This window comes from Manis javanica, chromosome X (assembly GCF_040802235.1).
Source record: "Manis javanica isolate MJ-LG chromosome X, MJ_LKY, whole genome shotgun sequence".
Lineage (NCBI taxonomy): Eukaryota > Metazoa > Chordata > Mammalia > Pholidota > Manidae > Manis > Manis javanica.
The window spans coordinates 106529431-106673609 of NC_133174.1; the positions used below are offsets into that span (position 1 = coordinate 106529431).

At 44.4% G+C, this 144179-nt stretch overlaps 3 protein-coding genes and 2 long non-coding RNA genes across 10 annotated transcripts in view; 3 read left to right on the top strand and 2 right to left on the bottom strand.

Annotated features, from left to right (window-relative positions):
- The window catches only part of UBE2A (ubiquitin conjugating enzyme E2 A), a 4285-nt gene extending 3272 nt beyond the window's left edge, over positions 1 to 1013 (top strand). The window contains exons 5-6 of the mRNA XM_017676149.3: positions 399 to 487; positions 774 to 1013. Coding sequence (XP_017531638.1) covers positions 399 to 487; positions 774 to 902 — 218 coding nt within the window. The 3' untranslated portion in view covers positions 903 to 1013. The remainder of the gene's footprint in view (positions 1 to 398; positions 488 to 773) is intronic.
- Positions 1014 to 7524: 6511 nt separating this feature from the next.
- NKRF (NFKB repressing factor) lies at positions 7525 to 24521 on the bottom strand. The gene is made up of 3 exons (XM_017676148.3): positions 21955 to 24521; positions 13097 to 13227; positions 7525 to 12140 (listed from the first exon to the last, which is right to left on the bottom strand). The coding sequence occupies exons 1-3, from the start codon at positions 22218 to 22220 to the stop codon at positions 10183 to 10185; spliced, it is 2355 nt and encodes a 784-aa protein (XP_017531637.2). The 5' UTR covers positions 22221 to 24521; the 3' UTR covers positions 7525 to 10182.
- A 4485-nt stretch (positions 24522 to 29006) lies between these two features.
- SEPTIN6 (septin 6) lies at positions 29007 to 99117 on the bottom strand. 6 transcript variants are annotated; one of them, XR_012127271.1, is made up of 11 exons: positions 98685 to 99117; positions 85077 to 85191; positions 73912 to 74107; positions 62854 to 63040; positions 60217 to 60378; positions 53865 to 53961; positions 50738 to 50906; positions 41131 to 41263; positions 38765 to 38955; positions 32981 to 33329; positions 30184 to 32104 (listed from the first exon to the last, which is right to left on the bottom strand). XR_012127271.1 is itself a non-coding variant. In XM_073227397.1 (11 exons), exons 1-10 carry the CDS (start codon positions 98712 to 98714, stop codon positions 36636 to 36638), a joined length of 1284 nt encoding a protein of 427 aa, XP_073083498.1. In that variant the 5' UTR covers positions 98715 to 99116; the 3' UTR covers positions 32644 to 33329; positions 36595 to 36635. The 6 variants fall into 6 exon arrangements, 5 of the variants coding, with proteins under 5 accessions (XP_073083497.1, XP_036872810.1, XP_073083498.1 ...); XM_073227397.1 differs by lacking the exon at positions 30184 to 32104 and adding an exon at positions 36595 to 36639 and having other exon boundaries at positions 32644 to 33329; positions 98685 to 99116; XM_073227396.1 differs by lacking the exons at positions 30184 to 32104; positions 32981 to 33329 and adding an exon at positions 29007 to 29992 and having other exon boundaries at positions 98685 to 99116.
- Positions 86132 to 89725, top strand: LOC118972149 (uncharacterized). Its single transcript, XR_012127430.1, has 3 exons — positions 86132 to 86710; positions 88249 to 89291; positions 89399 to 89725. It is a non-coding gene; the product is annotated as an uncharacterized lncRNA (long non-coding RNA).
- Positions 99118 to 111776: 12659 nt separating the features above from the next.
- LOC140847407 (uncharacterized) lies at positions 111777 to 119729 on the top strand. The gene is made up of 2 exons (XR_012127393.1): positions 111777 to 112204; positions 117264 to 119729. It is a non-coding gene; the product is annotated as an uncharacterized lncRNA (long non-coding RNA).
- The last annotated feature ends 24450 nt before the right edge of the window (positions 119730 to 144179 follow it).

Consider the following 144179-nt stretch of genomic DNA (forward strand, 5'->3'; position numbering starts at 1 on the left):
TTACAGGGTATCAGGCAGCCAAAATGAAACCCTGTGAACTCTGAGCTATCTTTTGTTATTTCAGATAGGAGATAAGGTTTACGAATTTGGTGGAATGAGTTTCCCACAAGTCTGTGGATGGCTAGGGACCCTATTAGAAAGTATGTATGATTTCCTGGATAATAGGGCCGTCTTTTCAGAAGAACAAGCACTAAGTATCTTCTAATTTTATACCGATTCTGTTTGACATGCTCTTATCATGATTATGTCACTAGTAATGATTATGACTTCTTTTTAGGAAGGACACTGAGAAACAGCCATCTTTTTAAGCCTCAAAATATAGTTGAAGTATTCTTGACTATGGTATTAAAACCTTAATAGTTTTGTTATGTTTAACATACCTACTTCTATACCCTTAGTCTATGCAGATGGTAGTATATGTCTGGACATACTTCAGAACCGTTGGAGTCCAACCTATGATGTGTCTTCCATTTTAACATCCATACAGGTGAATTTTCCTTAATGTGACTGTGTGTGGTCTTTGATATGTTAATATTAGCAGTTGAATTGTTTTTAGAAGTTACAACTTAGGTAAAAGGTAGGTTATTAAGAACCAAGCCACCAGAGAACATATCTATTTGCCTAGCTACTAGCAGACTAATGTAACTGTAGGTTGGTATGCTAAGAGAACAAATTTAGCTGTTATTAGGACAATTCAGTTGAATGTTTTGAATGTATGTTTTTTTTGCATTGAGGAACTGACTGATCTTTTAAAAATTGTCTCTGTACTGTAGTCTCTGTTGGATGAACCCAATCCCAACAGTCCAGCAAACAGCCAGGCTGCTCAGCTGTACCAGGAAAACAAGCGGGAATATGAAAAACGTGTTTCTGCAATAGTAGAACAGAGCTGGCGCGATTGTTGACCCGGGTGCAGCAAAAGATGCTGGTCATAAGAAAAATATATATTGATGTATTTGTCACCTTCCTATTCCTTAATGTCATTACTTTACTTTATTAAAAGTGAAATAGCTGTTGTACTGTTTCCATTTTCCCTTGTCAAGCTTTTCCTGCCCCTTCTACCCTCTCCTTGAACATCAGAAAAACACCCTCTATGAGATCAAATGTACTGTACCTGGGTTACGTGCAAAAATTACTAACGTTTAATTCCTTTTCTGTTGTATCTTATCTCCAATTTTAGGGCACTATTGTTTCTGTACTTCACACTAAACTTTTTAAATGAATTGTTCTACAAGTGGTGCTTCTGATAGCTTGATGACCACGATGTTATATTTAACAAAATAATTGAACTGTTTCATCCTGGCAGGACCTTCACTTGGGTTGGATTTAGTAAATGTTTGGAATATGGCCTATAGAAAACAGGGCAACGAATCACAAACATCCATTTTGAAAGAGCAGTGGAAGCTAAAAGTGCTATGGTACTAAGATCTAACTGGTATTGAGTTACAAGATGGTTTTTACTGGTAGGGAGAATGTTAAATGACTTGGTCAAAGGGGTGCAGCAATGTGGTAACTGACAGATTCTCTCCTTGCAAGATACTGGGCAAACCCATGCTAAGTTTCAGAACACTGAAGTCTTCTGGTTCTTTGCTTTTTAAAGAGGTGTGGGAACAGGAATGGAGAATTTAATTTGCAAGCTAGGGAAGGTTGGAGATCCTTTAATCTTTTTAAAGGAGCAGTGCTACCCTAGATAAACATAACCCCCCATCATTAAGAGTTTTAACCCAAGGAAAGGAGCATACCTGTGGCAAACTATTTCCCCACTTAAATCCTGAGTTAATGCTGCATGCTTTAATTTCTTCCCTTTCAGTATTATAAGAACCTTTAAGTTTGTAATCTTTCTTTGGATATTTATATTTTTAGATAGACAATCTTTAAGTAGCAGTGGGGACAAGGCTTGTAAATGTTTAGTGTTACACTGTTATCTTTTGTGCATCCATCACTCTTCTAAATCTAACTTTGCACAAGTAACCCATGTAAAAAAATGTACATTTTTCAAAACTTGTAAATAAAAATAATCTTAAAATTTTGCAGTCAAGGTATACTTATATTTTAGCTCAGTGTAAACTTTTATATTAACTTACTGGAATTTCTTTTACTCATTTCTCCCCTTGAAATGAACATGATAAAGGCCAAAATACAGATTCTGGGAGGGAAAAGTGTGAGTACTGTTAGAGAGGACCTTTATTTTTTCAATAGTAACTGTTCATGCTTTGAGGTTTTTTAAGCATTTTAATGTAAGGCTGTTAAATAAAACAAACTTTCTTTGCCATATAATATGGTCAGTAAAGGAAACGTTATGAGCGTAGTGAATAAACGAATATTTATCAGCACTGTCAGACCAAGGTCTAACTTGTTGATCCTGACATTCCACCTCTTAAAAAAGCCTTAGCTTAAAAACAAACTACCAAACTATGATGAAGTATGGTAAAGCCTGTGTAAAGTCTGGGAGTATAGGTGTAGTCAATCTTGTTAAACAAAACTGCTTTTTTCTGAGGAGCCATCTATCTCATTTTAGAGACAAGGAGAGTGTGGAAATGCTCACCTCTACTTGTTAAGGGGAAAGGGGGGCTAAATGAGATTAAACTTAAGTCCTTATGGTGCATGTAACAACTCATCCTTTAAGACATGGCACTTAAAGGAGCCTCAGTGTGGGGGAGTTTATTCTATACTGAACACATTAATTGCTTTGTTTCACCTAGGAGCAACATCCTTAAATGGGCTTAATAATTAATATTTTCCCTCAAGTACATTTCTGCTTTCAAGTAGAACCACATTAAATTGGTCTTTGGTAGATTAGTTTTACATTAACTTTTTCATCCTACTGTGGCTGGGTACCTTAAATACACTGTTAATTACACTTGAAAAAATTAAGGTGAGATTGGGAATGTGCAGATTCAATACGTTTTGTACACCTGAGAAATGTTACTCCCAATCTCATGGGATAATCCTTTTAAAACCTTACAACAGAGTCAACAAACTGGCTTCCCAAAGCATACCCAAAGGTACCACAAACCAAACATTTAAAGCTAATTTGCTTTTTTCTAATTTTTAAACAAATGCCACAGACTGCCTGCATATAATAATTAGAACAGTAATTAGAAAGCTAAAACATTTGCAAGTCCTCTTTTCAAATTGCAATCGGATTTGAACTTGAGTCTTCAATTCTGCACCTGCTGATGCGGGAAGGGGATCTGAAGAACCTAAGTTGTAATTAGAGTCCTTTATTTAGGACCCATCTGCAGCTTCAGGGGTTACTCATTGCAAAGTGAGTGCATTGTATACTACTAAAAAATACCAACAGAATGCATGAAACTTTCATTCATTTTGCAATCAAAGGAGAGGAAAAATCTAAAAAGCACATCTGTAAGACTCAATGCTATATATATATATAACTGAAAGCAGAGTTAGTTCCTCAGTATAAGGTTATTTAAATTATGCAAATAAAACTTGAAACTGTTCATGTACCTGTGCAGGTCTTACATCAAGGGCACTGGGTTAAAAATGATTGCCATTTCCAAAGACCCCACCAAAAAAGAAAATTACAGACCAATATCCCTGATGAACGTAGATGCAAAAATACTCAATAAAATATTAGCAAACAGAATTCAACAGTATATCAAAAGGATCATACACCATGACCAAGTGGGGTTCATCCCAGGGATGCAAGGATGGTACAACATTCGAAAATCCATCAACATCATCCACCACATCAACAAAAAGAAAGACAAAAACCACATGATCATCTCCATAGATGCTGAAAAAGCATTTGACAAAATTCAACATCCATTCATGATAAAAACTCTCAGCAAAATGGGTATAGAGGGCAAGTACCTCAACATAATAAAGGCCATATATGATAAACCCACAGCCAGCATTATACTGAACAGCGAGAAGCTGAAAGCATTTCCACTGAGATCGGGAACCAGACAGGGATGCCCACTCTCCCCACTGTTATTTAACATAGTACTGGAGGTCCTAGCCACGGCAATCAGACAAAACAAAGAAATACAAGGAATCCAGATTGGTAAAGAAGAAGTTAAACTGTCACTATTTGCAGATGATATGATACTGTACATAAAAAACCCTAAAGACTCCACTCCAAAACTACTAGAACTGATATCGGAATACAGCAAAGTTGCAGGATACAAAATCAACACACAGAAATCTGTAGCTTTCCTATACACTAACAACGAATCAATAGAAAGAGAAATCAGGAAAACAATTCCATTCACCATTGCATCAAAAAGAATAAAATACCTAGGAATAAACCTAACCAAGGAAGTGAAAGACTTATACTCTGAAAACTACAAGTCACTCTTAAGAGAAATTAAAGGGGACACTAATAAATGGAAACTCATCCCATGCTCATGGCTAGGAAGAATTAATATCGTCAAAATGGCCATCCTGCCAAAAGCAATATACAAATTTGATGCAATCCCTCTCAAATTACCAGCAACATTCTTCAATGAATTGGAACAAATAATTCAAAAATTCATATGGAAACACCAAAGACCCCGAATAGCCAAAGCAATCCTGAAAAAGAAGAATAAAGTAGGGGGGATCTCACTCCCCAACTTCAAGCTCTACTACAAAGCCATAGTAATCAAGACAATTTGGTACTGGCACAAGAACAGAGCCACAGACCAGTGGAACAGATTAGAGACCCCAGAAATTAACCCAAACATATATGGTCAATTAATATTTGATAAAGGAGCCATGGACATACAATGGCAAAATGACAGTCTCTTCAACAGATGGTGCTGGCAAAACTGGACAGCTACATGTAGGAGAATGAAACTGGACCATTGTCTAACCCCATATACAAAGGTAAACTCAAAATGGATCAAAGACCTGAATGTAAGTCACGAAACCATTAAACTCTTGGAAAAAAACATAGGCAAAAACCTCTTAGACATAAACATGAGTGATCTCTTCTTGAACATATCTCCCCGGGCAAGGAAAACAACAGCAAAAATGAGCAAGTGGGACTACATTAAGCTGAAAAGCTTCTGTACAGCGAAAGACACCATCAATAGAACAAAAAGGAACCCTACAGTATGGGAGAATATATTTGAAAATGACAGATCTGATAAAGGCTTGACGTCCAGAATATATAAAGAGCTCACACGCCTCAACAAACAAAAAACAAATAACCCAATTAAAAAATGGGCAGAGGAACTGAACAGACAGTTCTCCAAAAAAGAAATACAGATGGCCAAGAGACACATGAAAAGATGCTCCACATCGCTAATTATCAGAGAAATGCAAATTAAAACTACAATGAGGTATCACCTCACACCAGTAAGGATAGCTGCCATCCAAAAGACAAACAACAACAAATGTTGGCGAGGCTGTGGAGAAAGGGGAACCCTCCTACACTGCTGGTGGGAATGTAAATTAGTTCAACCATTGTGGAAAGCAGTATGGAGGTGCATCAAAATGCTCAAAACAGACCTACCATTTGACCCAGGAATTCCACTCCTAGGAATTTACCCTAAGAACGCAGCAATCAAGTTTGAGAAAGACAGATGCACTCCTATGTTTATCGCAGCACTATTTACAATAGCCAAGAATTGGAAGCAACCTAAATGTCCATCTGTAGATGAATGGATAAAGAAGATGTGGTACATATACACAATGGAATACTACTCAGCCATAAGAAGTGGAAAAATCCAACCATTTGCAGCAACATGGATGGAGCTGGAGAGTATTATGCTCAGTGAAATAAGCCAAGCGGAGAAAGAGAAATACCAAATGATTTCACTCATCTGAGGAGTATAGGAACAAAGGAAAAACTGAAGGAACAAAACAGCAGCAGAATTACAGAACCCAAAAATGGACTAACAGGTACCAAAGGGAAAGGAACTGGGGAGGATGGGTGGGCAGGGAGGGATAAGGGGGGGGAAGAAGAAGGGGGGTATTAAGATTAGCATGCATGGGGCGGAGGGAGAAAGGGGAGGGTGGGCTGCACAACACAGAGAGGACAAGTAGTGACTCTACAACATTTTGCTAAGCTGATGGACAGTAACCGTAATGTGGTTGTTAGGGGGGACCTGATATAGGGGAGAGCATAGTAAACATAGTATTCTTCAGGTAAGTGTAGATTAAAAATTTAAAAAAAAAAAAAAAAAGAAAGAAAGAAAGAAAAGGGGGATTACTCCTTAACAGGATAAAACTATTGGTAAATCAAAGATCAACGCATGCTTTAAATATCCTTAATGTTGATCACTTAAAGGGTGTCAGATGATCAGCTATGGAGGTACTCTTTTCTGATAATATTCCTTTCTCTTAATTAAAAAAAAAAAAAAAAAAAGCAGTTACTGTGTGCTGACCTCCAATGAGTTCTGCACAGTGGTATAGAGGGCATGTCAAAGTGTGGGCAAAGGGTCTGCTTGTTTCTACGCAGAAGATCAAGGCCTAGCTTGGATACCCAGAAAATGAACTAAGATACGATATGAGGAGGAGCTTCCGGCATCAGCACTCTCTGGAGGACTCGTGCCGGGGGATGATCATCAAAAAGCCTCCACAGGGATCCGGACGATGCTGCGGTTGTGGCTGCATCCAGCCCACCATCTCCTGGACTTGCCATGAGAAGGAGGAGGGAGATGTCTAGGCTGGCATGTGCATACAGTGAGACAACGAATTTGACCGGATCTGTCTGTTGGAACTCAACCAGGAGTTGGGAGGGGTGCAAGTTGTAGCACTCCAAAATCTCATGACTATAGACTATCTATGGTTAAAAGAACATATGGGATGTGAACAGATCCCAGAAATGGGCTGCTTTAATTTGTCTAATGGTTCAAGTACAGTTGGAAAATATCCATCATATCATAGATAAATTTTCACAAATGCCTAGGGTGCCTAAATGGTTTTCTTGGCTTCACTGGAGATGGCTGGTAATTATAGATTTGCTTTGTTTATGTCACCGTATTCCTATTATGTCAATATGTGTGTGCAAATTAGTTAGTAGTTTAAAACCTATACATACTTAAGGTACTATACAAGAAGATATGTCAAAGAAATAATCAATCCTCCCAAGTTTCCTTCATATGCTACATCTATAGCTTTTCTTCTTCCTTCCTAATTACAAACTTTAAATAGAATTCGTGCCTCATATCGAATTTACCGAGTATCATAATTCCTCCAGGTGGTAAAGATACCTCGAGACAAGTGCTGGGCATAGAAGCCACAGGGCATAAATCTGCAAAGAAGTAAAAAGCTAACCTTTGCAAACAATATGGCTTCTCTCTCACTTACCAACTTTACATTTCCCTGTATGGCCCCGGAAGATGACTGGTTAGCCAGAGACGGGTAAGATTCCTCAAGGGAGGAACAACCTAAGACAGGCACAGTCGCAGGGGGGCCATCAGGTGAGAATTTGGGGATCAACAGAGGTGAGGCTCAGAACCTCACCCCCCCTGTTTTGAGAGAAATCTTCTGCATCCGTGGATGTTTTGCTGCCCTTGTCTAGCCTGGATTAATACTTAGTCCATAGGCACACACCTGATCATCTGATCATCTACATTTGCCTTCTTACAGCACTAAACTATGTTTTCTACCTTTATCTTGCATCTACCTACCACTTCAGCATTTTATTAAAAATAAAAATAATAATAATAATAGGAGAAATGTGGGATCAACATATAAATCAAGTACAAAAATCAAATGAATATTCATATTTGACCTGATGGTTTATAGGTCATATTGCATGATCAAAACCGAAAGTTTCTGTGATGACTGCCCTTGTACTGTTCACCATGTAAGAATTTATTCACTCTGTAAGAATTCGTTCACCATGTAAGAACTTGTTCGTTATGCTTCAGAAGATTGGAGACTGACGAGAATTAGGCTTGAGATGGATTAATGATTGTACATTGAGCATTGACCCCCCTATACTGAATTTTATTGTTGTTAACAACCATTTGATCAATAAATATGAGAGATGCCCTCTCAAAAAAAAAAAAAAAAAAAAAAAAAAAAAATGATTGCCATTTCAAAGAAAGGGAAAATACAGGAACCAACAAAAGGGACAAAATAGAACAGCAAGGCTGTCTCAGCAGCTCATTCTTGCCAAAACCACTTCTCAATATATTTTATTCTCGAACAGAGTTAAGTGACTTCACCTTAATTCCACATCAATACCAAAGCTGATCTAAGAAGTTAGGAAATCTGGACCCTCCAATGCAGAACCAAATATATACCTGGCTCAATTATTTAGGAGCCTTAACTGTAATTACACTAGTATTTTGTTTTATTGAACTTATCTAAAGAAACCAGATTAATATGCAACATTTCCCTACTCCCGCCCCCCACCCAATCATTTTGGGACAAGGAAAAAATATAGAGATAAAAATGAGTTTTCACACCCCTTAATCCACAGTCACTTCAGAGAATTAAAAGCTGGCTCTTCTCATTCACTAATTGAACCATAGCTTCTCAAGGTTGCCATGAGCCTTGTAGGAAAAAAAATTAATCCTGTGAAATCTATAAAAGTTTTAGCTTAGTTACCTTTGTCATTGTTAAAACATTAAGTGCCAAAATAAAACGCACACCTCATTTACCTCACTACCAACATTAGGAAAGGCCATACACTGTAGGAAGAAAGAGTTACTAGAAAGCAAATACCACACACTGTGTTAATCATTATAGGCGAATAAAAGTTAACAGAGATCCAAGTGTAAAAGTTAATCCCTTTATATTTTTAAGATACAAATTTAATAATGGACAGTTTCTTCACATAAAATACTTATAGAAAGAAAAAAGTAAAATATAAATGGGGACATTACTGTTTATTGTGGGCCAATTACATGTCCAGTGTGCTGCTAAATAAACCACCTAATTGTCCTAAGTGTCATTTCATTGAAGATATTTATCAATATTAATATTCATCTTTGTATAGTAATACTGTGAATATTAACACTAGATTTATCTGAGATACAAAACAAAAACCATGCAAAAGTCAACAGACTGAGATTTGGTTGAAGCCAGCATGTTGGTCCAGAGGAGAACATGATGGGTGACTGATCAACTGTTCCGATTTGCTAAGTCATTATGTTCATCCACATGTGCTCTGGTGTTGAAATATTTTGTGCAAACACCACTTTCCCTCTCCAAAGACCCAAAGTGTCCCTGCTAGGCTGCTGCCCAGAAATAAGCATACTATCATTTTGATCAACTCGGCTCCTTTTTATTCAGGAAGCATACACTAAATTTTTTTATACATTTTTTTACATTCCAGAAATAAGTGAAAATAGCAGTTTTAAATATGTTACAAAGTTGGCTTTGGGGGCTTAATAGCTTTCTGAGAGAGGGACCAGCCAACTGACCATCTCATCAAAGCACCAATGGGTCTTCAGTCTTTTACCAAGTTTTACCACAGCTGTGGCCACCTTGGATGTTCTGTACATCCAGACCGTGTGAAAGCTATAACGGAGAGTTGCTGTGAGTCTCTCTGCAAGGCACCAAGAACAAATAGTTCCACCTTCCTTTCTTTAGATTGCATCAAAGCTTTTGAAACTTTTCAACTGCTCTCTCAAGTAGTGCTCTCTTGGCATGAAGACTAGAATTTGTTAAAATTCATATGTCACAAGATACAGTAAACCACTTCCAATATTCTGGAAACCACATGGCAGAAGTTATAAATAAATGAACACTAAAATTACTTTAAGAAAGTTTTACATCATTTAGTTGGTAAGACATTTACACATACAGCACAATTTACTGTTAAACATTCTATAACTGGCTTCACACAAAGATGAAGATAGATAATACAAAATGATCTGACATGTTCAGTAGGTCTAGAATTAAGCCTGTAGTTTCATTGTAGTCAATATCAACTTTACATATTGTTGCAGACCGCTGTGCTATGCCCTTTACAGTGGGAATTTCTTTCCTGGGGTGAAATTCCACTTAGATATTTGTTCTTTCTTTGTACAAACTACTCAAACCTGAGGGACACAGCAATATCAAAGACACAAACAGTAACTGCACAGTATCATCTGCTGGATTAAGCTAATACAAGTGGACAGAAATCTTCAGATTCCAGTATCTCATAAAGCACTATATGAAATGAACAAGGTGAAACATCTTAAGAATGAATATACTCTGCAACCAGAACATGGAGCATTTCTGTAATTCACAAATCTGCCTCAACAGGCATTTACAAAATACGTTGGGAAGATCTCAATTTGCTTGAGGCATCACAAGTTCATAATGCCCCACTTGGCCTTCTTGTTTGAGTTGATCTAGTAGGTCTTCCTTCCGTCTTTTTCTGCCTACCACCAGGTACCTGTCATGACCTACCCCATGCGACTTACTCTTAAGACCATACTTCTGAGCAATCTGATGTATTTGTTTCCGTTCATCATTAGTCAGCTCTGTAGAGAAAGTTAAGTCTGTGTGGCTTTCAGAGCGGGCGTAGTTTCTGATGATCTGTTCAATATCTCTCTTGGCAATTTTATTTACCCTCTCTACATCAAGACCGAGGCCTTCCCGCTTATGCTGCTCTTTGACAGAGATTGGCTCCCGAATGCCCTCACCAGATTTCCCTAAACCACCACCTGTCCAGCCCATCTTTCTTAGCAGCTGATTTCCGATGTTATCTTCTTTGATTTGTTGTTTGTAAGCCTCCTCTGCTGAGCGGCCCTGAATTTCATTTCTTGAAATCACATCTTCAATAGCTCCTTTCTTCAAGTTGTTAATGACAGTTGGCTGGGTCTTTTTGAGGGTTTTCACAGCTTCCCCAGCAGCTTCATACTTGACAGTTTTCTTCACCCCGACTGCTTCTGCAATTACTTCACTCTCGAGAATCACCTTGCATTTCCATCGGAGACCTGTCATTCTTTCATAGACATATTCAACTGTCATTCGGTTAAACTGAGCCGTGTCATTCAGTGTGCACACAGGATTCGAAGAATTCTCATAAACTACCAGATCCTTTATATCTTTCTTCTTTCCCGATCCCCTGGGTGAAGAGCCTGTTTGGCACTGTGAACTTTTGACAGATGGGTAAGTGGGCTGTGTTTTCTGAAGAATTTTCAAAGCCTCATCAGCAGCTGCATGCTTACTTGTTTTTTTGGTTCCGTAACCTTCAGCTAAGCAGTGATCTTGCAAAAACACTCGACAACGCCATGTGCGGTTTGGCATCATCTCATATTTGTACTCAACTGACATTTTGTTGTATGAGGCAGAATTGTTAAGGATCCCAATCGCATCATTTGCATTTTCTGTAAGGACAAAATTGGTCCAATGTTTGGCGGAAGCATTAAAAATCGGCTGTCCAGAAGCATCTTTAGCCAGCACCACCAGCTCTTCTGGTGGTTTCAGAGCTGGAGGAAATTCGTATGAAGGCAGGCCAATTTGACACACCACAAGGTCCTCTCCAATTGTATGCTTGAATTTCCGTCGGACAACCCTAACTTCAATACGTTTCTGCAAGAGCTTCACAGCTAGCTCAGTAGCTCGATCCCTGGACCCGTTCTTGCTGCCAGCATAACCTGTAGTTAAGTAGATATTTTGGCATCTAACTTCACAAGCATAACCATCTGTTAGAAGTTTTTTATTTTTGGGGATGTCAGCAGGAGGGATTTCTTTCAAAGGAGCATATATATACTCAGGATTTGTCTTACATGCCTGAATACAGCGAGTTAACATATATGTATAATTAATTTTATCAGATCCAGAAGTCATCTCTGGATTAGAAACGTTCTTCCAGATAGTTGCGGTTAATTTTTCAATAAAATACTGCTTCTCGGCTACCACTGACTCAGGAAATGTCTGTGATGGTGAAGGCTCAGGAGCTGACTGAGAGTTTGCCTGCTGTGATGTGCTGCTTGGGGCAGGATTCCCATTGTCAAAATACATGTTGGCTGTTACAGGCTCGTCTTTTGTGAAAATGAATCCTGATGAATCACAATACTGAGAATTCCCATCTTGTACACTGAAAGAGTCTTGAGTATAATCCTGGTAGATGTCTCTTTGCATGCTGGTAAAATGTGTTTGTTCAGTTACCTCTTTTGTTTGAGGGCCATAAGGATCTTCCTGTCTTTCATCTTTTGAACTACTAGCTACAAAATGTACAGGCTCAAAATGAGGTCTCGCATGGAATTTGGAACCAGCTTGCTTTTTAGGAGGATTTTGACCTATAGAATGAGTGAAATTTACAATTCATTAAAAAGGGAATATTTCAAAAGAACCAAGCAGGAAATTAGTACCAACCATATTATTTGCAAGCTGTATGGTTGGTACAAGTTAACTTCCTATCACAAAAACTTCAGGTCATTTAGGTGAAAGGACTCAAATATCTGTGGAAGACTACAGCATAAGGAGGGATGCTTCCTGTCCTTCCACGTATAAGGGAAGAGACTTGATAGAAAATATGCCATTGACTGAAGTATGCAGGTCACCACCACGCAGACTGGCAGATGCTTTTGTATCTAACAAATTAAAGCAAAGGTGAAGTGTACCAAGTAAGAGGTCGTTCCAGTACAATCTTATACCACCTGTGCTGAAAAGCTCCCCTCTGAAGGATTGCAAATAGAACAGATGGCTCTAATGCAACAGAGATGATGACCAGAGGCATTTACAAAGCCTCTCTTTTGTATCAGAGGCGACTTACTCTGTGATGGTACTTTACAGAGTTGTGACTAACAATCAAATAAAAGTAGTTATCAAAAAATCCCAGAGGTTTTCAACTTCCAATTTAAAGCTATGGAAGTACTCTCTGTTGAGGCTACACCAGACACTAGAGCTTTCTACCCTACAACACTGTTCAGTACAAAGCTGGTTCCATCTTGAACCCAACCGAGAGGATTTAGTTACATAGATGCTCAAATGATTAGATTATAATTTTATTTAGAGGAAGGTCCCATGGCATGGATTTCAAGGATAGCATTATAGTATGACTTCAGTATTCTTAGTTTTCAGTTCTTTTTAGCATCCGCAAATGGAAAAGAAAACTGACATGACTAAAAGTCGAAACTTTTTTTACATTTGTGTTAAGATCCAATGTTATGTAAAATTCTATACCACATGCATATCATTAAAAGAAAGCATGTTCTTTCTTCAAATCCCACCTTCCAGACACAAGTATACTCACCATCACATGTTGAGAGGTGACGTTTTTGACCTTTGGAAGGTTTGGACAGCATCAGATCATATGAAGGCATCTCCCCAATATCAATACCTTCGGCCATTTGGAGAATTTTTTCCATCAAGCGTGGACTGTACCTATTTAAATTAATATAATCTACAGTTAAAACAGGTAAGAATGCAGTTTTTTTAAAGAAGCAACTAAATGAGTCAATCTTATAATTGCTCCCATAGACTATCAACAGAATATCTTGGCTATAAAACTGAAGACTATGCCCTAAAATATTTATTTATCAAATGAGCGATGTATGTTACTGTCATTAGAAAGTATATAAACATAAAATCAAGAAATTTAAGTGCAGACCTTATCTTTAATTTGAATCAAAAGTATTTGTATAAATGCATGATTTTTTTTCTCTATCATGTATGTATATTATATGTAAATAGTTACATTTATATATTTAGAGAAGAGTGTTCAGAGCTGCTGCATTGTTAACATCCTGATTGTGGTATCTATCATGTCCCATGAAAAAGGAATCAAGGTCCTTAGAGAAAGGGCTGATTCCAAGGCTATGCAGGAAATGTGTAAGATGAACCTGGGAGATATTCTTGTGCCTGGAAACAAGGAAGCTGCCAAAGACCTCAGCAGTTGTGCCAAACAGACTCAAAAGCCAATCTGAACAGACTCCTACTGGCAAAGTGAGCCAACCTGAGCATCAGTAAGAATAGTAACCACAGTGGATTGAGACACATCAGATACGTTAAAAATCCATTCATAATGACACTTACAAACTCATTATTGGTCACTTTTGGAGAATGGCAGGGAATCAAGTCATTTTTCCAAAAACACGTAATAAAAGCAAGCATTGATCCAGAATTTCCTTGTACAAACTGCACCTCAGAGCAACTGGACGGGTAAGGAAACATCTCTTTTACAGAAGCATTCCAGCTAATGAATGAAGAAATGATAGTCAACTACCATTTTGCAACCCCAAACGAAATAATAAGTGATAATCAATGGCTGCTAAGCATATGAGCTGAAAAGCTGATGGGGAAGAACCCAAAAATAGATGTGCACACACATGCACAACTGGGCTTTGACAAAGCTGCAAAAGGAATCCAATGAAGCACAGCCTTTTCAACAAGTGATGCTGCAGCAAGTGGACATCCACGGGCAAAAACCATCCAAGCAAACAAAACCTCAACCTAAACCTCAGTCCACACACACAAATCAAATGTATCACAGACCTAAATATAAAATGTAAAGCTATAGAACTTTTGTAAGAAACACAGGAGAAAATCTTCAGAATCTGGACCTAGGCAACCATTCTTATGCTTGACACTGACAGCACGATCCATAAAAGGAAAAACTGATAAAATTAAAAACTTTTGCCCTTCATAAGACCCCATGAGGTGAAAGCTGAACCACTGTATTGTGTATTTGAAACCATCATAAGATTGTGTATCAATGATACTTTAATATAGAAAAAAAGACCCCAGGAAGAGGATGAAAAAATGAACTACAAACTAGAAATGTTTGCAAACCACACACTTGACCAGAAACTAGTATCTAGTATAAAGACCTCTCAAAACACAACAGTAAAAAGAAAAAATCATATTAAAAAATGAACAGAAGACATGAACAGAACATTTGACCAAAGAGGATATACAGACTGCAAAGAAGCATATGAAAAGATCTTCAGCATCACTAGCCACCAGAGAAATACAATTTAAAACTAACAAGCTATCACAACCCACCTCAGAATGGCTTAAGTGAAAAGGGGTCAGACCACCCAATACTGGCAAGGATGCAGAGAAACTGGATCACTCGGGCATGGTTGGTGGGAATGTAAGAGAGTGTGGCTGCTCTGGAAAACAACTTGCAAGTTTCTTACAAAATTAAACACATAATTACCACACAACCTAACAATCACATTTTGGGCCATTTATTTCAGATAAATGAAAACTTATGCCCACACAAAAGCCTGTCCATGAATGCCTGTGGGAGCTTTACTGGTAACAGCCAAGAACTGCAATCAGCCCAGATGTCCTTTGACAGGTGAATGATTAAACTTTGGTCCGTACACACCATGGAACACTACTCAGTCAAAAAAGGAATAAATTATTGATGCCTTCAATACTGTGTAGTATGTTGGGGGGGAAATGGGATCCTTGGAGTATTGGAACTGTTCAACATCTGGACCGGGGTAGTGGACACACAGACCTATGTGAGTGATATATTGTATAGAACTGAATACACACACACAAATACTAGTAAAACTGGGGGACACTGAATAAAATTAGTGGGTTGTAGCAAAGTCACTATCTTGGCTGTGATATTACTCCATAATTTTGCAAAATGCTATCACTGGGGGAACTGGGTAAATAATACAGGGCATATCTTTTTGTATTATTTCCCACAACTGCACATGAATCTACAATTATCTCAATAAAAAATTCAAGTTGAAAAAGCTGATGAGGAACTTTATAATCTTAATATCATTAAAGACACACAACCAGATAGATGTGTGTACCCTTATGTGATACAAGACATACAAAGCACTATCTACAAAGCGTTCCTGCCCTCCAAATAACTGAACCTACACCTAATCAAGCCTTTAACTCCCCAAAATATGTTAAACACCACCATAAGAATATAGCCAGCAAAATCCAGAATGAAGGAAACACTATGTGACAACCCAATTTCTTCATCAAATAAATACCGGCATACCCTGGAGACACTGCAGGTTCAAGTCTAGACCACTGAAATAAAGCCCATATAGCAGTGCATGTAAAAGTTATGGTTACACTATATTGTAGTTATTAAGTGTGCAACAGCATTACATCTTAAAAAACAATCTACAAACCTTAACTTCAAAATACTTTATTGCTAAAAATATCCTAACCATCATCTGAGCTTTCAGTGAGTTGTAATCACTGATCACAGGTCACCATAGCGATGATAATAACAGTGAAAAAGTTTGAAATATTACAAGAATTACCAAAATGTGACACAGCAATACAAAGTTAGCAAATGATGGAAAAATGGTGCTGATAGACTTGCTTGAGGCAGGGTTGCCACAAACCTTCAATTTGTAGAAAACACAGCATCTCAAAAGGCAATAAAGTGATGTGCAATAAAATGAGGTATGCCTATAGCATGAAAATTAAAGGAAAGGGGAATGGTTATAGGTTAAAGGAGATCAACCAGAAACAATGCATGGATCTTTTCTGGATCATGAATCAAACAAACCAAATGTAAAAAGCCACTTTTAGACAAATGGAGAAAAGTGACATGGACTAGGCTTTGGATGATTTTAAGAAATTATTGTTAATTTTGATTATGAATAATGGTATTATGACTCTAGTTTTAAAAATTCTTATCTGATACAGATATATACTGAAGTATTCACAGATGAAATGAGCCAAGATCTTCTTTAATGTACTCCAGACTATCCCCCACAAAAAGCTGGGGGAAGAATAGACAAAACAAGAAGGGTAGCAAGACAGACTTGGTAATTGTTCAAGTCGAGTAATAAGGTACATGGGGATCCATTAAACTCCTCTATGTGTGTGTTTATGTTTTAAAGCTTTTTAACTATGGAAAAATCAGTTTTTAAAAGGGCTCCTTATGAAGTAGATTGGCTGCTGGACAGAATATCACTTTACTGCACAGAAACAAAAATATGGGCACAAGAGATGTTTCTGTTATCATGGTGGCTCACCCTTTCTACCTTCAGAGCCTTTCCCAGCTTATGACCAAAAAAAGAGAATTCTGGTGGTGTTTGGAAAGAAAGTTCTGAAAATTAGTAACTATCACACTTTTACATGATTAGGTTCTGAATTTGAAGGAGGGGAACATTCTCCATTTTTGGCACAATAGGTTCCACACCCATCAGATATCTTTTCTTGTGAAATACACAAGTCAAGACATGGTAGCTTTCACTGACATTACTGGAAGCTAGCTCAGTTTCATCCTGCACTTCCCACTGATAATTGCTACTGCTGCTGCTAACACCAGTATTTAAATGCCAGGAGTAATTTTATGTTCACTTACTTTTATCTAAACATCAGAAAGCATAGCCTAAAACCTCCTATATTCTATATATCGCTTCCATTCGGATCAGGGAGTCCAAGTTCTAAGGTGTAAGATAAAAACAAAAGATTACGCAAGTGAGATGAAGCCTTCAAATCTTAAAACTGGAAATGCCACTTTTGCTACCAAAACTGCTACTAAACCAAGTCACTCACCTTGAATTCCAGTCAAAATTCTCCAGACCTGCAATTATAGCCTGATTCCAAACATGGTGTACAACTGTAAATGGCATTTATGTCATGCATATAGTGTGCAGGAATGATGCATTTGGGCCTTGTTCCATTCACTCTCACTTTTCTCTGAAGTTTTTTCCAGCATTAGTAATAATTATACCTACTTACTGTTCCCTATTCATTACATCTACCACAAAATTCAACAACACCCATAGGCTATAAAAATAAACCTTTGTGCAGGTTGCAAACACAGTCAGCTTCTCAGTCCTTTATTAGGAAGCTGTTAATGCTGAACCAGTCCAACCAGCTCAAATAATGGAAGAGACCATATACACTACCTAACACTTGACTATTCAAAGAACAATGCAGATATTAATCTAGAGTCTTTAATAAGAAGACCACTAGGATTTCATTCCCATTTCTAAAATTCTCCAGAGTAGCCACTCAGAAATAAAAATATGGTTCCACGAATTTTAAATAAAGGAGTAAAGCTTTCATTACTCAGTCCTTCATTTTGTATTTTTTTGTAGTGAATTTGAAAGAAACACCTTTACTCCAGAAATTTTACAGAATCCACCAAGAAGGGCACCTACAAACCCAACCACCAGTAAGTTCATTGACATTTTGGAGTTTTTTTATTCTTTTTTTCTATGCTTTCCATATACTGCCACCCCACTCCCCACCAAAATCACTATCAGATCATCTATGTTGATTTGCAATCAGGTGGGGGGGTTTTTTTTGTTCTTAATTTACTATAAGCTTTTTCTCCACGTCATTACCACAAGTTTTAATGGTTATACAGTACTCTATCTAATGGAGAGACCATGATGTAAAGTATCATTAATTGCATATATATTATCTACAGTTTTTAAGTAAAAATCACACAGTTCCCTAGGTACTCATATGAACAATTATATAAGTGCTGTATAGTTGTTTTAGAAGACTGTACTAACGTTTCACTAGCCACATGACATTTCTTAGAAATTGCTTGCAGAAAAAATTCTTCACAGGTTGTTTACTTTTATGAAGCAGACAAATAAAAAAGGGAAGAGAAATAATTTAAGCTACTTGAGCTCCTGGTTGCCTGGATTATGAGGGAAAAAATGATAAAAAAGCAGATTGGAAAACATTATTTTATCCTATAAAGTGGTGGCTCTCATAGTGTAATCCCTGGATCCTCAGCAATCCCAGGATCATTTGCTCATCAGTATCACCTGGGAACTTGTTAGCAATGCAAATTCTGGGGCCCCACTTCAGACCTACTGGATCAGAAATGGGGGTGGGGTGGTGGCAGCTGACAACAATCTTGTGTTTTTTTGTTTTAAATTATAGTATCATTGATATACAATCTTAAGAAGTTTTTACATGAACAACATTCTGGTTTCAGCATTCACCCATATTATGAAGTCCTCACTCCACCCATTGCAGTCACTGTCCATCAGTGTAGTAAGATGCTATAGAGTCACTACTTGTCTTTTCCATGCTGTACTGCCTTTCCTGTGACCTACCTATACTGTGAAGCAATCTTGTGTTTTAACAAGCCTGACAGGTGACTCTGATGCTTGAAGGTTGCAAAACACTGTTAGAGCATCCAGACTTGTTGCAGGAAGATCACCTCTATCACCCAGAAGAATGAAACATGGTTTGCCTCCCTGCACATGTGAGCTCCTCCTGGCTTGGTCTTATGATCAAGGAGTTTTCAAAGATATCATTAACCTGGGAGTTATTTCAACCTCAACTAAAAGAAAATACAGAAAGCCCTCTAGTGGAAAAAAAAGTACAAAGACCTTCTTTCTTGCTAATGTTCTAAAAGTCAAGGGATGAACTGTAGAGAAAATGAAACTTCCTACGGCCAGGATTCTCGTCTGACCCTGGTCAGCTTGCTTACTGCATACGTGTAGGCAATATGGTATTACTGACTCGAAATAAAGAGCTCCACTCAGTGCTCTGGGTTGCACAGCTGCAGGAGAGCAGAAGCTGGAGTGGTGGCAGCACCGAGGACAGAGACTGAGACAGCTGCGGGGGCAGAGAGGCCCAGAAGCGGAGACCGGCTTGCTGCATGCAGACTCGCTCTGAGTGGACGGAATTCTAGTGATTGACCTACCACCAAGGGAATAAAGTTGAGTATAAGCCCTTTCACCCCAAAAATGTTCCACTGTCATTTTTTGGTCTCACAGAATCAAGAATGAACTTGCCCAGGGCTGAAACCCACTGGCAAGACATGAACTTTGAACAACAAATTAACAATTTAAGAATGAGCTGTTTCACCATGGATCTGCAGTTCCCTTGAGAGGAAAAAAAACCTCTTCTATCACAGAAGAATAGACCAGAAAACAAGAGCTCTGCCAACATCAACGTTAACAAGTACCCGAATATAGATTCTACCTACCTGAAGACGCCAGCTAAAAAGCCTGCCTAAAGTGGAAGACTCAACCTCGTCCCTAGCTTCTGAGACTCTTTATTGCCCCATCTCTTTCTCTTACATCTAAGTTATCAGATATAATGCAAACATTTTTCAGTTACACTACTTGATGTTATGGCACTTCTTGTATTGACTGAACTGACTTAATTACCATGTGACATGATGACTATATACATACATACACATATATATGTATATGTGTATTTATATATATCTATACACACATACACACACACTATACACAGATGAGCTTGGGTGAGCACACACATACACAAAATGCCCTGGATGCTCGAGCTACTAACACCGACTACCACTGGCCTGCTTTGTTTTTAAATGCCCTAGTTATATACAAGGTAGCTGTTCTTGGAATAAAATCCTGACATGTAATAATGATGTGGCTTGTGTCAGTTACTTGCTTTCACTCCTGGTCCATTCTTCCCCAAAACAGCAGCTGTGTCTCAGCGTTAAGAGCATCAGAAGACTTGGGCCCTAGTCCCAACTGTGGGACCTGGGAAAAGCCTCTTAACTTCTTGGCCTCCATTGATTTAGCTGTAAAAATGAGACACTGCCTAATTCCCAAGGTGGTATTAACTGAGGTACATAAATATTTTAAGTATTTTGGACATTATAAAGCTGTATTCATTTGTTCACTCCACACATATTTACTGAGCAGCTATTATGCAGAAGGTGCTCTTCTAGGCACTGAGGATAAAGGTGTGAGTAAGAAAGCAAAACCCTTTCGCTAAGGGAGCTTACGTTCTAGTGGGAAGGTCAGATTTATTATTACTAACACAAAGGATGGTTATTCTCCTCCCCCATGTAAGATTTGTTTTTTAAGATTCAGAATCCCCATGGCCTTCTGTGATATTAAGAAGATCTATGACTACAGGATAAAAGTACCTTTTCAAATGCAAGAACATGTTAAGTGAAGGTCAACTACATTTATCTGACTTGATTAATAACTGAGACTTCCCCAGTTGTAACCAGTTCCTCCAATGAAATCATTATTTCTGGAGGCAGATCTTACACTAATATAGAGAAGATAGGAAAAAATTAATTTTTGTGATGAGAGCAAAGTGAAGTATCAAGAACTGGATACTATTCAACAATTAAGGGTAGGAGCAGACAATACTATTTCTCTGTAACTGTTACAGTCATTCCTGAAACTGAACAGGCTGAATGTGATCTGAACATTTTCCACAATTTCTCATCTTCCCTAATAAAAAAATCCACCATGAGGAAGGAGTGTCAAAAAAAAGAAGCCCCTCAGTCTTTCAAAGGAATCAATAGTCTTGTATAGGACCTGTTTGGGGGTTCTGAAGGACAGAGGTCCCAGCAGTCTGTTCTAAAAAAATGCGTTGGAACTATACTGCAGTCTTCACTGTATGTAAAGAGCTTTCAAGGAGGCCTGCTCAGAACGCGCGCACCAGGGTCTGGGAAAGGGGGGTACACACACACGCACACTTAAAACCTCACCCAGACGCCAAATGTTAATCCACTGATCACATTTAAGGCGAAAGGAGGGCGATCCATTTTTGCTGTAGCTGTATCCACTTCTTTGTTTGCGTCCACATTATGCGCAAATCTACCAGCAAGGAGGACCCAGCAGCTGAGAGACCTCATACAAACCGCTTCCCCAGGACACGGCAACACTCAGCTTAGGGGCTGATGTTGTTTTATTTAATGGGGATGCAAAGGCAGAGTGGTCAGGAGGAGTCTAGGTTTAGAACCGCAGGGTTCCCTCCCCTCCCACCGCGGACCCCCAAAATCCCGACAGTCGAAAATCTCTGCGGATACCGCATCCTTGAAAGGTCCTATGCAGGTCCACTACGAGGTTCTGCTATTCATCATTTCCCAGACCCTCCAAAACCACCACCACAAAGACCACCTCTCAACAATTCTCTTTTATGCGCTCTTTTATCTTCATCCCTGGTCCCAGAGGGTCCGCTCCCGCGATCCCCGCACCCTGCTAGCTGTTATGTCATCTCGGGCCACCTCACTCCGCCAACCACCCTCCTCGCCCCGGACCAATAGTGAGCCCTCTGGTGTCCTCCAGCACCTCCAGATCTCCAGTCTCTAAGACCTCATCCCTATCCTGCCTCCGTCCCTATCCTGAGCCCCCCCATCACCGACCCCTATCCTGATCCCAAACCCGTCCCTCACACCTTCCTCACCTGCAGCCCAGGAAAACGTGGTTGGTCCAGGCAGCGGAGAGCGCGAGAAGCTGGTCGAGAGCAGCCCCGGGATAGCTGTGCAGGTGCCGACAGATGAAGCTGCGCCGCAGAGCCCACTGCCAGTCACTTTCGTGGCTATAGCGCCACTGCTCCAGCACTGGCTCGGGCGGGGGCGGCGGCAGGGGGGGCAGCGGCGGCGGCGGCAGGGGGGGCAGCGGCGGCGGCGACAGGAAGTCGCCCCCCAACAGCAGACGTCCGCCAGCCATCTTCTCCGCCCCCAAGTTGGGACCCCGGGGATGAAGCCGGCCACCGACCAGGAGCTAGCGGAACGGGGGTCGGTGGGAGGGGCCGGGCGAGGAGGGGCGCGCCAAGGCGCGAAGAGCAACTCTCAGGGGACTGGAGTGTGTGCGTTTGGGGCGACCTTTCAAAAAGGAAAAGGCGAGCACCAGTTCTCGTCCCAACGCCGAGGCACACGCCCGCTGCACTTCTCCAACTCGTGGAGGGGCTAGAAGGAGCCCGCCACAGTCACAGCGCACTGGGTGGCCGAGCCAGAGCCCGCGCTCTGCACCTCCAGCGACCCGCAGACCCACGCACTGCGCGGGAGGGGAAAAAAGGCTCCAGCACGCTCTGCACCCACTCCTCTGGGCGCTAGCCTACCTACCCGCGTGCCGCCCCGAGGTTGTGAGGCCAGTGCGCCTGCGCCGCGGCTGTTCCCTAACTTCAAAATCCCGTCGCGGAATCTCGCGCGACGTACATTTTTCCCTCCGATGACGAATAGGGCCTTTGACGCGCTACGGTGACCAGTGGAGGGCGGGAACTCCAGGAAGGGAATCTTTGGAAGGTTCTCTGAGGTTGGGGAACATCGTACTGTTAAATCCCTGGAAGGCGCCCTCAGATCGTCGCTGGCAGCAATGGCTCTCCTGACGTTTCCCCCCCGGGTTTCTGAGTGGAGCAACGTGGGACCGTGCCCTTTGGGAGGGGCTTAGGTTTGGAATGGATTTTACATTTTTAAAAATGTCAGTTCTCCGAGGCGCCTTTTCTTCAAAGGATAGCGTGAACAGCTGTGTGCGTCGTGCATATTAGCTTTGTCTTTTGTTGTGAAAGCATAGTAAAAATGAAATACCTGCAAACAAAATCATCCACAGCGCCACTTGTCAAGTAAACCACTTTTATCGTCCATGCTCCCTTCCAATTGCTGACAAATACACCATGTTTACACAGTTCTGGTCATGACTGCAAATAAGTCTGTATTTCATGTGCCAATCTAGAACGTGCAAAATACTACGAAATACAAACGGTGCAAAGAAGAGGTTAAAAGCTGCATAGCAGCAAATGGCTAAATCACTCCGTAGCCAAACATCATACTCCAGCCGTGGATCTTCTCCATTCAGTTCCCTCAATCCCAGTCTGCCAATCTGTGCTATTAAAGTAGTGAATGAGTGTCTGTCAGAGGGAATTTACATAGCACCTATTATATGCTCGTTATAGTAGAAATACAAAGGAAAAGGAAACTGGGTTTTCTCTGTTGTCCTATAACTGGTAACAGTCCTGGTGGGAAGTAGTAGTCTTGCAGAAAACTAAATGTCCCACTGGCAGCAGGATCATTGGATGATGTGGCTTTGACCCATTGCCCTCTTTAACTCTTTACTGACTTATTTCTCATTGTATGACACATCTGATGTGTAGGGCGTATTGGACTGAGAAGAGCAAAAGATAACTGCTTTTCACACTATTTCATCCTGATGTGTTTCCATGCCTGTCTCTCCCATTACACAGGGAGTGCTTTGTCTTTGACTCTGTGGTAGGTATTCATGTTTATGGAAGTCATGGCAGTCTCGAACCATCAAATCAAAGGACATGATACTAGGAAGGAAGATTAGAGATTATCATAAATTCTCATCATCGTTGTATGAGTGTGAAAAATAAGGCCAGAGAGAGGTGAAGTGACTTGCTGAAAGCTGTAGAGACTGTTGTGGCCAGGCTGAGATCAGACTCTAGGTCACCTGACTCCTTATCCAGTGCTTCCCCACTCATTGGCCATTGCATTGCCTTGTTTATGTTCTTCACAGCATGTATCACTTATTAGCTTTTTAAAAGTTTGTCCTTCCTCCCCCTCCCCACCAAATGTCAGTTCCATGAGAACAAGGAACTCATCTATGTTGCTCTTAGCACCTAGACCTGGCTTTTGTGGGCACTCCACAGATATTTGTGGAATTAAATGAATGAATGAATGAATGAAGGCCCTTTCCATTGTCCCAAGTTTGTGAAATTCATTTTCTTGGAGCCTACATTTTAACTTGTTTGGTCATTGTATGGTTGGATTAATTTTAGCCTAAGCTTCCAAACTTCATCAAAATCAACATTGTATTCAATACACATGTTTTCTAAAAGTTTTGCGAAAATAAAAACTTCCTCACAGGTTAAAAATTTTCTATCGTGTAGAAACAAAATAACTTCATTCTGACTTGGATTATAAAACGAAAGGCACTGAAACTGATGTTAGAGGCTATTTGCTCTGAAACAGCCATAACTGGATTCCGTTTGTAAGTCTCACTATGGAATAAACAGTTGCAGCTCTAAAAAACGAAACAAAATTTGTATGACCTTCTTTCCCTGGCAGTCCTTCTGATCAAAAAATCCTTCAGCCAACCTATCTCAGCTCATTCTGGGTTGAAACCCCTAAACACAAGTAGAATATCTGGATTATTGTTGAAGAGAGGTGTTGGAGGGAGCAATGATAAAAGCAGCCATTGCAATCCTAAAACAGTCCAGAAACCAGTAATCATCCACCCTCCTCCCCTCCACCATCTTTATCTGTTCTAACACAGGCTCCTGCCACTGTCTGTACATTATATACATATATACACACACACACACACTAATAGTTCCCTGACCTTTCCTAAGAGGGAGTCAGTGAGTGACTGAAGGAGGGAAACCTGGAGCCTGGCTAAGGAATGTTCCCATAAACTATCCCAGAAATTGGATCACCAAAAGTCTTGACCGGAGTAGTCTGCCCTACAATATCTTCTTGAGGAATGTTTACTAATGGATTAAAAGCAATAGCTAGGAGTTCTCACTGGCCAAATCTTAGCAATTTGAGTACAAAAGTTGTTAAGGACAGTAACGAACCATCAAAAGGATAGAAAGCAGTAAGTCCACGGTGATGCTAAGTGGATAAAGAAACAATAAGGGCGAAGGGAGGGCCTTTGCTGACGGGTATATTTGAAGGGAGTGTTGGAGTTGGAAAAATCATTTTGTAGGTTGGTTTGGGCAAGAATTATCAGTAGATGCTAAATCTAGGGGGAAATTTCTTATGAGGAATAGGATGTTTGCATGGACTTATGGACTTCTCCCCAGATTGTTTATTAGTAGCAAAGAAGATAAAAACCCCAGTAATTACACAGTGGAGAAATTGGACAATACTTTGACACAAAATGAGAACAATCTATTTTTTAATGAGATTTCAAAAATATCATAAAAGACAAAGGCTGTTGCAGATTAAAGGAGTCTAAAGAGGGCACAATGGGTGATCCTGGACTGAACCCTATATGGAAAGAAAAAAATGCTATAAAGCATATCATTCAACAGATTAGTGTAATGATGTTAAACTTACTAAATCGATAACTGTCTATTGTCCTGTAAGACAAAATCCTTACTATTAGAAAATCTGCACTGGAATATATAAGGGTAAAGGACCATGATACATGTAAAGTACCTTCAGATGATTTAGAAAAAATATGTATATCTATCTATCTATCTATCTATCTATCTACATATATGGAGAGCATGAATGATAAAGCAAATGGGGCAAAACATTACCAATTGGTGAATCCAGGTCATGAGTGTGTGGGTATCCTTTGTACTATTCTTACAACTTAATTTCGAAATTAAATGTTTGAAAAGTGCAGTAACTCCCTGCATTGGTGAAGAATCTCAAACTAGTTACCTTTTTGTTGTGTGTCCAGCATTTTACTGCGCCCTCTGGAGGGTGTTAGATGATGTTCCTATCTTTGGGAAGCTTAACATCACTTGAGGAGGGAGGTCCCTCAAAGGGGAAGCAGAAAAAATTACAAAAAGTTCAACTAGGAAGTTAAAAAATGGAGAAGAGATAGGCTACGTGGGTGGGGGTCAAGAAAGGCTTGAAGGAGAAGGTAGAGCCTGAGCCTCAAAGGCAGGATCTTAATCAATAGAGGATATTTCAGACAAAGTCAACAAATAGATTGTGTAACTCAGGGAGAGGCCTGTGCAGAGACCAGTGGACTGGAATAGATTATTAGGAAGTATCAGAAAATATGGTTGAATAAGTAAATTGGGGCCAGTCTAAGTTCCTCAAGAGCAGTGTCTAACTAGATCTCATGCAAAAGTATCCCCCATAGTATAAGGCATGGGGCCAAGCCCATCGGAGGTGTTCAATATATCCTTATCATTTGATGAAGAAAAAGAAATTTAACCCCAAAACCAAGATAAGGAGTTTGTCCCCAATCCTATACATAGCAGATATAGATAGAATTTTTTACAGGTGTTGAGCCCAGGACAGGGACTTTGTAAAACCCAAGCCAAAGAAGCTAAGAGGTAGTGCAGGACCTGAACATACACCAGTGGAAGGTAGGACCAGGTGGCAAAACCACTGGGAGATACTATTGTTCAAATGCATAACCCCTTGAATGGGTGCCCCTATTTTAAAAGAATGGCTTTGCAAGAAAGCTGTTTATAGCCAAGGTATAAATCTCCCTAAATAGGGGCACTGCAGACAGAAAAGGGCATGGCTTAACCTCAGGCCTTACAACTGGAGCCTGGGTTGCTTGGCCTTTTGGAGAGTATTAGGGGTCTGGTTCTCTCCTTAGAAGCAGCTGAAGTTCCCACTTGCTCAGCAATGCCCCAGAACAGACTCTCATGGCCACAGCAGGCCCCTGCCTCTGGTCTAGCAAAACTGTACACCAATTTTTCATTATCCAAACCGATTTTCCCCACTAACTTGCACTAGAACCTCAGCCATTTGTCTTCATTTCTTATTTCCTTGGACTGACCAATCACTTCTAACACCTTTAGGCTAAATTATGCATCAACAAGCACTAAAATGTGGTAGATGTCAGACTGGCAAACTAGGGCCCACGGGCCAAGTCTGGTACCACCACCTGCACTTACATGACCCTTGTGCTAAGAATGGTTTTTACACTTTTTGGTTGAAAAAGACCAAAATTCAGGACATTTGTGAAAATGAAACTCATGTGTGAATTTTAAATTTCAGTATCCATAAGTAAGGTTTTATTGGCAGCCAGCCACACTCATCCTTTTACACAGTATCTATTGCTGCTTTTGTGTTATAGTAACAGCTAAATAGTTGCAGTCCACAGGGCCTGCAAAGCCTAAAATATTATCAGCTGGTCTTTTTTTAAAATTTTTATTTTATTTTGGTATCATTAATCTACAATTACATGAAGGACATTGTTTTACTAGACTCCTCCCTCCCCCAAGTCCCCCCCACATCCCGGTTCACAGTCACTGTCCATCAACATAGTAAGATTATCAGCTGGTCTTTAAAAAAAGTTTGCTGACCCCTGGCCTGGAGCAATGGTTCTCAACAAGGGACAATTTTACCCTCCAGGAGACCTTTTTCATCATTACCACTGGGGTGGGGGTGCTTCACAAGGGGGTGCTATGACATGTACTGGGTAGGGACACTGCTAAACTGCTAAACTTGCTACAGTGCACAGGACAGCCCTCCACAACAATTACTTGGCCTCAGATGTTAAGTGTTGAGGTTGAGAAACCCTGTGTTAAAAGAACCTAAGGTACTTTGTGTAGAAGGAAAACTCCATCCTTAATAACGAATACTGTTTATTGACTGACCAGGTCTTTAATATACATTAGCTCATACAGCCTTCACAATCACCCTGCAAAGGAGTCCCTGATATTCTCCTCTTACAGATAAGTTTTTCACACAATTTGTCCCAGAGCACACATGGCCAGCAAGTCTGTCTCCAGAGCCTGCGCTTTTCCACACTCAGTGCCTGCCGCTGCTCGGGGATGTTAGGAGGTCACAGGTGAGTGTCTCACCCCACTGCCCCCCTAATGTGAGAGCTATACAAGCCAGGGTAGTTCCTCTGGTCCTCCAGAGGCCTCCAGGCTTGGGTATGGAGAGGATACAGATCACTCTCTAGTCTCCAGCATCGGGCCATTCGGGAATGAAGCCAATGAAAGAAAACGTCATGTTAACTGCAACCAAAATTATGAAAACTGACCACGCCCCCTCTTGCTCACTTTAATGCTCATAGACCCAGACACAAAGTTCTGTAGTTGATCCTTGAACACCTCGGGTTAGGCGGGCTGACCCTCCACATAAAGGGTCATATAAATATATATAAACTCATGCATAGCTTTTGACTTCTCCAAAACTATTAATAACCTACCGTTGACTGGAAGCCTTACTGATAACATAAGCATTTGATTAACATATTCTGTAGGTTGTATTATATATTGTATTCTTACAATAAAGTAAGCTAGAGAAACTGTTTTTTCTAATTGCTGCGAATCACCAAATTTTTTTCCGATATATTTATTGAAAAAAATTCATGTATTAGTGTATCTACACAGTTCAACCCCATGTTGTTCTAGTGTCACCTGTACCTGCTATCTATAGAATGCTTTTTGAGTCATAGAGAACAGTCATATTCATGAATTTTCGGGAGGGCACATCACAGGATTAAATGAAAGACAAGTGGTACAGTTTTTTTCCTTCCAGAATTATAACTCACCCAAACCTTGTTCTGTAGGATCTGACACTCCACTTTCTTCATCTTTTATCCTAGGTGATAATGAGCTCAAGGAATCAGTTAAATCCATGCTAATAAAGGAAAAGTAGAGATTTCCTGCCCACCCCCAGCCAATGGGAATGTTAGGCCCAGATGGAGGAGGGTAGTGGGGACACAGCAGGCCACCTAGGAAGGCTGCATATGCCAGTCACCCACTTGGAAGGCAGCCACCCACTCCTCCTGAGGCAAACTGTGGTGGACCCGCATCATGTACTGATTTCAGATCAGATCACACAGCCATTGAGCATTTCTTTTGAGTTTTATTGAAAATTGACATGGACATTAGAAAGGTATCAAGCTAAACAGTGCTGGTTTCGGGATGATTTTCCTGGAGAATGAAAGCCCCTGAGGGGCAGTGACTGGTCACACCTTTGAGCAAAAAGAACAAAGGAAAAGAAAGGAAAAACAAACAGATTCTGGAAAACATGCAAAGAGGCTCTCTCAAGAAATACGGGACAGTGGAAGGTAATGGTCATAGAGATGTCACATAGCATTCTGATCCAAGTTAAACCAATGAATTCAAGGCCGACTTATCAACATCAAAGCTCTCCCATCAGATCCCAGGTTGGGCAGAAACCTCTCTCAAGACCCCAGCTGGCCTTGGAAGGTTGAACAGAGTAATTTTGATCTCACTAAGTTTAAACCCCATCCTGTCTCTCCCTTCTCCACCTGAGGCTAGTGGCTCCATTTCCCCCTTGCCAGGGGAAAGTCTGCAGTGTCTATGAATGCTGAAGAAGATACCGAGTGTTACTTGCCTTTCTCTCCCATATTCAGAAATGTTTAATAGTGGCTGTAGACAGTCAACCCACTCAACTGGAGAATCGGTGTTAAAAAAGAAAAAAAACAGAAAACAGAGAACTTGTGAACAGCACTTCCACACCCACACCTGAGGTCTCTTGCCCTGGTCACTTACACTTGGGTGAGTCATCCTGCAGTTGTCTCTCTGAGGTTGCATTTGGTTCATTCTCCAGCTCTGATGGTTCTTTTCCTGCCTCGTTAGGTTAAAACAAGACACTTCCATTTAAAATACCATGTAAATCAGGAGAGAGCTTCTTGCCGGACACAGGGACACATGAACACTGTTGAGTGTGTGGTGTGTGCACAGTTTGAGGGAAGAGGGAATTGGTTGGTTTCTAGTTTGAGACAGTGTGGAACCCTAACTCTTCTAGAATGGCAGTCTTGTCCTTTAGACTTAATGCAGCTTCTGAAGACAAGATTAAAAAAAGCTGGAGAGGGAGAGAGAGAGAAAGAAAACACGAAATTAGCCAAAGAGAAAGCACAAAGTAAGACAGGGCAAGGGGAGTGGGCAATGTGAGATAGCACAGATTATAGATAAAGAATACAGGATAGTAATGGGGCCACTGATGGACCATCACCACCAGCAAATCTACTGAGAAGGTTTTAAGAACACCACACACCTGTTTAAAGCTTCTTGTTTTAATTCAAAAGCACATATTAACAGCCACACGTGAATACCAAATGATTAAGACAAAAAACAAAATAAAGAACCAAAGTGCTCTGCACTGCAGGCAGGAAAAGCAAACTTCTTGGCTTGAGAAATGAGGGCTGTGTGTGTGTGTGTGTGTGTGTGTGTGTGTGAACTTCTTGGCTTGAGAAATTAGGTGTGTGTGTATGTGTGTGTTTGGGGGTGGGGGTTGCGTGTACACACATGGGGATTTTTCAGGAAATCCATTCCATTCCAGTCGGGAAAAATAAAAGTGTAGATCATTTCCAATGACTGGTTTTGTTTCCCCAGAAGTAAACAGAGTACTTAGGGTATCTTTTAAAAAAATTAGTAACAATTGTACAGTACTAATTAAAAAGCCTTTTCACTGAAGAAGGAAAAACGCCTTTCTGTCTACAGTGAGAAAAGCTACCCAATAAAATAACTATTTTAATTATTTTAATAGCCCTGATAGACTTTCTAAAGGCCTCATGTTCACTCACAGGGTAGATTTCTGTTTACCAAACTTCCTTGATTACAAGGATCATCTAGGACACCTGTTAAACATTCGGATGCCTGGGCCCCATTCCAGACTTCCAGGAAAACTGGCTGGCTAACAGATGCCTGGGGATCCTACTGTCAGCAGAAGCACTAAGTTCAGAGCTGGTCTGAAGTCTTCTGCTTTGCCAGCCCCCTACCCAACTCCCCTTGGCTATTCTTCTATGGGGAAAAAGACTCAAGGGCCTTGTAATACTAACTATTTGTTTTCTCTGAACATCAACAGACCTTGTCTCCAAGAACATACAGGAACAGATTGAATCCATTTGTGAAATGGATCGGTAGTCAGGAGCCACTGAATTTAGCCTGGCTTCTGCCATGAAATAGCACTGGGACCTCCGGTAAGTCCCTTCCCTTCTCTGGGCCTCAATTTCCTCTTATGAAAAAAGTGGGTCACATCTGTCTTAAAGACCCAAAGTTCTCCCTTGGTAAAAAAAATTCTGTCTAGTCTCTGAGATCTCTCAAAGGTTGAGTGGCTCTAAAATTTTGAGGTTTTCAGGGCTTCTCCGGCCTCAAGTAGTTAATCTGTAAACAAATGCAAATGAGGGGGGCCTATTTGTAATGCAAATAATTACCCAGGGGATGGAGACGGGTTGGTTGTTTAAATTTGGGGTTCTTGGGAAGTAGCTGTGAAACTAGACTTGGTAACATCAAAGCTGCAAGCAGGATGCCTTTCCCAAGGAGACCTGACAGCCCAACTTAGCATCTGAGCTACTTGGCCGAATATTCACGTTCCTGTCTGTTCTGTTTTGTTTTGAACCTCAAAGCATAGAGGCTCCCAACATGCTCTACAATGACACTTGGATTTTCTCAAGAAAACTAGCTTATGCTTTGACAGCATCATCTTCATAGTTGCCTCTGGTCACTAACCAGTCAGTGACTCACCAAACACACCTCAGAACTGCACCCCTTGCTCTGCCAACAAGAAAAGATAGTGTGTAAATGTTTGCTTTTCCTTTTTTCTACTTTTCCCTTATGATTATCTACTGTTGAAGAGAGAAACCCTCCCCATTCTCAACATTGCAAAAAGGCCTGAAAATTTGGCAGAGCCTTGTTTGACTGTGTGTTTTGGGGAAAAAAAGTGGTTAAAAAAAAAAACCAACCTCAAAATAATTTAAAGAAAGAAGGTCAGGATCAGTGCCACTGGGGCTGGGAGGCGGAACTCAAAAGAAGAGGTGGGGTGTGAAGTGCAAGTACACAGCAAGGGTAAGGGTCCTGGCTGCCTGGCACCCCAAAGGAAAGCTGTCAGTTAAAATAGGAACCTTGGCTGAAAAGGCTAAGTGGAGTCCAGTCCAGCTGTAGCAGGGAATACTATTCAGTACACAGCCATGAATTACTGCAAAGGAAGGGTAGAGAAACGGCGTGTTAGCCACAGATCATTGCCAGCTCACCTCCAGCTCTCCCTGTCTCACTGTGCCTGGTGGCCCTGACGGACAATGCAGGACTCTCTCCTTCAAAGGGGTTCCCAAAGCCACTATTGGATAGGCCTTGGTATAAAAATTAGTCCTGGAATGTTTTTAAAAAATCTAATTCTTAGACTGGAGAGAAAGGGGCTTTCCAAGATCCAACACCTCTTTCTCCTCTCCAGCTGATTGTCTCACTTCTTCTTACTGGGGGACACGTGAAAAATATAGATTAAAACTCATCATCACATTCACCAAATAAACAAACTGGAAGACTCATTAGAGCAAAACTGAAAACACTGCTGCTGTGACTGCCCAGTGTGGCTGTTCATGGCCCTGGATGATCATGTGTGCTACCGGATGGTCACACATGCCCCCTTACTGGGATGGTATGGAGTCCTGAAGGGAATTACAGAGGTACTGAGACTTCTCAGAAGAATTCCTTAAGTCTATCACTCAAGACACTAGGCTGATAATAACATTCAGGTTTATTCTCCCTTCCGCATCCATGGGGTACCTATATTATAGAGAGGGGAAATTTATGCTCTTCTCTTCAGCAGTCGTGTTTTCTGGGAAGGGTTTGTTGTAAATAAATTCATTCTGCATTTTTAACACAGCTCGAGTGCAGTTACTTGGAGCAAATCAAAACTGTTAAGGGCTGGACTGAGAGGCAAGAGGGAAAAGGCTCCAAACGGCTTCCTTTGGAGCCTGCTGAGAAGGGGCTTAGGCTCCTGTTGGTGGGTGAGGGCTAGTCAGGGAAGCCCAGTGACTGGGGACTAATGGGGAAAGCCATGCTGACTGGTGCTTACCCAGCCATTGTAGACGTGAATACGTCAGGGAACCAAGCAGCAATCAGGGTTCAAACAGGGAAGCTGCTGGTGGAGTGTAGAAGATTGACCTCCTGAGCATGTTACAGTCTGGCAAAGATAGGTGGCAGGCTGGGGGCCCTGGGATGCATGGTGCATCTCCAAGCCACACGACTGCTGGCTTCTTGACCAGAGGCCAGGCACCGTCCTCGGACTCTCAGGCTTCTATAAACCTTGTCAGGGAGAGAGGGGAGGGCACAGGTTGTGTGCCCCCAGACGTGTTAAGGGTGAATTAGAGAAAGGGAGGCCCAGCTCCGTTGCGCAGGAAAAGGGTGTCTACAGGAAGCCTAAACTGAAAATGAAAAGAGAAGTTGGATTAATGAATGGATGGATTAATGCACAAAACAAAAGGTTAGAAGAAAATTGTTTGTCATGATGACTAACGGATAAATTAGAATATAGCCTTGTTAGGTGGTCTTGAGGTCCTGGGAACATGCTTTCTCTCTCATGCAACCACACACACCTCTGAGTGGCAGCAGTAGTGCAGTGGCATTTAGCTAGTAAGATAATTATCAACACAGTACTTTTTCTCTCTTTAATTACTAGATACTGACTAACACCCCCACCCAGACACACTGTATAGGAATAACTCCAGTAAATCTCCCGGTGGTCTCAGGCTGGTGGATAGAGAGCCAAGCTCTCAGCCACTGATCACCTCGGTCCCATAGGGAAAGCAGAGGAGATTGGGGTTTCTCCTCAGGCAGCCTTTGGAACAGTCCCACTCAGCTAACTGGTATCCCGGGATCTGTTAGAGAAGTGTCTGCAATTGGTGCTAGGCTCTGAGCTAGGGTCAAGACCAGTTACCTAAAAACCTGAACTATGGAAATCTGTCACTAGGCTTGTGTTCACACAGCACTTTGACCCTTCTCCCACTTAAACTTCATCCCTGTGACATTAACAGGGCAAGCAGTATCAGTCCTCGTGGTCACAAATATCAGGGCCAGCATCAGAGCCTGAGTCCCTTGACTATTGGATCAGAACTTTTTCCATCATAGCACAGTGTCCCTGAAAGCTCCCTGCCTGTGGATCAAAGTCCCCATTTATTACCGAAGAACACACTTATCTCATTAAATAAGCCCACTAGATATTTGGGAAAGATAGTTAAAAGCATATGCATATGGGAGTATGTTTGTACAGTCACCTTCTCAGAGTGAATAACATCCCTGCACCAACACACACAATCAATCATACAAACAGCCATTTATACCAGGAATTAGGACTTCTGTGCCCTTGTTTCTGTTCTGCCACTCACTGTGATTCTTGGTCTCTTAAATTCCCTGTTCCCCCATTTACTCATCCTGTAAACAGAAGATTATTCCTTCCTCCTCTACCTCAAAGGACTGGTTTAAGGTGAAATGAAATATCCTATGGGAAAACACTTTGAAAAGTATTAAAATGTTATACGAATGCTCACCTATTTTATTCTTCGTCTACTTCCTAGGGGAAGAAAGGACCAAACGGCGCTGCAATGGTCTATGCTCTGGGCTTCATGGGAAGACTGATATGTTTTGCTATGTGTCTACTGTCCACATGCTGCACATCCCCTGCAAAGGCCAAGGGGCCAGTAACCACTGAGATACAGTATGGGCAACTGTGGATGGACCACAGAGGAATTTCTCTTCTGAGCGCAGACAGCTGTCAGTAGTGCCTCAAGCAATTTCAAACCCAGTGAGGAACAGTAGGTCTCATTCTGTCTGCACTCCAGTTAATGAGGGGTGGCCTTTGTGATCTACCATTGGAATGAGGGCTTTGGGGAGGGGACAGGCTGCCTCTGTTGCTCTCAGATCCCTGAGAGCCAAGTGTTTGGATGGGAACTGCTTTTGTGGTCTGCTGGGGAGAAGCCTGCCAGCAAAAGCCAACCTACTTGGGGTTGATGTTGGCTGTTCCTGCTGTTTGCCAATTACATCTCACTTGTAAAGTATGCCTTAATTATAGTTTTGCCTGAATTCATTTTAGTAATGGCCACTAACAATGATTTACTCAAGGAAACCTGAACCAAATTGTGTCAAACCACGTGCACCAAAACCCCGAATCAACAGAAATCTAACGTACCAGATATACCTTTCCTGCTCTCCTCATTGAAAATGGGGGGATAGAGAAAATACACATGAACTGAGGTCCTACAGGTGTCAGACATTTTGCTAAGTAAGCACTGGGACAATGACAGTATGGACATGCTAGGAATTTATAGTTTTCCTAAATGGAAAGCAGCTGTTTAATTCCAGTCAATTACCAGGGGCTCCAAGACTTGCCTTGAAGCCAGACAATAAATCATTTCATTGTTCTTTTACTGTTGTTTCCTTTGGCCCAGTTTCATGGTTTTTATGTTTCAGAAGGCTCTATGGACTTCCTCTTCAGATTTGCTTGAAAGTAGGATGTTTTGCCAGCTGCCCAAAGTCCCCAGTGCAATAGCTGCAGCAATCGGTTTGGTGACTAACAGCAGGCTCTCCGTTTAAATCATAAACTACACTGGTAAGCGGGGAGAAGTCCTCTCAATATTTAATATTTTATGATCCAAATACACCAAATGTAGAATGCATTTATGAGACAACTGGGGTAGTCTGAACACAGACTAGAAATTTTGTGTTAACAAATCGTTAATTTTGTAGGTGTGATAATGGTGGCACTGTAGTTATGGCTTTTTTAAAAAAATTTATCTCTTAGAGATACATGCTAAAGTATTTACAGATGAAATGATATGGGTTTTGCTTTACAATAATCCAGCAGGTTTGGGGTAACATAACAGATGAAACAGCATTGGCCATAATGTTCACAGTTGTTTGGGGGCCGGGTTGTGGGTACATGGGGCTGCAGTGTACTACCTCTTGCTTCTTTGTTTCTTGTTGGAAGTTTCTATGGTAAAGTTAAAAAAAACAGTAATAGGCCTAATTATGTTAAACATATTATGTTCCTCCCCACCTACTACCTGCTTACCTACTTATCAAAGGTATTCATAAAGATGGTACTTGTAGAATTAAAGGTAAAGTGTTCTCTGGAAGATCTGAAATCTCTTCATTTTCTTCCACTTTCATTTTGGGTTTGTGGGGGGAACACAGACAAAGGAAATTTGAGAACTTGAGCCCCTCAGCTAAGAAACAGCCACCAGAGGGAAACAGAGAAGCAAGTTTCTACTGACTTGGAACATTTCCAAACTTGGGGGTCAGGGCTGACTGTGACATTGCAAAACAGACTTGTGAACCCAATGATTTCCCTCATCACTACACTTCAGTAATTTTACATACTGATTAAGGGGTTTTAAGAAAAAAATGGCCAAAATTGAAACCTCACATATCTATCACAGGATCCACCTATGCTACCTAGCTGTTCTAGCAGCAAGTCAGAAAACACTTACTTTTAATCACACAGGCACACATTCCACATGTATACTTGAAACCAGAGCGGACTACTTCTTAATATTGTAAGTCACAAAAGGAAGCCAGCTAGAACAATGAAGCAGCTTCTTTTATGTTTAGATATGTGTGTTCAGGTGGGGTGGGATTTGGGGAAAGATGTTCTAGAAGCCACTGTCAGTTTTATTTAGAGTTAATAAAGCTTACCAGGACCCTGGGTCTCATGCAGCATGCAGCAAACAGCAGAGTTAACTGTAAAATATTAAGAGCTGATGAAGATGGAGGGCACTTGAGGAGAAATAAAATATTATGACTTGACACAAACAATGAAGAGTTAGAGGTCAAAAGAGATTAGGTGGAGTGGGGAGGGTAAGAGGTGGGTAGGCTGGTAGTGACCCCTGAAACAATCTCTTTAAGGGAAGCCAGTGGAAATTCTGAATCAGTGACTCTATTAGATCCAACCACTACTTCTCAAGAAGAAAGGCTGATGCCTCCACTTGTACCACCATCATCACACTATGGGAACAAAGTGGCACAGATCTTATGACAGGTTTTCCAGAAGTTAGCCAACTGTTGGTGGAATTACATAAGAAGCCCAGGCCTAGAGCCACTTATATATATGTGGGAGTATGGAAAAGGACAGTCTATTTTGTCAGGCCCTTACTGCTAATAGGGGTGCCACACACCAGCAAGGTTTTCACCCATCTCAGAATTCGAAAATGATGCTGTCACCAACCCCAAATATGCCTGGAGACTGGAGAGACATGTCTCCTTGTATAGGGTCTTCTGCCTGGGTTAGGGATGGGGGACAGTTAACTGAAAGCAACTAGGAGAAAGCCTGGTCTGGGAGAAACTCTCACTGAACACCTGAATAAGGAATATTTATAGGTTTGTGTCACTGAGGTTCAAACAAAAACGCATCTCCTAATTCTGTCAAGCAGACTGTGAAACTACCCCAGGGATTAAGTTAACAAACACCACAGGACTATGAAGGCAGCAGTTAGAGCTTGAAGACAAATTTAGACTTTTCTGATCTTAAAGATCCATTCCTGCTGGTGCAACTAAACATGCCATGACAGATCAGTTAATATATAGTGTGTTCAAAGACGCTTTTTTCTAGCTACTTGAATTTTATCTACTGGGTAATACCCCCAAAAGTTAATTAGTCAGTGAATTTGATCTACAGTGGACTAATTGATGAAAATGTTCAAATTATACTTTTGAACAAAGAATAATCGGATAGCAAGACTGAGTGCCTTCACATATAAAATAGTCACATATAAGATAGTGCCTGTGATAAGGCAGGCACAGGGGAAACGTTTCCTTCTTCTGGAAAATATCCAATAGTTAAGTCAGGAACAACTGGCTAAGATCACAAGGCAAGGACCATGGACATCTTTCAGATCCTCAGGCCCCTTTTGTAAGGACATCACCTAACATTCCATCTGAGGACTCCTTCAGGCACACCGCACAATAACTAGACCTCAAGCACCCACTGGATGTTTCCTTGGTGTTGTTTGGGTCCCACTGGAAAAGCTTTTCTCTTCTCTGGCTCTGAGATGAGGCACGGGTAACTTCAGCAAGCAAAGCCTGCCTGTGGTTACTGACCTATATGGTCACCAGTAGCCCAGCTATCCTGCCTTACCAAATTTCAGGGAAAACAGATGAATTATAAAATCATTCCCTGGGTTGAGGATGGGGCACACGGAGAATACTAGCACCTGAGGGCTCGCCACCAAGTTCTCTGTACCTCAGGCCAGTAACAACCAGGCAGCCCAGACAGAGGGATGGCAAAGGGTGGGACACCCGGACTATGCTGCTTAACCACTGTTGGCTACGGCTACTGAGAACTGAGGCAGGGTGAGGGATGGCCTACAGGCATGGAGAGGCGAAAGCCTCAGATACCAGATGAGCACCTACACCTGCCAGCCAGCTAGGCACCAACCTCTGGCGGGGCAGGACAGAGGGTGCCCAGAGGCTTTTGCTAAGGCTCTTTCTCCCCAACTCTCCACCTGCCCTTTTGTCCATTCTTCTCTCCCTCAGTCCTCTGCAGCCCTTGTTTCCTCCCTCTTCCTACCCTCTCACATCCCTTGTGCTTCTCCTTTCCTTTCCTTCCCTCTCCTCCTTCCTAGAGTTTCAGGGCTTTCCTAAGAGATCTGAACAGAGGGGCTGGGCCTCTGTGAACACACTCTTCCTCTACTCTCAGTTCCCCAAACTCAGAATCTGAGGGTTCCATGCGGACACTGGGAACAGTCAGTGGTATGCAAATGAGTCTATTAGCCCACAGCTCACCTCTGGTCACTGGCCCTCAGCTGCCTCAGTCTCCGGGCCCTGCAGGGAGAAAGAAGCCATGACCCCAGAGAAGCCTACCACTTACTTTTTCTTCTCTTTGTCTCTTTTCAGAGTCTGTGAGCTTCCAGCCTGGGAGCCCTGGGACTGGAGCAGCTCAGCCGCAGTCTTTCTCTGTTTGAAAGCATTCATTTCATCCTCTAGGGATTTCTTTTTATCCTCCAGCTTCTTTTTCTCGTCCTGGTGTAGTTTCTTCAGTCGGTCAAACTTCTCATGTAGCTGGCGGAGAAGCAGAGGGAGTTTTGGACAGTTCCCTGTGAGCGGCTCACGGGTGGGCCAAACCCAGGGTGGGTGGGGACTGGCAAGTGCAACCTGCAGGACCCTGGGACCTTAGGAGATGTCTCTTCCAGGGACTGCTACGATGGCATCAAGCTCTGGATAGTTCCCTTCTCCTGCCAATTTACCTCCAAGTTTCTGCTCCTGAATATGGTCAGAGAACCCTGCATTCTGCTTAATCAAACGTTTTATTTAGAAGAGTTACCACACATGGTTAATAATAATATCAACTGTAATAGTATAACATTTATTGAGTGCTTATTAAAGGCCAGGCACTGACTCTTATAAGCACTTTATATGTATTAACTCATTTAATCACCGCATCAATTCTATAATGTAGGTTCTGTTATTTTCTGCACTTTATGAGGAAACAGAAGGTCGGAGAGTTAAGGAAGTTACCCAAAGTTGATGCATGCTTTAGAGGGTTATATCATGAGATTCCCCAGTAAGAAAGGGGCCCCTGCCTTATTGTATTTCCTCCAGTTATGAAGGACCACCATGGGTTACAGAGAACACTTCAGCAATGCCAAAGTGGGCAAAGGAAATACTTGTCCTCAGACTTGCAAGGAGATAAAGGAATTTTACAAAATGGAGTGAGTACAGAGACCTCAGCCTTGACCAAGGGAAAGCTGAGCTAGCCATGAATAGAGCCAGAGACCCACAGGAGACTAGCAAGAATATTCTGGCACACCACACTGATAAGGAGATCACGGAGCAAGAGGTATTGGTGGTAACAAACTAGAATGCAATTCAGGGTAGTACCCTGAATAGGAACAGCAGCCCAAGCAAATTTTCAATTTCTTTTGAGGATTCAGGAGAGAATTTAGGATTCCGTAGCACTTAGAGCACACCATGAAAAAGATAAGGTCTCTGGGTCCTATAGGTATTTGGGACAGTCACTTAGTAAGGGGTGTAGCTGACAGACTTGCTGTGTACACCAGCTTTTACTAGGCACTCAGGATAGGGTGGTAGAAACTTCTGATCAATTGCTGTAACCTGGCTTTTGGCTATAGGCCTTTCATTCATTTATCTTTGAGATCCCCTCACCTCTCCTCCCAAATGCATTGGGTGACATTTTTCTTCCGAAAAGTGAAACTGAAGTAAAATCAATACCCTTGCCACGGGCTTTGGTGAAAACCCCAGAGAGTCCCAACAGATTACAGAGGAAGAGACTTGGGGAATGATTAAGTGCTTTCCTTATTTATGGTTTTCAAGGCCCAGAGAAGGGAAGCAGTTGCTGACGTGATCAAGCATGTAGTTGAGGCCACTTAATCAGCAGCAGTGAGTGAACTGGTAGGGAGACCCTGGAGACAAGGTGATGGGGGGAAAGGACTAGTTACACTCTATTAGGCACAGCTTAAGTAATGAAAACCCCAGATAGACCAGCAAGCTTTAGTTTAAAAACTCACTAGAGCCGCACAGATTTTTTTTAACGTTAACATGAAATGGAAGAGAATATCCAAGTGAATGGGGGAAAAGTCCAGCTGTCATGGTTTCGGTTTCAGCAAGGTACCCAGCACTGCCTGGGGGCCTCTTTCCCCAGGGCCATCAGAGGAGGTAGGATAGGGCAGGGCAGCCAAGAAAGAGATCAGCTTTCCCTATTGAGCTCCAAACTCCCAGGAAGAGGGGAAAGAATCAGGGACCTTGAGGGGGTATGTCATATCTTGACCCTTGATCAAGCAGCACTCAAGAGAACTTTCTGCGGCAATGGAAATGTTCTATATCTGTGCTATCCAATATAATAGCCACTAGTCACATGAGGGTTAAGCTGTTGAAATGTGGTTAAGGTAACTGAGGAACTGGGTTTTAAATTTTATTTAATTTTAATTCATTTAAATTTAAATAGCCACATGTGGCTAGTGGCTACCATATGGGAGAGCATGGCTCTAGAGAATTAAGTAAGATTGAGAAAAAGTTCCAGCCTTGGGGAATGACGGATCAAGATACAGATCTCACAGCGCGCCCTGGGCCAGGCAAGGCAGGGCTACAGAAGCTGTTCTCCATTCCGGCCTGGAGACTGCAAGGCTCCCACTGGCTGCGCTCTAAGTACAGAAGTCCCTGCCATACCCAAGCTCAGTCCCCTCTTCCTTCCCTCCCAGCACTCAAACTCACATTTACCTCTTTCTCTGCTTCTTTAAGTTCAGCTTCTTTCTCTTTGACTCTCTGGACGAACATCTGTCTCATCTCCTCTTCTTTTTTCTGGAGCTCCCCTAGGAACTCATTCCTTTTGGCCTCGTACGTCTCCTGCAAACTGCACACATGGTGACGTTAATTCGCCTGCCTTTGGAATGGCTTCTGTTCGATGAAAACTGGCCCCAGTGGTCTTCCTTGGGTTCCCGCATCCTCCCTTCCACCATTTGGGGGGGAGGTGCAAAAACAGAACCACAAAGCTGTGGGCAGCTGGCTTGGCATGTGACATAGGGTCACAGGGTTGCTTGAAGGGTATAGGGGGCCTCTGGGAAACTGCAAAGGTATTTGGAATTGGGAGTGGCTTAGAACATCTGCTTCTATACCCTGTTTGTTTGTTTGTTTTGATATCATTAATGTACAATTGCTTCAACAACATTATGGTTACTAGACTCCCCCTATTATCAAGTCACCCCCACATAGCCATTACAGTCACTGTCCATCAGCATAGTAAGATGCTATTGAAATGGCTTGTCTTCTCAGTATATACTGCCTTTCCCATGTCCCCCCACCACCGCTAAATTATGTGTGCTAATCATAATGTCCCTTTTTCCCCCTTATGCCTCCCTTCCCACCCATCCTCCCCAGTCCCTTTCCCTTTGGTAACTCTTAGTCCATTCTTGGTTTCTGTTGAGTCTGTTGCTGTTTTGTTCCTTCAGTTTTTGCTTTGTTCTTATACTCCACAGATGAGTGAAATCATTTGATACTTGTCTTTCTCCACCTGGCTTATTTCACTGAGCATAATACCCTCTAGCTCCATCCATGTCATTGCAAATGGTAGGATTGTCTTCTTATGGATGTCTTCTTATGGCTGAACAATATTTCATTGTGTATGTGCATCATATCTTCTTTATCCATTCATCTACTGATGGACACTTAGGTTGCTTCCATTTCTTGGCTATTGTGAATAGTGCCGCAGTAAACATAGGGGTGCATATGTCTTTTTGAATCTGAGAAGTTGTTTTCTTTGGGTAAATTCCTAGGAGTGGAATTCCAGGGTCAAATGGTATTTCTATTTTGAGTTTTTTGAGGAACCTCCATACAGCTTTCCACAACGGTTGAACTAGTTTACATTACCACCAGCAGTGTTGGAGGGTTCCCCTTTCTCCACATCCTTGCCAACATTTGTTGTTGTTTGTCTTATGGATGTTGGCCATCCTAACTGGTGTGAGGTGGCATCTAATTGTGGTTTTAATTTGCATTTCTCTGATGATTAGTGATGTGGAGCATCTTTTCATGTGCCTGTTGGCCATCTGAATTTCTTCTTTGGAGAAGTGTCTGTTCAGCTACTCTGCCCATTTTTAAATTGGCTTATTTGCTTTTTGTTTGTTGAGGTGTGTGAGCTCTTTATATAATTTGGATGTCAACCCTTTATCGGATATGTCATTTATGAATATATTCTCCCATACTGTAGGATGCTTTTTGTTCTATTGGTGGTGTCCTTTGCTGGACAGAAGCTTTCCGGTTTGATGTAGTCCCACTTGTTCATTATTGCTTTTGTTTCCCTTGCCCAGGGAGATATGTTCATGAAGAAGTTGCTCATGTTTATGTCCAAGAGATTTTTGCCTATGTTTTTTTCTAAGAGTTTTATGGTTTCATGACTTACATTCAGGTCTTTGATCCATTTGGAGTTTACTTTTGTGTATGGGGTTAGACAATAATCCAGTTTCATTCTCTTATGTGTAGCTGTCCAGTTTTGCCAACACCAGCTGTTGAAGAGGCTGTCATTTCCCCATTGTATATCCATGGCTCCTTTATCATATACTAATTGACCATATATCTTTGGGTTAATATCTGGACTCTCTATTCTGTTCCACTGGTCTGTGGGTCTGTTCTGGTGACAGTACCAAATTGTCTTGACTACTGTGGCTTTGTAGTAGAGCTTGAAGTTGGGAAGCGAGATGCCCCCTGCTTTATTCTTCCTTCTGAGGATCGCTTTGGCTCTTCAGGGTCTTTTGTGGTTCCCTATGAATTTTAGAACTATTTGCTCTAGTTCATTGAAGAATGCTGTAGGTATTTTGATAGGGATTGCATTGAATCTGTAGATTGCTTTAGGCAGGATGGCCATTTTGACAATATTAATTCTTCCTAGCCAAGAGCATGGGATGAATTTCCATTTATTAGTGTCCTCTTTAATTTCTCGTAAGAGTGTCTTGTAGTTTTCAGGGTATAGGTCTTAGGTCTTTCACTTCCTTGGTTAGGTTTATTCCTAGGTATTTTATTTTTTTTGATGCAGTTGTGAATGGAATTGTTTTCCTGATTTCTCTTTCTGCTAGTTCATTGTTAGTGTATAGGAATGCCACATATTTCTGTGTATTAATTTTGTATCCTGCAACTTTGCTGAATTCAGATATTAGATCTAGTAGTTTTGGAATGGATTCTTTAGGGTTTTTTATGTACAATATCATGTCATCTGCAAACAGGGACAGTTTGACTTCTTCCTTGCCAATCTGGATGCTTTTTATTTCTTTGTGTTGTCTGATTGCCGTGGCTAGGACCTCCAGAACTATGTTGAATAACAGTGGAGAGAGTGGGCATCCCTGTCTTGTTCCTGATCTCAGAGGAAAAGCTTTCAGCTTCTCACTGTTCAGTATGATGTTGACTGTGGGTTTGTCATATATGGCCTTTATTATGTTGAGGTACTTGCCCTCTTTACCCATTTTGTTGAGTTTTTATCATGAATGGATGTTGAATTTTGTCCAATGCTTTTTCAGCATCTATGGAGATGATCATGTGGGTTTTGTCCTTCTTTTTGTTGATGTGGTGGATGATGTTGATGGATTTTTGAATATTGTACCATCCTTGCATCCCTGAGATGAATCCCACTTGATCATGGTGTATGATCCTCTTGATGTATTTTTGAATTCGGTTTGCTAATATTTTTTTGAGTATTTTTGCACCTATGTTCATCAGGGATATTGGTCTGTAATTTTCTTTTTTTGTGGTGTCTTTGCCTCGTTTTGGTATTAGAGTGATGCTGGCCTCGTGGAATGAGTTTAGGAGTATTCCCTCCTCTTCTTCTTTTGGAAAACTTTAAGGAGCATGGATATTAGGTCTTCACTAAGTGTTTGATAAAATTCAGCAGTGAAACCATCTGGTCCACAGGTTTTGTTCTTAGGTAGTTTTTTGATTACCAATTCAATTTCTTTGCTGGTAATTGGCTTATTCAAATTTTCTGTTTCTTCCTGGGTCAGCCTTGAAAGGTTGTACTTTTCTAGAAAGTTTCAATTTCTTCTAGTTATCCAGTTTGTTACCATATAATTTTTCATAGTACTCTCTCATAATTCTTTGTATTTCTGTGGTGTTCGTAGTGATTTTTCCTTTCTCATTTCTGATTCTGTTTATGTGTGTAGACTCGATTTTTTTCTTGATAAGTCTGGCTAGGGGTTTATCTATTTCGTTTATTTTCTCAAAGAACCAGCTCCTGCTTTCATTGTTCTTTGTATTGTTTTATTCTTCTCAATTTTATTTATTTCTACTCTAATCTTTATTATGTCCCTCCTTCTACTGACTTTGGGCCTCCTTTGTTCTTCCTTTTCTAGTTTCATTAATTGTGAGTTTAGACTGTTCATTTGGGATTGTTCTTCTTTCCTGAGGTAGGCCTGTATGGCAATATATTTCCCTATTAGCACAGCCTTCGCTGAGTCCCACAGATTTTGTGTTGTTGAATTATTGTTGTCATTTGTCTCCATAAATTGCCTGATCTCTGTTTTTATTTGGTCATTGATCCATTGATTATTTAGGAGCATGTTATTACGCCTCCATGTGTTTTTGGGCTTTTGCATTTTCTTTGTGTAAGTTATTTCTAGTTTCATACCTTTGTGATCTGGTACAATTTAAATCTTTTTGAATTTTCTGAGGTTCTTTAAGTGGCCTAGTATATGATCTATTCCATGTGCACGTGAGAAGAATGTGTATCCTGTTGCTTTTGGATGGAGTGTTCTGTAGATGTCCGTTAGGTCCATCTGTTCTAATATGTTGTTCAGTGCCTCTGTCTCTTTACTTATTTTCTGTCTGGTTGATCTGTCCTTTGGAGTGAGTGGTGTGTTGAAGTCTCCTAAAATTAATGCATTGCATTCTGTTTCCCCCTTTAATTCTGTTAGTATTTGTTTCACATATGTAGGTGATCCTGTGTTGGGTGTATAGATACCTATAATAGTTATATCCTTTTTTTGGACTGACCCTTTTATCGTTATGTAATGTCCTTTGTCTCTTGTGAGTTTCTTTGTTTTGAAGTCTATTTTGTCTGATACAAGTACTGCAACTCATGCTTTTTTCTATTATTTTTTTTATGATTATTCGTTTGATTTTTATACTTGATTTATATGTGAATCCCACATTTCTCCCTTATTATTATTATTATTATTATTTTTAATAAAATGCTGAAGTGGTAGGTAGATGCCAGATAAAGGTAGAAAACATAGTTTAGTGCTGTAAGAGAGCTAATGTTGATGATCAGGTGTGCGCCTATAGACTAAGTATTAATCCAAGCTAGACAAGGGCAACAAAACATCCACGGATGCAGAAGATGTCTCTCAAAACAGGGGGGGTGAGGTTCTAAGCCTCACCTCTGTTGATCCCCAATTTCTCACCTGAAGGCCCCCCTGTGACTGTGCCTGTCTTAGGTTGTTCCTCCCTTGAGGAATCTTACCCATCCCTGGCTAACCAGTCATCTTCCGGGGCCATACAGGGAAATGTAAAGTTGGTAAGTGAGAGAGAAGCATTATTGTTTGAAAAGGTTAGCTTTTTACTTCTTTGCACATTTATGCCCTGATTTCTCACTATTATTTGCATGAAACATCTTTTTTCATCCCTTTACTTTCAGTGTGTATGTCTTCGGGTTTGAATTGAGTCTCTTGTAGGCAGTATATAGATGGGTCTTCTTTTTTTATCCATTCAGTGACTCTATGTCTTTTGATTGGTGCATTCAGACCATTTACATTTAGGATGATTATCGATAGGTATGTACTTATTGCCATTGAAGGCTTTAGATTCGTGGTTACCAAAAGTTCGAGGGTAATTCCCTTACTATCTAAGTCTAATTTAACTCACTTCATATGCTATTACAAACACAGCCTAAAGGTTCTTTTTTTTCCCCTCCTTTTTATTCCTCCTCCAGTCTTTGTATGGTATGAATCATATTCTGTACTCTTTGTCTATCCCTTGGGTGTCATCTATTTAGCCTTAGGAATACTTCCATCTATAGGAGTCCCTCCAAAATGCACTGTAGAGGTGGTTTGTGGGAGGTAAATTCTCAGCTTTTGCTTAACTGAAAATTGTTTAATCCCTCCTTCAAATTTAAATGATAACCTTGCTGGGTAGAATATTCTTGGTTTGAGGCCCTTCTACTTCATTGCATTAAATATATCATGCCACACCCTTCTGGCCTATAAGGTTTCTGTTGAAAAGTCTGGTGATAGCCCGATGGGTTTTCCTTTGTATGTCATCTTTTTTCTCTCTCTAGCTACTTTAAAAAGTCTGTCTTTATCCTTGATCTTTGCCATTTTAATTATTATATGTCTTGATATTGTCTTCCTTGGGTCTCTTGTGTTGGGAGACCTGTGCACCTCCATGGCTTGAGAGACTATTTCCTTCCCCAGTCTGGGGAAGTTTTCAGCAATTACCTCCTCAATGACACTTTCTATCCCTTTTTCTCTCTTCTTCTTCTTCTGGTTCCCCTATAATGCGAATATTGTTCCATTTGGATTGGTCACACAGTTCTCTCAATATTTTTTCATTCTTAGAGATTCTTTTTTCTCTCTGTGCCGCAGCTTCTTTGTATCTCTTCTCTAATTTCTATTCCATTTACCATCTCTTCTTCTACATCTAATCTGCTTTTAAATCCCTCCGCTGTATGTTTCATTTCAGATACGGAATTGCTTAATGATTGAATCTGTCTTAAATTCATTCCTGAGTTCTTCAATGTTTTTCTGTACCTCCATAAGCATGTTTATGAGTTTTATTTTGAACTCTCTTTCAGGAAGATTGGTGAGTTCAGTTTCATTTGGCCCTTTTTCTGGGGTTTGTGAGATTTTGGTCTGAACCATGTTCTTTTGACATTTCATATTTCTGTGTGGTGCCCACTAGTGCCCAAAAGCTTCAGTCTCTGGAGCTGCTCAGCCCCTGGAGTGAAGCTGGGTGTCATAGGGGAGTGGGGCTGGTGCCTGGGGGGAGGAAAGATTTGTTTCCTGATTCCCGTCTGTGGTGCCTGTTTCCAGTGTCAGAGTCAGTGGGCTAAGCACAGAGGTGTACGCCTCTGTAATTTGCGTCTCTAGCTGTTGTAGGCGGGGCCTACCTCTGACTGGCCTGACGCCTGCGCAGTGACTGCTGGTTTGCAAGCAGGTGTGGGCAGGCCAGTAGGAAGGTGCAGCAGGCTGTGTGTCACAGTGGGGGGCCTCAGAGCTGAGTAGGCAGCCAGGGGGATGGAGCACCTGAAGCTTCTCAAAGTGCCCAACCAGCTGGGCAGAGCGCACTCAGACAACCTTGTGCAGCTCTCCCTTCTCCCGTGCAGCAAGCTCCGTGCAAACCCCACCCCTTCAGCAGCCCTCTTGCTGCTAGGAAGCCTCTCCGACCACCTGTCTTTCCTCTGACACAGAGCAGTCAGACGTGGATCTCCTCCTCCACAAACGGCAGGAATCTCAGTCTCTCAAGCACTCTGCCTGTTCCAGCTCCCCAACATCCAAAGCACCACACAGTACAGGTTTCTGCTTACAAAGCAGATCTCCAGGGCTAGGTGTTCAGCAGTCCTAGGCTTCCACCACTTCCCCATTACATTTCTCTTCCTGCCGCCAGTGAGCTGGGGTGGGGGAAGGGCTTGTGTCGCACTGGATCAAGGCTTTGGTACATTATCCTGTTTCGTGAGGTCTGCTCTGTTTGTGAGGTCTGTATGCAGTCTGGTTCAGCCTTCTTTCTTGTTGTTGTTTTAGGGTTAGTTGTATGAATTAACTATATTTTCATACTATTTGTGGTTTGGGGAGGAGTTCTCCGTCTCACCTCTCATGCCGCCATCTTGAATCCCCTCAAATGCATTATATACTCTGGTTTTACAGATGAACAAACAGGCCCAGAGAGGTGAGATGACTTGCTTAAGACCACACAGCTAGGTAGAGACAGAGGTAGGACCAGAAGCTGAGTCTCCTGTCTCTTGGTCTGGGTCCTCCCACTGCACTATGCTGCCAGGTCTTGGCTCTGAAACTGAGCACATTAATGAACTACTTCAACAAACACTTGCTACTCCACCGTGGGTGAGACACATGACTAAGTGACATTATGCTAGTCATTTAACATCTGGAGCCAACGGCCACTATGCCTGCCATCAAGGAACTCACAGTCTAGTGGGAGATGCCTGAACCAGGACTGCCCCTGGCCAGGACTTGGTTTCAAAGAAATAAGAGTTAGCCTGGCAAAGAAGAGGAGGAATCCTGCTCTGCAGAGGGCAGCATGTGAAAAGGCACAGGTACAGAACAAATGGCCACCTGGGGAGCCAGGCACAGTCCCGCACAGCTGGAGAGTACCATGTAAGCTGTGGAGTAGTGGGAGATGAAGTCCCTGAGTGTGGCAGCAGAGAGCAGGTGCTGGATGCCATATAACAGATATGGACATTTATCTACTACAGGATTTTAAGCAAGAGGACTTACTTGATCCAATTTGAAAATGAGAGAGACAACTCTGGCTGTTGTGTGAAGGGCAGACTTTCAAACAATCCAAGTAAGAAATGATGGTATCTTAATGTTAAGGGCTGGTAGGGAATGAGAGATCCAGGGGAAATTAAGGAACAGGATGGCGGCACAACGCCCAGGCCTTGGGGGGACTCAAAGGTGATTCCAGCTTTTTGGCTTGGACAGCCAGATGGACAGTAGTACCATGAACTGTAACCAAGAACCCTGGAGAAGGAATGGGTTTAAGAGGGAAGAAGACTAAATTTTAGACAACTCAAGTTCCAGGTACATCCTCCATGGGATGACTGAGTGAAAAATATCCAGTTACAGTTGGACCAGTTTATCTAGAGCTCAAAAGTAAGATTTTAGCATGGGAGTCATCTGTTTCTAGGTGGTAATTAAGGTTTTGAGAGCAGAAAGAACCAGCTGCAAAGAGAATAAAGAGAATAGAGCAGAAGCCCTCAGAAAGAATCCTGGGGCAAACCAACACCTAAAGGAGTAAGCTGAGGAAATGGAGGCTGAGGAGTAGTGAGAGAGACAGCACTCAAACCAGCCAGACCGTTATCGGAAAAGCCAAAGGTACACGGAATTTGAGGAAGGAGGCAGCAGGAAAGAGTGCCAAATGTCACACTGAGATAAAAAAAGATCGGACTGAGGCCACACTGAGATTGGCCATGAGTATGTGATTGCTGACAGTAGAGGAAGGCATTTATTTCAGTGATATGGTGGGGTCAGAAGTCAGTAAATAAGGGACAACTCTCGCTCCTTCCCATCGCAGTCAAATGTCCTGACAACAGAGACTGGCTAGGAGGAGCAGTGAAGGGAGTTTCTTTAGGATGAGAATACTGGCATGCAAGGGAAGCAGTGCAGAGGATGAAGCTGTGGGTACCAGACACTTGGGTTGGAGCACACCTCTTCCTCCACAATGCAGATTAAAGCTGTCTGAGAGGAAGGTGAAAGAAAGCTGAGGGAACACCCACCAGAGAGACAAGTGCAGCTTCTCCACCCCCAGGAGTTCTGCCATCCGAGTCCCTGAAGGGAAGTGAGCCCACCCTTCTGAAAACAAGTGTCCAGAAGGACTGGGATGCTCTGCCCCCAGGCTGGCTTTCTGCTGTGAATGGGTACTGTGGGATCTCGGAAGCCATTCCAAAGCCTTCTTAGCCTACAAACATCCCCCTCACTTTCCTATGCAGGCCTGACATTTTCTGAAAGGAGACCGAGCCACAGCAAAGGGCACCACATGGTAATTTAACATGTCACATATTAAATTATGTCACATATCATGCATACAGATCAAACACGTATGCTTGGCATATCGCTCCTATCAGCATCATAAACTGCTTTCAAAAACATTCCTCTTCTCTGAAAGCATCTTAGATTCTGATTTGGGAAGTATTTGATGATTAACATCCTGTGGTTCAAAACAAACCTTGCACTTGAATGCAAATACTAAGGGACAGTGAATGCAGATCGATATGCGTACAACGACTGCTACCTGGTCACCTCTGGTTTTGATGAATGGGAGGAGGGTAAAGGACAGAGTGAAACCTGGCAGAACAGGAGCTGGATGAACAAAGTGGGGGCAGAGGGCAGGCGCAAATGGCCATGTTGTGGATCAAGGCCTCAGCTCAGGGCTGGCATCTGGCACAGTCAACTGCTGCTGCCTTATGTGTGCTTATGGCAGGGACCCCATCGGCCTTGCTGGGCCTCTGGACCTCCTCCCTGTGCCAGTGTGTACACCAAGCGCACCCTGTCACAGCTCCACAGCTCCCCTGGCAAGTGTGCAGAGGCAGAGGGGGGACCAGCAAACAGAACTGGCCCGGCTTCCAGAACCTCTGGGTGGGCTGAGCTGATCTGGGCTTGGCTGGCGGGAGAGGTACCTGAAGGGTTTGCTGTCGGGGTCGGTGTCCTTGAAGCCCATCTCCTCCAGCTTACAGCGGCGGTAGAGTTCATAGTGCCGGCTGTGCGTCTGCTCGCGTAGATCCTCCATGTTCACCCGGATCAGCATCTCCCGCAGCTTCACAAAGTCGCAATGGGCCTCATTTTCAACTGCATAGCAGTGGGTGGGGTATTGAAAGTACATTGAAAGGAAGGTCAGAAGCATAGGAAAAGGACTGAATGAGAGGTGATTTGTCGAATAGTGACACTGCCTTTCAATCTGCATCTATAGAGCCTGTGGATTTGCTTCCTAATTTATTTTTCTACTGAAAATGCAAATTAAAAGTTACAAAATTGACAGTAATGGAAAGCTGCAATACCATAAAAAATAGCTAAGACATTCAGCAGCACCTCAACACAAATTCCCCAATCAAACACTGAGGAATTTGCTCTGCACCACTTGTATGACAATGGCAATGTGCAGTCAGCCATCTGTCTGATAAATATTTGCAGAATCTCTCTTCCCAGTATTGTATGTAGCTGGGAATTCAGAAACGAAGTCATGGAGTGTTGACCTAAGAAGCTTACAGTTTAGTGGAAGAATAAATGCAAATAGACAAATAAAATGCACTACAAAAATGACCAAAATGGAGGCATATAGCCAGGGTGCAATAAAAGCCCAGGAGAGGGCAGCCCAAGAACTCCTGGGAGAGTGGAGGCTACACCAAAGAGGCAACTCCGGGGATGTTTCAAGTGAAGAATAGGAATTTATCAGACAGATAAGGGAATAGTCCTTGCAAGGTGTCAGTGAGGTTAGGCAAGGTTATATACAAGTAACAAGTTGCACAGTTAGGATTCAAATCCAGGCAATCTAAAGGGGAGGCAAAGGCCAAAGTCTTCAAAGAATAAGGTGGAGGACCTAGGACATCATTAGGTGACAGTGACAAGGAGGGGTATAGACCACAGGTGCGCATGGGGATGGTAGAAGCTTCAAAGGTGGTGTTTTTTAGAGGGTAGACAATGGCCAGTCAAGCAGCAGTGATGATCAGGATAAAGTGGACCCCACTTTCCAGCCTGAGTGAACAAGCCCCCTCCTCAAAAGATGCAGCTAGGTGTGCATTTGGGACAGTGGCTAAGAAGGTCAGAGATGTAGATCAAATTATAGAAAAGGGACTTGTGGTCAGAACTTCCAGGTTGTGAGCAGTGCCCCTGTACGTGTCTCCAGGCAGGGCTCCACTGTGTCTAGCCTGACCGTGTGCATTCAGTGGTGTCTGAGGTGATGAACAGGCACAGTCACCCCAGATTCTGTCTTGCAGGGTCTGGGAGAAGGTAGTGGGGGCAGGGAAGGGGTCTGGGAGGTCAGGGTGAGGGCACAGTTGCAGCAGGCTGCCTGCAGCCATCAGAGTAACCCTTCCAAAGCCCAAATGGATTCACAACTGCTCTGCCCGAGTCCCACTGCCTTTGGGATAAAGCCTCCTGCTGTCGCAGAACACAAGCTAACATTAAAAAATCACATCAGTCAGGCAACTTCTCAGGACCCTCTCCTCCTCCATCTCTGGACAGTGATCCCTGGTGGCCAGTCAGGAGTAGTGACACCAAAATCCCTGCCAAGCACCCAGCAAGTACACAGCTTCTTCCTCACTCAAACAGAATGGTGACCAACTTCTAAGAAAAATCTTCAAAACCCCCTTTGCTGGATAGGTGTGGGGTGGTCTAAATTGGAGGAAGTCACTGTAACCACATCAGCTGGCTCCTCATTTTACCTCAGCTTCCTGTCTCTCAGACCACGAATTCATTCCCGGGGTGGGCTGTTGGTTCAGAAACCATTTGCAAATGTTCCTAGCAGAGCATCCCAGTCTCAGGCTGCAGAGAAGACCAAAACCTCACACAGCTCTGATAACCAGATTTGTCTTACCTATGGAAAATCCAGCCATCGCCGGAGAAGACCAAAACCTTGCACAGCTCTAATAACCAGGTTTGTCTTATCTATGGAAAATCCAGCCATCGTCGGAGGGTCTCCAGTGTGCCCCAAAGCACGCCAGACTCTGTATGCGATGAGGACAATGTCCCACCCACTTTTGGTTGCTCAGTGGCAGGGAGACATTTACAGTGAACCAGTCACCTTCTCACACACAGTGCCCCTGCAATCTGAGACCCAGCTTGTAGCTGGAGACTCAGAGGACCAGACACCGCTCCCACTCAGGACAATATCCTAGGCCTTGCTTCATCCACTGAACTGACTAGTTCCAAGGGTAACTTAGCATGTTTGAGGAAGATCACAAAAGGAACTCTCCTGAGTGTACATACAATGTCTGTTTTTAAGTTAAGAAATAATCATACGTACAACACAGTGGGTGAAATGTGCAATTTGAAGAATTTTAAAAAATGAATACCAATGTATCCATGACCCAGGTGAAATAGAACCAGTACTTTAGAGTACCTTTGTGTCTCTTTCTGATCTCATGCCCCCACCTTCCCTGTCACGAGACTCTACCACTATCCTGATTTTTGGCTTTATCAGTCATTTGCTTTTCTTTATACTTTTACCACTTGGGTACAAACTCCTAAAGATAACTACCTTGTTTAGCTTTGTCCACTTTGGAAATTGATATAATGGAATCATACAGCATGTATTCTTCTATGATCTATTTAGCTCAACATTATGTTTCTGAGATGCATTCACGTAGCAGTAACTATAATCCATTTTCGCTGCTGTATAATATTCCACTGTGTGACCATTTTTGCAGTTCATCCAGTCTATTTTTAAAGGATATCTGGGTTGTTTCTAATTATTTGCTATTATGAACAACACTGCTATGAATGTTCTTGTACATCTCCTGGTATACTTGGGCAAGTACACATGCTTTCTTACCCACTCCTTGCCTTGATCCAGGTACAAATGTTTTTGTTTTAGGAATGCTTCTTCCATTAGAAACAAAGAGAGCTTGCTCATGCCAGAGAATCCAGGTGTGGAGCCAGAGTTTGCCCACCAGTGACCCCCATGGCTGTTAGAAGCCCAAGTCAAATGAGTAGACAGTGGGACAAGTTAGGGATTGGTCACAGAGTAGATGGAGACAAAGAGACAGATACAGGGGCTCTCTGCTCTCTGTCTCCTGGAGACTCACTCACCCTGCACTGTGCCCCAAGGATACTGCCGTGCCTTCATCATCTTGTTGCCTATCTTCAGTTCTTCTGTGCTGCCAATGACAGCAAATGGCAGGTGGGCCTGAAACACAAGGCAAATGAAAGCTCAGAACTCCAAGGGCAAAGCACAGAGTGTCCCACAATACAACTGCTGCTCCTTTCTGGAGCCTTGGGCCCCCACACTGCAGTGTCCCTCACCGTCATCATCGATAGGCATTTCTTAAGTTCTTGAGCTGTGTGGGGGAGAAGAGGCCTAGTCCAAGCTTCTGCTGGTCAGAAATTCACAACAGAAGGTAACAGTGACATGGCGGAATGCGTAGAGAACAAAGATGGAAAATAAGCACAATTATAATAAGCAGATGCACAGATGAGCTAGCTATTCAGTATTCACTGTGCTGAGGGAAAAAGCCTTCTGAAGGTGGGTGAGTGAAATGAGGGGGCTCTGTGTGGCTAGAGGGGCTAAGGGAGGACTAAGGGGGCTGGGATCCCTAACCCCCATGCCCCGAGTGAGAGCCTCAAGAACCGGTATAGACTGTACTGAAACCACTCTGCTGACTGAGCCATTTGCTCCCTGTTCTCATCCTTCTCTGGAGTAAGGGCTCATGCAGAACTTTAGCCTAGAAGTCAAGTCCCCAAGTATTTACCTACATGCCTATTACTGTGCTGGGTTCTGTTTTAGGTGCTATAAGGGAGACAAAAGAAGTAGAAGACACACTCCCTTGTCCTCTAGGAGCTTACAGTCTTGTTGGAGAAGCCTGAATTACATACCTGGACTATGACTAAGGGCTCAAATGTATGGTCTGGTGCCTTGCACACAGTAGGTGCTTAATGATTCCTCCTTGAATGGCAGTGGCCATGGGAACAGCAGAAAGGAAAGAAAGGCAAAGTACATGTGGGTATGAGCCTGGTGCTTGCAGGGGTGAAGAGGAGCTAGGCCTGGCTGGTGAAAGCTTTGTGGCTCAGAAATGAGGCAGCTGCCCCCATGGGGTAATGTGGGGCTGGGGAAATGCTCATGGGGAGCTAGCCAGGTTTTAGGTGCTGGGTGACCCCTGACCAAATGGAACCACTGAACAAATACTGTTTACAAACCAGGTGATCCTGGATGGGGTTTTACCTAAAAGGGCTGTACACAGGTAAGTAAAAAGTCCACTGGAGCAAGGATTCTTAGTCAGCTTGGAGAAACAGGCCTCGACCACAGATACTGTGACCCATATCCATTTGCTCCCTCATCCATTCTACGAATACATACAGAGCTCCTACCATGTGCTAGGCATTAAGAAGAATACCATATTGAAAAAGCTCAGAGCCTGCCCCAGAGAGTACACAGTCTGGCAGGGGAGAAAGACATGGCAACGAAAATACAGTAAGGTCAGGATTATAAGCAGAAGCTCATGTGCTGGAGACACACAGAGGAGGGAGTAGCTAACTTTGTGGGAAGTCAAAGCAGGCTTCACAGAGTAGCTAACAGCAATTGTACTAGCAGTTTTGGTAGCTATATTAGTGGTATTAGCAGTAGCAGCAATTTACTCATCTCTGTGTACTAGGTACTAGATGTTCTACATTGCATTATCTCATTGAATCTTTACAACAACGCTATGAGGTGGGTATTATTATCCCCATTTTATAGAAGAGGAAACTGAGGTCCAAAAGAACTAAGTGACTTTCCTGCAGGCACACGGTAGTAAGGGGCAGAACTAGGGGTGGAACCAGGTCTCTCTGAGTTCAAAGCCTGGCCCTGCTGGTCTGCCACTCCTATTTAGGGGGTTCCAGCAGCAGATGAGGCGAACACTCTAAAACCTGGGGTGGACTGGTCATGCCAGGCCAGATTATAAGAGGCACTTCAATTCTGGGGAACCTCCAGCAAAAGTTTTTGGTTTGTTTAATCTGAATGCTGATCTCACAACCAATCCTTCTTCTCCATTCTCTTCTAGGACTGCATGCCAAGAATGTTCTTCAGTGGCAAAACACAGGACTTAATCAGGAGCTCAGCCCCAAGACACCCACTGTCCCCCGACGTGCTTGGCCATCCAGGTGAAGTGGCCGTCCCTTCATCCTCTTTCAGCTGCTCTCAGAGTATCATCTCAGCTATCCAGATCTCTTCCCACTCTGCTGACTGTCCCTGAAATAGGGACACAGGAAAGGGGGAAAGAGGAGGATCCAGATATGGAAGGTGGGCGAGGGGTGGAGGTGGGAAATGTTTCATCAGTCCTAGTGGTGAAAGATCATGAGGATCACTGGGCATGCAACATGGGGTATTCGGTGGGCAATGAAGTTCTGAAAACTCTGCCCTAAGACTAGAGTGTCTTTGATCTCTGCTTGTTGGCTTTCTAGGTGGACCATCTGGGCCCAATTCATTCCCACTCAGGGACCCAAGACATGTTGGGAGCCTCAAATTCACCCCCAAACACTTTCTGGGCAACCGTTGCCCCTCCTGCAGAGACCCCAACGCTTTGGCCAGATCACACAAAAGACCTAAGGGGCCTCGATGGCAGAGGGCTAGACTAAGGGAGGAGGTGAGAAAGCAACCATGTTGTAAGCCTTCTCCGCATCATGGGCTCTCAGCTGAAAGTGATGGAGGAGAGCGTGTGAAGTGGGAGGGGCTTCCCTAGACTCAGAAGGAAATGAGAAAAAAACCCAAGAGAATAAAGGCATAAAAAATGTCAGTATTCCTTTTGGGTTTGTTATTTTTACCTCTAAAAGACATTGTTAGAATGTCAGGGTCACTTGTTTCCCCTCTTCCTTAAAGTGCTGTCATTTTATTCCTCCCTGCTCTGAAACACACAGCCCCTGCGCCAAGGCAGCTTCAGAGGGCTCCCGAGACCTCCCACAGCACACTCCTTTGCAGCTGGCAGCAAAGTCTGTTGTGAGAAGCACAGGCAAGGATACCATTTCTGAGTGCTCCCAGGCAGACTTCATTTGCTTCTCACAACAGCCTCCTTATGTGGTGGTTATTATTGGGGGAATTGACATACGGAAAGGTCAAACAAATTCCTGGACCCCTAAATCCCACACCTAAATCTTCCTAGGGAGCAGTGAGGACCTCATGCTTTAGCCACCAGCCTCTCCCAGCCACCCAGGGTGGCCTGTGTTCTGCCTCCTGGCTAAATGGCATCTGCTGGAAGTCAGCCAAGCATGAAGGGCAGGAAACCATGGGGCTCTGGCCCTTTCTGCTACTCTGGAGAGACTGATGGCTATGACAACCAGAACAGAGTCAAGCAGAGCAGGGAAGAGGTAAACCCTCCCACAAGTCACACTTCCAGGGGTGATACTTTGTATGTGATTGCCCAAGGAGACCCCACTGGTGCAGACAGTTCTGCTGCTGAAATGCAGACAGTCCCCTAAGGGGAGTACCTCAGATTCTCACCCAGGAGACCTCTGATAGGTGCCCATGGATGTCAGATGTCCCAGTCTCAGAAAACTCCAAGAGATAGTCTCAAGCCTCCTCTTGGGAGTCTATTCCCAGATTCACTTCCTATCCTGTCTTGTGTCTACCACCTTAAATTCCTCAGTCCATTTTATAGCACTTGATCACCCAACTGGCATGAATTATTTTATTCCAGTTCCACTACATCCATTACACTTGGGAAGGTAGATGACTGTTCCCTTCAGCCTGATGAAATAGAGACTCTCAGGACGTTTTATTCCTCTTCTGATAGTAACCGGACTGGGCACGGCTTCCTCCCAGGGTGGACAGTGCTTCCCAGTCATGCTGTGGGTTATGTTCACCCTCATTTCAGGCTCCTAGTGGAGACTGAGCAATAGCACTGCCTGATCCTTTCCCATGTTAGCCCTTGGTGATTCCCTCAAAAGGATGTGCTAACAACAGAAATGGCACTGCTGCCTCAGGAAAAGGGATGGGCTTATGCCTGTGGGTGTCCCTGTGACTCTGCCTGTCACCCATGTGCTCTCACTGGTTCAAATACCCTTGTGGAAGCCAAACCCAAGACTTCACAGATGATCAACCAACTGAGCTGAGTTGAGTAACTGGGCTTATTCTCCAGTCCCTGGCCATGGTTTGGACCATTCAAAACACATTCAGTTTGAACAACACAGCAATTTTTCATATTAACTACAACTCGGAGAGCTATCAGCACATGGTTTGAAAGTAGCATGCAACAAGACCTCTCACTCCCTTCTCCTGCCCCCTCAGACAGAAATAAGGTTTTTCAGAGCCACCATAAGCTAGGGGGGAGGCTGAGACCTCATGCCTCTCATTTCTGCCTCAAAAGGATGACTGTATGGTCTTCACTTAGGCAAGAAGCTTCTTCTACTTCTTCCAATCCAGTTCCCATGACAATTGGCTGGGGAGGCTGAGGCTGTGGGGCTGGAGTCAAATCCAGATTTGAAAGGCCAGCATCCATTCCTCCTGGCACCCAAGTGCAGTCTCTGATCATACGGGTTCATACACCACAGCTTGTCCAGAGTGCCTGGGGACTTTTCCCACAGGTGTCCTGGTGGCCAAAAGGCTGAGCAATCCTGTATGTATATTTTATAGAGCAACTCCCCTCCCTTTCCCCTTGGCTGTAACACATAGCATTCACATGCATGCCCTACTCCTGCAGACATGCCCAGTTTCAGGCACACTGGCTGTGAGCCACCCCTCTTTCCCACTCAAAAAAGCATGATGGAATGTCAGGGAATGTGTACTGAGTGATATTATTGGGAATGACCCTACCTCCTCCACTCAAGTTTAGTTTTTCCAAGTGAAACACTAGCAAACACTGGACTATTTAAGAAAGGACCCAAAACCCCTTCACAACCAAAAGAGAATGGTTGAGAACTGGTGGTTCATGGCATGGGAAGTTTCCAACCTTGAGGCAGAACCTGGACTGGGTGCAAGCAGGAAGACACAGCTAAGCTGAGAGCAGAGCCCATAATGACTGTTCCTCCTGATCCACAATGTAGTAAGATAAAGTTTTGTGTGACACCTTCAGATTGCTGAGAATACTTAGCTCTTATCTATTCTTAGCAAAGCAAACCACAAGCCTGAAAGCTGCCTGGTGACTTACAGAATCCAGGCTTGAAGGTATCTAAGAGGACCAATGTTCTCAGGTGACTAGGCACTTCTACTTACCAGTGCCAGTGACTCAGGATGACGCTTCTCCCTAGCATCCCATTTTTCTGCAGGCTAGGTATGCTTTCAGATTTTCCATCACAACAGAGCCTGGTTTCCATCAAAATGCCCTGACTGCACAACCTTCTTCTTTCCCCTTTCTTAAAGCTCATGACTGGTCAGTCAGGATATAACTCCACCTACCACAATCCACATAGGCTTACTCTTGGGCCAGATTTGTCAAAGATGATGAGAGACATCTAAGAACAAACATATCTTGGGCATATGGATGGGCAGGAAGTCAGGCGAGACAATGACTTGTTGCTCCACTATGCTAATTTGTTGGCCAATTCACAGGAGGTGGCAGCCGATGCTGTAATGATAACTTAGGGCAGCAGCAACAGGGAAATTTTCTAAAAATGGCTTTTATTACAAGGCTTTCCTGAATTTGGCTATATCCAGGCATTATGTCATTAGGAAAAACTGATGCCTCTCAGTAGAGAAAAAGAAATCTGTTCCCAAAGCCGAGGCTCTCGGAAAGCTATTAAGCAGTCCCCTTGAAATCACAACATTGAAGATTTCACAGCAACAGCATCAACACATTAGAAAGAAGCATGAGGCGCTGTTTGACTCTCTGCCTTTTTCATTACTCATTCCTCTAGTAGAGGGGAAGTGGGGGAGGAGAGGAAAGATGCAAGTCAGGTTTTTTTTTTATTCATTCACACTTAATAAAGCAAAGCGTAATCCTGAAACTTAAAAATAACATTTCTTTAGTCACCAGAAAAATTGGAGGCTATATGTCATTTTTCCTCTCAGAGGCAGAGGGCTTCATTATCTGAGTGCAGATAGAATATCCCTGAGTCTCCAAGGCCAGCAGACTTTTTTGCTGCAATTGTCACAGCATTGTTTTGGTCAGAGACAAAGACTATTTGCCTTCCCAACAGTCCCATGGGGGCTAAGTGGCCTAGACCAGAGCAGCATCAAAGAGCAGGGTGCAAGGAGAGGTCTGAATCCCCTGCTGCCGACTCTTCCTGGAGCTAGCATTTTCCTCTCTCAGTCTCTGGCTATTAATCTCTGCAGTTCTGAGGCTTTGAAGCAGCCACCTCTGTGGGAGAAGAGCCGTTTTGGTTCTGGATTCTTTCTCAGAAGTACCTGAGGCTCAGTTAATCAAAAGTTGACCAAAGTATAAGATGGATGGTGATGTCTGACTGCTATTTTGTAAACTAATAGTAGTAAAAATAAAGAGCAAATGATCAGAAAGTTGACCAGTGTGTTTCCACTTACGTTCATGGTTCCGTTGATCTCTGTCACTGACTCGTCATCTGTAGGGAACTGGTAGATCTGGACCCCATTGCTGACAAGCTCGCTGGTGATTTTGATTTTAAACTTTGTTAGTTCACTCTTAGAAATGGCATCTGATTTGGCAATGATGGGGATGATGTTCACCTAGGGAAGGGAAGAGCAAATTCTTGGTAGTTTGCAATCAATAGCAGTGTGAACTTGGACTTCCATTAGCTGCCAGACAGAGCAGCTCAATCGTGGTCCAGCACTGGCCACCTCTGTAGCCAAGTAATAATATAATAAACAACAGCTCACTATGTGCTGGGCACTGAACTAAGTGTTTTACATGGCTCAACACAACTAATCCTGACAATAACCATGGTGGGAGGTATTATTACCACTATTTTACCAATAAGAAATTGAAGCACAAAAAGTCTAAGTAACTTGCCCAATGCCACAGAGCAGGTAAGTAGCAGAGCTGGGATCCAGATCCAAGTTTAGTCTTATTCCTAAATCCAGTCTTAACCATGAGCTGTCTACCAGCTCAGATCCAAATTGATGAGCTGTGTGATACCTTAATATCAAGGTTACTGCTTTTGAGTGATTAGAAGCAGAAAATTGACAGTTGGGAATCTGTGATTGACAAGGGGAGAAGTGGCCACTCTTTGCCAACAGCCAACTGTCCAACCCATCTGATCAATACAGGCTAGCCCCAGCCGGTGTGACAGGGACCCACATGGGCAATGACAGGGAGGGAAGGCAGGGCAGAGCTCAGTGGAGAGGCACCCCAGACCCTCTGTCAGAAAATACTGATGAACCAACCTGGCTAGATGAAGAAGACCCTCCCAGTTATCAACCTGATTGGAGACTCATGCAAAAAGAGTCATAGTGCCTGAGTCTCACAATTAATTCTGCATAAAGAAAGCAGGTATAGTGCCCGATTTCAGACAGTAGGAGAAAAGGCCTAATACCCTCCCAAAGTTCAATCCACCTGAACCCTGATCCTTGAAATTCTTCCAAGAAGAGACAAGACTTTTACCATCAGAAGGTAAAGAAACTTGAAATGCACAGGCCTTAGTGAGACAGAGCACACCGAAGGTTCACACAGAGACCACAGCTGTTCCTGCCAGCACACTCCAATCAGGTGGCATGGATGGTGGTCTGGCCCTGAATGGAGCTCTAGATTTGGAAGAGAAACTCTGCCCCCTTTGCACTTTGCCTAGGAGTACCTCTAAGGCTGACATGGCAGCTTCAGGTGCTAGCTTACAGAAAGGTTGAACCTTAGGGGCACCTCCCTTGAAGTTGTTGCGGGTAGGGAGTCAAAAAGCAGGCAGAGCCAATTCTCCTTGTAGTTTTTCACCCTGTCCCAGGTGCACTATAAATATATGCCAAAGGTGCTTACTTAACTTGGCCCACCCACCAGGCCTCCAGCCACATGCTCTCTGCTACTCTATACAGGGCATGCATGGCATGGTGACATTTCCAGAGCAGCCCATTACTCATGGGCAGTGAGCTCATTGCTGCGAAATATGAAAAACTGCTCCTATCTTGACTGTAGCTGAAATTCAGCTCTTACAGTCAATGTGCTACTAACTAACTATATATAAATTAGATTTTTTTTGGTAAAATAAAATACCCTGGAATCAGAGAAAGCTTGCTCTGAATCCCAGACCCAACCCCATGGTTGTCTGACCTTGAGCAAGCTACTTGACTCTCTGTGCCTCAGTTTCCTCATATGTAAAATGGGAATAAAAATAGTATCCAAAACACTGGACTATTGTGAGGATGAAATAAAATAATACATATAAAGTACTCATCAGAGTGCCAGACACATAGGGAATGTTAGGGGAAAAAGGTACTTAGCAATTAGGCTTTTTCAAGATGCCTGTGGTCAGTTTCTTTGTACAGAAAGTAATCCTTTATATGAAGAATTATCTAATTTATATCTGGTGTGGGGCTTGCATTTTTCAGTTTCTTTTAAAACAGGATATACCTGATTCCCACAGCCATCTTGCTTGGACCAGAGGCCATAAAACATGGAGCTACACATCTGGGTTCAAATCTAGGCTCTGCCAGGGGGCAAGTCACTTAACCCAGAGCCTCAGTTTTCTACGCTATAAAATGGAAGACAATGCCAGTGTTGGCCTTACCTGTTGGGAGGATTGAGTGTGATACTCCATGAGGTATTGCACAATGGTGGCATATAATGAGGGTTTAAAAAATGTTAGCTGCTATATAAAAATTATTATTGATAATAATAACTTTCAAAGTCAAGTTTGCATGTTTGACTGAGGCCAGTTCACACTGGGACAAAAAAACCACCTTTCCATTGCTGAAGCCTGAGCCCCCAGACCCAGACAGCAATCTTGCTCACATCCACCCTTATTCCCAGAAAGGATTGGAGCAGAAAGACAGCTCTGGGCACCCCCATGCCCAGTGCTGGGAAAACGAATCCCAAAGCTTATGATGCAGGTGCTGGATCAGTACCACCATCTTTATGGGGGGGGGCAATGAATTGAGAAGAGGATGAGGAGGCCACAGAACCTCTTCTTGGACCTGGCATCTGTGTTGCACAAGAGACCAGAGAGAGTGAGTCCAGCTTGCCCAGCCTCCCACCTGCCCTCGCCCCTGCCTCTGTACCTTACTGTCCAGCTTCTTCATCGTCACTAGGTCCAGTGACTTTAGGGAGTGACCCGTGGGGGCGATGAAGTACAGGCAGGCGTGGATGCGGGAGTCATGGTAGGTGTGCAGGACCCTACGGATCTTCAGTTCTTCCTGCAGGTAGGCCTCAAACTGGGCATCGATGAATTCCACAACGGGCTTGTAGCTAAAAGGGGAGAACAGGAAAGTGGTCGGACCACTTCAAAAACTGGATTTTGATACAGTCCTTTTAGGACTTTAAAATACCTTGGTAATCTGACTCTCCCCCACTGACCACCTCCGTAGTCCACCCCCCCCATGAGCCAAACTTATGCCCATTGGGGCCCCTTCACTCTGGAAGGCCCATTTCTCTCTTCTCATCCCCATTCTGACCTCCCAGACCTCAGGGCTTGGTTGAGTGCCCACCTCCTCCCATAGGGCCTTCCTCACTTATGCTGGCAATAGCTCCTGTGACCCAGGAGCAAAAAATATAATTATGCTACTGAATCACTTACTGTTGCTTCACAAGGATTAGTGTTCCCTCAAGTAGACTGCCTCCTTCTGAGGAGGAGGGATCTCAAAGTGTCCTTCTCTGTCCCGTGTGGTGCTCTGATGTACTGTGGAGCCCACAGGCCGTATCTGTGGATGAGCCTATTGTGCTCCAGGCTGGGCCCACGTCTTTGCTTCCTGTGTCTTCCCTCCAGTGCCTAGTATGGAAGTAGCCAGGACCTCTCCTTGACCCACTGCTGGGGAATTCTGTCAGAATTTTCTGGGTTCTGCCCAGTCTTGTTGGGTCTACTGGTGCCCCCCACTTGGCTTGCCTAAGGTCCCAGCAGTTTTCTGGTTCCCATTACCTCCAAGGCTGTGACTTGAAAATCTAAGTATTCGGACAAAATCAGGTAAAAATAATCCCTCCTCCCATCCTCCACACGTGTACCCACACAACCCAGCTCACTGAGTCTCCATGCCCAGCTTCCCTTTGTGGCCCCAAGTCCTGACAGGCATCATAAACAAAAGTCAGTCCTTTGCTCCTCCCTGTCCTGGGAAGCCTCCCCCTTCTCTCCAGGACCATTCCAGCTACCCCTGCAACCTCTTTCTGCTCTAACTAGGTCAACTTAGCTTCAGCCCTGCCTCTGTACTCATCTCCCAGTTTGACCCCTGTCTCTCCAGTGGGCTTCCTCCCTTCAAGCTAGAGTTTGCAGGTACCACTGCCAGAAGGGAACATGATTAGAGGAGAAGCAGGGCTCAGCCAATGCCTCCCACCTGCAGCAGCCCCAACCTGAGCCTTTTGGAAAGCTCCCCCTAGCAGAGAAGGAAAAAGAGCTTTTAAAAAAAGAATCACAGAATCCTAGAGTCAAGGCGCTACATACAGAGGAGAGATCCAGGTGCAGGGTTATCTTTGGAGCCCCAGGGAAAAGTCTAAAATTACAGTCCTTTCTTTTTTCCTTTAATCCCTTTGAGGCAAACATTGTTCTGCAGGGTAATAGCATCTAAGAATCTCTTGGTTACAGAGGTACTTAGAAGGTTCCTCAAGAATTAGGAGTGAGGGTGGGCACGCATCCCTTAGGCTTATCTGATTAAGTTTTGGATGACTGGCTTATTTGAGTTGTCTAAGTATGGTGCTGCTTCATTTTTTTTCATTACAAAACTTTTTTCACTTTTTGTTGTTGTTGTTTTGCAAAAGGAATCAAAAGATGAAAGAGAAGAGTGCATTTTTAGCTCCCCCCCAAAATCTCTGGTGCTACCCTGGGCTTAGCTGTCTGCTACTTAGGGTCTCTGAAGAGGTACATGGATCAGACAAGCCAAACCAACCAATCCACCAACAGGATTTAGTCTAGACTAGTCCTAGATGGGTGAGTCATCTTGGTCTCATTAAGCTTTGTATTCTCAGTGGTATGTGAGTGGTATCTGAATACAGAGCAAGGGTTCCACCCCTACTTCCCACAGTGGCCATCTCCCCCACTCCACTCTTGCTGTGCTCACTGGACTCCAGGCCACAGTAAACAAAATCCCATACTCCCATAGGCAACCTCCCATCAAAATGCTTCCTTCCTCTAAGTGATAACTGACTCCCCTTCAAAGCCACTGCTCCCTTGCACCCTTCTCAACTGGAAATTTCTCCCTCTTTCACACCCAAGTTCACAGAGGGGCGGAAAGAGAAGTTTTCTTCTAGCTGATTATCTCCTGGTTTACTTCATCTCTATCTCCTACAAACTCCAGCTCCAACACTCTGTATCCCTTCCCTCCTCATCACTACTGTTTATCTTTTACTTTTCAGGACAGGAGTTCTTCACCCGGGATCTACAGACCTCCAAGGAGTCTATGGATAGAATTTATTGATTCCATGAACTTGGATAGGGAAAAAGCACATCTTTCTCATGAAGCTCCAACTGCACTCTAGCAGTTTCTTTAGGTCCAAACACAGATACCAATTTACAGTAATTTTTAGTACCTGTGATTTCATAATCAATAGAAATCACCAATATTTTTGTTTCCTGCCACAGTTTTTATAAATATCTCAAAACACCATTTATATTTACTGCAACTTCTAGATTATGATAGTTATTAGAACTGCATATAGGCACTATTATTTCAGGAATTAATGGATTATGAAATCACAATTGTAAAATATTTTGGTAACTATATTTTTAGTGTAACTGGTGTATTTCAGGCATTTTAAAACATTATTCTGAGAATGAGCCCAGGGGCCTCACTAGATTGCTCGAGGGCCAAAGGCACAAAACAACCCCTGGACTAGACATTACTTTTTATTCATTTCCAATAGTGAAGACAATAAATAGGATAATGGAATAAAAAGTGACTGAGGGTTTAGCTACTTTAAATACATTGATCAGAGAGGGCTTCTCTGAGGATGTGTCATTTGAGCTGCAAGCATGAGAATGAGAGAACCACGGAGAATCTGGGAGAACAATCCAGGCAGAATAACAACAAAGGTAATGGTCCTGAGGCAGAAATGAGCTTGACAAGTTTGAGCAATAGGAAGAAGAGAGCTGGGAGTTACGGAATGAAGAACAATAAACTACTCACAATGGTCCAAAGGTAGAAACGATCTGTCAACAGAAGTCTAGTAAGCAAAACGGAATAGCCGTGCAATGGCTGCCACTCAGGGGCCCACTGCTCTGGGGTCAGGGTTTTCTGCTCAAAGGCACGGAAGTACAGGAGCTCTTCCACTAGGCACGCATTCACCAGCTGGTGTCACTGAAGCAGCGGCTTCCCCTTGAACTTGTACGACACCAGCAGGACTTGGAAGCTGGACTCAAAACGTTGGGAGTTGTGTCCTGCACTTCCACGTGCTCTGCCTCCAGGTCCCACTGCAGCTTGTCCCATGGGTACTTGGCACTGCGTTCCACTGTGGCAGCCCAGCCGGGATGGAACCCCAGCCACCTCAGTGAGTACTCTTTAATTGTCATCTTTCTTCTTAACATTGAAAAGTCTCTTCTTGAAACACTATCCTCTGACGTCACTGCCACCATTATCTTGGTCTCATTAAGCTTTGTATTCTCAGTGGTATGTGAGTGGTATCTGAATACAGAGCAAGGGTTCCACCCCTACTTCCCACAGTGGCCATCTCCCCCACTCCACTCTGCTGTGCTCACTGGACTCCAGGACCTCTGTAACTTCTTTCTCACTCTCCTTATCTTAAATTCTTGGCCTGTCTCTGAGGTTCCATCCCAGCCCATCTTTTGTTGACATCTGCACATTACATGCACATTATCCCTGGTAGTTGCCCTCATTCCCATGGCCTCAGTCACCACCATCTTCCTATCACACTTCCTAGACACTCAGAAGTCATTCTGGTCTCCTCTCTCATCCAAATGCCACTCCTTTGTGCCAACACAGCCACCAGAGGCTCTCCCGCTGGAAACCCACAAGACCTGGTCACTGATGCTGTACTCGAACACAACCATCCCAGCAGGTCTACTGCGACAATGCCCCAAGTGACAGCAGCAAATTTACTCTATCACCATCCTTCCAGTCAGCTTGCCTTCCCTCTACACTCATCCCTATTCTGCTGTATCGTGCATGGCCTCATCCTCCTGTAGCTCTCCTGCAAATCCACTTTCACTGTGCCCTTTGAAACCCCTGAACCATGATAAACAAAACTGCCTACATCTTTGCCCCTCAGAGTGTGGTCCTGGGACAAGCAGCACTGCCACCACCTGAGAGCTTGCTAGAAATGCAGACTCTCTCTAGTCCTCAACACAAGCCACACCTACAGGATCAGAAGCTGTATTTTATCCATGGCTTGTATGCAGTACTGAAGTTTGGGAAGTGCGGCCTACCATCTTCCTCTCCATAGAACTTGCCGACCTCTTCGCCCTCATGGAAACCTAATTCTCCCCTGAGGACACCATCACGGGCAGCCCTCTTCAGTGTAGGCTGCTCATTCTCCCACAGCCTGTGCACCTTGAGGCCAGTGGGATGGGCATTCATGTGGATCCTCAGTGCCACTTCTAGACTAATACTCCTCTACTTCTGTGTAAAACCCTTTCTTCAGGTGAGACCTATTTTAGCTTCTGGTGGCGCCTTACCCACAGTCTCTCCCCAGTCCGGGCAACTGCAATATGCTTGTGCATAACCCAGCAACCTTCACCAACCTTTTCCCTTGACTGCCTCAACTTCACAACCTTTACTCCCTCTGCTTCGGCCACCTATGCAGTTACCATTAGCCAGACCAGCTTCACCCAAGACATCTTCCTCTAACACTCCATTCTCTGATGACAACCTCACATCTTTCCAGCTCTCTTAAGCATCCGATCCTCCTAGAACTCATCTTTCCCCTCTTAGAGTCCTCTGGCGCTTTGACCTCTCCATTATCTCACATGGTATCAACCCCTTCCTGGCCTCATCTCCTTCTAGGCCCAGGCTGGACTCCACAGTTGATTACCTGAGACACTCTTTCATCAACACCCTTTCCACTGCACCCTTGTTTTCCACCCTACTCACCTAGCAAAATGGCTGTGTTGAATACATTTCAGGATCTGCTCTCTCTGCTCCTACACCACGGCTGCTGATATTGGCTACAGGCAAGCACAAAACTCTTAAGCTTTGACCCCTAAATTCATGGTCTCCAAACCAAGATGGGTTTTTAGAGCACCGTGATGCTCCCTTTACTCAAGCCATCTGAATACCTACTCTATGCCAGTTGGCTAACTTGTACTAATCCTGTAAGACTACAAGATTGTCTCCCTTCCCATCGCCTCCACTGACCATTCTCAACTTTCACCCCTTCCTCAAGCTCCAAAACATATTCATCACCCCTTCATTCTCACAAGCCTTACCTTCTACTTTACCAGCAAACTTGAGGCCACTGGGCTGACACTGCCCCAACTTCAGGCCTCACACGCTAAAAATGAAGCAACCCTTCCTGTCGCCTCTCATCTCTTGAGGATGAAGTTTCCCTCATCTTGTCCAAGGCCCATCACCTTTTGTGCACTGAATCTCATTCCTGTCGGGCTCTGATAATCTTCTTCAACTACCAGTTGCTCGCCTCCTACTGGCTACTTCCCCTCAATCTATAAACATGCTAAGTCTTCCCTCCTCTTCAAAGAAGAGCTTTCCTCAACCGGATCCTCCTCAGCCACACATTTCTCCCCTACTGCCCACTGTCGTTTCTTCTCTTAGCAGTCACATTTGTTTTCTGCACCTAACACAGGTCCTAGTCTATAGCAGGTACTTAATAAATACTTGATGGATTGATAGAGGTTTTTTTTTTTAAAGAATAATCTACTCTTTTAATCTTTTTTACATCTGATTCACTCCTCAACACATTGTAGACTTTATTCTACCCTCACCAGCATCCTAGTTAACACAGTCAACAGATAACTTTTGTTTTGAATGATGAAAACTTAGAGGCATTTTATTTAATTTTTCCCATCAAAGTATATTTCATCCATTCAACAAATATGTGAATAGCCACTCTATGTCAGTTAGCTAACTTGTACTCATTCTACAAGACCAAGACTTAGCTCAGCCATTCCCGATCACCTCCTCTCCTTTCAGCTCCACCTTCCACTCTCACCACCAGGTCTGGCCAAGTGCTATTCCACATGCCTTTGTTATTGTCCTTACCACACTATGTAGGACAAATCTATATCTGTCCCCTCCATTCAACTGTGAGCTCCTTAACTAAAAGACTGTGTCTTATTTCTTAGTATCCCTGGCACCTCACACTGTATCTGGCACACAGTTGCCATTTAGTATTTGACAAACTGTACTAGATCCCCTATATCAATTTGGTTACTAAGTCTTATGAATTCTTTCACATCTGCCCCTTCCTGTCCTTAAACTTCTGCTCCTATTCAAGCCCTCATCTTTCCCATCCTCAAAAATACCCTCTGACCTCCTTGCCTCCCTCTAGACAAACACTGCTTCATTTCTTTTCCCCAACTCAGAAAAGTTTTTTAAATGAACACTACACCCACTTTATCAGCTTCCTTTTTAAAAACTTCATTCTTATTAAATTATGTGAACAATACATGTACTTATTCTCCCCTCCTCTGAGGTAAGTACTATACTATCTTCAGTTTCTTGATTATCCTTGACAGACCCTTTTCTGTGCATTTTATATACATGAGGGAGGAAGGGCAGGAATGTTCAGTGTTTTCTTAGGAAGAGTTGGATTTACACACATGGCATCACGATCTACGTATCATTCTGCCACTTTGTTTTTTCACTTAGCAACATGTCCACGTGAGTATCAATCTACCTCATTCTTTTAAACTGCCAAATACAATTCCATGGTATGGTTGTACCATAGCTCATTTAATGGCTCTACTGGCGGAAATTTACAGTTATGAAGTTTTCATTCCATAACCATGCTGCAGTGACCATCCTTTTTGTATGCTTTGCATGAGCATGCACAACTCTTTTCTCTAAGCTGTACACCTACAAGTGGAATGGCTGGATCATAAGGTATTCGCATTTTAAATTTGGATGCCACCAAATTTGCCCTCTAAAAACATCGCTATTAAATTTTACTCACGGTAACATGAATGAAATTACCTGGTGGTGGTAGATACTATATTTTTATCTTTTATTTTGCAAATCTGATAAGATTAAAAAAATACTTCATTGTTTCATTTTGCATTTCCCTAATCACTGGTTAAGTTGAAATGAGCATCGTTTCATATGTTAATCAGCCATTTATATTTCCCCTTCTGTCAATTGCCTGTTCATTTCTCATGGAATTGTAGCAGCTCTTTTTACATTTTAGAAAATTCCTTTGTTGTATAGGTTGCAAATATTTCTTCCCCATCTGCACTTTGTTTTTACTTTTGTTTGTGGTATCTTTTGATATACAAAGGGTTTTTAAATTTTTTAATGAATTTAAATCTGTCGGTCTTTTCCTCTATGGCTTTTGGATTTTGTGTCACAATTAGAAAAGCCTTCTCTACCCACAAAGTTATAAAAATATTCTCCTATGCTTTCTCCTCATATTTTTAGAATTTGTTTTTAATTCAACCAGAATCTATTTTTGTGAATGGTGTTTGTGTGGGAGGGTCTCATTTTATTTTTTCCTGATGGATGGCCTATTTTCCCACCACATTTTCTCGAACAGTCCATTCTTTCCCTGCTGACTTATATATGCTAAATTCTAATGTAAACATGGATTTGATCTTGAACTCACTTTTCTGTTCTATTGTTCTTTTTGCTATTCTGATGCCTTTACTTCCTTATCACCCATCCATCCATAGCAATCTAGCAAAATTCAGGTTCCCTAGAATTATTATTCCTAAATATATTAATGACCTTCATATTGCCAAATCCACTGGATATTTTTCAGTTATATTCCTGCACACCATTTATTATTCCCTTGCATATGCTGCATGGTACAACTCTCCCTTGATTCTTCTATCAAGAAAAGTCATGATCATAGCAGTATCTTCTGTTCATTAGTGACTCTGTGCCTGGTTAAGCATTTCATATGCCATACCATCAGGTATGCCTCACCACAACCTTCTAGGATTAAATGTTAGTATTATCATCATCCCCACTTTACAGATGAGAAAACGGAGGCACAGAGAATGAAGCGTCTCCTAGTGTAAGCCCTGGAAGTTGGTTTTTCTTTTTTGTGATGCAAATGCCTGACTTAAGTTTTGATTGGGAAGGCATCCACTTCAAAAGGGCTCTCTCAATAAACACATTCCCAGCCACAAAAAGATAAACAGCTGCCTCCCTCCTTTTGTTTTAGAAGTCTTGGTTGATTTCCATAACTGACCATTTGGGCCATTTGTTTTTTCTCTTCCCACACTTTAAATTCCCACTCTTAGGTTTTAAATTCACCAGTAAAGAGTAAGCCTGTGAAACCCAAGGCCACACCCTTGACCCTGACAAAAGCTGACCCCCAGGTGCTGGCACTCTCTTTCTCTACCACCACCTCTCCACTCTGGACCTCACTGCATGGTCCCAGGTGTGCCACGTACATTTCAGGACCAGTGAATAATAAACGTTTTTCTTCCCCAGTTTCCTGATGGTTACTGCTGAGGGCAACGCACAATCATAATAACCACAATGGCCAGACCAGCCCCAAGATCCCTCAGCCAATAAGTGGCAAGATGGGCTTTGAATCCAGGTCTGTCTGAGCCCAGAGTCCAGTTTCCCAAGCACGCCACTTTCTGGCCTGTCCTTCTCAGTCTCCCTTGTGAGTTCCTTCTGCTCCAGCATGTTTTAAACGGTGGCTTTTCCCATGATACCGCCTTAGTCACTGCTCTTCTGAGTCTCCCCATGCAGCCTGTGTACAGCAGGGCATTCTGATGCTCTCCTTCAATGCGGCTGCACTGACATGTCTATGCCCAAATGGCTCTGTCAGTATTGGAGAAAACACTGCTTTTTATTACAAATTTCAGGAAGGCTTTTCATTTCTACTTACTCAAGTTTGTGTTATTTGATTTTGTATGAGTATGTATTGTATTTATAATCAAAGAAAACAATAAGGATATTAAAAATATAATAGAAGTAGATTAGCCTCTAAGGGGCAATATCAGTTCAGTCCTCCCAAGGCATTTTCCAATGTTAGATATGTTGAATGTATGTTACTAAGAACTGTAAAAAATTCAGTAGAGATCCTGAGCAATCTGTAACTGAGATTAAGCTCTCATACTGTGACACAAATAATCCCTTTCCCCAGGGTCTAATTTATCCTGAACCAAACAAGATCAGCACAATAAGCAAACCTAAAAAGCAGGTGTCCTTTATCTAGAATTTCAAATAGAAAACAAAATTCAGTTCAGTTATTACAATGCTAAATATTCATTATAAGGAATTATAAGGAAATGAGTAAGGCTGTTGTAACTTCAAGGGAGAAATAGGAGAATTTATGATAGTTCATTTAAAGAGGAAGACAATCTGCAAAGGATGAGCAGACTCTTTGCTCAAAATGATGAATGGCCTTTTCTGAGATGAACAGGTGTGATAACCAGGTGACTTCTAGTTAAATTCAGACGGTGCCTGACCCCTGCTCCCTCCCTGACCCCAGCCCTCATTACATCATCTCTGAGCCTCACCCAGGCCTCACTCAGGCACCACTCAACTCCACCCCCACCCCTACCAGTCTCTCCTCCCCACCTCTCAGCTTATTCCTGCTTAGCCCCTTTTCAGGATGTCTTACTCCACCTGCTGACTTAACATCCCAAGGGTTCTGTCTATAGCCCAGGGTTCATCTTGCTCAACTCTGATACATTGTGTATTTTTACTCACTAACCCTGTATATTCAGCTACCTACCACTGAAGGTCATCATGTCTCTGGATAGTCCACAGACAGCTCAAACTCAGTAAGTCTAAAACAGAGTTGGTTCTTTTAAAACCTGGTCCTGTTATTTTACCTCTCTTACTGAATGCCACCACCATTTGTTCACTCTCCAAAGAAATCCAAGCTTTATTCTAGATTCTTCTTTTGCCTTCACAACCCCATACCAAGTCTCTACTAAGTCCTGTGAATTTTACCTATTCAATATTTACCAAATCTATCTCCTCTTCCCTCAGCACCTGTTTTACCTCAGGCCTCAATCTAATTGGTCCTAATTAATTGGTCTTCCAGCCCTCCAGTCTATCTCCATAGTCTCCCAAAGGACCTTCTTTAAAGGCCAACCAGACTATATGCCATTTTACTTCATAAAACCTTTCAATGGCTCCATATATGCCCACGCTATAAATCCCTCCATGATCTGGCTCCTGCTTACCTCTCCAGGCTCATCTCCCCCTACTTTTCCCCTAGCTCACACCACACACTAGCCCAGGGACAGAACCAGTATTGTGGGCCTTAAGCTTATTCAATTTGAAGGGACTGCCAAGAAAGATAAAACATTATGACTAAAAATTAGTTACAAGGCCCTGGAAGGGGCATGTGCAAGTAAGGGCCCTGAAGCTTAAAAACTTCATTAGCTTCCCAATAACTCTACCTCTGGTCTAGCCAAACAGAGCAAGCTGCGGTTCCCTAGAACCTGCCACAATCTTCCACACCTCTGCCTTTGTACGAGCAGTTACCCCTTCTTGGAGTGCTGTTCCCTCCATTCCCTTGTCTGGCAAAATAGTTTATCCTTCATGGGTCAGCTCAGAGGTGCCTCCTCTGTGAAGGCCTCCCTTACCTCCACACATGGACCTGACTATTCTTTCCATGTTCTCATTGTAACCTGCCTTTTACCACTTTGTACCGTCCTTTACAGAGCATATCACACTCAATGCATCTTACTTGTTCAAAGCCAGTCTTCCCCATGAGTGCCTCAAGGGCAGAGTCAAAGTCATTCCTTTTTCAATTATCAGAGCAGGGCAGTACCTGGCACAAGGTAGGAGCTCAATAAATGTCTGCCGAATGTGTACTGGAAATGTCTCACCCATGTGTATTGGAAAGACACCCTTCTTTGGGCTAAGTGTGTGGAATAGAACAGTGGATGCAGACAGACACCCTGGGTGGAGGTGGCACTTGTCAGGTGTCTGCTTCCTGCCCACGCCATTCTGGGAGGAGGTCTAGGCAGCACCCCAGGGGGAGCTCCTCCTTGTGGTCTCCCACCAGCCTCTCCATCCCACCACCTTCCTTACCTGTCCTCCTTGTTGATTTGGTCTCCAAAGCCCACTGTGCTAACAACTGTGAGCTTTAGCCCCACGTTGCTCTCTTGGAGGTCATAGGTACTAGACTGGAGTTGGACACCCGGCTGTGTATGGGCGGCTGGCTCCCCCTCAAACTTGGTGTTGAACAGGGTGTCCATGAGGGTGGACTTGCCCAAACCTGTCTCTCCTGAAAAGCAAAAGGATAAATTATGGTCCATTCACACAATGATCATGAAGCCATTACACAGTGCATTTTGGATGTGTATCTATTGACATGGTTAAATGTATATGATAGGACACCAAGTGAAGACCACATAGAACTTTCCGGACTATTTGATTTCAGTTAAGTGAAAGACACTGAAAGGAACTGCACCAACATGTTAGTATAGTCCTTTCAGGAGAGTGGAATTGGGGTCACTTTCCTTTTATTCTTCATATTCTTTTGTGATACTTGAAAACTTTCGAGTACACATTGCTTTTATAGTCAGAATAAGAAGCTATATTTTGGGCAGGGATGGAGAGGTAGAGTTATGCCTAGAAAAACATTGGAAAGAAATACAATATGGTTATCTCTGGGTGGTGGGGTTATGTGTGGGTTTCATTTCTTTTTTTATACTTTTCTCTATTTTCCAAGTTTTCTATTAGGAACATGTATAGATTTTATAATAAAAATTAAAGGGCTATTCATCTTACTATGCTAATAGACAGTGACTGCAATGGGGTCGGGGGGGACTTGATAATATGGGTGAATGTTGAAACCACAATGTTGCTCATGTGAAACCTTCATAAGATTGTATATCAATGATACCCTAATTTAAAAAAAACTAAAGGACTATTTTATATTTTAAAAGAGACAGCAGTCTCTTGTCAAATAAATATCCCCTCCTACACTGTTGGTGAGAATGTAGTTCAACCATTGTGGAAAGCAATATGGAGGTTCCTCAAAAAACTAAAAACAGAAATAACCATTTGACCCTGGAATTCCACTCCTAGGAATTTACCCTAAGAAAACAAGATCCCTGATTCAAAAAGACATATGCACCCCTATGTTTATTGCAGCACTATTTCCAATAACCAAGATATGGAAGCAACCCAAGTGTCCATTAGTAAATGAATGGATAAAGAAGATGTGGTACATATACACAATGGAATATTATTCAGCCATAAGAAGGCAACAAATCCTACCATTTGCAACAACATGGGTGGAGCTAGAGGATATTATGCTCAGTGAAATAAGCCAGGTGGAGAAAGACAAATATCAAATGATTTCCCTCATTTGTGGAGTATAACAACAAAGCAAAAACTGAAGGAACAAAACAGCAGCAGACTCACAGACTCCAAGAGGGACTAGTGGTTACCAAAGGGAACAGGTTGGGAAGGGTGAGTGGGGAGGGAGGGAGAGGGGAATTAAGGGGCATTATGATTAGCACACATAATGTGGGTGGCTCACGGGGAAGGCAGTATAGCATGGAGAAGACAAGTAATGACTCTATAGCATCTTACTGCACTGATGGACAGTGACCACATGGGGTGTGGAGGGGGACTTGGATAATGTGTGAGAATGTTGAAATCACAATGTTGTTCATGTGCAACCTTCATACGATTATATATCAATGATACTTTAATAAAAAAAGAATATATATATATAAATACATATATATATGTATGTGTATATATATATATCCCGCCTCTCCATCACCACCCCTTCTCCCTGCTAGGCCCAGACAGCACTCTGCAGAGGCCTGCATATATATCCTAGTGGTGACAATCATTTTAGTTAAAGGGGAGGGAAGTTAGCAGGCCACAAATTATTCTTCTCCTTACATTTCAAACAAACTAGTCATTCATTTGTTTACCTAACAGGTTACAGGATACTAATAAATTAAACCTTTGGAATTTCAAAAAGTCCTGACTTTCACACTAGGGAGATGAGTAGGGGAAGGGCTATGTGGGATCACTGCCAGACACCAAGGAGACTTCAGGGAATGAGGACACTGGAGAGAAACTAGTGGCACAGGAGTTCGGCAGGAATCTGATATGAGGCCACATACTGGGCACTACAGCTGCTTATTATCTCCATGCATTCAGACTGTATTTGGGACCCCAACCATACCACCAAGCTATCCAGGAATACCAGGAATAAAAGGGTTAGTAGCTAATGACCCTGGATTACCCTTTGAATACCTAGACTACCCTGCTATCCTGCTATCCTGCTATCCTCCTCCCCTCTCAAGCCCTGAGATGTCAGTGTTAACTTGTCTTCACAGTTGGGAGTGGGTTTGCACTGGGCAAATCCTGGCTCAGTAAATCCCTGCTTGTGACTGACAGCACATATCCTCAAGGCAGTCCAAGGCCAGGGCTAGAGCCACACAATGCTGAACTGCAAATGGTCTGCCTGCCCTCCACTCTCTGGGTGTGTCTAGTTTTGCATCTTGCATGCCTCTTTCATCTTGAATAAAGAGCTACCAATGCAGGAGGTGCTTTTTAAAATATCTGTCTATGATGAGAGTTTTCTGTGTACGGAGAGACTGGTGAGAGGGAGAGAACAAGGAGAACATTCAATTCAGCTTGGTCCTCCCGGACACCAGCCCAATTTCATAGCCAGGTCTGACTAATGCAGTTGATTGCCAGGGTGCAGGAAAATGGTTCCTCTCACTGATCATGTTTCCAGTCAGGGTCTGCTATACCTATTAGCAGCAAAGATTCTCCCAAAGAGGCACCTTTTTCCCCTCCCTAAAGGAACAGGAAGTGTTCAGGTCCCAAGAAAAATTTGGTGAGGTGAGGCCTTTGCAGTGGGAGGTGGCAGACTTGGCCAAGCATTGGAATGTATCACACCCTCCCAGCCCAAGGTGGGATGCAGCTCAACTGTAAATGTAGCCAGCGCCTCTGAGGTGGGGGCACACTCCAACTAGCCTGCCCTCTGGGCGCTGAGGTTCAAGCTACATCTGATCTCCCCTCTGCATGTGCCTAATGAATTTTCCGGGTACACCTGCCCTCCACCCCTCTTCTGTTCCGTGAGCTCTATGCTGAATGCCCCACAGTTCCTTCACAGCAGGGGTCCCTGCTCCCCAGCACCTAGAACAGGCTCCCTGGCTCCCTGATCCTAAGGGTTCTTAGGGAGCAGAGAACAGGGCATCTTCCTGTTCTCCACAGAGTGCCTAGCATGAGGCTCACACAGAGGGAGGGCTGCCCTGTTTGCACAGCTGGAGATATGGCCTGGGCAGGGCAGGGCAGCAGGGAGGAGCAGCAGGGGAAATGACCACCCGAATGCCTGCCAGCACAAAAGGCTGTGGAAATTAGATGCCCAATGATGAATGTCTGGAAGAAAAGAACCCTCAGGGGGTCTAGGGAATCATCATAAATGCAACATGGGAAGAAGGCAGAAAATCAAGCAAGCTTGTCCCATGGCTATCGAGTGCTCTAGTTCCAGTTTTCCATCAATGTGGAGCCCGGGGGGTGCGGAAGGTCTCTCTCAATGGCTGGCAAAGGCCCAGCCTGAGCCTAGGATGCTGTCTGTCCTCTCCCATGCTGCCCTGGGCCCAGTATTCAGGGTGGGATGGGGTGGGGAGGGTGGCGCACATGTGGCCTAACTCAAATCAGGTCAGCAGATTCCACAAGCCTGCAGGAAGGTGGGGACTTGGCAATTAGATTTCAGCAGGAAACCTGAGGAGTCCCAAGAGGTCAATTTCTCTTTCTTCCTCCCTCCTCATACTGGACAGCAGGGTTTCTTAACCCTTTTTAAGTCATCACCACCACTCAAGAGGATTCTATCTCACTTTGCTTAATGTAGACAGCATTCTGGAAGCACTAGGTTTTTAAAAAAGAATTGCAATTTAAAATATGTAGTAAGAAATATGCTTTTTCAAACTATCCTCCCTGGGATAGTCCAAGTTGACCTCTCTACTCTAAGTTAAAAACCACTGTAATCAAGAAAAGCTTAGCCCTTTTCCTCATCCTCTGGCACCATGTGCAGTTAAGTCCTTGCAAGTTATGAAATGCAGTCCCAGCCAGGTTATCATTAAATGACTGTGCGACCTTAGCCGAGCCCTTTCTCCTCTTTGGGCACCCCATAAAATGAGGAGGCTGGAGTAGTAATAATAGTGTCTTACCAATGGGTTTCAGCCCTGGGCAAGTTCGCTATGGATTCAATGTGATCAAAGAAATTGACAGTAAAACGTTCTTGGGGTGAAAGGGTGATACCCAACTTTATTTCCAGGTGGCAGGTCAGTCACTAAAATCCCGTTCACTCAGAGCGAGTCTGTACGCAGCAAGCTGGTCTCTCCCCTTGCCTCCGGGTCCCTCTGTTCACACAGCCATCTTCTGGGTCTCTCTGCCTGCACAGCCGTCCCACACAGTCGTCCTCTGGGCCTCTCTGCACCATTGTCCCGCACAGCCATCCTGTGGGCCTCTGTCCTTGGCGCTGCCACCACTCCAGCCTCTGCTTTCCTGCAGCCTTACAGCCCTGCCACCGTATCACGCCCAGAGCACTGGGCCGAGCTATTTATACAGAGTCAACAGCCGTGTATTGCCCACAGGTGTGCAGTGAGCCAGTCAACCAGGGCCAGGTGAGAATCCTGGCCACAGAAACTCTCATTTTATCCACAATAGCTATCAATTCTAGTGCACTTACTATGAGCCAGGCACTGCTATAAATACATGTATCTCCTTATTTATTCCCCACAATAAACCTATAACACAGATGCCACTATTTGTCCCCTAATTTACAGGTAGGTTAACCAAACTACTTCCTAGCTGTGTGAATTTTTCCCGGCTCTTCAGTCTTTGCATCTTACCTTCCTCATCTATAAAATGTGGAGGAAGTAACTGGTCTAGGGTCACAAAGTAGTAAGTGGCAGAGTCAGCATTTGAATTCGGGCAGTCTGACACTGGAGCTCATGTTTATAACCAATATGCTCCAGTGTGTCCCCTAGGCATGATATGGTGGTTCACTCAGTCATTCAACAAATATTTACAGAGCCTCTAATAGGAGCCAAGCACAATTTTAGGGGCAGGGGATACAGCAATGAACAGGAAAGCCACAATCCCTGTTCACATGGAGCTCATGGTCATGTGTGGCTAGACTCTTCTAGCTCTGAATGTTGGAATAAACCAAGAAAAAAATCTCTGAGTTCAATAGGGAAGTGTCCAAAAGCAAACTCTCCAGGAACTCCAGTTGGTCAAAGGAGCCTATAGACAGGGCCAAGGTCATGCCTGGCTCTGTGACCCTGCCGCTTTCTCCTTCCTGCTCTTGCAGAGGCCTGGCAAACAGTGGTATGCCAGAGCCAGCTCACCCAGTTTCCTGCAGCTCTTCCTCATCCCACATGTACTGACGTCATGTTAGCAGCTTAAAACAAGCTATGGTGGGGGTAATGACACCACAGAAATTGGCAAATGCTGCAGATCACAGCAATTTTTCTCCCGAGAGCAAGTTCTTAGATACTGACCAGCACACCACTCAGATAAGTGAGCAGCTGCCTTCCACAAAGATGGAGGGAGGCAACAAATCTACCCTTGACCTTGATAGAATGCTAGCTGCCCTGCCCCTCCTCCAGGAGTGGAGTGAGCCTCAATCCTGCTTCTCTTGTGTGTCTTTTTTCCAAGTTCAACAGAGCTCAGTTGAGCCTGGAATCCTGAGCAGCTTCAAAATAAATATTTTCATTATGACCCTTTGTGCTCCTCACAGGAGTTACTGTTGCTGGCACACGCAGAGGGCTGAGTCTCTTCAGAGCTCTTTCCCAGCAGTGCAAAGCAACTGGCCCCAGAACATTTGCATTGCTGGCTCTGTTGGTTCCTCTGAGGCCTCCTGGATTGTATCTAGGATCATGGGATCTTTGAAATTTCAAAGCTAAGGGACTAACTAGTATATGTTTTTTATTGGGGGTGAGCTGGACCTCAGTCCACTCAGTAATTACTGTCAACCATAGAGAATCTGTTGGCAAGGAGTCATAATATGCTCACATTCATGTGCCTAGCTCTCTAGAAACAGTAATTATAGGTGCCATTTATTGGTACCCTTACATATACAGTAGGCTCCAGATTCATAAAATTTCTCTCAATCCCAACATGCACATGTGCACACAAACACACACATATGTGTGTAGGGTACTCACTCTGCTGGGCCTCTCTGATTAGCAGCCCAGCATCTAGATGAACAATACTGTGGTAAAAATATCTTAGGTCTCTGTTAATAGTGGAAGCTCTTGCTACCATACATTTATACTTAAAATGCCCTATTAGAAAAGAAAAGAAAATGCTTTGGGGGAACATATTCTGTGCCTGAACAGAATAGTTTTATAACGGTCATTAAGGAGGTAAACCTGACACTTATGCACAAGCGGTAGCTATGGTCCCCGAAAGTCTTGTCAGAGAAGAGATCACCTTCAGCAGTCAAGCTAAAGACCCTTCGCCAAGTCAGTGACAGCACCCAGCCCACAACTGGGCTGAGATTACAGCCTTAAAGCCACTGGAAGCCACTCGTGACCTTGGCCCAAATTGTGGGTTCTCCAAGCAATGACAGGGTTGTGAGCATGACCAGACAGCAGGATGCATAAGTTGTAGCCTCTTTCGGATCAGGGAAGGGGAATAAAATTAACCCAGGCCAGGTGGGTGCATCCAATGGGTGCACCTGTGGGGCTAAGAGAGCAATTAACAGGGCAGCCATTTCCTGAAACTTGACAAATGGGAAAAGAAAGCGAGGGGGTGACTTCATGGGGGTGAGGGTCTCCTCCTACCTCTTCCCTTTTAGAGGGTTCTGTCCCAGGCAGTTGAGCAATTCCAGCCCAGAAGGTGCATGCTGAAGCATTGTAGCTGTACAATGTCTGGCTGGGAACTCAGGGATGGAGTTTACTATTTCTCCCACTCACTCCACTTTAAGCTCGGCTGCCTTTTCCTCAGTGCCCTAGGGCAGCCTGTGGTCTACATGTTCAACTACCTGACACTTCTTGCCCTCAGAGAGTCAGTCTGATTTACATGGCCTCCTTCCTAAAGCTTTACTAGCCCACCCAATTGCACTTGGTTGAAAGGTTGATTGGGGCAAGGGGTCTGTTATTTCATTTCTTATCTCCTCAACTTCAGTATGGGAAATACAGAGCTCTAGGAGGAATGCCAAGCGAATCTGATATATTTGCACAGAAAATTTTCAGTCATCAAATATTATGTGAAATTTAAGTTGGCTGTCAGCCAAAGATTGGAGAGATTTGGCAGTGCTAATAAAATTGGATGTGATAGTATTTGATATTAATGTCAATCAGCACATTTATTTTGTGTCCCTCTCCTGATAGCACCTCATTAAAACCATGAGTAGACTTCTGGCATTTGAAGAATTAATAGCCTAAATCTGGACTCAAAGTCCCATGATATGTAATTCTATGAAGCATGTATTTCCATCTCAGACTCCAAAGCTGGTGTGCAGCAGTGAGTCATTTAGCTAGTGAGTGAGCCTAGCTAACTGCCTGGAATCCATATTTAGAAATGGCTTTGTTGTTCTCTACTTGTCTCTGAGTATGAAGTCATTCTCCTACAGAAAATGATCCGAAAAATATCTGGTCATTAAGAAAGTTGATGACCTTAGTTATAAAACAGAACTTTAGACTACATTAAAGAGTAAAATATCCAATTCAGTAGTGGTTCAGATCTTCGACATGAGTAAGTTCCCCATATGCTGCATACAGAAATAAGAAAGAACCATTAGCAAAAGTGTTTTGAGTGTTCCAACTGGCATGGAAACTGGCTTTATTATGGTATTTATATAATTATTAAAGTTTGGAAGTAGGTCACTGAAAATATGCAGGTACGTTTTACTACACTGTGCAGTGAAAATTATATGCTATGTCATGTTTGCAAATCTGGGTTTTTTTAGGTCTAAGGAGAGATTCTAAACAGAATGTCAAGGAACTGTTGTTCCTCATATTTGTTTAGTTGGTGCTTAACAGTTTCTAAAGTGCTTTTGGGCTCTCAAAAGATGTTGCTGGTAGTTAGAGAAGCAGTGGGAGGGACAAAGGGTCAGCCAGACCTGGGTCCTTCTGTCTTGCCAATGGGTTTCAGCCCTGGACAATTTCACTATGGATTCCATGTGACCAAAGAAATGACAGTAAAATGTTCTTGGGGTGAAAGTGTTATACCCAAATTTATTTCCAGGTGGCAGGTCAGTCACTAGAATACCATTCACTCAGAGCAAGTCTGCACGCAGCAAGCCAGTCTCTGCCTCTGGGCCCCTCTGTCTGCATAGCCGTCCTCTGGGCCTCTTTGCCTGCACAGCCGTCCCACACAGCTGTCCTCTGGGCCTCTGTCCTCGACACTGCCACCACTCTAGCCTCTGGTCTGCTCTCCTGCAGCCTTGCAGCCCTGCCACCGTGTCGCACCCAGAGCACTGGGCAGAGCTCTTTTTATAGAGTCAACAGCCATGTATTGCCCATAGATGTGCAATGAGATAGTCAACCAGGGCCAAATGAGAATCCTGGCCACAAGAACTCTCATTTTATCCACACTCCACCCCTCCAGGATTCTCTCCTCTCAATCTATGTGCCCTCAAGTCCTCTGCAATGGTCCCTATGCAAGGAAGCTTGAATATTTTTCTCCAGGCCCTCCAGCAAAAAGTCTTGCAGACACACAGGCTGCACTCGTGGCTCTGTCTCTAACCTCTGCCTCTTTGGTCTTAATGGCTGGAACTGCTGCTCTGGTTTCAGCTGTTGCCATAGCTCCAGTAAGATCCTATTTGGCTTCCCGTCTAATTTCCTTTCATCTGCTCCTGCCCGTATTAAATCAACCCACATCTGGGTCCTCATAACCCTCACAGGGCCCCTCAAATTCTTCTAGTCAGTAACAGGTCTTATTTCTTTCCGGGTTCTTGTTGCTTCAGCTACTGTACGTATCAGCTCGCATTTTGTAGTCGCTGCCTCAAGGCGGGCTGCCCCATCAGAGAAGACAGCTTTCCCATCTCTGATCCCGACAGAACAAGTTCATCCACCCCTAAGTCTCACAGCCTCCAGCTCAGCCTGAGTATAGGGGTGGACCATAGAGTGCTCCACGACCTGGGGAGGGGGCTGCTCCTCTCCTTGGGGAACTTTCAGCTGCTGGGTCTTTATTTTCTTTACAAGCACTGGGTGTGCTTTCAATACAGGAGGCACCAGTGCCACCGGCACCACCCCTTCATCCTTCCCCAGCTCCTCCATTTTTGGGGCTGATCGCACCTTTCTCTCCCCTCCCCCAAATGCCTCCTCTGCTACAACCTTTACCTTTTCTACTGTGCCTCGCAGCAATACTACCTCAGTCTTCAGAAGGTCTCTTACCTTCACCTCAATGCTTCGCAGCTGTTGTTCTCATGCCACCTCCACCTGTGCTTCCCTCAGGAGTTTGTCTTTGTCCTTGATGGCCTCTTCCTTCTTCAGAACACCTGGCAGCGCTGCAGTCTCGTCTCCAATGGCACCTTGCTGCCGGCGCTCTCAGGATGCCTCCTCCCACATCCAGGCCATCTCCTTCCTCAGGGAATCCATAGAGGTTTGCAGTTCACATTCTCATGCTGTCATTTCTTGGGTCTCTTTTGTAGACCTTTTTAAGACTGTGAGAAGCAGCCAACCCACAGTCCCCGCTGCCTCACGGGCACTTTGCTTCTCAAAGGATCTACTTATTATACCAAGAGCCACCCCTACTGCCTCAGGTGTCACCTCCACCTGCCTCCAGTCCTGGGGTGGGGCCCAGGCCTCTAGGAGACAAGCCACCTCAGACCACATACCCATTGGGGGATGATCCACTGTCTCCCCATTCAGAGGGGCAGCCTGCTGAAGCACCCCTCCCATAAGGGCAGCCTGTCTTTTTCCTTGGTCAATAATGAACCCTGCCAACTTTTGCCAATTGTCTTGCCAATGGGTTTCAGCCCCAGGCAAGTTCATTACAGATTCAATGTGAGCAAAGAAGTGACAGTAAAATGTTCTTGGGGTGAAAGGGTTATACCCAACTTTATTTCCAGGTGGCAGGTCAGTCACTAGAATCGCATTCACTCAGAGCGAGTCTGCACACAGCAAGCCGGCCTCTGCCTTTGGGCCCCTCTGTCTGCACAGCTGTCCTCTGGGCCTCTCTGACTGCACAGCCACCCACACAGCCGTCCCACACAGCCGTCCTCTGGGCCTCTCTGCAGTCGTCCCACATAGCCATCCTCTGGGCCTCTCTGCACAGTTGTCCTGCACAGCCGTCCTCTGGGCCTTTGTCCTCGGCGCTGCCACCACTCCAGCCTCTGCTCTGCTCTCCTGCAGCTTTGCAGCCCTGCCACCGTGTCACGCCCAGGGCACAGGTATGCAGTGAGCTAGTCAACCAGGGTCAGGTGAGAATCCTGGCCACAGGAACTCTCATTTTATCCACACCTTGTCATGGCTCTGCCACTTATTCTGTGTTGCCTCAGGTAAGTCCCTTATCCTCCCCAAGTTTCTGGGCCTCCATCTTTTCCATGAGGATATGAATGCTACTCACTCTGCTCATGTCACAGAGTCCAAGTAAGGACCCAAATTGCTAATATGGGAAAGTGTTTGAGAAACATAATGAGTGGTTCCTGTGGGGTCAACTCATTGATTCATTTCACAAACATTAGTTAAGTCCCTTTGTGCTGTGATTAGCATATCAGAGGTGACTAAGATATGGTTCCCACACTTGAGACTAAAGGTCCAGGCAGATATATGCTTAATAGGAATAAAAGAACTTTGCATACAGCTGTGTGGTTCCTGGACTTGAGCTCAAACTGGACCAATCATAGCAGAGTTTCAGAGGAAATGGACAGACCAAACCCACTGCCCATGGCTGGTCGGCAGCACCTTTCCGCAGCCATTACCTCCCTTCCAAATCTTCTCTGGCTCCTGTTTTCTGCAGTCAAAACGAACTTGACAACAACAGCTGAGCCAGCCAGTTCCCTTACAAAATTTCCACTGGGTGTCACAAAGCTCAGTTTCCCCTAAGGTACAGCCCCATATTCTGGTCTGGCTTGGGAAAAAATGCAATTACAGCCGGCTGCTTACAAAAACAAGCAGAAAGATAAAAGAAGACGACAGGGGGAAACACTCTTGCAAATAGATCAGAATGACACATTATTTAACCTAATTACCTGCAAAGCCACATCCAACCATTAAGGATCCATAGTCTGTAATAGAATTTCCTGCTATGGAAATACTCACCCACGCACAGGATGTTGAAGCAGAAGCCCTGGCTGATGGACTTATTCACCAGCTGGTCGGGCAAGCTGTCAAACCCCACATGTCCAGCCAGGGGGACGGTTCGGCAATCTTCACCCTAATTTGGAAGGGACAGGAGGGGAGAAAATGAAAACATGCTTAAAAGCAATACGGGTGTCACTTCTCCATCCAAATGCTCTCCATACTAGGAAGTAGCACCTGCCCAGACCCAGTGTGTCATCTCTTCCTTAGCTGCTACTCCCTGCCCCAAAGCAAAATGGCCCATCGGCTTAGAAATCACGGATTCTTCGGTACAGGCATGCCCAAGGCTCCAAAGGAATGTTACCATGTTCCAGACAGAGCAAAGCACAGAGGGGGCCTGTGAGGGGCAAGAGGACAGGGTCTGGAGATGAGAATGCTGGTGTTGGAGGGTCACAGACTTGGGTTAACTCTCAACTCAATCAGTTACAAGCTAGGTAACACCTCGGAGACTCAGTTTTCTTCCACGTCTGTCATATGAGCTAGTATGACCTATCTTCCAGGTGACTAGGAGCCTCAAATGTGCTAATACATGTGACGAGCTTAGCAGAATACCTGGTACCTGCAGAAGTGTTCAGTAAATACTACAAAGAGACTTCAAAAAGCAATTCCTCCTCTCTCTAGGGCATTTTGGGGATCTACAAAGGTGGCACAGCACAGAGATGAAGGAAACAGGCTTTGAAATCAGGCAGGTCTGAGTTAGAGTCCCACCTTCTCCACCTTGTGACCTCAGACAAGTTACTTTACATGTCAAAGTCTCCCCATCTGTAAAACCAGGGACTAGTAGTTACTACGTCATAGGACTGATGGGAGATAAGATAATGCTTAAGCACGGAGCCAGGTGCCTAGCATGTGGGCAGCATCCCATCAACAGGAGCTGCTGCTCTTATTGCCTTGTGACGCTACCCTTCCACCCAGACTCCCAAAATAGCACGTGATGCCGTGGAACACTGCTGGCTCCCTCCAGCTGGAAAGAGCTGCCTCCGTGTTTCCTCTGATTCCGTTGTCTCCACAGGACTCAGCCAAGCCATTTGCAGCCCTGGAAAGCAGAGGGCCTTTGCTTTGCTTGCAAGTCGCAGATTCTTACTGTAAATGGTTTTACAAAACAGAAAAAATCTCAAACTGGGGCAGGCTTCCAAAGGGCCAGGAGGAAGGACTAAAGGGGCCTGCATGTACTCAAGAAAGGCACTAACTGCCAACAGCCACAGGGGAGGGAAGATGGGAGGAGAAGGGAAGCTTGAGACAGCAGAACTAGGCAAGGGGGTGTGGGTTGCGTAAGGAGTCAGAGCTTCTGTTGGGTGGGGCTACACCAAGATTTCCATAACCAGACAGGTTGTCAAGAGCAATTCAAGAAGGGCATGGTTCATGCCAGGGGGCCTGTACCAGTACCCCAGAGTGGGCCAGCAGGCAGCTCTTATGCTGGACTGGACGTGCTTTTAGACCAGGTCCCTAAGGACACACTTTCACCCTGACAGGGATGGGCTGTGCTGGTGAGGAGCCTCTTGGCAGCTGCCACTGCCACCCCTTTACCGAGCTTGGAATCCCACTCCATTTGGTGTCATCAGACCCTCTGAGAGTGAGAGACAGAGCTAGTGCTGGTGAGTACCATCTGGTAAGTTCATCACCCTCTCACCCCACACACTCCTAGTGGAGTATTCTTGACACACAACCATATGCCATCATTCAATCTAGGGTGGAGTAGTCTGGGTCGCAGTGGGGCACCCATAACAGCTGGGTTTCATGAGTGGCTCGCATAGCTCAGGACTTGTTCTACATTCACCCTTTTCTGCTTCCCTCACCCCTTTCTCCTTTTTATTAAAGCAAAGAAAGAAAGATATAAGTTGTCTACTGTTCATACCTGGTCCTCAACACCACAGAGAAGACAGAGACTTAAATACGCTTTCTTGATGGATCCTCCTACATAGCAGACATTGGAAAATGGGGACAGACTCAGAGTTGAGGTTTCCTGAGCCATATTTTATCGTGCCTGGCTGCCGCTTCCTGTCTCCAAATTCAACAAAGTGGTGCAAGGTCTCTGGTCCAAGTGCCAAAAGGAGAGGAAAGGGAATTTTCAAACCAAAGACAGTGGAGGGCAGTGGGGAGTAATCCACACCTTATTCCTAAAGATTTCCTTCATTGTCAATGACTTAACACCTCCCATGTGCCCACATTAACACCCACTTTGGCAGTGCCCTAAAGAGCCCTGATAGCAGAAGAAAGAGTATGGACTTTTTATACCCTAGGCAATGAGGTTTGGGGGCATCTTGAGTATTTTCAGTAGGGGAGAGCCATGATAAAAGTAGCATATTTGAAAGATCATTCTGGCTGCAGGGTGCTTGATTGACTGGGAGAGAGAGTGGGTAGAGCCGGGAACACATATTAGGAGATGAGTCCAGTAAGACTGAACTCTTACTTCAGTTAAGGCTGAACTCAGAGTGACATCCAGGCACCATGACAATAAATGCTGGTTGAAATGAACTCATCTGACTTGGGACTTCAGAGGGAGGAACAAATTGGAGAGTCGTCCTAAAGAGGGGGATAAGATTCAATGAGTGACTGGGCAGAGGGGACAAGGGAGCAAACAAAGCTCTTAAGGCTGCAAGGTCCTAGGTCTGGGAGCTTGGACTGATGGCACCACGGACAGAAAGAAGGAAGCCAGGAAAGCATGCTTGCTTAGCAGGGAAGTTGAGGATTCTGGTTTTACATAAGCTGTTACTAAAAAATTACATTTATCGGGTCTTTTACTTCATAGAAGTAATCAATGCTCACTGTAGGAGGCCTTTTAGAACATATGGAAAATTATAAGGGCAAAAATAATAATCACCCATAATATCACTGTTAATATTTATATGTATTTCCCTCCAGTCCATATACCATTTTTTCTTGCAAAAGAGAAAATCCTGTATATTCCTTTTCATAACCTGACACTTAATAGAGTATAGATGTTTTCTTGAGTAATTAAGCATATTTCTAAAACATTCTTATTGTCCACCTAGCATTCCATTGTAGCAGTTTATTGTATGTTCTTAACCAATCGTCCACTGCTAGCCATTTAACCTGTTTCCAAGTTTTTGACAACATAAACAAAAATTATTGCTCTTATAGGCTTGCATACATCTCTGATTATTTCCTTAAGTTGTATTTCTAGAACTGAAGCCTGTTGGGTCCAAGGACACACACGTTGGAAAGACTGATACACACCGAGAAATCATTCCACAGAGGACAGTACAAATGTCTACTTCCGCCACCAATGTGTGAGTGTCTGTTTACCTACACTGAGACCAACACTGAGTTTCTGAGACTTTTTAATCATTATGAATTGAATCATCGAAAAATGGCATCATGTCATTTAATTTGCATTTTATTATGAAAGTGAACTGTTTTTATTCAACTATATGTTATGTACATTGTGTATATATGAGTTGCCTGCTCATGTCTTTGTCCACTTTTTTTAAAGTTGGTGTTTGTCTTTCTCTTCTGTCTTTGTAAAAGCATTGTATATATTAAGGAAAATAAAAGATTTTGATTTTATTGTAAGATATCCAGGAGAAGAAATCTAAAAAGTACTCAGCCATATGGGATTGCAGGTTCAAGGAGAATTCATGACTGGGATAAAATTTAGGAGTGAGGGATATGAAACTGGCTGTGTTCTCCAAGAAACAGTACAGGGAGTAAAGAGCTAAAGATTGAATTTAGGAAATGCCTGCAAGCAAGCAATGAAAAGATAAAGAGGATTCTTTGAAGAGAGTGATCAGAAATGTAAGAGATAACCCAACAGTTTTCTATCACCAGAGGCCAAGATTGAAGTCAGGAAGAATTACAGAGAAATAACCATTGATCTGGATCTGGTGAAGGTCCCTGGTGACTTTTAGAATCCTTATTTCTTCCATATCTTTTTACCCAGTGTCCAACACACCTAGATTAACTGGAAAGTTTGGGGACTAGGGGACATGGGAGCTGGCTAATGTATTTCTCTTGCTAACCAAGATTTAAGCAGCAAACTTTTTGTCTGAATGCTTGTAGTTGAGAAAGCTTCAAAAATGTATTTGTATATATATTTCCTGTTTAGGAAATCCTGTCTAGTGAGCACCAGTCACTCTTGCGTTGATGAATCTTATAAGATGTCATGGTCATCATTATGAATATCAGTCCTCATCATTCAGAGCTAAATACACAGAGGTAAAAAGGGCATTGGACTGAATGTACAGGGACCCCAGGACAGCTTCTGGAAGTTTCTTCCCCCCTCTCTCACTAAAGCCTTATCTCTTCCCTTTTTTTCCCTTCAGGTGGCCTGACTGAGGTCCCAATTACTTTGATTGCACTGAACTTAACGTTCCCTGGATTACAATGCATACAAGGTGAGATAGAACTGGCAACTTGGCCCAGCACGTCTGACACTGAAAGCTCAAGTTATCATCTTGAGTAGCAGGTGGTACCATGTTCAAGGCTTGAACTGAGATGCTAGAAAGGCCACAATCACCAAAATGTTATATGGCCCATCTCCCATAACCCTGCAACCTCCCCTCAGAATCTGTGTCTGTCCAAAGATCCGTGTATGAAGAAATTCATTACAGTATTGTTTATAGTGCTGAAAAACTAGAAAAAATAAATAAATGTCCAACCATAAGAAAATATTTAACTGAATTATGGTACATGCATATTCTGGAATATTCTGCAGCCATTAAGAATGAAGTAGGTCTACATGTACTGATGTGAATATCTCCAAGATATATTATAATGTAGAAAGAAGTTGTAGAACAATAAGCATAGTATGAGCCCCTGTATGCAAAACAGTCTCATATATGTGTATGTGCACATACATGCATAGAAAGGGCACTGAAAAGACACCCACCAAACCGAGAACCCAGAACTGTGGCCACCTCAGGGAAGGGGGATAGAAATAGGGGCTTTTTCAGAGGGTAGTCAGTATGCTTTTGTGTCATTTCCTTTACATCATGAATGTATTCATACATTACTTGTGTAATTTAAAAACATTTTGAACACAAGAAAAGAGTTCTCACTCAGCTTTGCCACAGAGGTAATTAGGACGCAGAGAGTCTGAGAGGAACTAAAAGGAAAGCAAAATGAAAGAGTGCTCCTGAGAATTGGGAGAGCCCCCACTCTGTTCCCCCCATTACATTTCCTGTTTTCTCATCTGCAGCCACCTGCGGTTTGAAATACGTTATAACCACATTTCATATCACAGGCAGAAACAACGCTCTCTTTCTCTTCCGCCTCCTCCCCTGAGGACACACCAATTTCTTTTTTTAATTGAATATTCAAAGCTTCATGCTATGCAGAGCAAGTTATGGTGGGTCCAGCTAAGCATCTTTTCCCTAGTGCTGTTATCCTGAAAATAAACAGTCCCATAAGCACTCAAGTGAGCATCCCCCCTGGCCCCCCCACCCCTCTTTCAACCTTTGTGGTATGGTAAGCAAGCAGTATTTGAGGCCTCTGGGAACTGTGGGTGCAACTGAGAGTGCATCTGTGTCAATGAAGAATTTCTTGCCTCCATTCAAAGCTGGGGTAGCTTAGTAGCTATCATTCTGAAGGATGAGACCAGAGTCAAAACTTCTTGCCAATGACTGGGCTTTCCCTAAACTTCCTCCTCTGGACTTCACCCATAGATGATAGAAAAGGGCAGAGACACTGAAATAGGATTCTCTCCAGCAGTCCCACATGTCACTTACTGATGGACTCCATCTCTCACACCTTCCCTTTGTCTATCTCCACCCCCAGCCCTGAATACCCATCTCCGATTGAACCTGCAAATCTTTATGACGAACCTCAAATCAATTAAGAGTTCAATGATGCATAATGGTATATATTAAGCAGATAATAAAAATATTCTCTAAGAATATTTAATGACATGGGGAAATGATCACCAAATATTGCTAGGCAAAAAGCAAAACCAAAATACACAGGATCATCCCAATCATGAGGAAAAATTACATATGCATTTTTTTAAAGCTTGGAAGACTATACATCAAAATGGTTGCTGCTTCTCTGTGTTTTCTGAACTTTCTACAATAGGCATATTTTACTTTTATTATCAGAATAAAAAAAATTTTTAACAAGATTTTATAATTATACTTTCCTAGGCAGGAAAGTAGCCTCAGATATTTCAGCAAAATCTTCAACTACAACCAAAAAGGTGCTGTACATAGAGATAATCAGAAAATTCAGTTAGGTACTTAGCTCTCAGGCAGTTTTATTGTATATAAAACATTTATTGTACCAATAATACAATGAAGCCCCATTACTCTCATTATAGCATTATTATTATATATACATGACTTATTATTATATAGTATAACTTATTATTATGAAGATCCATATGAACCAGAAGTCAAATCACACATCCTGAAACATGTAGCAAAAAGTCTTGACAAAACGGTCAGTGGATGATGGCCCTATCAGCTGCCTCCAGTGTTGTCAAGAGAGGCGACACCACTGTATTATCAGATATAAGAACCACAAAATCCCTGATAAATTCCCAGAGGTTAAAAAAGTCCCTCCCAGTGTGCCTCCAGACCAAATGTCAGGATTTCTCTTGTGCGGTTCAAGCCAGGCTAAGAGTAGTAGCAATACCCAGAACTGGAAAAGAGAAACGGGGGGACCTGGCCAAGGAGAAACAATGCTTGCAAAAGCACCCCTTAGGGGCCCCAGGAATGTGCTTCAGTAGGGAAGCAGCTTAGGGTATCACAAGGGAGACCATCCTCACCGTATAGGGAATAGGCCCATTTCTGGCAAATCCAATAAATGAAACTCTGGATCTTAATATACCAGATCAATTCTAGAGAGACTTCTCATTCTACAAAAGGATTCACAGCAGGCTTCCATCAAATAGCCAGCTTTCCTGGTGCATTTTGAATGGGATTCCATAGACAGAAATTCAGCTGCCATGTACTTTTAAATGAAGACAATAGCTACATACACCTACAAGGACAGACAATATCCAAAGGTAGAAAATAGTGTTTCTATTCCACTTACAGAGACCCTGCTGAGCTAAAAGCAGAGACTTGCCTTCTCAACAACTCTTTCCCCACCCAGCTCAAAGAGTCAAAGCAGGGAAAAGGTGGAGCTAAATTCTGCCACCTCACTCGGAAGCAGAAGCAGGCAAGAACCTAACAGAATAATAAGCTGGAGAACAAGGAAACAAGAACCAGACAATGTTAGAGCTGGAAATGTCCTTAAAGGATCACTTAATCCAACCCGCTAGCTTTCCAAAAGGGGAAACAGAGACTGAGAGAGAGGAAGTGACTTCCCGAGTTAGAGTGCTTTAGTGTTGTAGGGAGTGGTGCTAGCATGCAGTGCCCTGTCAAGCCCCTACCACTCTCAAACAGAAAAGCTGGCTCAGGTAGCAGATATATTTCCTTATGCTGTGAAAATTCTGGGCCATTAGGCTTGTGGCTTGAGGCTAGCCAGAAGTAGAAGGGTTCACAGACCTCAACCCAGAAGCCCGTGTGCTGGATCACAAGGTGGCTCTGGCCCATGGAAGGCAACTGAGACAGTGGATGCCAAGGAGGGACTTGGGCACCTCGTCTGCCTTCTCTCCCCATCTCCTCCTTGCTTCTGACAGCAGCGTACACCTCAGACTGACCAGCTGCCTAGCTCTGCTGAAGAGGCCCGGGCTACCTAACCCTACAAGCCAGATTCTAGGTAAAATATCTCCACCCTTGGCCAGGGCAATTCCTGCTCAGGGTGAGTCAACTTTCCCACAAATGCCAGACACTTCCCTTCAAGCTAGACTATTTAAACAGCTTTCTAGGTGTTCTGGCCATTGTTATTGCTAATCTGTGTTCTTTTTTTTTTAAAGAGAAAGAAAAAAGGTTTACTAGCAGGCCTTTGGATGAATGCCCAACTGTCCTCTAGGGAGCCTGAATTTGCCTCTGCCTCCATCTGGTCTCATTTAAAGTGGATCTGAAAAAAACCTAGTTCCTGCCTCAGCACCAGTGTTCAGAGCTGGGGGCTCTGCTATGAAAGGAAACTAAATACCACCTCACACCTCATCAGTGAGTACTGCTCCTGTTACCCCAGGGCCTTCATGTGGGGTCACAGAGGGCCCAGGCAGGAAAAACCTGAGCCCTGAGTGTCCCTGAGAAGGCCTGTAAATCTTTCCCCAGTCACTTTTGAGTGGAACGGATGACCCAACTCCAGAGCCAGCTGAGAGCACGCTGCATAATTCAGCAGATGGCTGCCTCTAATGAATGAGAAGACACTGGAGAAGAGGGTAACGTTATTTCTCACCCTCCTGAGCATGTGGCCTCCTTCCTCTGTGCAGGCAGCAGAGAAACCCAGGGTTTCAAATCCCAGCAGGAGAAGCCTCCTCCTGCCAAACCAAGGAGGAAGGGTCTGTGTTTCCAATTTATTCTGTGCCCACCCCCCCACCAGTTGTTACTTTAAATAATCCATCATTACATGGCTGGTGGCTCGAAGACTTTTTACTTGAAGCAATATGGGAAGAAAAAAAAAAAGAAAACCCACACATAACCCATGACTGTGCTATCTGGGATCTAAGTTGAGAATCTTTAACATCAGCATCTTCAAGGCACCCAAGCTGATGCTTCTCTGACCCTCATGAGTGTACTGGGGGCAGGAGGGTTGCGGGGGGGGGGGAGGGGAGAGGAGCGACACAGCAAAGAGGGGGAAGAGGGAACTTGGCAGGATTTTTCTTTCTTAGAAACATCATGAAAAGGCCAGAGGTTTGTTTTGTTTTCATGAATCTCTGTCATCTGGTAGTTGTTTCATTGTTTCATCTGCTGAACTGTGCGGTAAGGTTTTGGACTAAGTCACCTGGCCTCCATGTACCCATAAAATGAAGAGGACAATAACACTTTTCCAGGAAGCTGTTGGAAAAAATGAAATCACACAGATGGAAACATTCTGAGATCGTAAGACATGTTACTTTCCATGGCATTCTTGCTTTTTTTCTTTTCTTTCTTTCTTGAATGTGGTTTTAAGGTACCTGCAACTAAAAGCCCTTCTCAATTGTTCACACTAATCCAAAACCACCGATCTGATAATCCAGAGACCCAGGCAAATCCAGAAATCAGTCCTATTTAGTTTTGGAATACCTTTTTCTAAGGGACTTATTTTTCTAATTAATTTTGCTTGGGCTAATGCAATGGGTTTGCTTTCTGACAGCACACAAAGGCAGGGGCTGTGCTGGGTAACAAAGCCAGCAATGAATAGAAAATTTACAGCAGAGACACCACAAAGTAAATGCTATGCATCTGGAGATCAAAATCTCATTATACTATAGAGACAAATCACTCAGCGGTAATGCAGTTTTGTAATAAGAACACCACTAACGCTCAAATTTCCAGCTCGGAGGCAACAAGGCTTATTCCTGCCTCTCCTCTGGATGCTCTGTTAGGACAGAGTCCTGTGTGCCGGGTCCACCACTGTAATCCCGCACCTGGCACAGAGCCTTGCAGAGTTGCTGCCCAGTAAACACGTTGAAGATGTGAATGAAAATAAATGTGCGTGAATTAACAAATGAAATGTTCCCAGCCCAGTAGCAGAAGTGAGATCTCACCCAACCTCACACCTACACCTTTCCTAGTCAAAGCTCTCAAGAAGCCTTTGTCACCCACCACCCCCATCCACTGCTGGATTAGGTCCCCCTGTAATGAGCTATGCTGGGCAGCACTTATCACAATAATTACATAGTTATTGTGTCTGCTTACATACGAGATTTTAAACTCCCTGAGGGATGGGGCCATATGCATTTGAGGGAGGGCATTATATTTTTCCCCCAACTTTGTATTTTGAAAAGTCTTAAACACACAGTTGGAAAACAGTATTGATCACCCATACACCCTCAACTTAGATTCAAGAACTTTCACTATTTGGAGTGATGCTAATTTTCTTCTGTGCTTTGTCCCTAGTGGAGGTAGGGTGCATACTGGGCCTTTGCTCTCCTTGCTTGGGGTACAATATGACTTCTGGTGTGAGGTGGTGGAGATGGATGAGGCAGGGAGCTTTGAGGGGAATCAAGGGTAACTGCCATTTGATAACAGCAAGACCAGAGTGCAGAGGCAAGTCTGTCCCCACATGCTGGCAGTTGCCCTGGGGCAGCTGCACCAGGCCAACCCCAGCTAGGGCAGAGTTAGCCCCTGCAAGCTCTTTCAGTAGGGAGAAAGACCATTCCATGGTTGCCACTAGAGGAAAGCATCATTGTCCACATCGTGGGACTGGTTCAAGCCAGAATCAATGAGCCATTCTTTCTACGGGCCGGCACTTGGAGTTTGGACCCCAAAATGCCTCACTGAAAGAAACAGCTCAGTATAAGAGCCAGGAGATGTGGCCTCTGTTGCCTGAAACATGCCTTGCTAGGTTACCTTGGGAAAGTTACATAACCTCTCAGAGTACATATTAATAGCAGCCGAGGCCTCACAGTCAGAGGTTGGGGTGAGAACATCCCAAGAATCTTCTGTAATTCTTAATTATTACACAGGGCCCACACTTTGTCTCTCCAACTAGACAGTAAGCTTAAAAGCCAGGAACTATGTCTACTACATTTTTTTTTGACCAGGGCAGGTCATAGTGCTGGATACTTATAAGTCTATCAAATAAACATTTGTCAACACAATGGAGAGTTTTGTCTTACAGAATCTTTGTGGTGTTCATCCAAATGAGATGGGATTGTATTATATACACAATAGCTGAACTTCCAAGTTGCATGCATGCCCAATTAAGGTCCTACGCAGCAACTAATGATGTTACCTTACTAGCCAGAGTGACCCTCAACTGACTCTGGAAAGGACATCTCTCTCACATACACATACCAGGGCAGTATTTGCATGACACCATGTCTCAGAGCTCATTAAAAAGAGCTCTTAAGCTAGGCTACTTAGGTTTATTCTCCAGTCTTCTCTTCCCAAACCCTAGATACATGTTCCTTGGCAGAAACAAGCAGAAACCAGACATCCAAGGTCTCCTGAGTTAATTTCATCTTCCACTGGTGAATTATAACTTCTCACACTCACAAAGGAGAGCAGAGAAACAAATGACACGTAAACAAGAGCTTCACCGGCTGGGGGAGGGGGCCCTGGAAAGTGATGTCAGTTTTCCCAGAAATCCATTTATCATGATAACAAGGTCTCAAGAGCCTGGGCTGCTCTTTCAGCTTCAGAATCTGGAGTACGATATGTTCTTTTTTTTAAAATTTTTTATTAAGGTGTGATTGATATACACTCTTACGAAGGTTTCACATGAAAAACAATGTGGTTACTACATTTACACATATTATCAAGTCCCCACCCATACTCCAATGCAGTCACTGTCCATCAGTGAAGCAAGATGCCACAGATCCACTATGTGCCTTCTCTGTGCTACACTGTTCTCCCTGTGGTCCCCCACACCATGTGTACTAAACATAATACCCCTCAATCCCCTTCTTCCTCCCTTCCCACCCACCCTCTGACACCCTTCCTCTTTGGTAACCACTAGTCCCTTCTTGGAGTCTCTTAGTCTGCTGCTGTGTTGTTCCTTCAGTTTTGCTTCATTATTATGGAGTATATGCTCTTCATTGTACAGTAGGTCAAGGCCAACCAGAGCAAACTGGAATGGTGCAAAGCAAACCAAGTGGTCCTAAACCTCCCCCACCCCCATGCCCCACACAATCCCCCTCTGCAGAGCAAAAGGGATCTCTGGGTTGCCCAGAGTTGTGCCTGAGGTGAAACATAACCTGGAATGTTGCCCTTTGTAACATCTGCTCTGCAATCCTAATCCAGGCAAGGAAGACTGGTGGGAGAATATGAACAGGTCTATGCAAATTAATTAGCTTACAAGAATAATCATTAGCAGACTTTTTGGTACACTAAGGATGGAACAAATGTAAGCCAGGAGACTAATTCCTCTACTTCTGCCATGCCATCTCTAAAATGCAGGTAAAGTGGAGCAGAAAAGCACTCTGGGAACCTTTATAACACTGTGCCAGTCTTGGGGAGAAGATCATTCTCTCAAATTCCATTATCAAAGAGCAATGTCTCCTATCTACTTCTGGTCCTTCCACACTGTGACTGCATAATGAGCTTCAGGCTGGTGTTTGTAGGGGGTAGGGATCAAAAGAAATCACTCTATCCATCTAAACAGGGGTAAAGAGGGTGCATTAATTCATACACATACTGTAGAGAAAATACTACCAGATTCTGGATTCAGATTTTTAAAACAAATCAATTTCAACTACACCAAAATCTAGAGGCAATTTATTTTTGCACTGGAATTGCTTTGCATGGACTGTTTCCCTAAATAAATAAGCAACAAGGTTTAAAAACATTCTGTATGTGTGTGATCCAGAGATTTTCACCAAGTAGTTACTTAGTGTTACAGGATTTGACCTACCTCTACTTCACTCTCTTTCCTCACCTCAGCGTGCTGGTAACCATAGGCTCCTTAAAATCCCAGATATCCATGGATGAATAGAACTGGCTAGGTTGTTCCCCCAAATAATATCATCCCCTCCCTTTGCTCCTTCGCAACCAAACTTCTGGTCTAAAAACAACAAATATAAGCTGCAGGTCACTTCAGTATGATTTCTCTGCACATTCCAGGCTGGAAAACTTCAGTTCTTTAAATGAAGACTTTTTTTTTTCCACAGTCGGTTGCCAGCAAAAAGAGAGACCGCACCGCTTTTGCAAGCCTCACACTTATTTTCCTGAGTCCCCATAGAAAGAAGCCAGCTCCACAGGTTTTGGCACACAAGCCCAGTTACACTGAACACGCACTGGAGACAGACCCCAGAGGCCCGCAAACCCCGGGTCAGGTGGTCAGAAACACGCCAAAATAAGCGGCTAGCTCTCTAGAGGCCAGCGAACTGCACCCCACACAGGCGCTCAAACGGGACCCAGAGACAGCGCAAGCAGACAGACAGGCGTCCGGACACACGAACACACACCGTGGAGGTGAACACACTCAGAGTAACAGGCGGACACATCTAGGGTCACAGACAACCCGGCCTCCGCCGCCTGCTCGGGGAGGCACGAGAGCGAGCGTGTGCAGTCATACGCACACAGTAATACACACACACTCGTACAGACGCAGTCACATATGTAATGCATATGGAGAAGCCCTACCCCAGCCAGTCACCTCCCCGCCTCCCTCACCACTCAGCGCCTCCTGCCCCGGGCCAACCCCAGCCCCACGCCCCTCTTCCTGACGAGGTCCGGGTCAGCTGTGCACAGCCCGGCGGACCGAGGAGGCCAGGAAGGGGTGCTAAGGACCCGGAGGGCTCGGCGGCTCGTGCGGCCATTCATTCGGCAACGCCCCAGCAGCGCGGCCGCAGCTGCTGCCAGGGAGGTGGCGACGCTGACGGCAGTTCTTGGGCAATCCAAGTTCAGCCGTGGGCCCGCAGCCTTGGCCCGGTCCCCCGACCCGTCCGCCACCACGGATCTCAGGAACAGCCTGGGGGACTGAGCCGCTGACCCCGGGAGCAGAAGTCCCGCTGCGGCTTGGTTATTAGATGCTGCCCACTGTCCTCCTCCCGGTGGTTGTGGCGGCAGCCAGGACTCCTCGGCCCTTCCCAGTCCCCCAGCCCGGGCGCTGGCACCCAAGTCCCGCACTCACCACCTGGCGAGCTATGTCGGTCGCTGACATCGTTCCTGCGTCCGCCAGGGCTGACACCAGCGCCTCCACAACCGGAGGTACTGCACAAGAAACAGCAGAGCTCCTCCGACAAAGAGAGTGTTACACTTCGGGCGCGACCAAGTCCGGTGGGGGGAGGTGCAAGGGAGGGGCCCCTGCGCTGCAGCTCCAACCCCGACCTCTCCTCTATCGCCCACCCCCTCGGAAATGGGGTAGGGGTAGGGGTCGATTTAACGTGCCGCTTTCCCCTCCTACAAATCGAGTTCCTGTCCTTCCTGCCACCTCTGCCAGAGGCCTTTGCGAAGGGGGGCGGGGGCACCCCTCGGTGACCACATCCTCTGCCCCCCACCCCCACGCCACTGGGCTCTGTGGTACGTCCCGACCTCTGCTGAATTGTAACACCACCCTGCTCTCGCCTTATATCCCAGAGTCCCTAGACCCGGTGGTTGGAAGGGAGTCCCCGCCCCTCCTCCTCCCGCTCACAGCCCTCCTCTCACTCCTCCCAACCCCCTGTACCCCTCTTTCTCTCCTGTCCACCGAGATCTAAGGGTGCTTGGATGCGAGCGCCCGCCGCTGGAGCCTCGCTGCCCCACCACACCTCCTCCCATCCCACGTGGCCCCGGAGGGCTGCTGAGGCCGGGTGCGGCACCTGCCGCTCGCAGTGGAGCTTGGAAAAGGGGGCGGTTAGGGGGAGCCGCACTGCGGCCTCCCAACCGAGCTTGTGACATGCGGAGTCCAAGGCCCGCTGTCCTGAGACACCCCTTCTGTCCTGGAGTTTCCAAGCCGCGGGCGTTGTGGGCTGTAATTTCATGGAGCTGAGCTCACCACCACTGGGTACTTAATACAGACAGGCCCCACGCCCCCTCTCCCCCCAAACCCAGGACGCTCAGCGTTTGAGCGGAGGCTCAGACAACCCACCCGCCTCAGTGCCTGGACCGCCTGGGAGTCTCAGAAGAGGATCTTGGGGTTGAAGGCCCCCAGCTCGGTCGAGCGGGATAGTGGGGAGTGACTCGGTGAGGCCTCGGGTGGGTCGGTCCCCGCCCCCCCCGATTTCCCCTTAACTTCGGGTCAGCCCGGGCCTAGGCGGCCGGCGGTGTGCCGAGGGGAGAACCTCCAAACGAAGAGGCTCTGCCCCCCTGCTTTCCTTTTCCTCCTGGCCACCTGCCGCCGCGGGTCCTCTCCCTTGCCGTCCGCACCTCTCCCCCTATCCGGTCCTAGCGCTCCCAGCCCCTCTCCCCGAGGTTGGCCCCTGGCTAGCTTCCTGTGACTGGCGAACCTGGGCAGATTTGGAGTGCTGGAGGCCGGAGCAGAAGGGACACTCTACTTCACTCCTCAAAAGGAAGGAGCCTTGGTGTCAGAGAAGGACCCAGAGCCTCCAGTGGAAACCCGGATCGCAGCGGGCGGTGAGGGGGATGGGACAGGCCTATGGGCGGAAGCTGACCTGCAAGGGGCGGGGTGGGGCGTGGGAGATGGACCCGCATTAGCCCCTAGGCTGAGTAGCTGAGGGGAAGGGAGGAGAGAGGAAAGAAGAAAAACAGGAACTGGAGAAAGAGGGAAAAGGGACCCGATTCAGAGACCCAGGCCTAGCTAGTGGGGAAAGACACAGAAATGGGGTGGCTGCATGAAGGGCTTCCCTTGCACTTGATTCCACCAGCCGGGACAGTGCTTCTCATTGTCTCAAGGAGCTCTGTATATGTAGTGAGCATCCTGAGAACAAGGAGTCTGCAAAATGCATCCCCAGTGCCTGGCACGGGGCCTGGTATTTAGGTAGCGCCCAATTAGTTGTTTCCTGAACAGGAGGGCAGTGGAATTGGGTTTGGGAGGCCAGGTAACGGATGAAAGAAGGGACACAAGGAGGGTGTAATGGCAGGGACAGTCATGAAAAGTATTGGGGGTGCCCACTGTGCATTCATCATTGTGCTGGAGACCCAGGATGGGCAGAAAGAGCGTGGAACAATCGGAGACCAGGGGCGTTCTGTAGACAGCGCAGGCCCACAGGACAGGTGGTGGTGGCAGGGACAGACAGAGGCCGGCCAGGGCACTGGGACAGGCACCAGGGACTGGACTGGGATAGCAGCAACTTGCCAGGACTGTATATGAAGAACTGCTGTAAGATTTGGCCCGGACTGGATGGGGGCGGGGAGTCAGAGGTGACTGGCTGCTTCCAGGCTGTGTGTCTCTGAGCGAGGCAAGTATTCCCTGGCAAAGGGTCATGCCTGGCAGACAGGGAAGGGCCCAAGGTCACTGGCTCTGATCCGGACAGGGGGCCTGGGCAGTGCCCAGAGGAGAGATGCACATTTGGAAGCCAGAACTGAGAGCTAATACCTGGAGCACCCAGTGAGCCAGAGGGAGGACTCTAGCAGAGCTGGGCTGGCAGACTGTGGGGCTCCCCAGAAAGCCTGCCTACCTTCCGTCCCACTGCCTTCCCACCTTAGCTCTGTGCGCTGACAAAAGAGCTGTCCACTGCGGCCCAGGCCCAGGGCTAACTTAGCTTGCAATCCTTGGTGCCCCACCCGGGTACCCCACTCTGCCTGCCTGCCCACAGCAACCCTCAGAACCTGGAGGAGGCCTTCTCCACAATGCCGGACCTTGCGTGTCATACAAGTCTCCTGCAACACTTTGGTCTCTTCAAGACTTGCTGCCTGCCATCGCATGCCCCTCCTGGGGCCTGGACCTCCTGGTTTCCCGGGGCATGTGGGTTGGTGTTGATGTGTGGGTAGGTGTGCAGTTGTGTGTATCAGCTGTTTGTGTGTTCCAGTATGTATCAGTGTGGGTGTGCTTTGGCATGTGTTCACTCCTATTTGGATTTGTTGGTGAGTGTCTGCCTGTGTATTTCAGTGTCTCTGTGCCAGTGTGTCAGTGTGTATTTTTGGTGTGTGTTGGTATGTATGTAAAGGTGTGTATGCCAGTATTGTGTGTCAGTATGGGCATGTCAGTATGTGTGTTGGTATATGTATCATTGTGTGTGTCAGTGTGGGTGTGTTTATGTGTAGAGAGGTTTTAGCTCACTAAGTTCTGGGCTTTACATATCTTGCCTCAATGCAGTGGGCCAATGACTGAGAAGTGTGGATTATGTTTATTTCAACAAAAAAATTTGGAAACTCACTGGGTTCCCCTAACCCAGTCTCTAGCCATAGGTAACATGCCCAGACATAGGGAAGATGGGGGTGCCAAAGCAAGAAGGTTCATGATCCTCTTGGTTAGTTTCCGCCTTGAATGTCTGTCCCCATTGATGCATGGGGCCAAAAGATCTGCTTCATGAAGAGGAGTTGTGGACTCTCGAGCACTGCCATGAACATGCGTTCATGTTCAATGTGTCCTGATGGTGTCCCTTGGGCTGGGCACAGTGTCTGCAGGTGTTTAATCAATGTTTGTTGGGTGAATGAATGAAGGGAAGCACATAAATGCAGTTTTCATGTTTCCACTGTCCTTGAGGAAACTGGGGCACACAGCAACTTTACAGGGCCAGCAGGTGACTGACATTAGCTAATGTTGTTTGTGGAACCAAACTCCCTGGGAAGGGGGAATGGCTATGCCTGCTAGATAGGGCCCTAATCGAGCCAAGTTTTAGAAAGGTCACTCTGACTGCTGGGATAGGCGGTTAAGACTGGAGGGGGAAGCGGAGAGTAAAATGGAGCTGAGAGCTCAGAAAGGGCTTTGTCCTGAAATGGTGGCTTTATGAAAGGAGAAAGAGATAAATAGTAGAGTTGGTCTAAAGTGGAGAAGCTCTAAGAACAATCTGAAAAGTATGATCAAAAAGTTGAAGGAGACTAAGGCAAAGCAGAGGAAAAACGATTATTAACCAAATCCAGACAGTGCTGATAGAACCAGAAACTCAGTTAAGGGGCTGAGTCCAATGAACTAAGGATTCCTTTGTACATTATTACCTGCTGCCTCTGATTTTACATTAATCTGTTCCAGTGGTTCTCAAAGTGTGGTCTTTGTTTAGCAGCATCAGCATCACCTGCAAAATTACTAGAAATGCAAATTCTCATGTCTCACCCAGACCTAATAAATCAGAACCTGGAGGAGGACTGGGACCCAGCAATCTGTGTTTGAAGAAGTCCTCGAGAGGACTCTAATGCATGCCTAAGTTTCAGAACCACTGGTTTATCTGAAATCTAGCATGGAGGGATAGGAAACAGGACTGGTAAAGTTTGGTAGGATAGCAAAGGAGAAGCCTGAAGTCTGGCAGTAGCATTAGTGGCAGATCTTGGTGGATTTCTACAATGGACAGCACAGGGATACGGAGTGCCTAGGGTTGTGGAGGGGGTGCCAAAAAAGGTGGAGAGGGGACCCCTGTAGGGAGCTGGAAGGTTCTAAAAATAAACTGCCTCCCTTGCAATTTTACTCATTCATTTCACAAATACGCACTGAGCCTCCCCTGAACAGCCACTCTAAGTGCTAGAGGACTCAAGAAAAGCTGGGGGACAAGTACCCCTAACTCCCGAGCCAGTTGCCAGATAGCTCTCCACAAACAACTGGTAATAGGATAAGTGATATAATCAGTCAGGAGCAAGACCTTCGGGAAGTAGAGACCCAGAGAGGTGAGAGAAGGCACCACAAAGTCAACTCACTGGATTGAGTCTTGAAGAATGAGTAGTAGTTTTTCTGGCCATCAAGGGGGTGGGGAATGGTAGAAGAACAGCAGGTGTAAAATCAGAAAGGACAGTGAACATTTCGGGCATTCCACGTCTTGGCTGGAGGGAGTTGTGGAGGAGGGGGCAGTGGCTGTAAATGAGGCTGGCAGATAAGGTGAGGTCAGATCTGGAGGGCAGGGTCGTGCCAAAGAGCTTAGACTTCCCACCCCAGAATAGGGGTTCTCAAGCCATGCTCTCCAGAGACAATGTCTGCTCAATCTGAAACCATGCCCAGTACAAATGCGCTGGATGCTCACAGTGAATTTTAAAAAAATCACTAAATGTATAGAAATTTCTCTATTTTAACTTTTTTAACCATAAAATTTTTCCTAAATCTTTGACAGATGCTCTTGCCTATCTCCTAGCAAGTAACAAAATGAATGAACAAGTAGAAAATGAATATTAAACAGACAATTCCAGTGTCTATCTTGCTTGATTCAGAGTTTCTTTTTTTCATTGACATCTGTGCTGTGGCTATGATTTTATTTTGCAGACACATAAAGTAGACATATTTGCTGCTAACAGAAGTATTCTTTTGAAAAGTGTTTTATTTCACATCATGTGATTTAACACATCAGTTATTTAATGGCCTTCCGGAAAGAACACCACGACATCCAGCTGCTGTGTCACCTAAGGCAGTTAGAGAAACTGTCCCTTAGATTAAGGAACCAGTGAAGGGTTCTGAGCAGGGCAAAAATTTAAACATATATGCAGTTTTGGAAGGTCACTCTTGACTTCAATGTGGGGAAAAGATTACAGCAGAGAATAATTAGAATGATTAAGACTTGAGAGAACACTATTGTCACAGTTCAGGCAGAAATGATGGTGACACTGGCATGGGAGTAGAGTAGCATGGAAGGAAAATAATCAGCATTAAAAGGGGTTTACCCATTAAAGGCCTTGGGTGCCATGATAAGGATACTGAAGTTTCAACCTGTAGAGAATAAAGAGCCTTTAAAGCATGTTTCTTAATGGCTGGTACCTGAAACCACGGCATGAGAATCATCTGTAGTGCTTCTTGCAGATGCAGAAAGCCTACTCCCTGCCTTGGGCCTGCTGAATCAGAATCTTTCTGTGGGAGAAGCATGGGTCTGTAAAAAACTTGCCAGGTGGTTCTGGGGTACATCACAGCTGGAGAACCACTGTGTGAATGGTTTTTAAGCAGTGGCATGACACTGTGAGATCTACGTTTACACAGATCACTTGAGTCACCACCACACGAAGAACTGATTGAATGAGGACAAGACAGAGATGGGGGAGACCAGTTAGGAGGCTACTGCACTGGCTCCAGGCTGGCTATATACATCCAGCAAGAGCCAGAACTCAAGAGAAGGCTGACCTTACCATCCACATCATGATAGAGAAGTTATCCTTATACCCTAATTTGTACATGCTGATTTTTTTTGCTATATTTATTCAGGAGACACAGGATTCTCTTTAAATCAGGGAGAGGCAAAAGAGGCAGGTTCTCACTGTTGCCCAGGCTGGAGTACAGTGGCTATTCACAGGTGTGATCCCACTACATGGGCAAGGGAGTTTTGATCTGCTGTGTTTCTGACCTGGGCCAGTTCACCTCTCCTTGGGCAACATGGTGGTCCCCCGCTCCTGGGAGGTCACCTACTGATTCCAAACTTAGTGCAGACACCCTATCGGCATAGTGCGCTTGTGGATAAAATGAGAGTTCCTGTGGCCAGGATTCTCACCTGGCCCTGGTTGGCTAGCTCACCACACACGTGTGGGCAATACATGGCTGTTGACTCTATATAAAGAGCTCCGCCTAGTGCTCTGGGCGACACGGTGGCACAGCTCCAAGGCTGCAGGAGAGCAGAGCGGAGGCTGGAGTGGTGACAGCGTCTAGGACAGAGGCCCAGAGAACATCTCTAAGGGCAGAGAGGCCCAGAGGCAGAGACCGGCTTGCTGCAAGCAGACTTGTTCTGAGTGAATGGGATTTTGGTGATTGACCTGCCACTGTGGAAATAAAGTTGGGTATAACCCTTTCACCCCAAGAATATTTTACTGCCATTTCTTTGATCACACTGAATCTATAGCAAACTTGCCCGGGGCTGAAACCCATTGGCAAGACAGCACCACAGCCCAGAACTCCTGGGCTCAAGCGATCTTCCAGCTTCAGCTTCCCCAGTAGCTGGGACTAGAGGTGCATGTCACTGTGTGCCTGGCTGTATACACGGATTTAAACAAATGATATAATTTTGTATTTCCTCAAACAATTCTTGTTTGCCAAAATTAACCCTCAGTGGTCTTCCCAGAGTCACAGAGTTCATCTAAGATGCATAATCAGGGAAAATGCATTATGCATCTACTAAACCTAGGGCATGGCACTGAACACTGGGGGAGGTATCAAGAAATATAAGGTATGGCTCCTGTTCTCCAGAAACATAGTATCTTACTGGGGAGAGTAGCTATAAATGTGCTGAAAGTCAAGCAGTAAGTACCAAACATATCACAAGGCAGTATCCAACATGTAGTACAGATAATAAATACCAATGCTCTAGTCTTAACCTGGTGGTGGTCCCATGGGTGTTTACCTTATAAATATTGATATTTGCTGCATCTCTATACTTCAGGAACTCTTCTGGATGTGTGTTACATTTCACAAGATTAAAAAAAGGTTTAAAAGCACAGTAAGTTCTGTGACTTAAAGGATGGTAATCAACAGCCTATAGACATGGTATGAAACTAAAGAACAAAGTTTCTACCCAATGACCTCGCAGTCCACAGTGCACCATGAGCACTGTGAGAAGATAGAAAAAAGACACAGAGACGGAAAACAGCTGGTAACAATGCCTTGATGAGATACTGGCTTCACCATCACCATGAGTCATTGACTAAGATGAAGTCTTCATTTGTGTCAGTCTCTCAACACTTTGCATTTAGATACTGATTTCTCTGTATCCATGCTCGTATGCACACACACACACACACACACATATATATATATATATATGAGTGCTCACACACACGCACACACACACACACACACAGAATCTTATTCCAAAACAGATTTTTATGGGCCAATAAACTAGGAATAGAACATCAGGATCAAAAGAATTCAAATATGCTATTTTTAGTGGGTTGATATAATTGCTGTGATTAAGCTTTAAGTGCGATTCTTAGCTTTCTAAAAGCCAGAACAAAAAAGATAAATACTAGCTGACCCAGTTTTATGTATTTCTTATACACAAGGATCACTAAGTGACTCACTTATCCCACAAATATTGAGTACCCACTGTGTGCCAAGTCAGACTAGGTGCTGGAAAGCAATGGTGAGCAAAAACAGTTGATTCTTGCCTTCATGGAGAGTTTATGGTCTAGCAGGGAAGACAGACAGTAGTTAAATAATCACATACATAAATATAAAAATAAAACTGTACTAAGAGCAATTAAGATATTTATCATGCCCTGAGAACCTGTAATAGTGGGGCAGGGTTGTGGAAGAAAATGCAGATTTTACTCAGTCTAGCATGGTGTATAGGTGGCTTCATGGAGGAAGTGATGTTTGAACTGAGATCTGAAGGTTAGTTAGAAGTCAGCAAGGTCACAAGAGTACAAGAACGGGAAGAACATTCCAGGCAAAGGGAAGAGCGTGTATGAAGGCTCTGTTCCAGAAACAGAAAGAAAGCTGGTGTCTGGAGTACAGAGGGAATGGAGTCGTACGAAATGAGGGTGGGATGTGGGTATAGAGCCAGATTATTCAGAGCTGTAGACCGTTGTGAGGAGATTTCTTATCCTAAGCAACGGAAAGCCACTGAAGGGTTTAACACAGAAGTGTGACATGATCAGACTTGTATTTTTAAAAGTTCCCTTTGCTTTGTGGAGAGCATACTGAAGGGAAGAAAATGCATGCAGGAAGACCAATCAGGAGCCTACTGCAGTAATCCAGCTGAAAGATGGTGGACGCTGGTGTTAGGGAGGTGGAAGTGGAGATAGAAGAAAACATTTGGGAGATGTTTAGAAGGTAAAGGCAACCCACACTTGGTGATGCGGGGAAGAGGAAGACAGATGCCAAAGTTGACTCCAAAGTTGCTGGCTTATGTGATGATGCATTGTATTGAGACAGAGAACACTGGTGAACCTCTGGTTTAAAGAAGGGAAACAAAGTCTTTGGCTCCCCTGTGGCATATGTTGAGTTTGAGATGTTTTTGAGACATTGAAGGGGAAGATGTCAAGTAGGCAGTTGGAGCTCAGAGAAGAGACCAGGGCTGAAGATAAAAATCTGGAAGCCATGGGCATATAGGTAGTGTTTAAAACCATGGGAGTGGATGAAATTACCTAGGGAGAGAGAAGACTTGAGAACAATCCTTGGAAAACACCAATATTTAGACGTGGGAAATGGGAAGAAGAATCAGAGAAGGGAATTGAAAGGAGAACCTAGAGAGGTTGGAGGAAAACAAGGATCATGTGTCACTGGAGCCCAAGGACAAGAGGATTTCAAGAAGGTAATGGTCAAAAAAATTGAATACTTCCCAACGGTTAAGGAATGTAAGGGAAAACTGTCCATAAAATTTAGGGTTCACAGAGTTCATTTAACTCAGCAAGAGCTGTTTCAGGGGAGTGATGATAGCAAACAAATGGCTTACATGTGTTGAAGAATGATCAGGAAATGGTTAAATGGATTCGGAAGTATAGTCAATTATTTGAAGAAGTTTGGTTCTGAAGGAAAACAGATGGTGTGGTAGTTGGAGAAGAATGTAAGGGCTGGGTTTTCTTTGAAGATGCCAAAGAGGAGTTGAGAATGTTTAAATATAGATGGAAAGGATCCAGGTGAGACAGAGAGTGACTGAATATACACAATAGTGTGCTGGTAAACATTTAACAACCGGCTTTCCAAAAAAAAAACCCTGATATGCAGATTTCCTGATTTCCGTGTTGTAAATACTCTCATCATGTCTGATCTCAAGCTATCAAAATGAGGCCTCCAGCCCTGCAAGTAGGCTCCAGCATCCCACTGACAGGAGAAAGAAGGATTGAAATATTCAGTAATCAACCAACTGTATTTTTTCTTTTATGAATTTCCTGTGTTTGTCCTTTGCTCAGTTTTATATTGAAATGCTTTTCTTTTTCTTGTTAATTCATATAAGCTCTTTATATAGTATGGATATTAATCCTTTGTCATTAATTTTATTTAGGGTGTATGTGTGTATAAAGAAGTTTTAAATATTTACACAGTCAAAATCTATCAATGTTTCCCTTTCTGATTTTTTCCTTGGTGTTCTGCATTTTTTTGTAAATCAGTAAATCGGCACTCTTCCTTGATTAATGTGAATTGGACTATCATGACATAGCTTTCCTGAGGCTGAGGTGTTTTCAATTGCAAAAGTGAAGAACAGATTTTCATCTTAGTAAATTTACCAAAGTAGTACCATTTTGTGAGTTTTCTTAGTGGTCAGGTAACATCTCTAACCTCATCTTTTTGATTAATTATTTCAAATATCATAGTAGAACAGAACGCATTTGCCAAGAGCCTGCCCTCCTCTTTTTAAATTTCTACTCCAATAATTTGAATCTGCATATCAATCATCTGGACATTCTCCCTACCATGGCAAACAGACATTCAGGGACCTTTTGCAAGCTGGTGACATGATTTTATCATCATCTGCCAAAAGGGACCTGAAAAGATAATCGGTCATGGTATTTCACTCCTATTAGAAGAAATTAAGATAAAATTGCAAACATTGACTTTAGCACACATTTTCCATACTCAATTGGTCAATATTAAATAACTTTATAAGGTAGGTTCAGCCATCTAGTGGTATACTGACCTACAGCTAATTCAAGCAAGCCATCTCACGGGTAAATCATGTTACTTAAGGGTAGACATTTCATAGTGTCAGTATCCCACTGGAGTTCAAGTCAAGGATACAGCCAGGGCTTAAAGGAATGGGTAAACCAGTAGAATGAATTCATTTATTCATTTGTTCAGTAAAGGTTTACGAAGGACTGTTGGGCATGGTACATACCACTGGGGATACAGCAGTGAACAAATGCTATTATGGAACTTAATCTAGGTGGGAGTGGAAGGAAAGAAAGACATCCAAGCTATTACAATACAGAGTGCTAAAGAGAACAATGGGATGCTCTGGGACCTTGGGCAATGGATACCTAATTCAGACTCAGGTACTTAAGTAAGGCTTTCCACAGGTGGTGATAACTAAATTGAGGCCTCCATAGCAGTAGGAGTTGGTTGGGTGAATAAGACAAAATAAATTATCTTCTTATCAGGGTGAGATCTAAGAATAAAACACTAGTAACCAGAAATGGGTTGATAAATGCCAGATGATCAACAAAAGCTGGGGGTAGATTCCAGTGGTGTGAGTCCATTAGCTAGGGCTGGAGTTAAAAACAAAGTGAGCATGGATGAGTACATGGGAGGTGGGAAGGTAGGTTCCAGAATTAAGAACCTTCAGTTCTCTCTGAAGAGACATGGGGTGCAGGGACTTTGCAGAGACTGCTGAAAGACCAACATAACAATATCTCAAGTGCAGGTGGGATCTTGTCAGAAAAGACAAATGCCCTTTATCAAATCTTGCTTTCACATGGTATGACCCACCCCTACTCCTGGAAGGGGGCCTACATCAGCTTTGTGGAGCTGGAGTCATACTGAGGTTTTTCTATGACAATGACAAGTTAGTGATTAATGCCATGACCTTCCACTTAGTTGAGACCAGAGATCAAGCTTCTCAACTTTCATAACAGAATATCTACCAACCACCTCCTCAATTGGTTTCCAAAATAAATGGATTAGCCCTCAATAAACAAGAGATAAAATATAAGCTCTCTAAGCCCTTATCAGAGAACATGGTTTAAATGACCTGCCATGTGGTTCTGATCACAAACCTAGACAAAAGAACTGAAATTTTAAGAAAGTTTAAGGTGGGGCATCCACATTGTTTCCACTGTAGGTAGGTCACATAACAAAGATGCAGATATGTAATAAATTGATAGTAATAATGGAATATGTCTTGTTGGCTATTCAACAATATGGATTGTAGGGACAGTAATATAAAAGCATCCATAAAAAGTTTAATCAACTGTATTAACTCAAAAGTGTACCTGTATAGGCCTATTGTTGGTCATTGGTCAATTTTGATTGATTCAGTAATAGGAGTAGAACACTGATATTTGACAAAATAAACAGGAACAGCAGGAACTGTTCAGTCTGAGCCTGTCTCATGCTGACTCAAGAGACAGACTCCTGATGGGGGCTTCAGTTTGCACAGTTTTAAGAAAAATAACAGTTTCAGCTGCATTAGGAAGACCTTAACTTTGTCTAGAACTTGGCCATCCAAGCTGAGAGGTTAGGATAATGTTTACCTGCAAAGCTCTTGGTGGATGCAGTTCACTGAGCTGAATATTGACACACAAGTAGTGGGTTTGATAATTTAGTTGTAGGCAGAGTATAAATAAAAAAAATGACAGCCTAATATCTGTACTCTCAAGGCAGTCATAAGAATGTCTTTTAAATTATATTTTGTTTGTTTATGAAAATAAAGGACTGTCTGTATTCATCAAAACCTATGAACCAGATGAATTGTGGTTTGTGAATTATAGCTCAATAAAACTGTTACATTAGAAAAGAACAAAACCTGTCAACCTCTTCTGACCATCCCATTACCATGCTTTCAACTCAGCTGGGCCCTCTGCATCCTGCAAGGCTGCTACATGAAATGCAAAACAATCAGCCATGCCTGGCACCTGCATGGTGCCAGAGGCCTGGAAGTTGGTTCTGCCCCTGCTGTTATTGCTCTGGTCTTTTGGCCTACAAATTCCTGGCTCTGCATGTCTAGCCTAAGGTAAGAGACTCCCTTCTCTAGTCAGGATCCTATAGTCTAAACTCTCCTCTGCACCCACTCCCTTGCATCCATGGAAGGGGTTCCTCACACAATTGTGGCTTATTTTCCACCAAATATGGTGCAGCATTCTTCAAAATCTATGAATGCATGGAACTCAAGACAACTTGGCAATGAAAAATGAGTGGTTTCCAATTGCCATCTGCCCAATCCACATGTCCAGTTGGAGCCTGCATTTCTTTGAACAAACCAGCAGAGATTTTGTTCATCCCCTACAATTTCAAGTTCAATCTATTCAAATGTCTTGTCACATCCATAAGGAAATATAATCTTGTGAATCACTGCAGGTCTGACAAACTGGATTAGGGGACTCTTATTGTGAAAAGTCCTTGATTGGAGATATCAGTTCAGTAAATCCCCATACTTGGAATCAATCTCTTCTAAATCGCTCATAAACAGTTCTGGATTAAAGGCATGAGCACAGAGAAATTTTATTATATTCATTGCTTTCTCTATCACATATGTGATGAACTGGACCCGCAAAATTCATGGCCTGAGGCATGAGGCAATGACAGCTGGGCCCACCAAATTTTTCTTGACTTGAATACATTGTTTTATGTTGGCAGCCGCGCTCAGAAAATAGCGCCCAATGCAGGGCAGCCGGAAGGCCCCGAACTTCCTAATGACAAATCATCCCACACCACTAAACTACATGCTAATTGCGCCTTGGCATAAGGACCAATGAGACCCACCAAATGGTTATGCTAATAAGGCATATGGAGCCGCACCAACCAGGTCAGAGCATGAGAACTATATAAGCAAGCCTCTCCTTCCCCTCTGGGTCCTGCCCAACTCATTTGTTTCACAAAGAGCTGAAGAATAAAGCTTTCTGCAGAAGAATCCTGCTGTTGTTGCGTGCTGTTCTTGCCGGCGAGGACGGGGCGCGCGACAAGTGGTGCCGAATCCCGGGAACCAGAACATCACCGGCACAGGGAGGACCCTTCAGACATCTGGAGAGGATTCAGAACTGCAGGTCAGAAGAAAGCCCGGAGGGGTAAGTTCCGAGAGGCCCCTGCTTTTTAGGATGATGGTTGATGGTTCTCGGTAAATAAGGAGGCACCATGGGGAATGCACCGTCATTAGTCACGGCGCTGCAGACAGCTCTCAAAGAGCGAAACTTGAAGGTCTCCAGCAAAGTCTTAGGATCTTTTGTGAAGGAGATAGACCGTGTGGCCCCCTGGTTCATTTGTTCAGGGTCCCTCTCAATCCCGAGCTGGGACAAACTGGGGAAAGATCTTGATAGAGAGGAGGAGGAGGGTAGCCTGAGGGGAGGCACCAGGCCCCTCTGGAAACTGATTAGAGCTTGTCTGCAAGATGAGAGATGTGAAAAGGTAATAAAAGAAGGTCAGAGAGCATTGACAGATATCCAAGAGAGCATGTCAGAAACGGAACGGGAAACAGAGAGCGCGCGCGGCCGAAAAAAGGCCACAAAAACGAAGGTAAAGAAACCCCAGAGTGAGGGAGAAAGCCCGCCTAGGGCAAAAGCGAAAGAGCCCCGAGAAGCGAGTGACGATCGCCTCGGAGAAAATAGTAAATACCCCTGGAAAGAGTTGAGGGACCTCCAACTCTCCAATAGGGAATCTGAGGAGGAATTAACGTCCGCAGAGGAAGGGGAAGAAAATAAAACCGCAGAGTGTAGAAGTAAGGGAACCAGCAAAGTTGAAAAGCGGACCAAGGAAAAAATGAAAGCAGGGTGTCCCCCGATGCCCGTTGCCCCGCCACCTTACGTGAGTGCCGCACTCTCCTTTTGCCACCCAGATACTCTTCAGGCAATTAGACAAATGTTTCCTGTATTTGAGGATAACGGTGTACGCTCTCACCAGCCCCTGAGTCATAAACAAGTTAAAGACTTAGCGGAATCCGTCCGAGCGTATGGGGTCAGTGCCAACTATACCATAGCACAAGTTGAGAGATTAACAGAGACAGCCATGACACCCGCAGACTGGCAATATGTAACTAAGGCATGCCTTTCTAGTATGGGGCAATACATAGAATGGAAGGCATTGTGGCATGATATCAGCATGACCCAGGCACGCGCAAACGCGGCCGAAGGACAGCCTGTGTGGTCATATGATATGCTGACGGGCCAAGGACAGTGGGTAGCCAACCAGACCGCCTTCCCCTTACAGGTATACGCACAAATAAACACGTGCGCCGCCAAGGCATGGAAAGCCCTCACCAACAAAGGAGAAGTATCAGGCAATTTGACAAAAATTATTCAGGGGCTGAGCGAGCCATTTTCTGACTTTGTCGCTCGTATGATGGAGGCCGCAGGCAGAATATTTGGAGATCAGGAACAAGCAATGCCCCTAGTGGAGCAATTAGTATTTGAACAATGTACCAAGGAATGCAGACAGGCGATAACACCCTGGAAACAAAAAGGGATACATGCCTGGTTGAAAGCCTGTAGAGAAATAGGAGGGCCACTCACCAATGCGGGCCTAGCCGCGGCCATATTACAGAGCCACAAACAAGCCAGGATCACTAACAGAAGTATCAAATGCTTTCAATGCGGGAAATTAGGACATATAAAGAGAGAGTGTAGGAGCCCAGCTTCAGAACAAACAACCCAAAAGACCCTTGGGTTGTGCCCTAAGTGTAAGAAAGGCAGGCATTGGGCCAATGAGTGCCGGTCTATTAAAGATATAGAAGGGAAACCCTTAGAACTGCCAAAAAACGCCCAGAGGGGCCCCCGTCACCAGGGCCCGCAAATATATGGGGCAACCAGCACGCAAGTGTCATTCGGGAACAACCAGGCCCCCCAAGGAGAGCCACTTCAGGTTCCGCGGGATTGGACATCCGTGCCACCACCAGAATAGTGTTGACTCCACAGATGGGAGTTCAGCCTATCCCTTCAGACTTTAAAGGCCCCCTACCACCAAATACCATTGGGTTACTCCTAGGGCGCTCTTCTGCTGCATTGAAAGGCCTGGTAGTTCATCCCGGAGTCATAGATCAAGATTATGAAGGACAGGTAAAAATCATGTGTTCGGCTCCCAGAGGAATCTATCCTATATCCCCGGGAGACCGCATAGCCCAGCTCTTAGTTTTACCTAGTCTCCACGCCAATTATCCTGCTACCAACACGGAGAGGGGAGAAAGGGGCTTCGGCTCCTCTGACTGGGATTCAGCCTTCATAGTATTAGATTTAGCAGACAGACCAAAATTAACTCTTCAAATAGAGGGAAAGAGCTTTGAGGGAATCCTAGACACTGGAGCAGATAAAAGTATTATCTCTGCAACCTGGTGGCCCTCCAAGTGGCCTGTGACCCAATCCTCACATTCATTACAAGGTTTAGGATATGAGTCAAGCCCTTCAATTAGTGCCAAACCATTGAAATGGCGAGCCCCTGAAGGACAAGAGGGTACAGTCACCCCTTATGTACTCCCTCTACCGGTCAATTTATGGGGGAGGGATGTCATGAGAGACTTAGGCCTCAAACTCATTAATGAATACTCCACCCCCGCCCAAGGCATGATGATGGACATGGGATACATCCCTGGCAAGGGGCTGGGGAAACACCAACAGGGACACATAGAGCCCATCCTGCCCAAAGTAAAGAATGACCGTCACGGCCTGGGTTTTTCATAGGGGCCATTGAAGATGCCATGCCCATACCTTGGCTCACAGAGGAGGCCGTATGGGTTCCTCAGTGGCCCCTATCCTCTGAAAAATTAGAAGCAGCTCATTGCTTAGTGCAAGAGCAGCTCCAAGTGGGACACCTAGAACCCTCTGTGTCCCCATGGAACACACCCATATTTGTAATCAGGAAAAAGTCAGGATCATGGAGGTTGCTTCATGATCTGAGAGCAGTAAATGCTCAAATGAGAATGCTTGGACCCGTACAACGGGGACTGCCACTCCTCTCTGCCTTACCCAAAGAATGGAAAGTGCTCATAATAGATATTAAAGATTGTTTCTTTTCTATACCTCTAAGCTCCAAGGACAGGGAAAGATTTGCTTTTACTTTGCCAGCTATTAACCATGAACAACCCGATGCCAGATTTCAGTGGAAGGTCCTCCCTCAAGGAATGGCAAATAGCCCCACCATATGTCAACTGTACGTTCAGCGAGCGCTAGACCCAATTCGTAAGACCTATCCCACGCTAAAGATCATCCATTACATGGATGACATCCTTCTTTGCTCCCCACAACCAGCGGAAATAGAAGAAGCATATATAGATCTCACTAGATCCCTAGAAAATTGGAGACTGAATACAGCAAGCGAGAAGGTGTTAGCAAATTCCTAGGAGCAACCATTTACACAGATGTAATTTGCCCCCAAAAGCTTGAGATAAGACATAATCAATTGCGAAATTTGAATGACTTCCAAAAACTCCTAGGGGATATTAATTGGTTGCGCCCATACTTAAAGATACCCACCACTGAATTGACTCCACTATTTAAAACCCTAGAAGGAGACCCACAACTAACGTCACCGCGCTCCCTCACACCTGAGGCATTACAAGCCATTCGCAAAGTAGAACAGGCTTTGATGACAGCACAATTAAATAGAGTGCAATCGAATGAACCCTTTGAGTTGTGTGTGCTTCCCACCCCGGAGCTGCCAACAGCAGTTTTATGGCAGCACGGCCCACTGATCTGGATTCATCCCCAAGCCTCTCAGGCTAGGACAATAGAGTACTATCCGGCAGCCGTGGCCAAACTTGCTTTGAGAGGAGTAAAAACCTCCATGACACATTTCGGAGAGGCTCCAGCTAAAATTATAACCCCTTACAGCGTAGAACAGATACAAGTATTATGTGCTATGAACGATGATTGGGCCATACTTGCTTACAGTTTCTCAGGAACCTTTGATAATCATTTCCCTAAACATCCCCTCATCAACTTCGCCAAAAATCATCTCCTAGTATTTCCTCGGGTCACTAGCCTAACCCCGCTGCCTCATGGAAAAACAGTTTACACGGACGGGTCTAAGACAGGCACAGGTGCCTATGTCCATGATGGCAAAGTTGTGACAAAAGGCTACACGCCTGACACTCCACAAATAGTGGAATGTCGCATAGTCTTAGAGGTCCTACAAATCTTTCCTGAACCTTTAAATATTGTGTCTGACTCCTGTTATGTAGTTAATGCAGTCAAATCTCTAGAAGTGGCCGGGCTAATCAAAGCGTCCAGCCCAGTAGCCACTTTGTTCAAACAGATACAATCAGCACTACTTCATAGGCAATCTCCTTTGTATATAACTCATATCAGAGCACATTCAGGCCTTCCCGGGCCTATGACCCAAGGCAACCACCTAGCAGACCTCGCAACCAGAAATATAGCTTTTCCCCTGCTAGACCCTATCACCGCAGCTTCAAAATTCCATACACAATTTCATGTCACTGCCGAAACACTGCGCAAGCGGTTTAGCATAACCAGGGCCGAAGCTAGGAACATTGTCCTTAGCTGCCAACATTGCTGCAGCTTCCTTCCCACACCTCATGTGGGGATCAACCCCAGAGGTATTAGGCCTTTACAAGTTTGGCAAATGGATGTGACGCATATTTCGTCTTTTGGGAAACTGAAATATGTACATGTATCCGTGGATACTTGTTCAGGAGTCATCTTTGCCTCCCCATTGTCAGGAGAGAAAGCTTCCCATGTCATCCAGCACTGCCTTGAAGCTTGGAGCGCATGGGGGTTACCGCAGATTCTGAAAACAGACAATGGCCCAGCCTATACCTCTACAAAATTTGCTCAATTTTGTCATCACATGGGGATAAAACATATCACTGGCCTTCCCTACAACCCACAGGGTCAAGGGATTGTGGAACGCGCGAACCGCACGCTCAAATCCTATTTACTTAAACAAAAAGGGGGAATTGAAGATATACCCCCCACACCAAAAACTGCCATAGCCCTAGCACTTTTCACTATAAATTTTTTGAATCTGGATGCTCAAGGCCATACAGCAGCGGATCGCCATAATCAGTGGCCAAAAGACCCACAAGAACTAGTAAAATGGAAGGACGTGTTATCTAACCAATGGAAGGGCCCGGATCCAATCATAATCAGATCCAGGGGAGCTGTGTGTGTTTTCCCCCAGGGTGAAGAAAATCCCTTCTGGATCCCGGAGCGCCTAACGAGGAAAGTCCTAAACAAAGGAGATGACTTCGCTGTACCTCCTGACCCTGCTCCTGACACTGGAGACCCCGACTCAGGGAGTATTGAGATGGGGAATCCTGTCTGCCTTTCCTAAGCCTATGCCTGTCCATTTCAATGCAGCCGTTTTTCCCCGCTTTTTCACCACCAACTCTAGTATGAACTTGCCCTACCTAGTTAAAGACACCCTAGTAGCTCCCCTGGGAGAAAACCGATCCTTCGTAACTAATGGGTCATTATGCTTCACCACTCAGAATCTAGCTGGCTGTATCTCCCTGAAACGGAGGAAATACGGATGGTTCAGTGACATAATTCTAGAGGCCAGTAGCCTCCCCGTTATGTCAGCTAAATTTGAAGGGCCTAATAAGGAAGGGAGCCCGTCCTATAAGAACATGACTATCCACCAGATGGTTCTCTGGATCAATGGCACATTTGTACACTCTCCCAGGAACAATTCCACCGACAGGCCTCGTCAACCCAAATATGCCTCCCATTGTGTGGGTGACTATGAGGGAGAGCTGTGGCCCTGGACTGACTGTCAGTCAACTGTAGTAACGTGGGCAACTGAGAGGCAGGAGTTTACCATCTCCCCAGATATGGAGGGACGGCCAGCCAATGAGGCTTGGTGGCCAGTAAAGGTGCTCGAAGGCGAGTTTCGTCAGCAGCTGAGCATGAACCCCTTCCATAAATGGATGCTGTGTGGAGTCAATGGCTCGTGTACCGACCTCTCCCCCTTTTCCGCCCTCCAGGGTGGGGGAATCGGTGTAAAAAATATCACCTTTTGGTGCGAGAATAACCACATGCGCACACACTGGAACATGATCATGACCCATAACAACGAGAACTACACGTGTTCAGCAAAATCAGGTCCAGAGTCACCTAATTCCCTTTTTCCACCTTCTCCAGTATGCGTATACCCCCCATTTCTGTTTATCTTATCCAATAGTAGCTTTGACTCCTGCTCCAATGAAACCTGCTTTCTGTCTCAGTGTTGGGATGCGCGTAACTTTACCAATGCTTTGGTAGTCCGCATCCCCCGTTGGGTCCCTGTTCCCGTAGACGCCCCTAACACCATGACTCTGTTTCGAGAAAGGCGCAATTTCGGTGTTACAGCCGCCATAGTGCTCCTGATCTCCGCGACCGCGGTCGCAGCCACCGCCGCTGGTATAGCTTTAGACACCTCCATCAAATCGGCTACAGAGCTCAATAACCTTGCAGCCTCAGTAGCTTCTGCCCTGGACCAACAGTCCACACTTGATGGCAAACTGAAAGGAGGAATAATGATCCTCAATCAACGCATAGATCTCGTGGAGGAACAAATGGAGGTGCTCTGGCAAATGGCCCAATTGGGATGTGAGCGGAAATATCGTGCCCTCTGCATCACTAGCATTCAATATAAAAATTTTACACGGGCAGCTAATCTGTCACGAGACCTGTCCCAGTATCTTTCAGGAAACTGGTCCCAAGACTTCGATGGGACACTAGAAGAGCTGCGGCGAGAAATTATCCACATCAACTCCACCCATCTAGATATCTCCGTAGCGGAAGGACTCTCTTCCTGGTTCCTCAGAGCTCTCTCCCACGTCAAGGAGTGGGCGGGCATGGCTGGGATGGGCGTGTTCCTGCTTGGAGGTCTCATGCTCTTACTCTGGTTGTTATGCAGACTCCGCAACCAACATAAGCAGGACAAGGTGATCCTTGCTCAAGCCCTAATGGCGATAGACATTGGCGCCTCTCCCCAAGTGTGGCTCAACATGCTTAAGAAGGAAGCTCGGCTTTAGCTTGAGGTAGCTCTTGCACCCTGAGCCCATGTGGCACTGCACCAGGCCCGAGTACCTCAATGCTTAATCACAGCTTTCTTTAAGAAGCTCATGGTGCAAGAGGGTTGAGAAAAAGGGTCCAAACCCTTTGTACCAAGCGGTCCCAGCGCCAGCCAGAGGATGTGAGGCAAAGCACTGCAAGAGGTCTTGGACCCCTCTGAGAGGCATGCCTGACTGCATAGGGGTAGATGCCCAGAACCCCTCTCCAAAAAGGGGGCATCAGGAAGTATGATGGAGGTCAGGCCTCTGTCTCCGCCTCTGCTGGCAAGTTCTGCCTTGAGCTTCTGTTAGACAAAAAAGGGGGAGATGTTGGCAGCCGCGCTCAGAAAATAGCGCCCAATGCAGGGCAGCCGGAAGGCCCCGAACTTCCTAATGACAAATCATCCCACACCACTAAACTACATGCTAATTGCGCCTTGGCATAAGGACCAATGAGACCCACCAAATGGTTATGCTAATAAGGCATATGGAGCCGCACCAACCAGGTCAGAGCATGAGAACTATATAAGCAAGCCTCTCCTTCCCCTCTGGGTCCTGCCCAACTCATTTGTTTCACAAAGAGCTGAAGAATAAAGCTTTCTGCAGAAGAATCCTGCTGTTGTTGCGTGCTGTTCTTGCCGGCGAGGACAGGGCACGCGACAATCTGGATTCCTTGTATTTCATTGTTTTGTCTGATTGCCATGGCTTGGACCTCCAGAACTATGTTGAGTAACAGTGGGTAGAGTGGGGATCCCTGTCTTGTTCCTGATCTTAGGTGGAAAGCTTTCAGCTTCTCGCTGTTCAGTATGATGTAGGCTGTGGGTTTGTCATATATGACCTTTATTATGTTGAGGTACTTGCCCTCTATACCCATTTTGTTGAAAGTTTTTATCATGAAGGGATGCTGAATTTTGTTGAAAGCTTTTTCAGTGTCTATGGAGATGATCATGTGATTTTGTCCTTCTTTTTGTTGATGTGGTGGATGATGTTGATGGATTTTCGAATGTTGTGCCATCCTTGCATCCCTGAGATGAATCCCACTTGGTCATCGGTATGATCCTCTTGATGTATTTTTGAATTTGGTTTGCTAATATTTTGTTGACTATTTTTGCGTCTATGTTCATCAGGTATATTGGTCTGTAATTTTCTTTTTTGGTGGGGTCTTTGCCTGGTTTTGGTATTAGAGTGATGCTAGCTTCACAGAATGAGTTTGGAAGTATTCCCTCCTCTTCTGTTTTTTGGAAAACTTTAAGGAGAATTGGTATTATGTCTTCTCTGTATGTCTGATAAAATTCAGCAGTAAATCCATCTAGCCTGAGGGTTTTGTCCTTGGGTAGTTTTTTGATTACCAATTCAATTTTGTTGCTGGTAATTGGTCTGTTTAGATTTTCTGTTTCTTCCTTAGTCAGTCTTGGAAGATTGCATTTTTCTAGGAAGTTTCCATTTCCTCTAAGTTTTCCTGCTTGTTAGCATATAGATTCTCATAGTATTCTCTAATGATTCTTTGTATTTCTGTGGGGTCCGTCGTGATTTTTCCTTTCTCATTTCTGATTCTGTTGATGTGTGTAGATTCTCTTTTTCTCTTAATAAGTCTGACTAGGGGCTTATATATTTTGTTTATTTTCTCAAAGAACCAGCTTTTGGTTTCATTGATTTTTTCTATTGTTTTATTCTTCTCAATTTTATTTATTTGTTCTCTGATCTTTATTATGTCCCTGTTTCTGCTGACTTTGGGCCCCATTTGTTCTTCTTTTTCCAATTTCAATAATTGTGACTTTAGACTATTCATTTGGGATTGCTCCTCCTTCTTTAACTAGGCCTGGATTGCTATATACTTTCTTCTTAGAACTGCCTTCGCTGCGGCCCTCAGTAGTTGGGGCTTTGTGTTGTTGTTGTCATTTGTTTCCATATATTGCTTGATGTCTATTTTAATTTGGTCAATGATTCATTGATTATTTAGGAGCATGTTGTTAAGCCTCCATGTGTTCATGAGTCTTTTTGTTTTCTTTGTACAATTTAGTTCTAGTTTTATACCTTTTTGGTCTGAGAAGTTGGTTGGTAGAATTTCAATCTGTTTGAATTTACTGAGGCTCTTTTTGTGGCCTAGTATGTGGACTATTCTGGAGAATGTTCCATGTGCACTTGAGAAGAATGTGTATCCTGCTGCTTTTGGGTGTAGAGGTCTGTAGATGTCTGCTAGGTCCATCTTTTCTAGTGTGTTGTTCAGTGCCTCTGTGTCCTTACTTATTTTCTGCCTGGTGGATCTGTCCTTTGAACTGAGTGGTGTGTTGAAGTATCCTAGAACGAATGCATTGCATTCTGTTTCCTCCTTTAATTCTGTTAGTATTTATTTCACATATGTTGGTGCTCCTGTATTGGGTGCATATATATTTATAATGATTATATTCTCTTGTTGGACTGACCCCTTTATCATTATGTAATGTCCTTCTTTATCTCTTGTTTCTTTATTGGTTTTGAAGTTATTTTTGTCTGATACAAGTGCTGCAGTACCTGCTTTTTTCTCCCTATTGTTTGCATGAAATATCTTTTTCCATCCCTTCTCTTTTAGTCTGTGTATGTCTTTGGGTTTGAGGTGAGTCTCTTGTAAGCAGCATATAGATGGGTCTTGCTTTTTTATCGATTCTATTACTCTGTGTCTTTTGATTTGTGCGTCCATTCCATTTACATTTAGAGTGATTATTGAAAGATATGTACTTATTTCCATTGCAGGCTTTAGATTCGTGGTTACCAAAGTTTCAAGGGTAGCTTCTTTACTATCTGTCTAACTGAGCTCACTTATTTAGCTATTATAAATGCAGCCTGATGATTTTTTATTTCTGTCCCTTCTTATTCCCCCTCCTCTATTCTTTATATATTAGGTGTTTTAATCTGCACTCTTTTGTGTTTCCTTGGACTGCTTTTGTGAGTAATTGATTTTATTTTTTGCCTTTAGTTAGTATTTGGTCTGCTTTCTTTGTTGTGATTTTATTTTCTCTGGTGACATCTATTCAGCCTTAGGAGTCCTTACATCCAGAGCAGTCCCTCTAAAATACCGTATAGAGGTGGTTTGTGGGGGGCAAATTCTCTCAAATTTTGCTTGTCTGGGAATTGTTTAATCCCTCCTTCATATTTAGATGAAAATCGTGCTGGATACAGTATTCTTGGTTCAAGGCCCTTCTGTTTCATTGCATTAAATATATCATGCCTTTCTCTTCTGGCCTGTAAGGTTTCTGTTGAGAAGTCTGATGATAGCCTGATGGGTTTTCCTTTGTAGGTGACTTTTTTTCTTTCTCTGGCTGCCTTTAATACACTGTCCTTGTCCTTGATCTCTGCTATTTTAATTATGTGTCTTGGTGTTGTCTTCCTTGGGTCCCTTGTGTTGGGAGTTCTGTGGGCTTCCGTGGTCTGAGAGACTATTTACTCCCCCAGTTTGGGGAAGTTTTCAGCAATTATTTCTTCAATTCTCTGATTTCTATTCCATTAACGGCCTCTTGCACCTCATCCAGTCTACTCTTAAGTCCTTCTAGATATTGTTTTATTTTTGTTTTCTCCCTCCTAACTTGATCCTTTAGCTCTTGCATATTTCTCTGCAGTCCATCAGCATGGTTATGACCTTTATTTTGAATTCTTTTTCAGGAAGATTGGTTCTATCTATCTCCCCAGGCTCCCTGTCAGGAGTTGTCTGGGTAATTCTGGACTGTACTAAATTCTTCTGCCTTTTCATAGCAATAGAGGTAGTTGTAGGCAGTTGGCACGTGTGTCAGCTGGGAGAACAACATCCCTTCCTGTGCCTTGCCCTTCTCTGCTGCCTGTGCTGTTTACCTGCACACAGGGAGCAGTTTCCGTTTTTATTTCCTGAGCCGCTGTGGGCGGAGCAGTCGTTGGGGCAGACCAGATCCCCATGGGGAGAGGCAGGCATGCCACATGTACTGTCCTGTGAGTACGGTGACCCTTGGCGCCCTGTCCTGGCTTCCTCTGTTTATGCTGGGCTGCCGTATGCTAGCGGGGACTCTGAATCTGGCCTGGGTGACTGCGGAGGAGGCTCTGCGAGGCTGCTGTGGGCTTGGCTGCTCTTAGGCTGCTCCCCTGCTGTGATGGTGCCGCTCTGGAGGGGGTATGGACGGGAGCCTGTTTATCGCCATGAGGGGCTTCAGAACTGCACTGTCGCACAAGGGATTAGGGTGCCTTGAATTCCCCGGGATTCCCAGCTGCTGGGCTGTGTGTGCTGAGACACTTCCATCGAGTTGTGAGGCCCCTGTCCCTTTAGGACTTTTAAAGATCACTCGCTTTTCTTTTGTCCCAGGGGTGCTGGCTGCTGCGGCAACCCGCTCACAGATTTTATTGTTCTGTTTCCCTGATATCCAGCACACCATGTACTGTGTGTCTGCGCTCCTGGTGCAGATGACTAAGGCTCGATATTTAGCAGTCCTGGGCTCCCACTCCCTCCCCACTCTGACTCCTCTCCTTCTACTGGTGGGATGGGGTGCGGGAAGCGCTCGGGTTCTGCTGGGCTGCAGCTTGTATCTTACCCTCTTCGTGAAGTGCTGAGTTCTCACAGATGTAGATGTAGCCTGGCTGTTGTACTGTATATTCTGGTCTCTCTTTTAGGATTAGTTGTATTTGTTGTATTTTCAAAAATATATATGGTTTTGGGAGGAGATTTCCAATGCCCTACTCACACCACCATCTTGGCTCCTCCCCCCGAATTCCCCCTTTTTAAGGCTTTCAGGAATGGATCAAAGGGTGGGGGTGTGGGGTGGTCAGAAGCTTGACATGTGGTCTCCTGATGTCTATCTCTGGTGAGAGATGTTATGTCACCATCCATAGTTTGTTCTCTAGACATTCCATAACATAAACTTAACACAAGAATTTCTTGATCCTGTTCTTCTCCAAGATAGTGGTTAACTGTTGGGACCTTTTGCCTCTTTTAGGCCTGTGACGGCCGCAGACTGGAGGTTTCCATCCTCCCTTGTTACTTCTGCATTGGTGGCCTAACTAGCTTCCTGCACGCGCGCTCTCGGCCCTAACTCTGCCTCCCCACCTAACCCGAAACCTGCCTAAAGACCCTAGTGACAGATGAGATAATCAATTCCCATTGGTTTCTGTTACTTCCTTATCTTCCCCTATATAACTAAGCCTCTGATGGAATAAAGCTGAGTTTTGCTGCGCCCTTGAGGCTGACACATCTCCTGGCTTGGTGTGGTTTTGTTTTTCCCCAGTTCTCAGGGGAGGGTGTCCAAGCCACTGACACTTGCTCTCTCGCTCAGCCCTGGGGATAACAGGCTGGTCCTGCTTGTCCCCCCGCCTTCTTGTTGCTGAAGAGCAACAGTTACCCTCAAGCAGTGGGGACATATCTTTAGGACTACTTGCCTTATCTTAAGATAGGGTAGGTTATTGGCTGATTACCATACAATATGTTAGGAATCTTACCTACTAACTCCCTGTTTATTAAAATGTAATCTTTACCCTAAAATGGAGTACTTCCTGTTCTTATTATACTGTTTATATCTTGGCATTTTTCATCATAGGCAGGAAAAGTTAATCATGATGCTTGTCCCATGTTCCTACCGTATCACAGGAAAAACACAGGAGGGAAGTAGGCTTTTCCCTACATAGGTGGAAGATAGAGTATTTCCCATACAGTTAATGTGTGACAATTGCTTGTTGGTGTGAGAACACACACCACTGCCAACACTGGAATTTGGGTGCAAAACCAATTTGAGTTGCTGTAAGAGAGGAGGAATTTGCTAGAATAGCCCTGGCTCACACAAACATGTGATTTGGGAAGAGAAAGAATGAAAGGGCAGGGCATGAGGAACCTTGATTCCTGGGTTGGCCACGTGTTCAGCCATGGGAATGAGCAGCACTGTGCTCTGATCGGTTACTAAAGGTGAACGATACCAATGGAGTTTAGAGATGGATTCAACTCCTGGGCAGCCATTCACTGGATGAGTAAGGAAATGCAAACTATAAGAAAAATACTGAGGACATAATTCCTTGGTTATTTTTTTTTGTTTGGGGGACCCATTATGCTCAGAGACTGAGTTTGTCTTTGCCAGCAATTTACTGAACCCAGGTTCACTGTGGGAAGTTCACAAGCCAATAGCATTCAGTATGATGTCTCTTAATAAGCCAATAAAGAAACAATACACTCCCAATCAGTGATAGATTAATCACATTATTGTTCCAGGAAATGGCAGATGAAAGGAATAAAGTCCAAATTTAGTTGAAATGTACCTTTTAAGAGTTATTTGGGGGTTTAGCCAATGGACAGCTGACATCCCGCTGCCAGAGCAAAAGTAAAAGTTCCCTGTTGCTAGAGACCCTTGCTAGGGAATGGCGGCACCACTGCTGACAGGCAAGAGGGTCTTCTTTGTAGGGTGAATACAGGACTTTCACCACTGCTTTCACTGCAGTGGGACTTCACTGCCTCAAGCTCTTCAGAGAGCTGGTTTAGATCAGCAAAGAGTGGCCTTTCCCAGACCAAGCAAGCGCATAGTCCTCACAAACTCTCGATATTTAGAGTCAAAATGCTCCCTTGCTATAGTTGCTTCTTTATGTGTTTTTATTGATAAGCCCCCAGGGGGCCCTTCAGCAGCTGAGCTGAGGTCCTGTGTGAAAGGAAAGGAGCGACACATAGCAGCAATTCACCGGAGAGTTCCGCTTTATTAGGGAAAGGTGCTGGGTTATATAGGAGGGGGCATGAATTGATTGAGGTGTCACTTCTACGGGGCTGGTGGCTGTTGGCTAGGTGCTGGGATTGGGAGGGGGGCGAGAGGTGATTGGGCTTCAGGTGGTGCCGGCGGGAACTGAGGACCCCGAAGAGAAGCCGGAAGTTTGCCATCTTACTGGTGGGGACCCTTCATTCCCCCCTTTCTCCTCTATGGGTTTGTGGATGTTGCTTTCTCTCTGGCTGCTTCCTGCTGAACAGGGGCGGAGAAGGGAGTGAGGGCTTGAGGATTGGGAGGAAAGGGTTGATAGGACTCCCCACAGTAAGGACGAGTAGGTGTGGACTTCTTCAGGTTGGAAATCAATGAAGGTTCCCTGTAACCATAGGTTGGCCAAGAGGATATGGGTGTCAGGAGCCAGGCGTCTGCGGCTATTGTTTCCAGGAACAGTTTCCAGTGGAGAGAGGGGTCCATATCAGCGTGTGGTGAGGAGGTCACGTGAGGGTGAGGGATCTTCTGTGGCCAGAAGCTGGTAGTTCCTGAGTAAAAGCTGGTTGAAAGCTTGATTAGAGATTTTTCTGACTTGGGATTTGATGAACTTTATTATACAGGGTAAGAAGAGACAGGCGAGAAGAATGATTATTATGGGGCCTGCAATGGGCCAGAGCCAGGTGAGGAGGGGGTTTGCTAGTATTGACGAGAATGGGTTGGAATTGGAAGCAGAGTGGAGACTGGAGGCAAGGTCGGTGAGTTTGGTAATGTCAGTTTCTACAATGCCAGATTCGTTGATGTAATAGCAGCACTCTTCTCAGAGGAAGACGCAGGTGTCGCACTTCTCGGCTGTAAGCAGATCTAGGGCCCGCCGGTTTTGAAGGGTGACATTAGCTAGCGAAGTGACCTGTCTTTGGAGAGAGGTTAGAGAATCGGCAGTGGATGTCAGGGCTCCCTCAAGTTTGGCGTTGAGATCTCTAACTGCCTATAGAGAGTGACCCAAGGCTTCTCCGGAAAACCCTGCCCCAATGGCTGAGGTGATCAAAGAGCTACTGACCATGATGGGAAGGAAAGCAGCTCTTTTTGTGCGCGAGGGCAAGGGAGGTTGGAGCTCAAGGAATTCTGCCATGCTGTAAAGTGTTAACTGTGGGATTGGGGTGACGAGAATGCAGGGTGTATCGGAGTTGAGAGGCACTGAGTTGAAAAGGCTGCCATTACACTAAAAGAAGTGTCCCGGTTGCATAAAAGTCTTAGAGCCGGAGGTAGGGGTGTAGATAGAGAGGCAGTGAAGTACGCTGGAAGGGGGTGGAGTTGGGCCTACAAAGTGGTGGATGGTGAGATTATCTGCGTATTCTGGTTCACATAGGGGTATGTCTGCCAGGGGGCAGAGGGGTTGTCTTTCTGCATGGAAGGAGTAGTTGGAAATATTAAGGGGCACGGCGGCCAGCAGTGGGCGCTGTAGTGATGCGCACAAGAAACAATTGGCTGTGTTAAGGGTGTGGTTGAGAAAGATGGTGGTGTCCTGAATGAGCTGTAACGAAGAGTAGGAGAAATGGGAAGAGGGGTGGGGATAAGAAGATGAAGAGGCACTATCAAGAGTTTCGATAATGACTTTTTCGGAATGTCTGCTATCTGATGCAACTTGAGAGATCTGGGAATGAGAGGGAACATACTTTCGAGAGATATGAAGGGTACTGTGGGGGGTCGAGGACCCCCCGTAGTAAACTGAGGCTGTGACTCTGGCAGCCCATCGAGAGTCCCAGGGATCTGGGATTGATAAGGAGAATGAGCCGTTGGGATATTTCATGAAACGGTTGGAGGAGTAATACTGTGGGTACTGGAAGTTACCTATGTAGTGAATGGTGCAAGACTAGTAGGGACATCTCCTGTAGGTATCTGGCCATCGCCTGCAATAGGCTTGTTTTTGGTCAGAGGAAGCAGAGGTAGGGAGAATAAGGGTAGCTGCTAGTGAACACTTCAGTGGAGGGAGGAAAGTGGAGGTATAAAGGCTCAGAGCAGCTTTTCAGAGGGCAGTCTGGTGTGGCAATGAGGGCAGTAACTTTTGTTTGATGCTGTGTGTAAGTCTGTCTGACTTTGAATCACCATACAAAGGAGGCTGGGGTGGTGGGGAAGACAATAGGAATGAGGGAAAAAGCAAGAGAGCAGTAAAGGAGGAAAAAGTCATGATTCGGGTATGGATGGCAAAGGGGGTGAACGGGATTTTGGAGGAAAGAGGACAGTAAGGTCAGGAGTCTGGAGGGAGGGAGAGTATGTAAACTTGTAGGTTAAGAGATCTTTTAGGTGATGTGGGGACAGAATGGTAAGGGGCGCCCTGAATGTCAGTTTATGAGCTTCTTTCTGCAAGAGCTGTCTAGCGGCTAATGCTCGTAGGCAGGGGGCCCATCCCTGAACTGTGGGGTCTAATTGCTTGGAGATATAAGCTACTGGGGCAAAGGATGAGCCATAATATTGGCCTAGGACTCTTAAAGCTTGACTGGACCTCTCATGAATGTATAATGAGAAGGGCTTCGACAAATCAGGAAGATGGAGAGCTGGGGCTTCTACAAGGGCTTGACGGAGTTTAATGAAGGAGTGTCAGGGTGAGGAGGATAATGGTTTTTTAGGGGGGCTCTTGCTGAGGTTGTATAGGGGTCTTGCCAACAGGGTGCAGGGAGAAGTTAGGGATCTATGTTCTAAAATATCTAGCTAGGCTTAGAAAGGGCCTAGAAAGGAAAGGATTTTTGTCTTGGTTTTGGGAATGGGCAGGTCAGAGAGGAGCCATTTTCTGTCTAAGGTAATGGACTTTCTTTGTTGAGATAGAAGGAATCTGAGGTAAGTGATAGGAGGGGAAGAGATTTGAGCTTTGATGGGGAATACTCGGTAACTTCTGGAAGCTAGAAGGTTAAGTAGGGAGGCAGTGTCAAGTTGAGACTGTTCCCACGAGAGACTGCAGAGTAGAAGATTGTCTATGTATTATAAGGTGGACTTGGAGTGATCATGATGAAACTGTTTGAGGTCCTGAGCTAGGACCTGTCTAAAAATATGGGGACTATCTCGGAAGCTTTGTGGCAAAACTGACCAAGTGAGTTGTTTAGAATGTCTTGTGTATGGGTCCGTCCAGGTGAAGATGAAAAAATCTTGGGAGCAGGGGTCTAGAGGGATAGAAAAATGGGTCTTTGAGATCTAGGACTGAGAAGTGGGATGCTGAGGCTGTATGGATTTGGAACTGAGGAATGGATAGGGACAATGGCTATGTTGATGAGGCGAAGGTCTTGGACAAGGCGGAAAGATCCGTTGGTTTTTTTAACAGCTAATATGGGGGTATTAAATGGGGAGTGAGTGGGTCTGCTTGAATGACGGGTTGGAGGCCTATGAGGGCTGAAGTGGTTAGGGGGTATTGGGCCTGACAGATATACTGAGAGGGGTCACATAATTTGATAGAGGCAGGGGGACATAGGGCCACGGAGGGGCTTGTAATGTCCCAAACTTTGGGATTTACAGGGTGTATGAGGGCAGAACCAGAGCTTTCATTGGGTAGAGGGGGGTCGTCGGCTATGAGGGCCATCAGAAAGGGAGTACTGGGGGCTGTGAGAGTGGATATAGTTATGGAAACGTGGAGGAGGGAAAGGATGTCTCGTCCTAGTAAAGGGATGGGACACTGGGGCATAACCAGGAAGGAGTGGGAGAAAGGTATGGGATTGTCTTGGATTGTGCATAAAAGGGTGGGTGGGGGGTTTAATGGGAAAATGTGTTTACCTCCTACTCTGACTATAGGAGTAATGGCTGGCGTGGTAGGGCCCTGGTATTCTCACAAGACTGAGAAGGTGGCTCCTATATCTAGGAGGAAGGAGATGGGGTGACCGTCTACTGTTAAAGTAACCCTGGGCTCCTGTTTGGTGATGGAAATGGTCGGGCGAGAAGCCCCCGGGCCCCATCAATCTTCTTCTGCCAGCCCCACTACGGCGGGCTTAGGATGGGGGTGATTCGTCCAGCCTCCCCTTCGGGTGGTTGGGCAATCAGACCCCCAGTGGCCCTTTTTGTGGCATCTGGGGAATGGAGTGGTAGGAGATCTGGGGGAGGGGCATGCCCTTGACCAATGTCCCTCTTTTCTGCACTTGAAACAAGCTCTTGGGGGGGCTTGTTTGTAGAGGGGCGCCCAGGTTGTGGTTTTATCAGCTGGGCCAACATCTGGAAATTGGCCTGATCAGCCTTTTGTTTACGGCATTCTTTCTCCTCCTCCCGCTTATGGAAGACTTTAAAGGCCACTGTTAGGATCTCAGTCTGTGGGGTAGCGGGGCCCTGTTCTAACTTTTTGAGTTTAGCTTTAATGTCGGGGTAGCCTTGAGCTAGGAAGTATGTCATAAGGACATGTCTTCCTTCAGGTGTTTCTGGGTCCAGGCTGGTATACTGTAATAGGGCTTGAGTGAGTCTGTCTAAGAACTCGGAGGGGATTTCATCTCTCTTTTGAATTATGTCTTGGAGCTTTTGAAAATTGACTACTTTACAAGCTGCCCTTTTTCAGACCTGCTATTAAGCAGGAGGCAAAAATATCTCGAGAGCGGAGACTCATGGCAGTGTTATAATTTCAGTGTGGGTCTTGTTCGGGGACAGCAGTGGGGCCAGGGGGATAGGTGGGGTCAGTCCTGTGGGTTTCAGTAGCCTGCATTTGGGCAAAGTCCTAAACTCGTCTACGCTCTTCAGGGAGGAGAGTATTGTCCAGGAGCATGAAAATGTCATGATGTGTGAGGCTGTAAGACTGGAGGGTGTATTGAAACTCCCTAATGTATGTCATGGGATCAGTGGAAAAGGAACTTAGGCGTTTCTCTAGTTGGGCTAAATCTCTTAAGGAGAAAGGGACATGAACGCGCACGATGCTTTCGGATCCTGCTACCTCCCGGAGGGGGGCGATAATTTTGGGAGGCTCTCGGGACTGAGTCTGAGGGGGACTGAAGGGTTCTGGCTCAGTCTGTGGGAGAGTGATGCGGTCTAGCCATGCCTAGTCGAGCAGGTCCTGAAGTGCAGAAGGGGGGCAAAGAAAATAAAGATAGAATCGGACCCACATGTCGCCAGCTAGCAGCCCAGCTGCTTGCCTCTGCTGCTTTAGTTGGGCTTGAACTCATGACTCTGAGGTTGAGTCCCATGCTCTACTGAGCTACAGCAGGGCTCCAGTTAATTGCTTATGGAATGCGTTGTTTTCTATTCCTGCCACGTTGGCAAGTCGGGGAAGGGCATAGCTAGGAGCAGGGGCTGTGTTTCTACACATCTTCAAGGTCTCCCTATTTTCAGAGTGAGGAGTCTTGGCAAGATATGTTTTTGTGGACAGATAACTTCTAAGGACTGCACCGGTTGTTCTCTAGCTTGTGCTTTCCCATGCTGCGTTCAGACATGGGGGGAGGTGCTCTCCCATTCTCTCTACAAACATGTGAGAAGACAAAGGCGGTCCCTAACAGGGGAGAAACAGGTGATGAGGGCAAAGACGGAGGAGGCCCCTGGGACCTAGTTAAAGGGGGGATGAAAGGCTCAGGCTTAACCTGCAGGGAATGAAGGTGGAGGAGGTGAGATGGGGGAGGAGATGGTTGGGGAGGAAGGGAGAAGGGCTGTTGTAGGAGAAGAAGGGGAAGGGAGTGAACAGGAGGCTTCTGCGGGGGCGGCGGCTTGCAGGCTATGAGAACTTGGGAGGGGGCGGGGAGAGGAGGAGGCGGAAAGCTTTGATATAGGGAATCTCCTTCCATTTTTCCAGGCCCTGGCAGCAGTTAAAAAGATCGCGAGTGATGTTAGGATCAAGAGTTCCCCCTGCGGGCCATTGGTTTTTATTGTCTAGGGGGTATGTCGGCCAATCTTGGGAGCAATATTTACGGAGAAGTTTTGGTTTTATATCAGGCATCAGGGAGAGGGTAGCCAGATGCTTAAGCAGGCATTCAAGAGGTGAACTTTCAGGGAGGGATGAGGAGGCTCCCATGGCTAAAGGACAGAGAAGGAGACAAACAGGGGAAGACGAACGGAGATCCTCGGACTGGAAGCAGACCACAAGGAGACAAAGGGCGTCCCCGATGATCCTTGGTGGTCTGCGGAAACTCGTATACGAGTCGGAATTTCTTGGGAAGTGTGGGTCGTCACCCAGACTTCCCTAAGAAGGCAGAGTGCCGGAGTCTCGAGGTACCTAGCGCTAGGCATTTTCGGCGGACGGAGCAGAAGGAGGAGGGGGGGAAAAGGGAGCGTTCTCATCCACAAAGGAGTCACCTCGTTTATGGCTGTTGGAGGGGGTGCCTGAGAGTCAGCCGCAGCCGTGAAGGCCTGAGGCGGGGATTTATGACTGTCGGAGGAGGGGCCTGAGCGTCCGCCGCAGCCGTAAAGGCTTGAGGCGGGGATTTATGGCTGTTTGGGGAGGGGCCTGAGGGTCCGCCGCAGCCGTGAAGGCCTGAGGCGGGGAGAGTTCCCTCCTCATCCCCGAGCGTCAGGGCCTTGCCGGACGATCACGGTCAATGGCACTGCGATAGCTAGGGGAAGAGTGGCCCACCCCGGGGAAATTTTGCTTAAAAACTTTCAGCACTGATGGAAGGGATGGTGAATGCGTTTGACTGTCGGAGGAGGGGCCTGAGCGTCTGCCGCAGCCGTAAAGGCTTGAGGCGGGGATTTATGGCTTTTGGAGGAGGGGCCTGAGGGTCCGCCGCAGCCGTGAAGGCCTGAGGCGGGGAGCATTCCCTCCTCATCCCCGAGCGTCAGGGCCTTGCCGGACGATCACGGTCAATGGCACTGGGATAGCTCGGGGAAGAGTGGCCCACTCCGGGGGGAAAACTTACCTAAAGGCCAGAGAGGAGTGGTGAGTGTGATGAGCCAGCACCGGAAAAAGAGGACGAGGGCAAGCTGCTGCTGGTGTCGGGGGAAGACGGGGCCCAGTTGGGGTGTCCCGTCTCCCGGGTTTCGGCACCAATGAAAGGAAAGGAGCGACACATAGCAGCAATTCACCGGAGAGTTCCGCTTTATTAGGGAAAGGTGCTGGGTTATATAGAAGGGGGCATGAATTGATTGAGGTGTCACTTCTACGGGGCTGGTGGCTGTTGGCTAGGTGCTGGGATTGGGATGGGGGCGAGAGGTGATTGGGCGGGAACTGAGGACCCCCCCCCCCCCCCCCCCCCCCCCCCGAAGAGAAACCGGAAGTTTGCCATCTTACTGGTGGGGCCCCTCACTGTGGGTGAGAGCAGAGGAGAGGATGACATCCTGACACAACTTACTTCATTCTTATAGACTCAGAGACAAAAAAAACAACTTCTTTTGTCTTTGTCATGCACAAGTGGATTCAAACTTCACTTAACTAAGAAACAAGTGAATTTGAAACCATATGAAACCAATGCACAACATTACTGTATCTGTAATAGCTAAAATGAAAGTAAAAGGAAGTGCTGGATCAGTCCTTGATGCTAAACCAAGCCTGGATTGAGGTCAGTCTGAGCTTTGGCCACCAGCTTCAAAAGGGCCTAAGAAGGGGAAAATTATGCAGGGCAACAGAAAGTACCTCTAAGGCTTCAGGTGATTGAGAACACAGTCAGTGTGGGAGAAGAGCAAAACCAAGAAACTGTTGAAACCAAGGAGTATGGTATTGCAAGTCTGGGGAGAGGAAATCCCTGGGCAAAATACCTCTAAAAACTGAAATCAGTCAAAGGAAAAAATAAAATTTAAAACCCATTTATTGCTTACAAACTGCAGCCCAGCACCATCTCTCCCCTGCTCCTCAAGAAGCAAGCAAAAAAGCAAGCAAGCCCCTCCCTTTAAACTCTCAGGTTCAGACCTGCCCTCGGTTGCCCAGGTAATTACCCATTGACATGGAGATGAACTTCTCTCCACCCCTGAGGATATGCAAATGGACTAAAGCCAGGCGAGATACTCTGGAAATGTTACAATTTTACCCACAGGTATGATGGAATCATTTCATTGGGTGGTGAAGGGGAGCAGAATTCACCACCCCAAAACATGTCACTTTGGCATGAGGATTGTTTTGAGCTAAAGGCAGTAAAACCCAGCAGATTCCTAAAAGTTCTTTACCTCCCCCTCAACTGCCTAAATTTGCATATTGGAAAGGGGCCTGCGCCAGGAAGAGAGCTATTACCAGATACCTTTTTACTTAAGAGTCATATCTGCCTAACAGGGCAACCTTTGCTTTCTAAATGTCTCCTCTGTGCCCCTGTGAATGGCCTTCCTCCCCTTTGTACTGCCAGACCCCAACCCCTTTCCTTAGCTTAAGATGTTATACAAGCCTCAGTTACCTGGCTACCCTTTGAGCCTTCCTGTCTTTGAGGAGCTCCATTGTGATTTTGTTTGCTTGTCTTCTGTTGATCTCTTACATCAATTTAATTATGAGACCAGCCAAAGAACCATAGAAGGGGAAACATTTCTGTTCCTACAGTGGATTGATATCATCAGCTTCTTGAAGAACCTTTACTAAAATGGATTATGACAGTGACTAATTTAGGAGGAGTGTCTTTGTGAATGCTGCAGAGTAGAAGAGCATGTCTTGATTGATGCAGGACCCACAGCTCACTGTGGAACAATCACAGACAGCTATATGTGATCCAGGTACACAGGAGGTTTTCCCGAGGGAACAGCCAGCCTGGTGCACTGAATAAAAGCCACTGTAAGGTCTGTTTAACCTGAGAAGGGGGACTGTCTGTTCCCCCCTATAAATGTCAAGTGGAACACCCCAGATGAAACAGCTGATATGCTTTGTATTCAAGTCATGTGGGGACTGGCTTTATGACGACTGGGACATTCAACGGCTGAAAATGCCCATCACTCAAGTCATGGTAAATGCTGTGATTAACTGGGCCCCTTTGACATGGGCATGCCATAGAATCTTATTGCTGTAAAGCTGAAAAACAGTTCTGGAAGCCTTATCAAATTTGCTGTCTTAGTTTCCCTCATGGGTCTTACAGATGCTAATAAAAACATTAGATTTGTTATCAAGAGATTACAATGAGAAACCAGACCTGCAATCGCTTGGGGGAGTGTTAGGCAAATTAATTAAATGCAAGATTGACAAAAGGGCTCAACTCCTGGCTGGGGACCCAAACTTTTGCACTAGAGTGTGTAAAAGGGTCAGGGTTGGAAAAGCAAACTTCCTAGACTGCTATGAACTGGATACTGGAGCTTCATGAACTGTGGGCCCTTTAAAACCCTTTGGTGAAGCCCTGACTCTGGCTGCAATTAGACTGAGGGAATTTAAAAATGTTATAGTTGATAGGATTGTGAAAGTCAGAATGGTTAAGCAGGTATTTTGTAAAGAAGTTGTGTCTTCTTTTCCTGATTGTTTATGGTGAAGGGGAACAGAATTCACCACCCCCAAATATGTCTCTTTGGCGTAAAGATTATCTTGAGTTGTTAAACGGCAGACACTGGAGAAGCTCTCCAAACCCAACAGAAGTTACCTTTTGTAATGGACACTTACATTTATAAGGGAAATCTCCATTTGTAAGGATGTCTCCCTGTCTCCAAAGAAGAGAAGGCTAACTCTAAATCTATTAGACTCTTATCAATGGAGAAAGCAGAGAGTTAAATCAGTTAAACAACCGTACCCTTGTTGACTGTACCCTTGTTTACTGTGCTTTTCCTGATAACCTTTCATAACTGGCTCCCTTCCCACCCCAGCATCTTTTGTCTTTAGCTGGAGATGGTATCTGAGGTGGTGGCTAGGGCCATTTCTGGGAGTTACCCAATTTTCCTAGGTATCTCCCATCTTCCATGGTATACATGATTAAACTTCTGTTTGTTTTTCTGTTAATCTGTCTTTTATTACAGCGGGTGTCTCAGCCAAGAACCTAGAAGGGTAGAGGGAAAATTATTTTTTCTCTTTGACATGGGAATGGGTATTATGTCTGGCTAGGGAACATTTCCCCTATCTAGTTTTGGAAAACCAGAACCTGTTGATGTCCTAATGGAGTCTACAGTTAAACAGAATGTAAGGGTTGATGGAGTTAAGGAACGTTTGTAGGAGAAATGGTTGTTTGAGTAGGCTATATGTGAAGTGGTTGGGTCTTTATCTGATTGAATTTGGGGGATGGACATTATATCTGACTGGGGAATGTTTCCCCTACCTAGTACTGTAAAACAGATGCCATGTAAATTAGCCCTTCAATCAATATTAATTGGACATGCTAAATGGGAATCAATACAACTGCCTGAACCCATGCAGTGTGGAATAGAAGCTGGAGTATTGGTAAGGTCAGATTCTCTGTGCAATAGCCCTTAGTGGAGCAGAGACTGGGGCTTATGGCAAGAGTCTGTGAGCACCTCCGAGCAACAACTCCTGGGCCTTTGGACTAGAGAATTTCTATTTGAGGGGCATTCACTATCTTGCATTTAGACATTAATTAAAGCTACCTGATAACTGAAGGACATCCTGAAAACTGAAATACCCACAATGTCTTGGATGATGTTGGAGAAAAGCTCTGATGGGGATGGCAGTGCCCAGGAGAGTTCTGTAATAAAATGGAAATGGTTTATACAGGATTATGCTTTGTGGGGAAGGCATGGAGGAGACGGCCATTAGCAAGGAGCTTTATTTCCCCTAGGACTGACTTTGGAACTGCTGGATTCTATTGTTACTTAGACGGGGCCCTATAAACAGCTCACAACTAACCAACAAAGAGCAGATTGATTTGTTGATAGCAGTTCCATGGTGAATGGATAACATCTTGTTTGGATGGTCACCACTCTGATTGAAGAGGGTAAAAATAAATCAGCTCAGTGTGCTGAATTGCATGCTGTTTTCCTAGCAGCGATGGAAGAATTGAATAGTGGAAAAAGCCCCTGTGTTTGGGTTTTTACTGGCTCTTGGGCAGCAGCCAATGGCCTCGTCATATGGTCTGGTAGGAGGACAGTGAAGACCTGGCACAGCCCTATGGAAATTTGAGGGGTGCATTAAAGTAGGACATGTCAATGTCCTTCAGAAGAACCTCCTTTCAGTTTCAGAATGTGACTGGGTCCCTGTGTGCTCACTTGAAGTGGCCATGTAGGCCCATGAGCTGAGTAGACATGGGGGAGATGCAGCAATGCAGAGATGGGCTGAATCTACACATATTCCGCCTGCACCCTCTGAGGCACAAAATGCCAATAAAAACTGTTCTGTCTGCCAACAAAAGAGACAGAGATTGCAGATGGCCATGTGACAGATTTCCTGACAGGAAGTCCCTGAACATAGCTGGCAAGTCAGACTAATACTGGTAGCCTTGGGGGGCTACAAATGGGTCTTGGCAGGTATAGACAGGCTCTCTAGACTGGGCTTTGCATAGCCACTGGTAGATGCAAATGGTCAGAGTGCTATCAAAGAACTGGAATAGCAGATATTGTACCAATTTGGATGACTTACACCATTTCTTCAGACTAAAGAACTCATCCTCCTCAATAATAGTTTGATAGAGAATTAGAATGGGCAATTAAAACAGTGGTTGTCTAAAATGGGAAGATAAAAGCATGGAGGGCTGGTTTACACACCTTCACGTGTGTGCTCACACACAACATGAACATAAGAGGCCTAAAGAGTGGCCTCACTGGATAGATTTCTCTGTTCTCTGGCGGACCTGGGGACGAGGGATTGGGGAAGGAGCTGGCAGGTATGTTGATATGCTGGACTGTAATTCTTGCCAAGGGAGAACACTGGTATGATGATTACACAATGTGTGGGTGAGGGGTGCTGACCACCCCCTACACAGTCAAAAATCCATGTGTAACTTTTGACTCCCCAAAAACTTTCAGAGTAGCCTAGTGTTGACCAGAAGCCTTACTGATAACACAAACTATTGATTAACACATATTTTGTATATGTATTATAAACTGTATTCTCACAGTAAATCAAGCTAGAGAAAAGAAAATGTTGTTTCAAATTGTCACAAATCTTCAAAACTTTTTCCAATATATTTGTTGGGAAAAAATCCACAGATAAGTAGACTGGTGCAGTTCAAACCCGTGTTGTTCAAGGGTCAACTGTACTTGTTTTTCTTCCTCCCCACATCACCTCAACTTTTTCTTTTCTTACTTGATGCAGTGGTCATAGGACTAGGGCTGAAACTACAAGTGCTGGAAGCAGGGGTGATTCCTAAACAAGAAACTAGGAATGGGTTAGGTTAGGTTTTTAACCTTCATATCAGACAGAATTCCCAAGGGCCTGATGGGCAGGATGTGTGTTTATCCCATTTGGCAAAACTGGGATTATCAGCAAATGCTGCTATATTGCCTGGTGCTAAGGGTAGCCTACTAGTTCTTCCTCTCTGTAACCTTACCCTGCGTGAACAGGGGTGAACTGAGGCGGAGGGACTTGCTAGACTAGTATTGCTGCCTGCAATCCTAATGTCCCTTCCAGAGGTAGAAAAGTTTGGGTATGAACTAGAGAGAAGGAAAAACAGTAGCTGAGGGCAAAAGAGTGAAAAGTGGGTTATACAAAAAGGGAAATCCACCTCAAAAGAAGCTAAGAGCAAGAGATGACATTGTCTTTTAGCACAAATTATACCAGATGCCTGAAATGGTGAAGCCATATGTTTGCCAAGACCACTCCTGCTTTTGGCATCTGACAAGACCAAATGGAAGCCTGCAATCCTGAGTGGCCATGCCCTGGGAAACATTTTCATTACAATATGATGATGGATTGAACAGTGGTGAATGACTGCATGAGCTTCTAGTAATATGCCAGTATTTTTTGACCTATGAATCATTCTGCTGTAAGGGGTCTGTGGCCAGAGACCAGGGGTGGGCTGTGAGATAATAGAAAATATATATATTACTCTATGCACCCTGGTTCTTGGCACAGAGCTCCTGAAACCCTTATAATTTCTTAAGTGCTAAGAGCTCTAAGTTCATCTTCTGTTTTAATATTTGGTCTTTCACCGTGGTTCCTGACACAGGGCTCCTGAAACCTTTGCAATTACCTGGGTGATTGGAAGGTCTTTTGTTCTAAGACAGCAACTCTGGGTGGGCTCCTAGATGGCTCCTGGATGAGGGCTGGTCACCAGAAAGACCAAGCCATGATTAGAAGATAGGAATTTTCAGCTCCCCCCTCCTCCTTTCACCCAATTCTCTTGAGCAGGGAGTGGGGCTGAAAATTGAATTAATGATCAATTGTGCCTATGTGATGAAGTGTCCATAAAAGCACAAAAGTACGAGGTTTGGAGAGCTTCCAGCTTGGTGAACAGGTGGAGACTGGGGAGAGTGGTGTGCCTGGAAAGGGCATAGAAGCTCTGTATAACTTCCCACATAACTTGCCCCAGGCATCTCTTCCATCTGGATGCTCATCTATATCCTTAACATATCCCTTAATAAACTGGCAAACAAGTATTTCTCTTAATTCTGTGAGCTGCTCCAGCAAATGAATGGAACCTGAGGAGGGGGAACCTGTGATTTATAGCCAATGGGTCAGAAGCACAGGTAAGAACCTGGGCTTGCCACTGGTCTCTGAAGTAGAGGGCAGTCTTGTGGAACTGAACCCTTAACCTGTGAGATATGACATTTCCAGATAGTGTCAGCATTGAGTTGAATTCTCAGTCATTCTGCTGGTGTCCGAGAATGGCCTGCTGGTGTGGGGAAGCCCCCTCCCACACACATTGGAATTGTGCCCGTAACCAACATAATGGTTAGTGAGGGTTATAAAAAAAAAACTGTATGTGGTACCAGACTGTAAATACTGTGTTGCAGAGTTTTTTTCATTTAACAGTATATCTTCGAGTTCACTCCATGTCAGTGCACATGCAGATATACACATAGAGAAAGTACTTCAGAAGGATGTGGGTCAAATAGTGATTACCTCTAGGGGAGAGAGAGATTTAAGAGATGGCTGATGAAAGGGAACTTTCATTTTGTTTTGTCTTTTACAAGAATGGATCCATGTATTATTTGTGCAATTAATAATACATTTATATTTGAAGATGAACTCTGAAAGACTGATTTATTCAGCATCCCCCTTCTGACATACAGACATCTTTTGCTTCTGCTTTCCTTGAATTCATTTTTTTACTCCGTTATTACTGAGTGCCTATTACACTACATGGCATGGCGTTAGACACTGAGGGTATTATGAGAAATTAAAATATGATTTTTTGTTGTTTGCAGCTTTAAATCTGTGTAGGAGAATTACAGGGCAATCCCTCCCTCAAAGTAAGAAAATTAACATACAATAGATAAGATCAGACATTTAAAAAAAGACTTCAGGGGCGAAATATTTCTCAGGCCCAAAGGAGGAAGAATAAGAAATTGACTGCAACTTAACGGAGACTTATAAGCTAAAGAAAGGATGTGTCTGTCAGGACAGCAGTTAACATTAGACACAGAGAAATAGAAATTAGAAAGAAAAAGAGTTGGTAGGGCCCACCCAGTAGTGCTATCAAGTCTGAAGTCCTCATTCAGCTTACTGAAATGTCTGGACCACTTGTCATGTGTAATTCTGAATCCCATGCCCTTCCCCTACTCCAGGAGTGGGTCAGGGAGAGGCAGGGCCTCTACTGAAGAAAAGCTTAGCAGGACCAGTCAAGGAGCAGGCCTCAGCTGAAATCCACTAGGGACAGGCTGCAAATCAAGTCTCAGTTTGCAGGGGCAAATGCTAAAACAGGGTCGGACACTAGACTTCAAATGGATGCAAGGCTGGTTTGGAGCTGAGAGTTTACTGTCAGCTGGAGACAGGATCAGGCGAGGCCAAGGTTAAGTCATATACAAGCAGGGAGGGTCCAGCGGCAATGGATCAAAATATCTTGGGGTGGGTTCTTGGGGCACTAGGTGTGTCAGGCTATTTTAAAGGCAGTTTATTCAGGCCAGGTAGTTTATCACTGCAGGGGAGATGAATGTATCAGGCTATCATTGCTTGCTGTCTTTGGACATTAAAGCCATCCAACTAAGCCCTTTGCACTGACTCTATGGTCCCTAAGAAACCTTCTAATTCAAATGTGGCTCCCTCATAGATCTGCCTGTGGGGAGATAATTGGCTGGCTAGCCAGCATGAATAGTCTTTCTTTCCTGGCCTCTATTTCTCACTGTAATGGTTTTTCAAAATGAAATATATTTTGTGATGTTCTCTTATTACAAAAGTAATAGATACTAATTATAGAAAATATAGACAAGCACAAAGAGAGCATAAAGGTCACCCATAACCCCACAGCCCAGAACAACTACCGTTAATACCTCCATGATTATTAGTTTGGATCCTTTTATATTTACCTACAATACACATGCATATGGTCATATATGTATATTTGCCTTTGGTATTCCATTTTTCTTCCTTTTTTAAATATGGAACTTAAGTTATGCAAGTGATACATGGGTACATTTCCATAAAAGATTTTATCACAATTTAGAACTCTATAGGGTAAATTGTGAAAGACCCTAGAAGCAACTCAGCAAATAGCTTTTCATTTTTCCTTGTAGTTCTTTTACAAATTTAGATATCTATATTATACACTATTAAATAGAAAACCTAGGATCCTGCCATTACACTTTTTAGTAACTGCTTATTTTTATTATAAATTCTATCAAGAACATCTTACCATGTCAATAAATACAATTTACATGATCATTTTTAAAGACTGCCCAGTAATCGACTCTATGAATATACTGATTTATTTCACTAATATCCTGTTGTTGCACATTTAGGTTGTTTTCAATCTTCTCCAATAAATATAGTGCTCCAATAAGCGTCTTCCTGTGTATACCATTGTGCACATGAGTGATCATTTTCTCGGTATAAATTTTCATGGGCAGAATTGAGTGGTCCTACGGTGTGAACATTTGAAGGTACAATTACTCTCCACAAAGGACATAGCAATCTACACACCCAGCATGGGGTATGAGAATGCCCATTTTCCTCAACCCTTGCCCACACTGGGTATTTTCAATCTTTTTAAACTTTCCCAGTCTGTGGGTACAATAGGGTAAATCATTGTTTATTTAATTAGTATTTAGAATTATTCCTGAGGTTTATTCATTTTTTTAACAAATACAATTCAGGACCAACTGTATGGGAAATACATTTTAGATGTCAGAGACACAATGGTGAACAAAAATGGTCACAGATGTTAATCTTATGGAGCTTACAACCTAATGAAAGAGACAGATATTAATCAAATAATTTCATAAATAAAAATAAAACTGCAACTGTGATAAGCATCATGAAGGAGAAGTATAAAGAGCTCTGAAAGCATAAAATAGGGGACTTGGGCCATTAGGGAAGGCTTTCCTAAGGAGGTGATGATTAAGCTGGCAACTGAAGGTAGAGTTGGAGTCACCAGGTGAGGTAGGGAAGGAAGCATACCATAGATGGAACAGCATATGCAAAATCCCTGTGATAAAAGGGAGCATGGTGAGGCACCTGAAAGCAGTCCAGTGGACTTGGAGCACAAAGAATAAGGGACAGGTCAGAGAGACAGGACATTCATGCTGGTTAAGTGGGCTAAGGATTTTGGTCTTTATCTTAAGTGCAAAAGTAAATCATTGAAGAGTTTAAAGCAGGAGGACGATGTGATCAGATTTGCAGTATTAAAATATCGCTGTGGCTACAATGTAGAGAACAGGTTGGTAGAAAACGTGAGTGGATGCAGGTAGACCATCCAAGAGGGCAGTAGCTGAGATAAGTGATGATGCTGGTGATTTAGAGCAGTGTAGTAGCTTTCTAGATAGAGAGCAGTGCATGGATGCAAACACTGGTAATACCAGAACAGACACCATGGAACCAAGAATCAAGCCAAAAACGAACCATCAACAAATCCCAGCCCATCTCCATCCAGAATTTCTCTTGAATCTATTCCTTAAGCCCTGTTTCAGCTCAGGCCTCATTCTATCCCCCCTGGACCATGCACCAGTCACTTCTGTGGCCTACAGTGTCTCACTGCCTCCAGTTTCTTCTCTGTACCTGTTGCCACAGAAATTTTTCTTAGTAACTTTATTGAGATATAATTCACATACAGTACAATTCACCTTCTTTAAGAGGTACAATTCAATAGCTTTTAGTATTTCATAGATAATGTGCAACCATCACCATTATCCAGTTTTAGAACATTTGCATTACCTCAAAAAGAAACCACATAGCTATTAGCAGTCACTCCCCATTCCCTTCCACCCTTCCCAGCTCTAGGCAGATATTTTTTTATTTTTATTATTTTTATTTTGCTGTCATTAATCTACAATTACAGAAAGAACATTATGTTTACTAGGTTACCCCCTTCACCAAGTCCCCCCCACATACCCCTTCACAGTCACTGTCCATCTGCGTAGGAAGATGCTGTAAAATCACTACTTGTCTTCTCTGTGTTGCACAGACCTCCCCGTGCCCCCCACGCACTACACATGCTAATCGTAATGCCCTCTTTCTTTTTCCTCGCCCTTATCCCTCCCTTCCCACCCATCATCCCCAGTCCCTTTCCCTTTGGTAACTATTAGTCCATTCTTGAGTTCTGTGATTCTGCTGCTGTTTTGTTCCTTCAGTTTTCCTTTGTTCTTATACTCCATATATGAGTGGAATCATTTGGTACTTGTCCTTCTCTGCCTGGCTTATTTCACTGAGTATAATACCCTCTAGCTCCATCCCTGTTGTTGCAAATGGTAGGATCTGTTTTTTTCTTATGGCTGAATAATATTCCATTGTGTATATGTACCACATCTTCTTTATCCATTCATCTACTGATGGACATTTAGGTTGCTTCCATATCTTGGCTATTGTAAACAGTGCAGCGATAAACATAGGGGTGCATCTGTCTTTCTCAAACTGGAGTGCTGCATTCTTAAGGTAAATTCCCAAAAGTGGAATTCCTGGGTCAAATGGTATTTCTATTTTGAGCATTCTGAGGAACCTCCATACTGCTTTCAACAATGGTTGAACTCATTTACATTCCCACCAGCAGTGTAGGAGGGTTCCCCTTTCTCCACAACCTCACCAACATTTGTTGTTGTTTGTCTTTTTGATGATGGCGATCCTTACTGGTGCGAGGTGATACCTCATTGTGGTTTTAATTTGCATTTCTCTGATGATTAGCAATGTGGAGCATCTTTTCATGTGCCTGTTGGCCATCTGGATTTCTTCTTTAGAGAACTGTCTATTCAGCTCCTCTACCCATTTTTTAATTGGATTATTTGCTTTTTGTTTGTTGAGGCATGTGAGCTCTTTATTTTGGATGTCAATCCTTTATTGAATCTGTCATTTATGAATATGTTCTCCCATACTGTAGGATACCTATTTGTTCTATTGATGGTGTCCTTTGCTGTACAGAAGCTTTTTAGCTTGATATAGTCCCACTTGTTCATTTTTGCCTTTGTTTCCCTTGCCAGGGGAGATATGTTCATGAAGAAGTCACTCATGTTTATGTCCAAGAGATTTTTGCCTATGTTTTTTTCAAAGAGTTTTATGGTTTCATGACTTACATTCAGGTCTTTGATCCATTTGGA

Bases quoted from the DNA above. Each gene is read 5' to 3' on its own strand.
- NKRF (XM_017676148.3), bottom strand. From the start codon at position 22,220: ATGGCTGGCGGACGTCTGCTGTTGGGGGGCGACTTCCTGTCGCCGCCG. The intron at 13,228-21,954 runs GTGAGGAAGGTG...TAATTTAAATAG, and splicing joins CACGTTTTCCTGGGCTGCAG to GTACAGTCCACGCTTGATGG. The intron at 12,141-13,096 runs GTGAGTATACTT...CTCATTCTATAG, and splicing joins TCACCTCTCAACATGTGATG to GTCAAAATCCTCCTAAAAAG.
- SEPTIN6 (XM_037016915.2), bottom strand. From the start codon at position 98,714: ATGTCAGCGACCGACATAGCTCGCCAGGTG. The intron at 85,192-98,684 runs GTGAGTGCGGGA...CTTCCAAATTAG, and splicing joins CCGACATAGCTCGCCAGGTG to GGTGAAGATTGCCGAACCGT. The intron at 41,264-50,737 runs GTACCTCTCCCG...CCATGTGTGCAG, and splicing joins CCCGACAGCAAACCCTTCAG to TTTGCAGGAGACGTACGAGG.